This window comes from Chiloscyllium plagiosum, unplaced genomic scaffold (assembly GCF_037043375.1).
Source record: "Chiloscyllium plagiosum isolate Xiang-an unplaced genomic scaffold, Cpla_swu_hap1 HiC_scaffold_45, whole genome shotgun sequence".
NCBI lineage: Eukaryota > Metazoa > Chordata > Chondrichthyes > Orectolobiformes > Hemiscylliidae > Chiloscyllium > Chiloscyllium plagiosum.
In genome coordinates, this window is record NW_028270183.1 from 16,327,511 (window position 1) to 16,468,161 (window position 140,651).

A 140,651-nucleotide genomic window follows, 5' to 3' on the forward strand; every position below is an offset into this window, starting at 1 on the left:
GTGTGTTAGTGTGAGTGAGTGTGAATGTTAGTGTGAGTGAGTGTGGGTGTTAGTGTGAGTGTGCGTGTGAATGAGTGTGAGTGAGAGTGTGTTTTAGTGTGGGTGTTAGTGTGGATGTTATTGTGTGAATGTGTGTGTGTTAGTGTGAGTGAGTGAGTGTGTGAGTGAGTGTGTGTGTTAGTGTGAGTGAATGTGTGCATGTTAGTGTGAGTGAGTGTGTGTGTTAGTGTGGGTGTTAGTGTGAGTGAGAGAGTGTGTGTTAGTGAGCGTGTTAGTCTGAGTGAGTGTGTGTGTTAGTGAGCGTGTTAGTGTGAGTGAGTGTGTGTGTGATAGTCTGAGTGAGTGTGTGTGTTAGTGTGTGTGCTAACGTGAGTGAGTGTGTGTTAGCGTCGTTGTTAGTGTGAGTGAGTGTGGGTGTTAGTGTGAATGAGTGTGTGTTAGTGTGAGTGAGTGTGTGTTAGTGTGGGTGTTAGTGTGAGTGAGTGTGTGTTAGCATGGTTATTAGTGTGAGTGAGTGTGGGTGTTAGTGTGAGTGAGTGTGTGTTAGTGTGGGTGTTAGTGTGTGTTAGTGTGGGTGTTAGTGTGAGTGAGTGTGTGTTAGCATGGTTATTAGTGTGAGTGAGTGTGGGTGTTAGTGTGAGTGAGTGTGTGTTAATGTGGGTTTTAGTGTGAGTGTGTGTGTGTTAGTGTGAATGAGTGTGGGTACTAGTGTGTGTGTTAGTGTGAGTGAGTGTGTGTTAGCGTGGTTGTTAGTGTGAGTGAGTGTGTTTGTGTTAGTGTGAGTGTGTTAGTGTGGGTGTTAGCGTGAGTGAGTGTGTGTTATTGTGAGTGTGTGTGTGTTAGTGTGAGTGAGTGTGTGTGTTCGTGCGAGTGAGTGTGTGGGTGTTAGTGTGAGTGAGTGTGTGTGTTAGTGTGAGTGAGTGTGTGTGTTAGTGTGAGTGTGTGTGTTAGTGTGGGTGTTAGTGTGAGTGAGTGTGGGTGTTAGTGTGAGTGTGCGTGTGTTAGTGTGAGTGAGTGTGTCTTAGTGTGGGTGTTAGTGTGTGTGTGTGTGTTAGTGTGAGTGAGTGTGTGAGTGTGAGTGTGAGTGTGTGTTAGTGTGAGTGATTGTGGGTGTGTTAGTGTGAGTGAGTGAGTATGTGTGTGTTAGTGTGAGTGAGTGTGGGTGTTAGTGTGAATGTGTGTGTATTAGTGTGAGTTAGTGTGTGTGTGTTAGTGTGAGTGAGTATGGGTGTTATTGTGAGTGAGTGTGTGTTAGCGTGAGTGTGTGTGGGTGTTAGTGTGAGTGAGTGTAGGTGTTAGTGTGAGTGAGAGTGTGTGTTAGTGTGGATGTTAGTGTGGATGTTATTGTGTGAGTGTGTGTGTGCTAGTGTGAGTGAGTGAGTGTGTGAGTGAGTGTGTGTGTTAGTGTGAGTGAATGTGTGCATGTTAGTGTGAGTGTGTGTGTGTTAGTGTGGGTGTTAGTGTGAATGTGTGTGTGTTAGTGTGCATGTTAGTGTGAGTGAGTGTGTGTGTTAGTGTGGGTGTTAGTGTGAGTGAGAGTGTGTGTGTTAGTGAGCGTGTTAGTCTGAGTGAGTGTGTGTGTGATAGTGTGAGTGAGTGTATGTGTTAGTGTGTGTGCTAATGTGAGTGAGTGTGTGTTAGCGTCGTTGTTAGTGTGAGTGAGTGTGGGTGTTAGTGTGAATATGTGTGTGTTAGTGTGAGTGTGTGTGTGTTAGTGTGGGTGTTAGTGTGAGTGAGTGTGTGTTAGCATGGTTCGTAGTGTGTGTGAGTGTGGGTGTTAGTGTGAGTGAGTGTGTGTTAGTGTGTGTGTTAGTGTGAGTGTGTGTGTGTTAGTGTGAATGAGTGTGGGTACTAGTGTGTGTGTTAGTGTGAGTGAGTGTGTGTTAGCGTGGTTGTTAGTGTGAGTGAGTGTGTGTGTGTTAGTGTGAGTGTGTTAGTGTGGGCGTTAGTTGAGTGAGTGTGTGTTAGTGTGAGTGTTAGTGTGAGTGAGTGTGTGTGTTAGTGCGAGTGAGTGTGTGGGTGTTAGTGTGAGTGAGTGTGTGTGTTAGTGTGAGTGAGTGTGTGTGTGTTAGTGTGAGTGTGTGTTAGTGTGGGTGTTAGTGTGTGTGTTAGTGTGAGTGAGTGTGTGTGTGTTAGTGTGGGTGTTAGTGTGAGTGAGTGTGTGTTAGCATTGTTGTTAATGTGAATGAGTGTGGGTGTTAGTGTGAGTGAGTGTGTGTTAGTGTGAGTGAGTGTGTCTTAGTGTGGGTGTTAGTGTGAGTGTGTGTGTGTTAGTGTGAGTGAGTGAGTGTGTGAGTGTGAGTGTGTGTTAGTGTGAGTGAGTGTGGGTGTGTTAGTGTGAGTGAGTGAGTGTGTGTGTGTTAGTGTGAGTGAGTGTGGGTGTTAATGTGAGTGTGTGTGTGTATTAGTGTGAGTGAGTGTGTTTGTGTTAGTGTGAGTGAGTGTGGGTGTTAGTGTGAGTGAGTGTGTGTGTGTTAGTGTGAGTGAGTGTGGGTGTTAGTGTGAGTGAGAGTTTGTGTTAGTGTGGGTGTTAGTGTGAATGTGTGTGTGTGTTAGTGTGCATGTTAGTGTGAGTGAGTGTGTGTGTTAGTGTGGGTGTTAGTGTGAGGGTGTTAGTGTGAGTGTGTGTGTGTTAGTGTGTGTGTTAGTATGTGTGCTAGTCTGTGTGTTAGTATGTGTGCTAATGTGAGTGAGTGTGTGTTAGCGTCGTTGTTAGTGTGAGTGTTAGTGTGGGTGTTAGTGTGAATATGTGTGTGTTAGTGTGAGTGAGTGTGTGTTAGTGTGGGTGTTAGTGTGAGTGAGTGTGTGTTAGCATGGTTATTAGTGTGAGTGAGTGTGGGTGTTAGTGTGAGTGAGTGTGTGTTAGTGTGAGTGAGTGTGTGTTAGTGTGGGTGTTAGTGTGAGTGTGTGTGTGTTAGTGTTAGTGAGTGTGGGTATTAGTGTGTGTGTTAGTGTGAGTGAGTGTGTGTTAGTGTGGGTGTTAGTGTGAGTGAGTGTGTGTTAGCATGGTTATTAGTGTGAGTGAGTGTGGGTGTTAGTGTGAGTAAGTGTGTGTTAGTGTGAATCAGTGTGTGTTAGTGTGGGTGTTAGTGTGAGTGTGTGTGTGTTAGTGTGAGTGAGTGTGGGTATTAGTGTGTGTGTTAGTGTGAGTGAGTGTGTGTTAGCATGGTTGTTAGTGTGAGTGAGTGTGTGTGTGTTAGTATGAGTGTGTTAGTGTGGGTGTTAGTGTGAGTGAGTGTGTGTTAGTGTGAGTGAGTGTGTGTGTGTTAGTGTGAGTGAGTGTGTGTGTTAGTGTCTGTGGAAGTGTGTGTGCTAATGTGAGTGAGTGTGTGTTAGCGTCGTTGTTAGTGTGAGTGAGTGTGGGTGTTAGTGTGAATGAGTGTGTGTTAGTGTGAGTGAGTGTGTGTTAGTGTGGGTGTTAGTGGTGTGTGTTAGCATGATTATTAGTGTGAGTGAGTCTGGGTGTTAGTGTGAGTGAGTGTGTGTTAGTGTGAGTGAGTGTGTGTTAGTGTGGGTGTTAGTGTGAGTGAGTGTGTGTTAGTGTGGGTGTTAGTGTGAGTGTGTGTGTGTTAGTGTGAGTGAGTGTGTGTGTATTAGTGTGTGTGTTAGTGTGAGTGAGTGTGTGTTAGCGTGGTTATTAGTATGAGTGAGTGTGTGTGTGTTAGTGTGAGTGAGTGTGTGTTAGTGTGAGTGAGTGTGTGTGTGTTAGTGTGAGTGTGTTAGTGTGAGTGAGTGTGTGTTAGTGTGGGTGTTAGTGTGAGTGTGTGTGTGTTAGTGTGAGTGTGTTAGTGTGAGTGAGTGTGTGTTTGTGTGAGTGAGTGTGTGGGTGTTAGTGTGAGTGAGTGTGTGGGTGTTAGTGTGAGTGTGTGTGTGTTAGTGTGAGTGTGAGTGTTAGTGTTGGTGTTATTGTGAGTGAGTGTGTGTGTTAGTGTGAGTGAGTGTGTGTGTTAGTGTGGGTGTTAGTGTGAGTGAGTGTGTGGGTGTTAGTGTGAGTGAGTGTGTGGGTGTTAGTGTGAGTGTGTGTGTGTTAGTGTGAGTGAGTGTGTGTGTGTTAGTGTGAGTGTAAGTGTTAGTGTTGGTGTTATTGTGAGTGAGTGTGTGTGTTAGTGTGAGTGAGTGTGTGTGTTAGTGTGTGTATTAGTGTGAGTGAGTGTGTGTTAGTGTGGGTTTTAGTGTGAGTGTGTGTGTTGGTGTGAGTGAGTGTGGGTATTAGAGTGTGTGTTAGTGTGAGTGAGTGTGTGTTACCGTGGATGTTAGTATGAGTGAGTGTGTGGGTGTTAGTGTGAGTGAGTGTGTGTTAGTGTGGGTGTTAGTGTGAGTGTGTGTGTGTTAGTGTGAATGAGTGTGGGTACTAGTGTGTGTGTTAGTGTGGATGTTATTGTGTGAGTGTGTGTGTGTTAGTGTGAGTGAGTGTGTGTTAGTGTGGGTGTTAGTGTGAGTGTGTGTGTGTTAGTGTGAGTGTGTTAGTGTGAGTGAGTGTGTGTTAGTGTGAGTGAGTGTGTGGGTGTTAGTGTGAGTGAGTGTGTGGGTGTTAGTGTGAGTGTGTGTGTGTTAGTGTGAGTGTTAGTGTTGGTGTTATTGTGAGTGAGTGTGTGTGTTAGTGTGAGTGAGTGTGTGTGTTAGTGTGGGTGTTAGTGTGAGTGAGTGTGTGGGTGTTAGTGTGAGTGAGTGTGTGGGTGTTAGTGTGAGTGTGTGTGTGTTAGTGTGAGTGAGTGTGTGTGTGTTAGTGTGAGTGTAAGTGTTAGTGTTGGTGTTATTGTGAGTGAGTGTGTGTGTTAGTGTGAGTGAGTGTGTGTGTTAGTGTGTGTATTAGTGTGAGTGAGTGTGTGTTAGTGTGGGTTTTAGTGTGAGTGTGTGTGTTGGTATTAGAGTGTGTGTTAGTGTGAGTGAGTGTGTGTTACCGTGGATGTTAGTATGAGTGAGTGTGTGGGTGTTAGTGTGAGTGAGTGTGTGTTAGTGTGGGTGTTAGTGTGAGTGTGTGTGTGTTAGTGTGAATGAGTGTGGGTACTAGTGTGTGTGTTAGTGTGGATGTTATTGTGTGAGTGTGTGTGTGTTAGTGTGAGTGAGTGTGTGTTAGTGTGGGTGTTAGTGTGAGTGTGTGTGTGTTAGTGTGAGTGTGTTAGTGTGAGTGAGTGTGTGTTAGTGTGAGTGAGTGTGTGGGTGTTAGTGTGAGTGAGTGTGTGGGTGTTAGTGTGAGTGTGTGTGTGTTAGTGTGAGTGTGAGTGTTAGTGTTATTGTGAGTGAGTGTGTGTGTTAGTGTGAGTGAGTGTGTGTGTTAGTGTGGGTGTTAGTGTGAGTGAGTGTGTGGGTGTTAGTGTGAGTGTGTGTTATTGTGGGTGTTAGTGTGTGTGTTAGTGTGAGTGAGTGTGTGTGTTAGTGTGGGTGTTAGTGTGAGTGAGTGTGTGGGTGTTAGTGTGAGTGAGTGTGTGGGTGTTAGTGTGAGTGTGTGTGTGTTAGTGTGAGTGAGTGTGTGTGTGTTAGTGTGAGTGTGAGTGTTAGTGTTGGTGTTATTGTGAGTGAGTGTGTGTGTTAGTGTGAGTGAGTGTGTGTGTTAGTGTGTGTATTAGTGTGAGTGAGTGTGTGTTAGTGTGGGTTTTAGTGTGAGTGTGTGTGTTGGTGTGAGTGAGTGTGGGTATTAGAGTGTGTGTTAGTGTGAGTGAGTGTGTGTTACCGTGGATGTTAGTATGAGTGAGTGTGTGGGTGTTAGTGTGAGTGAGTGTGTGTTAGTGTGGGTGTTAGTGTGAGTGTGTGTGTGTTAGTGTGAATGAGTGTGGGTACTAGTGTGTGTGTTAGTGTGGATGTTATTGTGTGAGTGTGTGTGTGTTAGTGTGAGTGAGTGTGTGTTAGTGTGGGTGTTAGTGTGAGTGAGTGTGTGTTAGCATGGTTATTAGTGTGAGTGAGTGTGGGTGTTAGTGTGAGTGAGTGTGTGTTAGTGTGGGTGTGAGTGTGTGTGTGTTAGTGTGAATGAGTGTGGGTACTAGTGTGTGTGTTAGTGTGAGTGAGTGTGTGTTAGTGTGGGTGTTAGTATGAGTGAGTGTGTGTGTGTTAGTGTGAGTGTGTTAGTGTGGGTGTTAGTGTGAGTGAGTGTGTGTTAGTGTGAGTGTGTGTGTGTTAGTGTGAGTGAGTGTGTGTGTTAGTGCGAGTGAGTGAGTGTGTGTTAGTGTGAGTGAGTGTGTGTGTGTTAGTGTGAGTGAGTGTGTGTGTTAGTGTCTGTGTTAGTGTGTGTGCTAATGTGAGTAAGTGTGTGTTAGCGTCGTTGTTAGTGTGAGTGAGTGTGGGTGTTAGTGTGAATGAGTGTGTGTTAGTGTGAGTGAGTGTGTGTTAGTGTGGGTGTTAGTGAGTGTGTGTTAGCATGATTATTAGTGTGAGTGAGTCTGGGTGTTAGTGTGAGTGAGTGTGTGTTAGTGTGAGTGAGTGTGTGTTAGTGTGGGTGTTAGTGTGAGTGAGTGTGTGTTAGTGTTGGTGTTAGTGTGAGTGTGTGTGTGTTAGTGTGAGTGAGTGTGTGTGTATTAGTGTGTGTGTTAGTGTGAGTGAGTGTGTGTTAGCGTGGTTATTAGTATGAGTGAGTGTGTGTGTGTTAGTGTGAGTGAGTGTGTGTTAGTGTGAGTGAGTGTGTGTGTGTTAGTGTGAGTGTGTTAGTGTGAGTGAGTGTGTGTTAGTGTGGGTGTTAGTGTGAGTGTGTGTGTGTTAGTGTGAGTGTGTTAGTGTGAGTGAGTGTGTGTTAGTGTGAGTGAGTGTGTGGGTGTTAGTGTGAGTGAGTGTGTGGGTGTTAGTGTGAGTGTGTGTGTGTTAGTGTGAGTGTGAGTGTTAGTGTTGGTGTTATTGTGAGTGAGTGTGTGTGTTAGTGTGAGTGAGTGTGTGTGTTAGTGTGGGTGTTAGTGTGAGTGAGTGTGTGGGTGTTAGTGTGAGTGAGTGTGTGGGTGTTAGTGTGAGTGTGTGTGTGTTAGTGTGAGTGAGTGTGTGTGTGTTAGTGTGAGTGTGAGTGTTAGTGTTGGTGTTATTGTGAGTGAGTGTGTGTGTTAGTGTGAGTGAGTGTGTGTGTTAGTGTGTGTATTAGTGTGAGTGAGTGTGTGTTAGTGTGGGTTTTAGTGTGAGTGTGTGTGTTGGTGTGAGTGAGTGTGGGTATTAGAGTGTGTGTTAGTGTGAGTGAGTGTGTGTTAGCGTGGATGTTAGTATGAGTGAGTGTGTGGATGTTAGTGTGAGTGAGTGTGTGTTAGTGTGGGTGTTAGTGTGAGTGTGTGTGTGTTAGTGTGAATGAGTGTGGGTACTAGTGTGTGTGTTAGTGTGGATGTTATTGTGTGAGTGTGTGTGTGTTAGTGTGAGTGAGTGTGTGTGTTAGTGTGAGTGAATGTGTGCATGTTAGTGTGAGTGAGTGTGTGTGTTAGTGTGGGTGTTAGTGTGAATGTGTGTGTGTGTTAGTGTGCATGTTAGTGTGAGTGAGTGTGTGTGTTAGTGTGGGTGTTAGTGTGAGTGTGTTAGTGTGAGTGTGTGTGTGTTAGTGTGTGTGTTAGTATGTGTGCTAATGTGAGTGAGTGTGTGTTAGCGTCGTTGTTAGTGTGAGTGAGTGTGGGTGTTAGTGTGAATATGTGTGTGTTAGTGTGAGTGAGTGTGTGTTAGTGTGGGTGTTAGTGTGAGTGAGTGTGTGTTAGCATGGTTATTAGTGTGAGTGAGTGTGGGTGTTAGTGTGAATGAGTGTGTGTTAGTGTGAGTGAGTGTGTGTTAGTGTGGGTGTTAGTGTGAGTGAGTGTGTGTTAGCATGGTTATTAGTGTGAGTGAGTGTGGGTGTTAGTGTGAGTGAGTGTGTGTTAGTGTGGGTGTTAGTGTGAGTGTGTGTGTGTTAGGGTGAATGAGTGTGGGTACTAGTGTGTGTTAGTGTGGGTGTTAGTATGAGTGAGTGTGTGTGTGTTAGTGTGAGTGTGTTAGTGTGGGTGTTAGTGTGAGTGAGTGTGTGTTAGTGTGGGTGTTAGTGTGAGTGTGTGTGTGTTAGTGTGAGTGAGTGTGGGTACTAGTGTGTGTGTTAGTGTGAGTGTGTGTGTGTTAGTGTGGGTGTTAGTATGAGTGAGTGTGTGTGTGTTAGTGTGAGTGTGTTAGTGTGGGTGTTAGTGTGAGTGAGTGTGTGTTAGTGTGAGTGTGTGTGTGTTAGTGTGAGTGTGTGTGTGTTAGTGCGAGTGAGTGAGTGTGTGTTAGTGTGAGTGAGTGTGTGTGTGTTAGTGTGAGTGAGTGTGTGTGTTAGTGTCTGTGTTAGTGTGTGTGTTAGTGTGAGTGAGTGTGTGTGTTAGTGCGAGTGAGTGAGTGTGTGTTAGTGTGAGTGAGTGTGTGTGTGTTAGTGTGAGTGAGTGTGTGTGTTAGTGTCTGTGTTAGTGTGTGTGCTAATGTGAGTGAGTGTGTGTTAGCGTCGTTGTTAGTGTGTGTGTTAGTGTGGGTGTTAGTGTGAGTGTGTGTGTGGGTGTTAGTGTGAGTGAGTGTGTGTTAGTGTGAGTGTGTGTGTGTTAGTGTGAGTGAGTGTGTGTGTTAGTGCGAGTGAGTGAGTGTGTGTTAGTGTGAGTGAGTGTGTGTGTGTTAGTGTGAGTGAGTGTGTGTGTTAGTGTCTGTGTTAGTGTGTGTGCTAATGTGAGTGAGTGTGTGTTAGCGTCGTTGTTAGTGTGAGTGAGTGTGGGTGTTAGTGTGAATGAGTGTGTGTTAGTGTGAGTGAGTGTGTGTTAGTGTGGGTGTTAGTGAGTGTGTGTTAGCATGATTATTAGTGTGAGTGAGTCTGGGTGTTAGTGTGAGTGAGTGTGTGTTAGTGTGAGTGAGTGTGTGTTAGTGTGGGTGTTAGTGTGAGTGAGTGTGTGTTAGTGTTGGTGTTAGTGTGAGTGTGTGTGTGTTAGTGTGAGTGAGTGTGTGTGTATTAGTGTGTGTGTTAGTGTGAGTGAGTGTGTGTTAGCGTGGTTATTAGTATGAGTGAGTGTGTGTGTGTTAGTGTGAGTGAGTGTGTGTTAGTGTGAGTGAGTGTGTGTGTGTTAGTGTGAGTGTGTTAGTGTGAGTGAGTGTGTGTTAGTGTGGGTGTTAGTGTGAGTGTGTGTGTGTTAGTGTGAGTGTGTTAGTGTGAGTGAGTGTGTGTTAGTGTGAGTGAGTGTGTGGGTGTTAGTGTGAGTGAGTGTGTGGGTGTTAGTGTGAGTGTGTGTGTGTTAGTGTGAGTGTGAGTGTTAGTGTTGGTGTTATTGTGAGTGAGTGTGTGTGTTAGTGTGAGTGAGTGTGTGTGTTAGTGTGGGTGTTAGTGTGAGTGAGTGTGTGGGTGTTAGTGTGAGTGAGTGTGTGGGTGTTAGTGTGAGTGTGTGTGTGTTAGTGTGAGTGAGTGTGTGTGTGTTAGTGTGAGTGTGAGTGTTAGTGTTGGTGTTATTGTGAGTGAGTGTGTGTGTTAGTGTGAGTGAGTGTGTGTGTTAGTGTGTGTATTAGTGTGAGTGAGTGTGTGTTAGTGTGGGTTTTAGTGTGAGTGTGTGTGTTGGTGTGAGTGAGTGTGGGTATTAGAGTGTGTGTTAGTGTGAGTGAGTGTGTGTTAGCGTGGATGTTAGTATGAGTGAGTGTGTGGATGTTAGTGTGAGTGAGTGTGTGTTAGTGTGGGTGTTAGTGTGAGTGTGTGTGTGTTAGTGTGAATGAGTGTGGGTACTAGTGTGTGTGTTAGTGTGGATGTTATTGTGTGAGTGTGTGTGTGTTAGTGTGAGTGAGTGTGTGTGTTAGTGTGAGTGAATGTGTGCATGTAAGTGTGAGTGAGTGTGTGTGTTAGTGTGGGTGTTAGTGTGAATGTGTGTGTGTGTTAGTGTGCATGTTAGTGTGAGTGAGTGTGTGTGTTAGTGTGGGTGTTAGTGTGAGTGTGTTAGTGTGAGTGTGTGTGTGTTAGTGTGTGTGTTAGTATGTGTGCTAATGTGAGTGAGTGTGTGTTAGCGTCGTTGTTAGTGTGAGTGAGTGTGGGTGTTAGTGTGAATATGTGTGTGTTAGTGTGAGTGAGTGTGTGTTAGTGTGGGTGTTAGTGTGAGTGAGTGTGTGTTAGCATGGTTATTAGTGTGAGTGAGTGTGGGTGTTAGTGTGAATGAGTGTGTGTTAGTGTGAGTGAGTGTGTGTTAGTGTGGGTGTTAGTGTGAGTGAGTGTGTGTTAGCATGGTTATTAGTGTGAGTGAGTGTGGGTGTTAGTGTGAGTGAGTGTGTGTTAGTGTGGGTGTTAGTGTGAGTGTGTGTGTGTTAGGGTGAATGAGTGTGGGTACTAGCGTGTGTGTTAGTGTGGGTGTTAGTATGAGTGAGTGTGTGTGTGTTAGTGTGAGTGTGTTAGTGTGGGTGTTAGTGTGAGTGAGTGTGTGTTAGTGTGGGTGTTAGTGTGAGTGTGTGTGTGTTAGTGTGAATGAGTGTGGGTACTAGTGTGTGTGTTAGTGTGAGTGTGTGTGTGTTAGTGTGGGTGTTAGTATGAGTGAGTGTGTGTGTGTTAGTGTGAGTGTGTTAGTGTGGGTGTTAGTGTGAGTGAGTGTGTGTTAGTGTGAGTGTGTGTGTGTTAGTGTGAGTGTGTGTGTGTTAGTGCGAGTGAGTGAGTGTGTGTTAGTGTGAGTGAGTGTGTGTGTGTTAGTGTGAGTGAGTGTGTGTGTTAGTGTCTGTGTTAGTGTGTGTGTTAGTGTGAGTGAGTGTGTGTTAGCGTCGTTGTTAGTGTGAGTGAGTGTGGGTGTTAGTGTGAATGAGTGTGTGTTAGTGTGAGTGAGTGTGTGTTAGTGTGGGTGTTAGTGAGTGTGTGTTAGCATGATTATTAGTGTGAGTGAGTCTGGGTGTTAGTGTGAGTGAGTGTGTGTTAGTGTGAGTGAGTGTGTGTTAGTGTGGGTGTTAGTGTGAGTGAGTGTGTGTTAGTGTGGGTGTTAGTGTGAGTGTGTGTGTGTTAGTGTGAGTGAGTGTGTGTGTATTAGTGTGTGTGTTAGTGTGAGTGAGTGTGTGTTAGCGTGGTTATTAGTATGAGTGAGTGTGTGTGTGTTAGTGTGAGTGTGTTAGTGTGAGTGAGTGTGTGTTAGTGTGAGTGAGTGTGTGTGTGTTAGTGTGAGTGAGTGTGTGTTAGTGTGGGTGTTAGTGTGAGTGTGTGTGTGTTAGTGTGAGTGTGTTAGTGTGAGTGAGTGTGTGTTAGTGTGAGTGAGTGTGTGGGTGTTAGTGTGAGTGAGTGTGTGGGTGTTAGTGTGAGTGTGTGTGTGTTAGTGTGGGTGTTAGTGTGAGTGAGTGTGTGTTAGCATGGTTATTAGTGTGAGTGAGTGTGGGTGTTAGTGTGAGTGAGTGTGAGTTACTGTGAGTGAGTGTGTGTTAGTGTGGGTGTTAGTGTGAGTGTGTGTGTGTTAGTGTTAGTGAGTGTGGGTATTAGTGTGTGTGTTAGTGTGAGTGAGTGTATGTTAGTGTGGGTGTTAGTGTGAGTGAGTGTGTGTTAGCATGGTTATTAGTGTGAGTGAGTGTGGGTGTTAGTGTGAGTGAGTGTGTGTTAGTGTGAATCAGTGTGTGTTAGTGTGGGTGTTAGTGTGAGTGTGTGTGTGTTAGTGTGAGTGAGTGTGGGTATTAGTGTGTGTGTTAGTGTGAGTGAGTGTGTGTTAGCATGGTTGTTAGTGTGAGTGAGTGTGTGTGTGTTAGTATGAGTGTGTTAGTGTGGGTGTTAGTGTGAGTGAGTGTGTGTTAGTGTGAGTGAGTGTGTGTGTGTTAGTGTGAGTGAGTGTGTGTGTTAGTGTCTGTGGAAGTGTGTGTGCTAATGTGAGTGAGTGTGTGTTAGCGTCGTTGTTAGTGTGAGTGAGTGTGGGTGTTAGTGTGAATGAGTGTGTGTTAGTGTGAGTGAGTGTGTGTTAGTGTGGGTGTTAGTTAGTGTGTGTTAGCATGATTATTAGTGTGAGTGAGTCTGGGTGTTAGTGTGAGTGAGTGTGTGTTAGTGTGAGTGAGTGTGTGTTAGTGTGGGTGTTAGTGTGAGTGAGTGTGTGTTAGTGTGGGTGTTAGTGTGAGTGTATGTGTGTTAGTGTGAGTGAGTGTGTGTTAGTGTGAGTGAGTGTGTGTGTGTTAGTGTGAGTGTGTTAGTGTGAGTGAGTGTGTGTTAGTGTGGGTGTTAGTGTGAGTGTGTGTGTGTTAGTGTGAGTGTGTTAGTGTGAGTGAGTGTGTGTTAGTGTGAGTGAGTGTGTGGGTGTTAGTGTGAGTGAGTGTGTGGGTGTTAGTGTGAGTGTGTGTGTGTTAGTGTGAGTGTGAGTGTTAGTGTTGGTGTTATTGTGAGTGAGTGTGTGTGTTAGTGTGAGTGAGTGTGTGTGTTAGTGTGGGTGTTAGTGTGAGTGAGTGTGTGGGTGTTAGTGTGAGTGAGTGTGTGGGTGTTAGTGAGTGTGTGTGTGTTAGTGTGAGTGAGTGTGTGTGTGTTAGTGTGAGTGTGAGTGTTAGTGTTGGTGTTATTGTGAGTGAGTGTGTGTGTTAGTGTGAGTGAGTGTGTGTGTTAGTGTGTGTATTAGTGTGAGTGAGTGTGTGTTAGTGTGGGTTTTAGTGTGAGTGTGTGTGTTGGTGTGAGTGAGTGTGGGTATTAGAGTGTGTGTTAGTGTGAGTGAGTGTGTGTTAGCGTGGATGTTAGTATGAGTGAGTGTGTGGGTGTTAGTGTGAGTGAGTGTGTGTTAGTGTGGGTGTTAGTGTGAGTGTGTGTGTGTTAGTGTGAATGAGTGTGGGTACTAGTGTGTGTGTTAGTGTGGATGTTATTGTGTGAGTGTGTGTGTGTTAGTGTGAGTGAGTGTGTGTGTTAGTGTGAGTGAATGTGTGCATGTTAGTTTGAGTGAGTGTGTGTGTTAGTGTGGGTGTTAGTGTGAATGTGTGTGTGTGTTAGTGTGCATGTTAGTGTGAGTGAGTGTGTGTGTTAGTGTGGGTGTTAGTGTGAGTGTGTTAGTGTGAGTGTGTGTGTGTTAGTGTGTGTGTTAGTATGTGTGCTAATGTGAGTGAGTGTGTGTTAGCGTCGTTGTTAGTGTGAGTGAGTGTGGGTGTTAGTGTGAATATGTGTGTGTTAGTGTGAGTGAGTGTGTGTTAGTGTGGGTGTTAGTGTGAGTGAGTGTGTGTTAGCATGGTTATTAGTGTGAGTGAGTGTGGGTGTTAGTGTGAATGAGTGTGTGTTAGTGTGAGTGAGTGTGTGTTAGTGTGGGTGTTAGTGTGAGTGAGTGTGTGTTAGCATGGTTATTAGTGTGAGTGAGTGTGGGTGTTAGTGTGAGTGAGTGTGTGTTAGTGTGGGTGTTAGTGTGAGTGTGTGTGTGTTAGTGTGAATGAGTGTGGGTACTAGTGTGTGTGTTAGTGTGGGTGTTAGTATGAGTGAGTGTGTGTGTGTTAGTGTGAGTGTGTTAGTGTGGGTGTTAGTGTGAGTGAGTGTGTGTTAGTGTGGGTGTTAGTGTGAGTGTGTGTGTGTTAGTGTGAATGAGTGTGGGTACTAGTGTGTGTGTTAGTGTGAGTGAGTGTGTGTTAGTGTGGGTGTTAGTATGAGTGAGTGTGTGTGTGTTAGTGTGAGTGTGTTAGTGTGGGTGTTAGTGTGAGTGAGTGTGTGTTAGTGTGAGTGTGTGTGTGTTAGTGTGAGTGAGTGTGTGTGTTAGTGCGAGTGAGTGAGTGTGTGTTAGTGTGAGTGAGTGTGTGTGTGTTAGTGTGAGTGAGTGTGTGTGTTAGTGTCTGTGTTAGTGTGTGTGCTAATGTGAGTGAGTGTGTGTTAGCGTCGTTGTTAGTGTGAGTGAGTGTGGGTGTTAGTGTGAATGAGTGTGTGTTAGTGTGAGTGAGTGTGTGTTAGTGTGGGTGTTAGTGAGTGTGTGTTAGCATGATTATTAGTGTGAGTGAGTCTGGGTGTTAGTGTGAGTGAGTGTGTGTTAGTGTGAGTGAGTGTGTGTTAGTGTGGGTGTTAGTGTGAGTGAGTGTGTGTTAGTGTGGGTGTTAGTGTGAGTGTGTGTGTGTTAGTGTGAGTGAGTGTGTGTGTATTAGTGTGTGTGTTAGTGTGAGTGAGTGTGTGTTAGCGTGGTTATTAGTATGAGTGAGTGTGTGTGTGTTAGTGTGAGTGCGTTAGTGTGAGTGAGTGTGTGTTAGTGTGAGTGAGTGTGTGTTAGTGTGGGTGTTAGTGTGAGTGTGTGTGTGTTAGTGTGAGTGTGTTAGTGTGAGTGAGTGAGTGTTAGTGTGAGTGAGTGTGTGGGTGTTAGTGTGAGTGAGTGGGTAGGTGTTAGTGTGAGTGTGTGTGTGTTAGTGTGAGTGTGAGTGTTAGTGTTGGTGTTATTGTGAGTGAGTGTGTGTGTTAGTGTGAGTGAGTGTGTGTGTTAGTGTGGGTGTTAGTGTGAGTGAGTGTGTGGGTGTTAGTGTGAGTGAGTGTGTGGGTGTTAGTGTGAGTGTGTGTGTGTTAGTGTGAGTGAGTGTGTTTGTGTTAGTGTGAGTGTTAGTGTTGGTGTTATTGTGAGTGAGTGTGTGTGTTAGTGTGAGTGAGTGTGTGTGTTAGTGTGTGTATTAGTGTGAGTGAGTGTGTGTTAGTGTGGGTTTTAGTGTGAGTGTGTGTGTTGGTGTGAGTGAGTGTGGGTATTAGAGTGTGTGTTAGTGTGAGTGAGTGTGTGTTAGCGTGGATGTTAGTATGAGTGAGTGTGTGGGTGTTTGTGTGAGTGAGTGTGTGTTAGTGTGGGTGTTAGTGTGAGTGTGTGTGTGTTAGTGTGAATGAGTGTGGGTACTAGTGTGTGTGTTAGTGTGGATGTTATTGTGTGAGTGTGTGTGTGTTAGTGTGAGTGAGTGTGTGTGTTAGTGTGAGTGAATGTGTGCATGTTAGTGTGAGTGAGTGTGGGTGTTAGTGTGAATGTGTGTGTGTTAGTGTGCATGTTAGTGTGAGTGAGTGTGTGTGTTAGTGTGGGTGTTAGTGTGAGGGTGTTAGTGTGAGTGTGTGTGTTAGTGTGTGTGTTAGTATGTGTGCTAATGTGAGTGAGTGTGTGTTAGCGTCGTTGTTAGTGTGAGTGAGTGTGGGTGTTAGTGTGAATATGTGTGTGTTAGTGTGAGTGAGTGTGTGTTAGTGTGGGTGTTAGTGTGAGTGAGTGTGTGTTAGCATGGTTATTAGTGTGAGTGAGTGTGGGTGTTAGTGTGAATGAGTGTGTGTTAGTGTGAGTGAGTGTGTGTTAGTGTGGGTGTTAGTGTGAGTGAGTGTGTGTTAGCATGGTTATTAGTGTGAGTGAGTGTGGGTGTTAGTGTGATTGAGTGTGTGTTAGTGTGGGTGTTAGTGTGAGTGTGTGTGTGTTAGTGTGAATGAGTGTGGGTACTAGTGTGTGCGTTAGTGTGGGTGTTAGTATGAGTGAGTGTGTGTGTGTTAGTGTGAGTGTGTTAGTGTGAGTGAGTGTGTGTTAGTGTGGGTGTTAGTGTGAGTGTGTGTGTGTTAGTGTGAATGAGTGTGGGTACTAGTGTGTGTGTTAGTGTGAGTGAGTGTGTGTTAGTGTGGGTGTTAGTATGAGTGAGTGTGTGTGTGTTAGTGTGAGTGTGTTAGTGTGGGTGTTAGTGTGAGTGAGTGTGTGTTAGTGTGAGTGTGTGTGTGTTAGTGTGAGTGAGTGTGTGTGTTAGTGCGAGTGAGTGTGTGGGTGTTAGTGTGAGTGAGTGTGTGTGTTAGTGTGAGTGAGTGTGTGTGTTAGTGTGAGTGTGTGTGTTAGTGTGTGTGTTAGTGTGGGTGTTAGTGTGAGTGAGTGTGTGTGTGTTAGTGTGAGTGTGTTAGTGTGGGTGTTAGTGTGAGTGAGTGTGTGTTAGTGTGAGTGTGTGTGTGTTAGTGTGAGTGAGTGTGTGTGTTAGTGCGAGTGAGTGTGTGGGTGTTTGTGTGAGTGAGTGTGTGTGTTAGTGTGAGTGAGTGTGGGTGTTAGTGTGAGTGAGTGTGTGTGTTAGTGCGAGTGAGTGTGTGGGTGTTTGTGTGAGTGAGTGTGTGTGTTAGTGTGAGTGAGTGTGGGTGTTAGTGTGAGTGAGTGTGAGTTACTGTGAGTGAGTGTGTGTTAGTGTGGGTGTTAGTGTGAGTGTGTGTGTGTTAGTGTTAGTGAGTGTGGGTATTAGTGTGTGTGTTAGTGTGAGTGAGTGTATGTTAGTGTGGGTGTTAGTGTGAGTGAGTGTGTGTTAGCATGGTTATTAGTGTGAGTGAGTGTGGGTGTTAGTGTGAGTGAGTGTGTGTTAGTGTGAATCAGTGTGTGTTAGTGTGGGTGTTAGTGTGAGTGTGTGTGTGTTAGTGTGAGTGAGTGTGGGTATTAGTGTGTGTGTTAGTGTGAGTGAGTGTGTGTTAGCATGGTTGTTAGTGTGAGTGAGTGTGTGTGTGTTAGTATGAGTGTGTTAGTGTGGGTGTTAGTGTGAGTGAGTGTGTGTTAGTGTGAGTGAGTGTGTGTGTGTTAGTGTGAGTGAGTGTGTGTGTTAGTGTCTGTGGAAGTGTGTGTGCTAATGTGAGTGAGTGTGTGTTAGCGTCGTTGTTAGTGTGAGTGAGTGTGGGTGTTAGTGTGAATGAGTGTGTGTTAGTGTGAGTGAGTGTGTGTTAGTGTGGGTGTTAGTTAGTGTGTGTTAGCATGATTATTAGTGTGAGTGAGTCTGGGTGTTAGTGTGAGTGAGTGTGTGTTAGTGTGAGTGAGTGTGTGTTAGTGTGGGTGTTAGTGTGAGTGAGTGTGTGTTAGTGTGGGTGTTAGTGTGAGTGTATGTGTGTTAGTGTGAGTGAGTGTGTGTTAGTGTGAGTGAGTGTGTGTGTGTTAGTGTGAGTGTGTTAGTGTGAGTGAGTGTGTGTTAGTGTGGGTGTTAGTGTGAGTGTGTGTGTGTTAGTGTGAGTGTGTTAGTGTGAGTGAGTGTGTGTTAGTGTGAGTGAGTGTGTGGGTGTTAGTGTGAGTGAGTGTGTGGGTGTTAGTGTGAGTGTGTGTGTGTTAGTGTGAGTGTGAGTGTTAGTGTTGGTGTTATTGTGAGTGAGTGTGTGTGTTAGTGTGAGTGAGTGTGTGTGTTAGTGTGGGTGTTAGTGTGAGTGAGTGTGTGGGTGTTAGTGTGAGTGAGTGTGTGGGTGTTAGTGAGTGTGTGTGTGTTAGTGTGAGTGAGTGTGTGTGTGTTAGTGTGAGTGTGAGTGTTAGTGTTGGTGTTATTGTGAGTGAGTGTGTGTGTTAGTGTGAGTGAGTGTGTGTGTTAGTGTGTGTATTAGTGTGAGTGAGTGTGTGTTAGTGTGGGTTTTAGTGTGAGTGTGTGTGTTGGTGTGAGTGAGTGTGGGTATTAGAGTGTGTGTTAGTGTGAGTGAGTGTGTGTTAGCGTGGATGTTAGTATGAGTGAGTGTGTGGGTGTTAGTGTGAGTGAGTGTGTGTTAGTGTGGGTGTTAGTGTGAGTGTGTGTGTGTTAGTGTGAATGAGTGTGGGTACTAGTGTGTGTGTTAGTGTGGATGTTATTGTGTGAGTGTGTGTGTGTTAGTGTGAGTGAGTGTGTGTGTTAGTGTGAGTGAATGTGTGCATGTTAGTTTGAGTGAGTGTGTGTGTTAGTGTGGGTGTTAGTGTGAATGTGTGTGTGTGTTAGTGTGCATGTTAGTGTGAGTGAGTGTGTGTGTTAGTGTGGGTGTTAGTGTGAGTGTGTTAGTGTGAGTGTGTGTGTGTTAGTGTGTGTGTTAGTATGTGTGCTAATGTGAGTGAGTGTGTGTTAGCGTCGTTGTTAGTGTGAGTGAGTGTGGGTGTTAGTGTGAATATGTGTGTGTTAGTGTGAGTGAGTGTGTGTTAGTGTGGGTGTTAGTGTGAGTGAGTGTGTGTTAGCATGGTTATTAGTGTGAGTGAGTGTGGGTGTTAGTGTGAATGAGTGTGTGTTAGTGTGAGTGAGTGTGTGTTAGTGTGGGTGTTAGTGTGAGTGAGTGTGTGTTAGCATGGTTATTAGTGTGAGTGAGTGTGGGTGTTAGTGTGAGTGAGTGTGTGTTAGTGTGGGTGTTAGTGTGAGTGTGTGTGTGTTAGTGTGAATGAGTGTGGGTACTAGTGTGTGTGTTAGTGTGGGTGTTAGTATGAGTGAGTGTGTGTGTGTTAGTGTGAGTGTGTTAGTGTGGGTGTTAGTGTGAGTGAGTGTGTGTTAGTGTGGGTGTTAGTGTGAGTGTGTGTGTGTTAGTGTGAATGAGTGTGGGTACTAGTGTGTGTGTTAGTGTGAGTGAGTGTGTGTTAGTGTGGGTGTTAGTATGAGTGAGTGTGTGTGTGTTAGTGTGAGTGTGTTAGTGTGGGTGTTAGTGTGAGTGAGTGTGTGTTAGTGTGAGTGTGTGTGTGTTAGTGTGAGTGAGTGTGTGTGTTAGTGCGAGTGAGTGAGTGTGTGTTAGTGTGAGTGAGTGTGTGTGTGTTAGTGTGAGTGAGTGTGTGTGTTAGTGTCTGTGTTAGTGTGTGTGCTAATGTGAGTGAGTGTGTGTTAGCGTCGTTGTTAGTGTGAGTGAGTGTGGGTGTTAGTGTGAATGAGTGTGTGTTAGTGTGAGTGAGTGTGTGTTAGTGTGGGTGTTAGTGAGTGTGTGTTAGCATGATTATTAGTGTGAGTGAGTCTGGGTGTTAGTGTGAGTGAGTGTGTGTTAGTGTGAGTGAGTGTGTGTTAGTGTGGGTGTTAGTGTGAGTGAGTGTGTGTTAGTGTGGGTGTTAGTGTGAGTGTGTGTGTGTTAGTGTGAGTGAGTGTGTGTGTATTAGTGTGTGTGTTAGTGTGAGTGAGTGTGTGTTAGCGTGGTTATTAGTATGAGTGAGTGTGTGTGTGTTAGTGTGAGTGCGTTAGTGTGAGTGAGTGTGTGTTAGTGTGAGTGAGTGTGTGTTAGTGTGGGTGTTAGTGTGAGTGTGTGTGTGTTAGTGTGAGTGTGTTAGTGTGAGTGAGTGAGTGTTAGTGTGAGTGAGTGTGTGGGTGTTAGTGTGAGTGAGTGGGTGGGTGTTAGTGTGAGTGTGTGTGTGTTAGTGTGAGTGTGAGTGTTAGTGTTGGTGTTATTGTGAGTGAGTGTGTGTGTTAGTGTGAGTGAGTGTGTGTGTTAGTGTGGGTGTTAGTGTGAGTGAGTGTGTGGGTGTTAGTGTGAGTGAGTGTGTGGGTGTTAGTGTGAGTGTGTGTGTGTTAGTGTGAGTGAGTGTGTTTGTGTTAGTGTGAGTGTTAGTGTTGGTGTTATTGTGAGTGAGTGTGTGTGTTAGTGTGAGTGAGTGTGTGTGTTAGTGTGTGTATTAGTGTGAGTGAGTGTGTGTTAGTGTGGGTTTTAGTGTGAGTGTGTGTGTTGGTGTGAGTGAGTGTGGGTATTAGAGTGTGTGTTAGTGTGAGTGAGTGTGTGTTAGCGTGGATGTTAGTATGAGTGAGTGTGTGGGTGTTTGTGTGAGTGAGTGTGTGTTAGTGTGGGTGTTAGTGTGAGTGTGTGTGTGTTAGTGTGAATGAGTGTGGGTACTAGTGTGTGTGTTAGTGTGGATGTTATTGTGTGAGTGTGTGTGTGTTAGTGTGAGTGAGTGTGTGTGTTAGTGTGAGTGAATGTGTGCATGTTAGTGTGAGTGAGTGTGGGTGTTAGTGTGAATGTGTGTGTGTTAGTGTGCATGTTAGTGTGAGTGAGTGTGTGTGTTAGTGTGGGTGTTAGTGTGAGGGTGTTAGTGTGAGTGTGTGTGTTAGTGTGTGTGTTAGTATGTGTGCTAATGTGAGTGAGTGTGTGTTAGCGTCGTTGTTAGTGTGAGTGAGTGTGGGTGTCAGTGTGAATATGTGTGTGTTAGTGTGAGTGAGTGTGTGTTAGTGTGGGTGTTAGTGTGAGTGAGTGTGTGTTAGCATGGTTATTAGTGTGAGTGAGTGTGGGTGTTAGTGTGAATGAGTGTGTGTTAGTGTGAGTGAGTGTGTGTTAGTGTGGGTGTTAGTGTGAGTGAGTGTGTGTTAGCATGGTTATTAGTGTGAGTGAGTGTGGGTGTTAGTGTGATTGAGTGTGTGTTAGTGTGGGTGTTAGTGTGAGTGTGTGTGTGTTAGTGTGAATGAGTGTGGGTACTAGTGTGTGCGTTAGTGTGGGTGTTAGTATGAGTGAGTGTGTGTGTGTTAGTGTGAGTGTGTTAGTGTGGGTGTTAGTGTGAGTGAGTGTGTGTTAGTGTGGGTGTTAGTGTGAGTGTGTGTGTGTTAGTGTGAATGAGTGTGGGTACTAGTGTGTGTGTTAGTGTGAGTGAGTGTGTGTTAGTGTGGGTGTTAGTATGAGTGAGTGTGTGTGTGTTAGTGTGAGTGTGTTAGTGTGGGTGTTAGTGTGAGTGAGTGTGTGTTAGTGTGAGTGTGTGTGTGTTAGTGTGAGTGAGTGTGTGTGTTAGTGCGAGTGAGTGTGTGGGTGTTAGTGTGAGTGAGTGTGTGTGTTAGTGTGAGTGAGTGTGTGTGTTAGTGTGAGTGTGTGTGTTAGTGTGTGTGTTAGTGTGGGTGTTAGTGTGAGTGAGTGTGTGTTAGCATGGTTGTTAGTGTGAATGAGTGTGGGTGTTAGTGTGAGTGTGTGTGTGTTAGTGTGAGTGAGTGTGTCTTAGTGTGGGTGTTAGTGTGAGTGTGTGTGTGTTCGTGTGAGTGAGTGTGTGAGTGTGAGTGTGTGTTAGTGTGAGTGAGTGTGGGTGTGTTAGTGTGAGTGAGTGAGTATGTGTGTGTTAGTGTGAGTAAGTGTGTGTGTTAGCATGAGTGTGTGTGGGTGTTAGTGTGAGTGAGTGTAGGTGTTAGTGTGAGTGAGAGTGTGTGTTAGTGTGGGTGTTAGTGTGGATGTTATTGTGAGTGTGTGTGTGCTAGTGTGAGTGAGTGAGTGTGTGAGTGAGTGTGTGTGTTAGTGTGAGTGAATGTGTGCATGTTAGTGTGAGTGTGTGTGTGTGTTAGTGTGGGTGTTAGTGTGAATGTGTAATGTGTTAGTGTGCATGTTAGTGTGAGTGAGTGTGTGTGTTAGTGTGGGTGTTAGTGTGAGTGAGAGTGTGTGTGTTAGTGAGCGTGTTAGTCTGAGTGAGTGTGTGTGTTAGTGTGGGTGTTAGTATGAGTGAGTGTGTGTGTGTTAGTGTGAGTGTGTTAGTGTGGGTGTTAGTGTGAGTGAGTGTGTGTTAGTGTGAGTGTGTGTGTGTTAGTGTGAGTGAGTGTGTGTGTTAGTGCGAGTGAGTGTGTGGGTGTTTGTGTGAGTGAGTGTGTGTGTTAGTGTGAGTGAGTGTGGGTGTTAGTGTGAGTGTGGGTGTTAGTGTGAGTGAGTGTGTGTTAGTGTGAGTGAGTGTGGATGTTGGTGTGAGTGAGTGTGTGGGTGTTAGTGTGGGTGAGTGTGTGTGTTAGTGTGAGTGAGTGTGGGTGTTAGTGTGAGTGAGTGTGTGGGTGTTAGTGTGGGTGAGTGTGTGTGTTAGTGTGGGTGAGTGTGTGTGTTAGTGTGAGTGAGTGTGGGTGTTAGTGCGAGTGTGTGTGGGTGTTAGTGTGAGTGTGGGTGTTAGTGAGAGTGAGTGTGGGTGTTAGTGTGGGTGCGTGTGGGTGTTAGTGTGAGTGTGGGTGTTAGTGTGAGTCAATGTGGGTGTTAGTGTGAGTGAGTGTGGGTGTTGGTGTGAGTGAGTGTGTGGGTGTTCGTGTCGGTGAGTGTGTGTGTTAGTGTGAGTGAGTGTGTGGATGTTAGTGTGAGTGAGTGTGGGTGTTAGTGTGAGTGAGTGTGTGTGTTGGTGTGAGTGAGTGTGTGGGTGTTAGTGTGGGTGAGTGTGTGTTAGTGTGAGTGAGTGTGTGTTAGTGAGTGTGTGTGTTAGTGTGAGTGAGTGTGGGTGTTGGTGTGAGTGAGTGTGTGTGTTAGTGTGGGTGAGTGTGTGTGTGTGAGTGAGTGTGTGTGTTAGTGTGAGTGTGTGTGTTAGTGCGAGTGAGTGTGTGGGTGTTCGTGTGGGTGAGTGTGTGTGTTAGTGTGAGTGAGTGTGTGTGTGTTGGTGTGAGTGTGTCTGACGTACCCTGCAGTCAGACAGACACAGCTGCCTGCCAGTAGAACAGGACACGGATCGACATCATCTCCGAAATCCATTTTAGGAAAAGCAAGTGAAGTGGAGCCTGGGATTTTGCCTCAGCAAAACATTGAGATGACCCTTTGTCAGTTGGTATTTGGAAAGCGGTCTTTAACCACGAGAGAGTGGGAGAGAGCTGGCAGCATTACTATAGCAAGGATCATTTCCCAGGAGCTGCACACTCACTTGGTCCTGTCGTTCTGAATTCAAGAAGCTCCTCAGGGTAAGAAATGCCGTTGTTAACATATGCTGGGGTGAGAGTGGACTCAATCCGACCCTCAGCTTCATATTGCTGAGAAAACGATATTGTTATCACTGTAAAACAATAAGGATTGGCAGCAGCGATCCCGAAAGAGAGAGGGAGGCTGGAGAACAGGGTCCGTGAGGTGGGGAATACTCCTGTGTTTAAGGAGCTGTTTGAGATGAAAGGGGAGATTATTCCTTCACTCTGTGCCGGTCTCCTGCCAGAGCAGGGTTGGGGTTCGATGTTTCCCTTTGGTGTGTATTCCCCATCAAAAGCAGCAATCCAGCAGCCCTGAGAGCCCCTCTCCCAGCTCCCTGTGCCCATACCGAGTTCCCAGAAAGGACTCACTCACTAATGTCTCCAAACTGCTGTCTCTACACATCAACACTCAGGACCTGAGCGGGGAATGCACCAGCACCATGCAGATTTTGCTGCGAGAATCACTCCTGACCCGCTGGGATTTCATTCATATAGCGCCTACCATGACAACAGCGGGTTAGTGCTGAGGGAGTGCCACACTGTCAGAGGGTCAGTACTGAGAGATGCCGCACACTCAGGGGATCAGGACTGAGGGAGTGCTGCACTGTCACAGTGTCAGTACTGAGGGAGTGCTGCACTGTCACAGTGTCAGTACTGAGGGAGTATCGCACTGTCACAGTGTCAGTACTGAGGGAGGGCTATACTGTGGGAGGGTCAGTGCTGAGGGAGTGCCACATTGTCAGAGGATCACTACTGAGGGAGTGCCGCATTGTCAGAGGGTCAGTACTGAGGGAGTGCCGCATTGTCAGAGGGTCAGTACTGAGGGTGTGCTGCACTGTCAGAGGGTCAGTGCTTTGGGAGTGCCGCACTGTCAGAGGGTCAGTGCTGAGGGAGTACCGCTCTGTCAGAGTGTCATTACTGTCGGAGTGCTGCACTGTCAGAGGGTCAGTGCTGAGGGAGTGCCGCACTGTCGGAGGGTCTGTGCTGAGGGAGTGCCGCACTGTCGGAGGGTCTGTACTGAGGGAGTGCCGCACTGTTAGAGGGTCAGTACTGAGGGAGTGCCGCACTGTCAGAGGGTCAGTACTGAGAGAGTGCTGCACTATCAGAGGGTCAGTGCTGAGGGAGTGCCGCACTGTCGGAGGGTCTGTACTGAGGGAGTGCCGCACTGTTAGAGGGTCAGTACTGAGGGAGTGCCGCAATGTCAGAGGGTCAGTACTGAGGGATTGCCGCACTGTCAGAGGGTCAGTGCTGAGGGATTGCTGCACTGTCAGAGGGTCAGTACTGAGGGAGTGCTGCGCTGTTGGAGTGTCAGTACTGAAGGAGTGCTGCACTGTCAGATGGTCAGTACTGAGGGAGTGCTGCACTGTCAGAGGGTCAGTACTGAGGGAGGGTGGCACTGTCGGATGGTCAGTGCTGAGGGAGTGCCGCACTGTCAGAGGGTCAGTACTGAGGGAGTGCTGCATTGTCAGAGAGTCAGTACTGAGGGAGTGCTGCACTGTCAGAGGGTCAGTGCTTTGGGAGTGCCGCACTGTCAGAGGGTCAGTGCTTTGGGAGTGCCGCACTGTCAGAGGGTCAGTGCTTTGGGAGTGCCGCACTGTCAGAGGGTCAGTGATTTGGGAGTGCTGCACTGTCAGAGGGTCAGTTCTGAGGGAGGGTCGCACTCTCAGATGGTCAGTGCTGAGGGAGTGCCGCATTGTCAGAGGGTCAGTACTGAGGGATTGTTGCGCTGTCGGAGTGTCAGTACTGAGGGGGTGCCGCACTGTCAGAGGGTGAGTACTGAGGGATTGTTGCGCTGTCGGAGTGTCAGTACTGAGGGTGTGCTGCACTGTTAGAGGGTCAGTGCTTTGGGAGTGCCGCACTGTCAGAGGGTCAGTGCTGAGGGAGTACCGCTCTGTCAGAGTGTCATTACTGTCGGAGTGCTGCACTGTCAGAGGGTCAGTGCTGAGGGAGTGCCGCACTGTCGGAGGGTCTGTGCTGAGGGAGTGCCGCACTGTCGGAGGGTCTGTACTGAGGGAGTGCCGCACTGTTAGAGGGTCAGTACTGAGGGAGTGCCGCACTGTCAGAGGGTCAGTACTGAGAGAGTGCTGCACTATCAGAGGGTCAGTGCTGAGGGAGTGCCGCACTGTCGGAGGGTCTGTACTGAGGGAGTGCCGCACTGTTAGAGGGTCAGTACTGAGGGAGTGCCGCAATGTCAGAGGGTCAGTACTGAGGGATTGCCGCACTGTCAGAGGGTCAGTGCTGAGGGATTGCTGCACTGTCAGAGGGTCAGTACTGAGGGAGTGCTGCGCTGTTGGAGTGTCAGTACTGAAGGAGTGCTGCACTGTCAGATGGTCAGTACTGAGGGAGTGCTGCACTGTCAGAGGGTCAGTACTGAGGGAGGGTGGCACTGTCGGATGGTCAGTGCTGAGGGAGTGCCGCACTGTCAGAGGGTCAGTACTGAGGGAGTGCTGCATTGTCAGAGAGTCAGTACTGAGGGAGTGCTGCACTGTCAGAGGGTCAGTGCTTTGGGAGTGCCGCACTGTCAGAGGGTCAGTGCTTTGGGAGTGCCGCACTGTCAGAGGGTCAGTGCTTTGGGAGTGCCGCACTGTCAGAGGGTCAGTGATTTGGGAGTGCTGCACTGTCAGAGGGTCAGTGCTGAGGGACTGCTGCACTGTCAGAGGGTCAGTGCTTTGGGAGTGCCGCACTGTCAGAGGGTCAGTGATTTGGGAGTGCTGCACTGTCAGAGGGTCAGTGCTGAGGGACTGCTGCACTGTTAGAGGGTCAGTTCTGAGGGAGGGTCGCACTCTCAGATGGTCAGTGCTGAGGGAGTGCCGCATTGTCAGAGGGTCAGTACTGAGGGATTGTTGCGCTGTCGGAGTGTCAGTACTGAGGGGGTGCCGCACTGTCAGAGGGTGAGTACTGAGGGATTGTTGCGCTGTCGGAGTGTCAGTACTGTGGGAGTGCAGCACTGTCAGATGGTCAGTGCTGAGGGAGTGCTGCACTGTCAGAGGGTCAGTACTGAGGGAGTGCCGCACTGTCAGAGGGTCAGTGCTGAGGGAGTGCTGCACTGTCGGAGGGCCTGTGCTGAGGGAGTGCCGCACTGTCGGAGGGTCAGTACTGAGGGAGTGCCGCACTGTCAGAGGGTCAGTGCTGAGGGAGTGCTGCACTGTCGGAGGGCCTGTGCTGAGGGAGTGCCGCACTGTCAGAGGGTCAGTACTGAGGGAGTGCTGCACTATCAGAGGGTCAGTACTGAGGGAGTGCCGCACTGTCGGAGGGCCTGTGCTGAGGGAGTGCCGCACTGTCGGAGGGTCTGTACTGAGGGAGTGCCGCACTGTTAGAGGGTCAGTACTGAGGGAGTGCCGCACTGTCAGAGGGTCAGTACTGAGAGAGTGCTGCACTATCAGAGGGTCAGTGCTGAGGGAGTGCCGCACTGTCGGAGGGTCTGTACTGAGGGAGTGCCGCACTGTTAGAGGGTCAGTACTGAGGGAGTGCCGCAATGTCAGAGGGTCAGTACTGAGGGATTGCCGCACTGTCAGATAATCAGTACTGAGGGAGTGCTGCACTGTCAGAGGTTCAGTGCTGAGGGAGTGCTGCACTGTCAGAGGGTCAGTGCTGAGGGAGTGCCGCACTGTCAGATGGTCAGTGCTGAGGGATTGCTGCGTTGTCAGAGTGTCAGTGCTGAGGGAGTGCTGCACTGTCAGAGGGTCAGTGCTGAGGGAGTGCTGCACTGTCAGAGGGTCAGTACTGAGGGAGGGTGTGTACTGAGGGATTGCTGCGCTGTTGGAGTGTCAGTACTGAAGGAGTGCCACACTGTCAGAGGGTCAGTGCTGAGGGAGGGTGGCACTGTTGGATGGTCAGTGCTGAGGGAGTGCCGCACTGTCAGATGGTCAGGACTGAGGGAGTGCTGCATTGTCAGAGAGTCAGTACTGAGGGAGTGCTGCACTGTCAGAGGGTCAGTGCTGAGGGAGTGCTGCATTGTCAGAGAGTCAGTACTGAGGGAGTGCCGCACTGTCAGATGGTCAGTACTGAGGGAGTGCTGCATTGTCAGAGAGTCAGTGCTTTGGGAGTACTGCACTGTCAGAGGGTCAGTGCTTTGGGAGTGCCGCACTGTCAGAGGGTCAGTGATTTGGGAGTGCTGCACTGTCAGAGGGTCAGTGCTGAGGGACTGCTGCACTGTTAGAGGGTCAGGTCTGAGGGAGGGTCGCACTCTCAGATGGTCAGTGCTGAGGGAGTGCCGCATTGTCAGATGGTCAGTACTGAGGGGGTGCCGCACTGTCAGAGGGTGAGTACTGAGGGATTGTTGCGCTGTTGGAGTGTCAGTACTGTGGGAGTGCAGCACTGTCAGATGGTCAGTGCTGAGGGAGTGCTGCACTGTCAGAGGGTCAGTGCTGAGGGAGGGTGGCACTGTTGGATGGTCAGTGCTGAGGGAGTGCCGCACTGTCAGATGGTCAGGACTGAGGGAGTGCTGCATTGTCAGAGAGTCAGTACTGAGGGAGTGCTGCACTGTCAGAGGGTCAGTGCTGAGGGAGTGCTGCATTGTCAGAGAGTCAGTACTGAGGGAGTGCCGCACTGTCAGATGGTCAGTACTGAGGGAGTGCTGCATTGTCAGAGAGTCAGTGCTTTGGGAGTACTGCACTGTCAGAGGGTCAGTGCTTTGGGAGTGCCGCACTGTCAGAGGGTCAGTGATTTGGGAGTGCTGCACTGTCAGAGGGTCAGTGCTGAGGGACTGCTGCACTGTTAGAGGGTCAGGTCTGAGGGAGGGTCGCACTCTCAGATGGTCAGTGCTGAGGGAGTGCCGCATTGTCAGATGGTCAGTACTGAGGGGGTGCCGCACTGTCAGAGGGTGAGTACTGAGGGATTGTTGCGCTGTTGGAGTGTCAGTACTGTGGGAGTGCAGCACTGTCAGATGGTCAGTGCTGAGGGAGTGCTGCACTGTCAGAGGGTCAGTGCTGAGGGAGGGTGGCACTGTTGGATGGTCAGTGCTGAGGGAGTGCCGCACTGTCAGATGGTCAGGACTGAGGGAGTGCTGCACAGTCAGAGGGTCAGTACTGAGGGAGTGCCACACTGTCAGAGTGTCAGTACTGTGTGAGTGCTGCACTGTCAGATGGTCTTTGCTGAGGGAGTGCCGCACTGTCGGAGGGTCAGTGCTGAGGGAGTGCCGCTCTGTCTTGAGGGTCAGTGCTGAGGGAGTGCTGCACTGTCAGAGTGTCAGTACTGAGGGTGTGCCGCACTGTCAGAGGGTCAGTACTGAGGGAGTGCCGCAGTGTCAGAGGGTCAGTGCTGAGGGAGTGCCGCACTGTTAGAGGGTCAGCACTGAGGGAGTGCCGCACTGTCAGAGGGTCAGTGCTGAGGGAGTGTCACACTGTCAGAGGGTCAGTACTGTGGAAGTGTTGCACTGTCTAGAGGGTCAGTGCTGAGGGAGTGCCGCACTGTCACAGTGTCAGTACTGTGAGAGTGTTGCACTGTCAGAGGGTCAGTACTGAGGGAGTGCCGCACTGTCAGAGGGTCAGTGCTGAGGAAGTGTCGCACTGTCAGAGGGTCAGAACTGAGGGAGTGTCGCACTGTCAGAGGGTCAGTACTGTGGGAGTGCTGCACTGTCAGAGGGTCAGTACTGAGGGAGTGTCGCACTGTCAGAGGGTCAGTACTGTGGGAGTGCTGCACTGTTAGAGGGTCAGTACTGAGGAAGGGCTTCACTGTCGGATGGTCAGTGCTGAGGGAGGGCCGCACTGTCAGATGGGCAGTGCTGAGGGAGGACCGCACTGTCAGATGGTCAGTACTGAGGGAGTGCCGCATTGTCAGATGGTCAGTACTGAGGGGGTGCCGCACTGTCAGAGGGTCAGTACTGAGGGAGTGCCGCACTGTCAGATGGTCAGTGCTGAGGGAGTGCCGCACTGTCAGATGGTCAGTACTGAGGGGGTGCCGCACTGTCAGAGGGTCAGTACTGAGGGAGTGCCGCACTGTCAGATGGTCAGTGCTGAGGGAGTGCCGCACTGTCAGAGAGTCAGTACTGAGGGAGTGCTGCACTATCAGAGGGTCAGTACTGAGGGAGTGCCGCACTGTCAGATGGTCAGTGCTGAGGGAGTGCCGCACAGTCAGAGAGTCAGTACTGAGGGAGTGCTGCACTATCAGAGGGTCAGTACTGAGGGAGTGCCGCACTGTCAGAATGTCAGTACTGTGGGAGTGCTGAACATTCAGAGGGTCAGTGCTGAGGGAGTGCCGCACTGTCAGAATGTCAGTACTGTGTGAGTGCTGCACTGTCAGAGGGTCAATGCTGAGGGAGCGCTGCACAGTCAGACGGTCAGTGCTGAGAGAGTGCTGCACAGTCAGAGGGTCAGTGCTGAGGGAGTGCCGCACTGTCAGAGGGTCAGTGGTGAGGGAGTGCTGCACTGTCAGCGGGTCAGTACTGAGGGAGTGCCGGACTGTGTGTCAGTACTGTGGGAATGCTGCACAGTCAGGGGGTCAGTACTGAGGGAGTGCCGCACTGTCAGATGGTCAGTGTTGAGGGAGTGCCGCACTGTCAGAGAGTCAGTGCTGAGGGAGTGCCGCACTGTCAGAGTGTCAGTACTGTGGGAGTGCTGCACTGTCAGAGGGTCAGTACTGAGGGAGTGCCGCACGGTCAGAGGGTCAGTGCTGAGGGAATGCCGCACTGTCAGATGGTCTGTGCTGAGGGAGTGCCACACTGTCAGATGGTCAGTGCTGAGGGAGTGCCGCACTGTCAGATGGTCAGTGCTGAGGGAGTGCAGCACTGTCAGATGGTCAGTGCTGAGGGAGTGCCGCACTGTCAGAGAGTCAGTACTGAGGGAGTGCTGCACTATCAGAGGGTCAGTACTGAGGGAGTGCCGCACTGTCAGAGGGTCAGTGCTGAGGGAGTGCCGCACTGTCAGAGGGTCAGTGCTGAGGGAGTGCCGCACTGTCAGAATGTCAGTACTGTGGGAGTGCCGCACTGTCAGACGGTCAGTACTGTGGGATTGCTGCACAGTCAGAGGGTCAGTACTGAGGGAGTGCCACACTGTCAGAGTGTCAGTACTGTGTGAGTGCTGCACTGTCAGATGGTCTTTGCTGAGGGAGTGCCGCACTGTCGGAGGGTCAGTGCTGAGGGAGTGCCGCTCTGTCTTGAGGGTCAGTGCTGAGGGAGTGCTGCACTGTCAGAGGGTCAGTACTGAGGGAGTGCCGCAGTGTCAGAGGGTCAGTGCTGAGGGAGTGCCGCACTGTTAGAGGGTCAGCACTGAGGGAGTGCCGCACTGTCAGAGGGTCAGTGCTGAGGGAGTGTCACACTGTCAGAGGGTCAGTACTGTGGAAGTGTTGCACTGTCTAGAGGGTCAGTGCTGAGGGAGTGCCGCACTGTCACAGTGTCAGTACTGTGAGAGTGTTGCACTGTCAGAGGGTCAGTACTGAGGGAGTGCCGCACTGTCAGATGGTCAGTGTTGAGGGAGTGCCGCACTGTCAGATGGTCAGTGCTGAGGGAGTACTGCACTGTTAGAGTGTCAGTACTGAGGGACTGGCGCACTGTCGGAGGGTCAGTACTGAGGGAGTGCCGCACTGTCAGATGGTCAGTGCTGAGGGAGTGCCGCACTGTCAGAGGGTCAGTACTGAGGGTGCGCTGCAATGTCAGAGGGTCAGTGCTGAGGGAGTGCTGCACTGTCAGAGGGTCAGTGCTGAGGGAGTGCCGCACTGTCAGAGGTTCAGTACTGAGGGTGCGCTGCAATGTCAGAGGGTAAGTACTGTGGGGGTGCCGCACTGTCAGATGGTCAGTACTGAGGGACTGCCGCACTGTCTTGAGGGTCAGTACTGAGGGAGTGCTGCACTGTCAGAGGGTCAGTACTGAGGGAGTGCCGCACTGTCAGAGGGTCAGTGCTGAGGGAGTGACGCACTGTTAGAGGGTCAGTACTGAGGGAGTGTCGCACTGTCAGAGGGTCAGTACTGTGGGAGTGCTGCACTGTTAGACGGTCAGTACTGAGGAAGGGCTTCACTGTCGGATGGTCAGTGCTGAGGGAGGGCCGCACTGTCAGATGGTCAGTGCTGAGGGAGGACCGCACTGTCAGATGGTCAGTACTGAGGGAGTGCCGCATTGTCAGATGGTCAGTACTGAGGGGGTGCCGCACTGTCAGAGGGTCAGTACTGAGGGAGTGCCGCACTGTCAGATGGTCAGTGCTGAGGGAGTGCCGCACTGTCAGAGAGTCAGTACTGAGGGAGTGCTGCACTATCAGAGGGTCAGTACTGAGGGAGTGCCGCACTGTCAGAGGGTCAGTGCTGAGGAAGTGTCGCACTGTCAGAGGGTCAGAACTGAGGGAGTGTCGCACTGTCAGAGGGTCAGTACTGAGGGAGTGTCGCACTGTCAGAGGGTCAGTACTGTGGGAGTGCTGCACTGTTAGAGGGTCAGTACTGAGGAAGGGCTTCACTGTCGGATGGTCAGTGCTGAGGGAGGGCCGCACTGTCAGATGGGCAGTGCTGAGGGAGGACCGCACTGTCAGATGGTCAGTACTGAGGGAGTGCCGCATTGTCAGATGGTCAGTACTGAGGGGGTGCCGCACTGTCAGAGGGTCAGTACTGAGGGAGTGCCGCACTGTCAGATGGTCAGTGCTGAGGGAGTGCCGCACTGTCAGATGGTCAGTACTGAGGGGGTGCCGCACTGTCAGAGGGTCAGTACTGAGGGAGTGCCGCACTGTCAGATGGTCAGTGCTGAGGGAGTGCCGCACTGTCAGAGAGTCAGTACTGAGGGAGTGCTGCACTATCAGAGGGTCAGTACTGAGGGAAAGCCGCACTGTCAGAATGTCAGTACTGTGGGAGTGCTGAACATTCAGAGGGTCAGTGCTGAGGGAGTGCCGCACTGTCAGAATGTCAGTACTGTGTGAGTGCTGCACTGTCAGAGGGTCAATGCTGAGGGAGCGCTGCACAGTCAGACGGTCAGTGCTGAGAGAGTGCTGCACAGTCAGAGGGTCAGTTCTGAGGGAGTGCCGCACTGTCAGAGGGTCAGTGGTGAGGGAGTGCTGCACTGTCAGCGGGTCAGTACTGAGGGAGTGCCGGACTGTGTGTCAGTACTGTGGGAATGCTGCACAGTCAGGGGGTCAGTACTGAGGGAGTGCCGCACTGTCAGATGGTCAGTGTTGAGGGAGTGCCGCACTGTCAGAGAGTCAGTGCTGAGGGAGTGCCGCACTGTCAGAGTGTCAGTACTGTGGGAGTGCTGCACTGTCAGAGGGTCAGTACTGAGGGAGTGCCGCACGGTCAGAGGGTCAGTGCTGAGGGAATGCCGCACTGTCAGATGGTCTGTGCTGAGGGAGTGCCACACTGTCAGATGGTCAGTGCTGAGGGAGTGCCGCACTGTCAGATGGTCAGTGCTGAGGGAGTGCTGCACTGTCAGATGGTCAGTGCTGAGGGAGTGCCGCACTGTCAGAGAGTCAGTACTGAGGGAGTGCTGCACTATCAGAGGGTCAGTACTGAGGGAGTGCCGCACTCTCAGATGGTCAGTGCTGAGGGAGTGCCGCACTGTCAGAGAGTCAGTACTGAGGGAGTGCTGCACTATCAGAGGGTCAGTACTGAGGGAGTGCCGCACTGTCAGAATGTCAGTACTGTGGGAGTGCTGAACATTCAGAGGGTCAGTGCTGAGGGAGTGCCGCACTGTCAGAATGTCAGTACTGTGTGAGTGCTGCACTGTCAGAGGGTCAATGCTGAGGGAGCGCTGCACAGTCAGACGGTCAGTGCTGAGAGAGTGCTGCACAGTCAGAGGGTCAGTGCTGAGGGAGTGCCGCACTGTCAGAGGGTCAGTGGTGAGGGAGTGCTGCACTGTCAGCGGGTCAGTACTGAGGGAGTGCCGCACTGTGTGTCAGTACTGTGGGAATGCTGCACAGTCAGGGGGTCAGTACTGAGGGAGTGCCGCACTGTCAGATGGTCAGTGTTGAGGGAGTGCCGCACTGTCAGAGAGTCAGTGCTGAGGGAGTGCCGCACTGTCAGAGTGTCAGTACTGAGGGAGTGCTGCACTGTCAGAGGGTCAGTACTGAGGGAGTGCTGCACGGTCAGAGGGTCAGTGCTGAGGGAATGCCGCACTGTCAGATGGTCTGTGCTGAGGGAGTGCCACACTGTCAGATGGTCAGTGCTGAGGGAGTGCCGCACTGTCAGATGGTCAGTGCTGAGGGAGTGCTGCACTGTCAGAGGGTCAGTACTGAGGGTGGGCCGCACTGTCAGAGGGTCAGTGCTGAGGGGGTGGCGCCCTGTCAGAGGGTCAGTGCTGAGGGAGCGATGCACTGTCAGCGGGTCAGTACTGAGGGAGTGCCGCATTGTTAGAGGGTCAGTACTGAGGGAGTGTTGCACTGTCAGTGTGTCAGTACTGAGGGAGTGCCGCACTGTCAGAGGCTCAGTGCTTTGGGAGTGCCGCACTGTCAGAGGGTCAGTGCTGAGGGAGTGCCGCACTGTCAGAGGGTCAGTGCTGAGGGAGTGCTGCACTGTTAGAGGGTCAGTACTGAGGGAGTGCTGCACTGTTAGAGGGTCAGTTCTGAGGGAGGGTCGCACTGTCAGATGGTCAGTGCTGAGGGAGTGCCGCACTGTCGGAGGGTCTGTACTGAGGGAGTGCCGCACTGTCAGAGGGTCAGTGCTGAGGGAGTGTTGCACTGTCAGAGGATCAGTACTGTGGAAGTGTTGCACTGTCTAGAGGATCAGTGCTGAGGGACGGCCGCACTGTCACAGTGTCAGTACTGTGAGAGTGTTGCACTGTCAGAGGGTCAGTACTGAGGGAGTGCCGCACTGTCAGAGGGTCAGTGCTGAGGGAGTGCCGCACTGTCAGATGGTCAGTGCTGAGGGAGGGCCGCACTGTCAGATGGTCAGTGCTGAGGGAGTGCCGCACTGTCAGATGGTCAGTGCTGAGGGAGTGCCGCACTGTCAGAGGGTCAGTACTGAGGGTGCGCTGCACTGTCAGAGGGTCAGTACTGAGGGTGCGCTGCACTGTCAGAGGGTCAGTACTGTGGGTGTGCCGCACTGTCAGAGGGTCAGTGCTGAGGGAGTGCCGCACTGACAGAGGGTCAGTGCTGAGGGAGGACCGCACTGTCAGAGGGTCAGTACTGAGGGGGTGCCGCACTGTCAGACGGTCAGTACTGAGGGACTGCCGCACTGTCTTCAGGGTAAGTACTGAGGGAGGGCGGCACTGTTAGATGGTCAGTACTGAGGGAGTGCCGCACTGTCAGATGGTCAGTGCTGAGGGAGGACCGCACTGTCAGAGGGTCAGTGCTGAGGGAGTGCCGCACTGTCAGAGAGTCAGTACTGAGGGAGTGCTGCACTATCAGAGGGCCAGTACTGAGGGAGTGCCGCACTGTCAGAATGTCAGTACTGTGGGAGTGCTGCACAGTCAGAGGGTCAGTGCTGAGGGAGTGCCACTCTATCGGAGGGTCAGTGCTGAGGGAGCGCTGCACTGTCAGAGGGTCAGTACTAAGGGTGGGCCGAACTGTCAGAGGGTCAGTGCTGAGGGAGTGCCGCACGGTCAGAGGGTCAGTGCTGAGGGAATGCCGCACTGTCAGATGGTCTGTGCTGAGGGAGTGCCACACTGTCAGATGGTCAGTGCTGAGGGAGTGCCGCACTGTCAGATGGTCAGTGCTGAGGGAGTGCAGCACTGTCAGATGGTCAGTGCTGAGGGAGTGCCGCACTGTCAGAGAGTCAGTACTGAGGGAGTGCTGCACTATCAGAGGGTCAGTACTGAGGGAGTGCCGCACTGTCAGAGGGTCAGTGCTGAGGGAGTGCCGCACTGTCAGAGGGTCAGTGCTGAGGGAGTGCCGCACTGTCAGAATGTCAGTACTGTGGGAGTGCCGCACTGTCAGACGGTCAGTACTGTGGGATTGCTGCACAGTCAGAGGGTCAGTACTGAGGGAGTGCCACACTGTCAGAGTGTCAGTACTGTGTGAGTGCTGCACTGTCAGATGGTCTTTGCTGAGGGAGTGCCGCACTGTCGGAGGGTCAGTGCTGAGGGAGTGCCGCTCTGTCTTGAGGGTCAGTGCTGAGGGAGTGCTGCACTGTCAGAGGGTCAGTACTGAGGGAGTGCCGCAGTGTCAGAGGGTCAGTGCTGAGGGAGTGCCGCACTGTTAGAGGGTCAGCACTGAGGGAGTGCCGCACTGTCAGAGGGTCAGTGCTGAGGGAGTGTCACACTGTCAGAGGGTCAGTACTGTGGAAGTGTTGCACTGTCTAGAGGGTCAGTGCTGAGGGAGTGCCGCACTGTCACAGTGTCAGTACTGTGAGAGTGTTGCACTGTCAGAGGGTCAGTACTGAGGGAGTGCCGCACTGTCAGATGGTCAGTGTTGAGGGAGTGCCGCACTGTCAGATGGTCAGTGCTGAGGGAGTACTGCACTGTTAGAGTGTCAGTACTGAGGGACTGGCGCACTGTCGGAGGGTCAGTACTGAGGGAGTGCCGCACTGTCAGATGGTCAGTGCTGAGGGAGTGCCGCACTGTCAGAGGGTCAGTACTGAGGGTGCGCTGCAATGTCAGAGGGTCAGTGCTGAGGGAGTGCTGCACTGTCAGAGGGTCAGTGCTGAGGGAGTGCCGCACTGTCAGAGGTTCAGTACTGAGGGTGCGCTGCAATGTCAGAGGGTAAGTACTGAGGGAGTGCCGCACTGTCAGAGGGTCAGTACTGAGGGAGTGCTGCACTATCAGAGGGTCAGTACTGAGGGAGTGCCGCACTGTCAGATGGTCAGTGCTGAGGGAGTGCCGCACTGTCAGAGAGTCAGTACTGAGGGAGTGCTGCACTATCAGAGGGCCAGTACTGAGGGAGTGCCGCACTGTCAGAATGTCAGTACTGTGGGAGTGCTGCACAGTCAGAGGGTCAGTGCTGAGGGAGTGCCACTCTATCGGAGGGTCAGTGCTGAGGGAGCGCTGCACTGTCAGAGGGTCAGTACTAAGGGTGGGCCGAACTGTCAGAGGGTCAGTGCTGAGGGAGTGCTGCACTGTCAGAGGGTCAGTGCTGAGGGAGCTCTGCACTGTCAGATGGTCAGTGCTGAGGGGGTGGTGCCCTGTCAGAGGGTCAGTGCTGAGGGAGTGTTGCACTGTCAGAGGGTCAGTGCTGAGGGAGTGCCGCATTGTCAGAGTGTCAGTACTGTGGGAGTGCCGCACTGTCAGATGGTCAGTGCTGAGGGGGTGGCGCCCTGTCAGAGGGTCAGTACTGAGGGAGTGCTGCACTGTCAGAGTGTCAGTCTGAGGGAGTGCTGCACTGTCAGAGGGTCAGTGCTGAGGGAGTGCCGCATTGTCAGAGTGTCAGTACTGTGGGAGTGCCGCACTGTCAGAGGGTCAGTGCTGAGGGAGTGTTGCACTGTCAGAGTGTCAGTCTGAGGGAGTGCTGCACTGTCAGAGGGTCAGTGCTGAGGGAGTGCCGCATTGTCAGAGTATCAGTACTGTGGGAGTGCTGCACTGTCAGAGGGTCACTGCTGAGGGAGTGCTGCACTTTCAGAGGGTCAGTGCTGAGGGAGTGCCGCACTGTCAGAGGCTCAGTGCTTTGGGAGTGCCGCACCGTCAGAGGGTCAGTGCTGAGGGAGTGCCGCACTGTCAGATGGTCAGTGCTGAGGGAGTGCCGCACTGTCAGATGGTCAGTGCTGAGGGAGTGCCGCTCTGTCTTGAGGGTCAGTGCTGAGGGAGTGCTGCACTGTCAGAGGGTCAGTACTGAGGGTGGGCCACACTGTCAGAGGGTCAGTACTGAGGGTGTGCCGCACTTTCAGAGTGTCATTAGTGCGGGAGTGCCGCACTGTCAGAGGGTAGGTGGTGAGGGAGTGCTGCACTGTCAGAGGGTCAGTGCTGAGGGAGCTCCGCACTGTCAGAGGGTCAGTGCTGAGGGGGTGGCGCACTGTCAGAGGGTCAGTGCTGAGGGATCGATGCACTGTCAGCGGGTCAGTACTGAGGGATTGCCACATTGTTAGAGGGTCAGTACTGAGGGAGTGCCGCACTGACAGAGGGTCAGTGCTGAGGGAGTGCCGCACTGTCAGAGGGTCAGTGTTGAGGGAGTGTTGCACTGTCAGAGTGTCAGTACTGAGGGAGTGCTGCACTGTCAGAGGGTCAGTGCTGAGGGAGTGCCGCATTGTCAGAGGGTCAGTGCTGAGGGAGTGCCGCACTGTCAGAGGGTCAGTGCTGAGGGAGTGTTGCACTGTCAGAGTGTCAGTACTGTGGGAGTGCTGCACTGTCAGAGGGTCACTGCTGAGGGAGTGCTGCACTGTCAGAGGGTCAGTACTGAGGGAGTGCCGCACTGTCAGAGGCTCAGTGCTTTGGGAGTGCCGCACTGTCAGAGGGTCAGTGCTGAGGGAGTGCCGCACTGTCAGAGGGTCAGTGCTGAGGGAGTGCTGCACTGTCAGAGGGTCAGTACTGAGGGTGCGCTGCAATGTCAGAGGGTCAGTGCTGAGGGAGTGCTGCACTGTCAGAGGGTCAGTGCTAAGGGAGTGCCGCACTGTCAGATGTTCAGTACTGAGGGTGCGCTGCAATGTCAGAGGGTAAGTACTGTGGGGGTGCCGCACTGTCAGATGGTCAGTACTGAGGGACTGCCGCACTGTCTTGAGGGTCAGTACTGAGGGAGTGCTGCACTGTCAGAGGGTCAGTACTGAGGGAGTGTCGCACTGTCAGAGGGTCAGTGCTGAGGGAGTGACGCACTGTCAGAGGGTCAGTGCTGTGGAAGTGTCGCACTGTCAGAGGGTCAGTACTGAGGGAGTGTCGCACTGTCAGAGGGTCAGTCCTGTGGGAGTGCTGCACTGTCAGAGGGTCAGTACTGAGGGAGTGCCGCACTGTCAGACTGTCAGTACTGTGGGAGTGCTGCACTGTTAGAGGGTCAGTACTGAGGAAGGGCTTCACTGTCGGATGGTCAGTGCTGAGGGAGGGCCGCACTGTCAGATGGTCAGTACTGAGGGGGTGCCGCACTGTCAGAGGGTCAGTACTGAGGGAGTGCCGCACTGTCAGATGGTCAGTACTGAGGGAGTGCCGCATTGTCAGATGGTCAGTGCTGAGGGAGTGCCGCACTGTCAGAGGGTCAGTACTGTGGGAGTGCTGCACTGTCAGAGGGTCAGTACTGAGGAAGGGCTTCACTGTCGGATGGTCAGTGCTGAGGGAGGGCCGCATTGTCAGATGGTCAGTACTGAGGGGGTGCCGCACTGTCAGAGGGTCAGTACTGAGGGAGTGCCGCACTGTCAGATGGTCAGTACTGAGGGAGTGCCGCATTGTCAGATGGTCAGTACTGAGGGAGTGCCGCTCTGTCAGAGGGTCAGTACTGTGGGAGTGCTGCACTGTCAGAGGGTCAGTACTGAGGGAGTGCCGCACTGTCAGACTGTCAGTACTGAGGGAGTGCCACATTGTCAGATGGTCAGTGCTGAGGGAGTGCCGCACTGTCAGAGAGTCAGTACTGAGGGAGTGCTGCACTATCAGAGGGTCAGTGCTGTGGGAGTGCCGCACTGTCAGAGGGTCAGTGCTGAGGGAGTGTTGCACTGTCAGAGTGTCAGTCTGAGGGAGTGCTGCACTGTCAGAGGGTGAGTGCTGAGGGAGTGCCGCATTGTCAGAGTGTCAGTACTGTGGGAGTGCTGCACTGTCAGAGGGTCACTGCTGAGGGAGTGCTGCACTTTCAGAGGGTCAGTGCTGAGGGAGTGCCGCACTGTCAGAGGCTCAGTGCTGTGGGAGTGCCGCACCGTCAGAGGGTCAGTGCTGAGGGAGTGCCGCACTGTCAGATGGTCAGTGCTGAGGGAGTGCCGCACTGTCAGATGGTCAGTGCTGAGGGAGTGCCGCTCTGTCTTGAGGGTCAGTGCTGAGGGAGTGCTGCACTGTCAGAGGGTCAGTACTGAGGGTGGGCCACACTGTCAGAGGGTCAGTACTGAGGGTGTGCCGCACTTTCAGAGTGTCATTAGTGTGGGAGTGCCGCACTGTCAGAGGGTAGGTGGTGAGGGAGTGCTGCACTGTCAGAGGGTCAGTGCTGAGGGAGCTCCGCACTGTCAGATGGTCAGTGCTGAGGGGGTGGCGCACTGTCAGAGGGTCAGTGCTGAGGGATCGATGCACTGTCAGCGGGTCAGTACTGAGGGATTGCCACATTGTTAGAGGGTCAGTACTGAGGGAGTGCCGCACTGACAGAGGGTCAGTGCTGAGGGAGTGCCGCACTGTCAGAGGGTCAGTGCTGAGGGAGTGTTGCACTGTCAGAGTGTCAGTACTGAGGGAGTGCTGCACTGTCAGAGGGTCAGTGATGAGGGAGTGCCGCATTGTCAGAGTGTCAGTACTGTGGGAGTGCTGCACTGTCAGAGGGTCACTGCTGAGGGAGTGCTGCACTGTCAGAGGGTCAGTGCTGAGGGAGTGCCGCACTGTCAGAGGCTCAGTGCTTTGGGAGTGCCGCACTGTCAGAGGGTCAGTACTGAGGGAGTGCTGCACTATCAGAGGGTCAGTACTGAGGGAGTGCCGCACTGTCAGATGGTCAGTGCTGAGGGAGTGCCGCACTGTCAGAGAGTCAGTACTGAGGGAGTGCTGCACTATCAGAGGGTCAGTACTGAGGGAGTGCCGCACTGTCAGATGGTCAGTGCTCAGGGAGTGCCGCACTGTCAGAATGTCAGTACTGTGTGAGTGCTGCACTGTCAGAGGGTCAATGCTGAGGGAGCGCTGCACAATCAGACGGTCAGTGCTGAGAGAGTGCTGCACAGTCAGAGGGTCAGTGCTGAGGGAGTGCCGCACTGTCATAGGGTCAGTGGTGAGGGAGTGCTGCACTGTCAGCGGGTCAGTACTGAGGGAGTGCCGCACTGTGTGTCAGTACTGTGGGAATGCTGCACAGTCAGGGGGTCAGTACTGAGGGAGTGCCGCACTGTCAGAGGGTCAGTGCTGAGGGAGTGCCGCACTGTCAGATGGTCAGTGTTGAGGGAGTGCCGCACTGTCAGAGTGTCAGTACTGTGGGAGTGCTGCACTGTCAGAGGGTCAGTACTGAGGGAGTGCCGCACGGTCAGAGGGTCAGTGCTGAGGGAATGCCGCACTGTCAGATGGTCTGTCCTGAGGGAGTGCCACACTGTCAGATGGTCAGTGCTGAGGGAGTGCCGCACTGTCAGATGGTCAGTGCTGAGGGTGTGCTGCACTGTCAGAGGGTCAGTACTGAGGGTGGGCCACACTGTCAGAGGGTCAGTACTGAGGGTGTGCCGCACTTTCAGAGTGTCATTAGTGTGGGAGTGCCGCACTGTCAGAGGGTAGGTGGTGAGGGAGTGCTGCACTGTCAGAGGGTCAGTGCTGAGGGAGCTCCGCACTGTCAGATGGTCAGTGCTGAGGGGGTGGCGCACTGTCAGAGGGTCAGTGCTGAGGGATCGATGCACTGTCAGCGGGTCAGTACTGAGGGATTGCCACATTGTTAGAGGGTCAGTACTGAGGGAGTGCCGCACTGACAGAGGGTCAGTGCTGAGGGAGTGCCGCACTGTCAGAGGGTCAGTGCTGAGGGAGTGTTGCACTGTCAGAGTGTCAGTACTGAGGGAGTGCTGCACTGTCAGAGGGTCAGTGCTGAGGGAGTGCCGCATTGTCAGAGTGTCAGTACTGTGGGAGTGCTGCACTGTCAGAGGGTCACTGCTGAGGGAGTGCTGCACTGTCAGAGGGTCAGTGCTGAGGGAGTGCTGCACTGTCAGAGGCTCAGTGCTTTGGGAGTGCCGCACTGTCAGAGGGTCAGTACTGAGGGAGTGCTGCACTTTCAGAGGGTCAGTACTGAGGGAGTGCCGCACTGTCAGATGGTCAGTGCTGAGGGAGTGCCGCACTGTCAGAGAGTCAGTACTGAGGGAGTGCTGCACTATCAGAGGGTCAGTACTGAGGGAGTGCCGCACTGTCAGATGGTCAGTGCTCAGGGAGTGCCGCACTGTCAGAATGTCAGTACTGTGTGAGTGCTGCACTGTCAGAGGGTCAATGCTGAGGGAGCGCTGCACAATCAGACGGTCAGTGCTGAGAGAGTGCTGCACAGTCAGAGGGTCAGTGCTGAGGGAGTGCCGCACTGTCATAGGGTCAGTGGTGGGGGAGTGCTGCACTGTCAGCGGGTCAGTACTGAGGGAGTGCCGCACTGTGTGTCAGTACTGTGGGAATGCTGCACAGTCAGAGGGTCAGTACTGAGGGAGTGCCGCACGGTCAGAGGGTCAGTGCTGAGGGAATGCCGCACTGTCAGATGGTCAGTGTTGAGGGAGTGCCGCACTGTCAGAGTGTCAGTACTGAGGAAGTGTTGCACTGTCTAGAGGGTCAGTGCTGAGGGACGGCCGCACTATCACAGTGTCAATACTGTGATAGTGTTGCACTGTCAGAGGGTCAGTACTGAGGGAGTGCCGCACTGTCAGAGGGTCAGTGCTGAGGGAGTGCCGCACTGTCAGATGGTCAGTGTTGAGGGAGTGCCGCACTGTCAGAGTGTCAGTACTGTGGGAGTGCTGCACTGTCAGAGGGTCAGTACTGAGGGAGTGCCGCACGGTCAGAGGGTCAGTGCTGAGGGAATGCCGCACTGTCAGATGGTCTGTCCTGAGGGAGTGCCACACTGTCAGATGGTCAGTGCTGAGGGTGTGCCGCACTGTCAGATGGTCAGTGCTGAGGGTGTGCTGCACTGTCAGAGGGTCAGTACTGAGGGTGGGCCGCACTATCAGAGGGTCAGTGCTGAGGGAGCTCTGCACTGTCAGAGGGTCAGTGCTGAGGGGGTGGCGCCCTGTCAGAGGGTCAGTGCTGAGGGAGCGATGCACTGTCAGTGGTTCAGTACTGAGGGAGTGCCGCATTGTTAGAGGGTCAGTACTGAGGGAGTGCCGCACTGACAGAGGGTCAGTGCTGAGGGAGTGCCGCACTGTCAGAGGGTCAGTGCTGAGGGAGTGTTGCACTGTCAGTGTGTCAGTACTGAGGGAGTGCTGCACTGTCAGAGGGTCAGTGCTGAGGGAGTGCCGCATTGTCAGAGTGTCAGTACTGTGGGAGTGCTGCACTGTCAGAGGGTCAGTGCTGAGGGAGTGCCGCACTGTCAGAGGCTCAGTGCTTTGGGAGTGCCGCACTGTCAGAGGGTCAGTGCTGAGGGAGTGCCGCACTGTCAGAGGGTCAGTGCTGAGGGAGTGCCGCACTGTCAGAGGGTCAGTGCTGAGGGAGTGCTGCACTGTTAGAGGGTCAGTACTGAGGGAGTGCTGCACTGTTAGAGGGTCAGTTCTGAGGGAGGGTCGCACTGTCAGATGGTCAGTGCTGATGGAGTGCCGCACTGTCGGAGGGTCTGTACTGAGGGAGTTCCGCACTGTTAGAGGGTCAGTACTGAGGGAGTGCCGCACTGTCAGAGGGTCAGTGCTGAGGGAGTGTCGCACTGTCAGAGGGTCAGTACTGTGGAAGTGTTGCACTGTCTAGAGGGTCAGTGCTGAGGGACGGCCGCACTGTCACAGTGTCAGTACTGTGAGAGTGTTGCACTGTCAGAGGGTCAGTACTGAGGGAGTGCCGCACTGTCAGAGGGTCAGTGCTGAGGGAGTGTCGCACTGTCAGAGGGTCAGTACTGTGGAAGTGTTGCACTGTCTAGAGGGTCAGTGCTGAGGGACGGCCGCACTGTCACAGTGTCAGTACTGTGAGAGTGTTGCACTGTCAGAGGGTCAGTACTGAGGGAGTGCCGCACTGTCAGATGGTCAGTGCTGAGGGAGTGCCGCACTGTCAGATGGTCAGTGCTGAGGGAGTGCCGCACTTTTAGAGTGTCAGTACTGAGGTAATGCCGCACTGTCGGAGGGTCAGTGCTGAGGGAGTGCCGCATTGTCAGAGGGTCAGTACTGAGGGAGTGCCGCTCTGTCAGATGGTCAGTGCTGAGGGAGTGCCGCAATGTCAGAGGGTCAGTACTGAGGGTGCGCTGCACTGTCAGAGGGTCAGTACTGTGGGTGTGCCGCACTGTCAGAGGGTCAGTGCTGAGGGAGTGCCGCACTGACAGAGGGTCAGTGCTGAGGGAGGACCGCACTGTCAGATGGTCAGTGCTGAGGGAGGACCGCACTGTCAGATGGTCAGTACTGAGGGAGTGCCGCATTGTCAGATGGTCAGTACTGAGGGGGTGCCGCACTGTCAGAGGGTGTGTACTGAGGGATCGTTACGCTGTCGGAGTGTCAGTACTGTGGGAGTGCCGCACTGTCAGAGGGTCAGTGCTGAGGGAGTGCTGCACTGTCAGATGGTCAGTACTGAGGGAGGGCTCAACTGTGGGAGGGTGTGTACTGAGGGATTGTTCCGCTGTCGGAGTGTCAGTACTGTGGGAGTGCCGCACTGTCAGATGGTCAGTGCTGAGGGAGTGCCGCACTGTCAGAGAGTCAGTACTGAGGGAGTGCTGCACTATCAGAGGGCCAGTACTGAGGGAGTGCCGCACTGTCAGAATGTCAGTACTGTGGGAGTGCTGCACAGTCAGAGGGTCAGTGCTGTGGAAGTGTCGCACTGTCAGAGGGTCAGTACTGAGGGAGTGTCGCACTGTCAGAGGGTCAGTACTGTGGGAGTGCTGCACTGTCAGAGGGTCAGTACTGAGGGAGTGCCGCACTGTCAGACTGTCAGTACTGTGGGAGTGCTGCACTGTTAGAGGGTCAGTACTGAGGAAGGGCTTCACTGTCGGATGGTCAGTGCTGAGGGAGTGCCGCACTGTCAGAGGCTCAGTGCTTTGGGAGTGCCGCACTCTCAGAGGGTCAGTGCTGAGGGAGTGCCGCACTGTCAGAGGGTCAGTACTGAGGGTGCGCTGCAATGTCAGAGGGTAAGTACTGTGGGGGTGCCGCACTGTCAGATGGTCAGTACTGAGGGACTGCCGCACTGTCTTGAGGGTCAGTACTGAGGGAGTGCTGCACTGTCAGAGGGTCAGTACTGAGGGAGTGCCGCACTGTCAGAGGGTCAGTGCTGAGGGAGTGCTGCACTGTCAGAGGGTCAGTACTGAGGGTGCGCTGCAATGTCAGAGGGTCAGTGCTGAGGGAGTGCCGCACTGTCAGATGTTCAGTACTGAGGGTGCGCTGCAATGTCAGAGGGTAAGTACTGTGGGGGTGCCGCACTGTCAGATGGTCAGTACTGAGGGACTGCCGCACTGTCTTGAGGGTCAGTACTGAGGGAGTGTCGCACTGTCAGAGGGTCAGTACTGAGGGAGTGTCGCACTGTCAGAGGGTCAGTGCTGAGGGAGTGACGCACTTTCAGAGGGTCAGTGCTGTGGAAGTGTCGCACTGTCAGAGGGTCAGTACAGAGGGAGTGCCGCACTGTCAGACTGTCAGTACTGTGGGAGTGCTGCACTGTTAGAGGGTCAGTACTGAGGAAGGGCTTCACTGTCGGATGGTCAGTGCTGAGGGAGGGCCGCATTGTCAGATGGTCAGTACTGAGGGGGTGCCGCACTGTCAGAGGGTCAGTACTGAGGGAGTGCCGCATTGTCACAGGGTCAGTACTGAGGGAGTGCCGCACTGTCAGAGGGTCAGTACTGTGGGAGTGCTGCACTGTCAGAGGGTCAGTACTGAGGGAGTGCCGCACTGTCAGACTGTCAGTACTGTGGGAGTGCTGCACTGTTAGAGGGTCAGTACTGAGGAAGGGCTTCACTGTCGGATGGTCAGTGCTGAGGGAAGGCCGCATTGTCAGATGGTCAGTACTGAGGGGGTGCAGCACTGTCAGAGGGTCAGTACTGAGGGAGTGCCGCACTGTCAGATGGTCAGTACTGAGGGAGTGCCGCATTGTCAGATGGTCAGTACTGAGGGGGTGCCGCACTGTCAGAGGGTCAGTGCTGAGGGAGTGCCGCACTGTCAGATGGTCAGTACTGAGGGAATGCCGCACTGTCAGATGGTCAGTACTGAGGGAGTGCCGCATTGTCAGATGGTCAGTACTGAGGGGGTGCCGCACTGTCAGATGGTCAGTGCTGAGGGAGTGCTGCACTATCAGAGGGTCAGTACTGAGGGAGTGCCACACTGTCAGATGGTCAGTGCTGAGGGAGTGCCGCACTGTCAGAGAGTCAGTACTGAGGGAGTGCTGCACTATCAGAGTGTCAGTGCTGTGGGAGTGCCGCACTGTCAGAGGGTCAGTGCTGAGGGAGTGTTGCACTGTCAGAGTGTCAGTCTGAGGGAGTGCTGCACTGTCAGAGGGTGAGTGCTGAGGGAGTGCCGCATTGTCAGAGTGTCAGTACTGAGGGAGTGCTGCACTGTCAGAGGGTCACTGCTGAGGGAGTGCTGCACTTTCAGAGGGTCAGTGCTGAGGGAGTGCCGCACTGTCAGAGGCTCAGTGCTGTGGGAGTGCCGCACCGTCAGAGGGTCAGTGCTGAGGGAGTGCCGCACTGTCAGATGGTCAGTGCTGAGGGAGTGCCGCACTGTCAGATGGTCAGTGCTGAGGGGGTGCCGCTCTGTCTTGAGGGTCAGTGCTGAGGGAGTGCTGCACTGTCAGAGGGTCAGTACTGAGGGTGGGCCACACTGTCAGAGGGTCAGTACTGAGGGAGTGCTGCACTGTCAGAGGGTCAGTGCTGAGGGAGTGCCGCATTGTCAGAGTGTCAGTACTGTGGGAGTGCTGCACTGTCAGAGGGTCAGTGCTGAGGGAGTGCCGCACTGTCAGAGGCTCAGTGCTTTGGGAGTGCCGCACTGTCAGAGGGTCAGTGCTGAGGGAGTGCCGCACTGTCAGAGGGTCAGTGCTGAGGGAGTGCTGCACTGTTAGAGGGTCAGTACTGAGGGAGTGCTGCACTGTTAGAGGGTCAGTTCTGAGGGAGGGTCGCACTGTCAGATGGTCAGTGCTGAGGGAGTGCCGCACTGTCGGAGGGTCTGTACTGAGGGAGTGCCGCACTGTCAGAGGGTCAGTGCTGAGGGAATGTTGCACTGTCAGAGGATCAGTACTGTGGAAGTGTTGCACTGTCTAGAGGGTCAGTGCTGAGGGAGTGCCGCACTGTCAGATAATCAGTGCTGAGGGAGTGCCGCACTGTCGGAGGGTCTGTACTGAGGGAGTGCCGCACTGTCAGAGGGTCAGTGCTGAGGGAATGTTGCACTGTCAGAGGATCAGTACTGTGGAAGTGTTGCACTGTCTAGAGGGTCAGTACTGAGGGAGTGCCGCACTGTCAGAGGGTCAGTGCTGAGGGAGTGTCGCACTGTCAGAGGGTCTGTACTGAGGGAGTGCCGCACTGTCAGAGGGTCAGTGCTGAGGGAGTGTCGCACTGTCAGAGGGTCAGTACTGAGGAAGTGTTGCACTGTCTAGAGGGTCAGTGCTGAGGGACGGCCGCACTGTCACAGTGTCAGTACTGTGAGAGTGTTGCACTGTCAGAGGGTCAGTACTGAGGGAGTGCCGCACTGTCAGATGGTCAGTGCTGAGGGAGTGCCGCACTGTCAGATGGTCAGTGCTGAGGGAGTGCCGCACTTTTAGAGTGTCAGTACTGAGGTAATGCCGCACTGTCGGAGGGTCAGTGCTGAGGGAGTGCCGCATTGTCAGAGGGTCAGTACTGAGGGAGTGCCGCACTGTCAGAGGGTCAGTGCTGAGGGACTGCCGCTCTGTCAGATGGTCAGTGCTGAGGGAGTGCCGCACTGTCAGAGGGTCAGTACTGAGGGTGCGCTGCACTGTCAGATGGTCAGTACTGTGGGTGTGCCGCACTGTCAGAGGGTCAGTGCTGAGAGAGTGCCGCACTGACAGAGGGTCAGTGCTGAGGGAGGACCGCACTGTCAGATGGTCAGTACTGAGGGGGTGCCACACTGTCAGACGGTCAGTACCGAGGGACTGCCGCACTGTCTTCAGGGTCAGTACTGAGGGAGGGCGGCACTGTCGGATGGTCAGTGCTGAGGGAGGGCCGCACTGTCAGATGGTAAGTGCTGAGGGAGGACCGCACTGTCAGATGGTCAGTACTGAGGGAGTGCCACATTGTCAGATGGTCAGTACTGAGGGGGTGCCGCACTGTCAGAGGGTGTGTACTGAGGGATCGTTACGCTGTCGGAGTGTCAGTCCTGTGGGAGTGCCACACTGTCAGAGGGTCAGTGCTGAGGGAGTGCTGCACTGTCAGATGGTCAGTACTGAGGGAGGGCTCAACTGTGGGAGGGTGTGTACTGAGGGATTGTTCCGCTGTCGGAGTGTCAGTACTGTGGGAGTGCCGCACTGTCAGATGGTCAGTGCTGAGGGAGTGCCGCACTGTCAGAGAGTCAGTACTGAGGGAGTGCTGCACTATCAGAGGGCCAGTACTGAGGGAGTGCCGCACTGTCAGAATGTCAGTACTGTGGGATGCTGCACAGTCAGAGGGTCAGTGCTGAGGGAGTGCCACTCTATCGGAGGGTCAGTGCTGAGGGAGCGCTGCACTGTCAGAGGGTCAGTACTGAGGGAGTGCTGCACTATCAGAGGGTCAGTACTGAGGGAGTGCCGCACTGTCAGATGGTCAGTGTTGAGGGAGTGCCGCACTGTCAGAGAGTCAGTGCTGAGGGAGTGCCGCACTGTCAGAGTGTCAGTACTGTGGGAGTGCTGCACTGTCAGAGGGTCAGTACTGAGGGAGTGCCGCACGGTCAGAGGGTCAGTGCTGAGGGAATGCCGCACTGTCAGATGGTCTGTGCTGAGGGAGTGCCACACTGTCAGATGGTCAGTGCTGAGGGAGTGCCGCACTGTCAGATGGTCAGTGCTGAGGGAGTGCTGCACTGTCAGAGGGTCAGTACTGTGGGAGTGCCGCACTGTCAGATGGTCAGTGCTGAGGGAGTGCCGCACTGTCAGAGAGTCAGTACTGAGGGAGTGCTGCACTATCAGAGGGCCAGTACTGAGGGAGTGCCGCACTGTCAGAATGTCAGTACTGTGGGATGCTGCACAGTCAGAGGGTCAGTGCTGAGGGAGTGCCACTCTATCGGAGGGTCAGTGCTGAGGGAGCGCTGCACTGTCAGAGGGTCACTACTGAGGGAGTGCTGCACTATCAGAGGGTCAGTACTGAGGGAGTGCCGCACTGTCAGATGGTCAGTGTTGAGGGAGTGCCGCACTGTCAGAGAGTCAGTGCTGAGGGAGTGCCGCACTGTCAGAGTGTCAGTACTGTGGGAGTGCTGCACTGTCAGAGGGTCAGTACTGAGGGAGTGCCGCACGGTCAGAGGGTCAGTGCTGAGGGAATGCCGCACTGTCAGATGGTCTGTGCTGAGGGAGTGCCACACTGTCAGATGGTCAGTGCTGAGGGAGTGCCGCACTGTCAGATGGTCAGTGCTGAGGGAGTGCTGCACTGTCAGAGGGTCAGTACTGAGGGTGGGCCACACTGTCAGAGGGTCAGTGCTGAGGGAGTGCTGCACTGTCAGAGGGTCAGTGCTGAGGGGGTGGCGCCCTGTCAGAGGGTCAGTGCTGAGGGAGCGATGCACTGTCAGCGGGTCAGTACTGAGGGAGTGCCGCATTGTTAGAGGGTCAGTACTGAGGGAGTGCCGCACTGACAGAGGGTCAGTGCTGAGGGAGTGCCGCACTGTCAGAGGGTCAGTGCTGAGGGAGTGTTGCACTGTCAGTGTGTCAGTACTGAGGGAGTGCTGCACTGTCAGAGGGTCAGTGCTGAGGGAGTGCCGCATTGTCAGAGTGTCAGTACTGTGGGAGTGCTGCACTGTCAGAGGGTCAGTGCTGAGGGAGTGCCGCACTGTCAGAGGCTCAGTGCTTTGGGAGTGCCGCACTGTCAGAGGGTCAGTGCTGAGGGAGTGCCGCACTGTCAGAGGGTCAGTGCTGAGGGAGTGCCGCACTGTCAGAGGGTCAGTGCTGAGGGAGTGCTGCACTGTTAGAGGGTCAGTACTGAGGGAGTGCTGCACTGTTAGAGGGTCAGTTCTGAGGGAGGGTCGCACTGTCAGATGGTCAGTGCTGAGGGAGTGCCGCACTGTCGGAGGGTCTGTACTGAGGGAGTTCCGCACTGTTAGAGGGTCAGTACTGAGGGAGTGCCGCACTGTCAGAGGGTCAGTGCTGAGGGAGTGTCGCACTGTCAGAGGGTCAGTACTGTGGAAGTGTTGCACTGTCTAGAGGGTCAGTGCTGAGGGACGGCCGCACTGTCACAGTGTCAGTACTGTGAGAGTGTTGCACTGTCAGAGGGTCAGTACTGAGGGAGTGCCGCACTGTCAGAGGGTCAGTGCTGAGGGAGTGTCGCACTGTCAGAGGGTCAGTACTGTGGAAGTGTTGCACTGTCTAGAGGGTCAGTGCTGAGGGACGGCCGCACTGTCACAGTGTCAGTACTGTGAGAGTGTTGCACTGTCAGAGGGTCAGTACTGAGGGAGTGCCGCACTGTCAGATGGTCAGTGCTGAGGGAGTGCCGCACTGTCAGATGGTCAGTGCTGAGGGAGTGCCGCACTTTTAGAGTGTCAGTACTGAGGTAATGCCGCACTGTCGGAGGGTCAGTGCTGAGGGAGTGCCGCATTGTCAGAGGGTCAGTACTGAGGGAGTGCCGCACTGTCAGAGGGTCAGTGCTGAGGGACTGCCGCTCTGTCAGATGGTCAGTGCTGAGGGAGGACCGCACTGTCAGATGGTCAGTACTGAGGGGGTGCCACACTGTCAGACGGTCAGTACCGAGGGACTGCCGCACTGTCTTCAGGGTCAGTACTGAGGGAGGGCGGCACTGTCGGATGGTCAGTGCTGAGGGAGGGCCGCACTGTCAGATGGTCAGTGCTGAGGGAGGACCGCACTGTCAGATGGTCAGTACTGAGGGAGTGCCACATTGTCAGATGGTCAGTACTGAGGGGGTGCCGCACTGTCAGAGGGTGTGTACTGAGGGATCGTTACGCTGTCGGAGTGTCAGTCCTGTGGGAGTGCCACACTGTCAGAGGGTCAGTGCTGAGGGAGTGCTGCACTGTCAGATGGTCAGTACTGAGGGAGGGCTCAACTGTGGGAGGGTGTGTACTGAGGGATTGTTCCGCTGTCGGAGTGTCAGTACTGTGGGAGTGCCGCACTGTCAGATGGTCAGTGCTGAGGGAGTGCCGCACTGTCAGAGAGTCAGTACTGAGGGAGTGCTGCACTATCAGAGGGCCAGTACTGAGGGAGTGCCGCACTGTCAGAATGTCAGTACTGTGGGATGCTGCACAGTCAGAGGGTCAGTGCTGAGGGAGTGCCACTCTATCGGAGGGTCAGTGCTGAGGGAGCGCTGCACTGTCAGAGGGTCAGTACTGAGGGAGTGCTGCACTATCAGAGGGTCAGTACTGAGGGAGTGCCGCACTGTCAGATGGTCAGTGCTGAGGGAGTGCCACACTGTCAGAGAGTCAGTACTGAGGGAGTGCTGCACTATCAGAGGGTCAGTACTGAGGGAGTGCCGCACTGTCAGAATGTCAGTACTGTGGGAGTGCTGAACATTCAGAGGGTCAGTGCTGAGGGAGTGCCGCACTGTCATAGGGTCAGTGGTGAGGGAGTGCTGCACTGTCAGCGGGTCAGTACTGAGGGAGTGCCGCACTGTGTGTCAGTACTGTGGGAATGCTGCACAGTCAGGGGGTCAGTACTGAGGGAGTGCCGCACTGTCAGAGGGTCAGTGCTGAGGGAGTGCCGCACTGTCAGATGGTCAGTGTTGAGGGAGTGCCGCACTGTCAGAGAGTCAGTGCTGAGGGAGTGCCGCACTGTCAGAGTGTCAGTACTGTGGGAGTGCTGCACTGTCAGAGGGTCAGTGCTGAGGGAGTGTTGCACTGTCAGAGTGTCAGTACTGAGGGAGTGCTGCACTGTCAGAGGGTCAGTGCTGAGGGAGTGCCGCATTGTCAGAGTGTCAGTACTGTGGGAGTGATGCACTGTCAGAGGGTCACTGCTGAGGGAGTGCTGCACTGTCAGAGGGTCAGTGCTGAGGGAGTGCCGCACTGTCAGAGGCTCAGTGCTTTGGGAGTGCCGCACTGTCAGAGGGTCAGTACTGAGGGAGTGCTGCACTATCAGAGGGTCAGTACTGAGGGAGTGCCGCACTGTCAGATGGTCAGTGCTGAGGGAGTGCCGCACTGTCAGAGAGTCAGTACTGAGGGAGTGCCGCACTGTCAGATGGTCAGTGCTCAGGGAGTGCCGCACTGTCAGAATGTCAGTACTGTGTGAGTGCTGCACTGTCAGAGGGTCAATGCTGAGGGAGCGCTGCACAATCAGACGGTCAGTGCTGAGAGAGTGCTGCACAGTCAGAGGGTCAGTGCTGAGGGAGTGCCGCACTGTCATAGGGTCAGTGGTGAGGGAGTGCTGCACTGTCAGTTGGTCAGTGCTGAGGGAGTGCCGCTCTGTCTTGAGGGTCAGTGCTGAGGGAGTGCTGCACTGTCAGAGGGTCAGTACTGAGGGTGGGCCACACTGTCAGAGGGTCAGTACTGAGGGTGTGCCGCACTTTCAGAATGTCATTAGTGTGGGAGTGCCGCACTGTCAGAGGGTAGGTGGTGAGGGAGTGCTGCACTGTCAGAGGGTCAGTGCTGAGGGAGCTCCGCACTGTCAGATGGTCAGTGCTGAGGGGGTGGCGCACTGTCAGAGGGTCAGTGCTGAGGGATCGATGCACTGTCAGCGGGTCAGTACTGAGGGATTGCCACATTGTTAGAGGGTCAGTACTGAGGGAGTGCTGCACTGACAGAGGGTCAGTGCTGAGGGAGTGCCGCACTGTCAGAGGGTCAGTGCTGAGGGAGTGCCGCACTATCAGAGGGTCAGTACTGAGGGAGTGCCGCACTGTCAGATGGTCAGTGCTCAGGGAGTGCCGCACTGTCAGAATGTCAGTACTGTGTGAGTGCTGCACTGTCAGAGGGTCAATGCTGAGGGAGCGCTGCACAATCAGACGGTCAGTGCTGAGAGAGTGCTGCACAGTCAGAGGGTCAGTGCTGAGGGAGTGCCGCACTGTCATAGGGTCAGTGGTGAGGGAGTGCTGCACTGTCAGCGGGTCAGTACTGAGGGAGTGCCGCACTGTGTGTCAGTACTGTGGGAATGCTGCACAGTCAGGGGGTCAGTACTGAGGGAGTGCCGCACTGTCAGAGGGTCAGTGCTGAGGGAGTGCCGCACTGTCAGATGGTCAGTGTTGAGGGAGTGCCGCACTGTCAGAGTGTCAGTACTGTGGGAGTGCTGCACTGTCAGAGGGTCAGTACTGAGGGAGTACCGCACGGTCAGAGGGTCAGTGCTGAGGGAATGCCGCACTGTCAGATGGTCTGTGCTGAGGGAGTGCCACACTGTCAGATGGTCAGTGCTGAGGGAGTGCCGCACTGTCAGATGGTCAGTGCTGAGGGTTGCTGCACTGTCAGAGGGTCAGTACTGAGGGAGTGCTGCACTGTCAGAGGGTCAGTACTGAGGGAGTGCCGCACGGTCAGAGGGTCAGTGCTGAGGGAATGCCGCACTGTCAGATGGTCTGTGCTGAGGGAGTGCCACACTGTCAGATGGTCAGTGCTGAGGGAGTGCCGCACTGTCAGAGGGTCAGTGCTGAGGGAGTGTTGCACTGTCAGAGTGTCAGTACTGAGGGAGTGCTGCACTGTCAGAGGGTCAGTGCTGAGGGAGTGCCGCATTGTCAGAGTGTCAGTACTGTGGGAGTGCTGCACTGTCAGAGGGTCACTGCTGAGGGAATGCTGCACTGTCAGAGGGTCAGTGCTGAGGGAGTGCCGCACTGTCAGAGGCTCAGTGCTTTGGGAGTGCCGCACTGTCAGAGGGTCAGTACTGAGGGAGTGCTGCACTATCAGAGGGTCAGTACTGAGGGAGTGCCGCACTGTCAGATGGTCAGTGCTGAGGGAGTGCCGCACTGTCAGAGAGTCAGTACTGAGGGAGTGCTGCACTATCAGAGGGTCAGTACTGAGGGAGTGCCGCACTGTCAGATGGTCAGTGCTCAGGGAGTGCCGCACTGTCAGAATGTCAGTACTGTGTGAGTGCTGCACTGTCAGAGGGTCAATGCTGAGGGAGCGCTGCACAATCAGACGGTCAGTGCTGAGAGAGTGCTGCACAGTCAGAGGGTCAGTGCTGAGGGAGTGCCGCACTGTCATAGGGTCAGTGGTGAGGGAGTGCTGCACTGTCAGCGGGTCAGTACTGAGGGAGTGCCGCACTGTGTGTCAGTACTGTGGGAATGCTGCACAGTCAGGGGGTCAGTACTGAGGGAGTGCCGCACTGTCAGAGGGTCAGTGCTGAGGGAGTGCCGCACTGTCAGATGGTCAGTGTTGAGGGAGTGCCGCACTGTCAGAGTGTCAGTACTGTGGGAGTGCTGCACTGTCAGAGGGTCAGTACTGAGGGAGTGCCGCACGGTCAGAGGGTCAGTGCTGAGGGAATGCCGCACTGTCAGATGGTCTGTGCTGAGGGAGTGCCACACTGTCAGATGGTCAGTGCTGAGGGAGTGCCGCACTGTCAGATGGTCAGTGCTGAGGGTTGCTGCACTGTCAGAGGGTCAGTACTGAGGGAGTGCCGCACGGTCAGAGGGTCAGTACTGAGGGAGTGCCGCACGGTCAGAGGGTCAGTGCTGAGGGAATGCCGCACTGTCAGATGGTCTGTGCTGAGGGAGTGCCGCACCGTCAGAGGGTCAGTGCTGAGGGAGTGCCGCACTGTCAGATGGTCAGTGCTGAGGGAGTGCCGCACTGTCAGATGGTCAGTGCTGAGGGAGTGCCGCTCTGTCTTGAGGGTCAGTGCTGAGGGAGTGCTGCACTGTCAGAGGGTCAGTACTGAGGGTGGGCCACACTGTCAGAGGGTCAGTACTGAGGGTGTGCCGCACTTTCAGAGTGTCATTAGTGTGGGAGTGCCGCACTGTCAGAGGGTAGGTGGTGAGGGAGTGCTGCACTGTCAGAGGGTCAGTGCTGAGGGAGCTCCGCACTGTCAGATGGTCAGTGCTGAGGGGGTGGCGCACTGTCAGAGGGTCAGTGCTGAGGGATCGATGCACTGTCAGCGGGTCAGTACTGAGGGATTGCCACATTGTTAGAGGGTCAGTACTGAGGGAGTGCTGCACTGACAGAGGGTCAGTGCTGAGGGAGTGCCGCACTGTCAGAGGGTCAGTGCTGAGGGAGTGTTGCACTGTCAGAGTGTCAGTACTGAGGGAGTGCTGCACTGTCAGAGGGTCAGTGCTGAGGGAGTGCCGCATTGTCAGAGTGTCAGTACTGTGGGAGTGCTGCACTGTCAGAGGGTCACTGCTGAGGGAGTGCTGCACTGTCAGAGGGTCAGTGCTGAGGGAGTGCCGCACTGTCAGAGGCTCAGTGCTTTGGGAGTGCCGCACTGTCAGCGGGTCAGTACTGAGGGAGTGCTGCACTATCAGAGGGTCAGTACTGAGGGAGTGCCGCACTGTCAGATGGTCAGTGCTGAGGGAGTGCCGCACTGTCAGAGAGTCAGTACTGAGGGAGTGCTGCACTATCAGAGGGTCAGTACTGAGGGAGTGCCGCACTGTCAGATGGTCAGTGCTCAGGGAGTGCCGCACTGTCAGAATGTCAGTACTGTGTGAGTGCTGCACTGTCAGAGGGTCAATGCTGAGGGAGCGCTGCACAATCAGACGGTCAGTGCTGAGAGAGTGCTGCACAGTCAGAGGGTCAGTGCTGAGGGAGTGCCGCACTGTCATAGGGTCAGTGGTGAGGGAGTGCTGCACTGTCAGCGGGTCAGTACTGAGGGAGTGCCGCACTGTGTGTCAGTACTGTGGGAATGCTGCACAGTCAGGGGGTCAGTACTGAGGGAGTGCCGCACTGTCAGAGGGTCAGTGCTGAGGGAGTGCCGCACTGTCAGATGGTCAGTGTTGAGGGAGTGCCGCACTGTCAGAGTGTCAGTACTGTGGGAGTGCTGCACTGTCAGAGGGTCAGTACTGAGGGAGTGCCGCACGGTCAGAGGGTCAGTGCTGAGGGAATGCCGCACTGTCAGATGGTCTGTGCTGAGGGAGTGCCACACTGTCAGATGGTCAGTGCTGAGGGAGTGCCGCACTGTCAGATGGTCAGTGCTGAGGGTTGCTGCACTGTCAGAGGGTCAGTACTGAGGGTGGGCCGCACTATCAGAGGGTCAGTGCTGAGGGAGCTCTGCACTGTCAGAGGGTCAGTGCTGAGGGGGTGGCGCCCTGTCAGAGGGTCAGTGCTGAGGGAGCGATGCACTGTCAGTGGTTCAGTACTGAGGGAGTGCCGCATTGTTAGAGGGTCAGTACTGAGGGAGTGCCGCACTGACAGAGGGTCAGTGCTGAGGGAGTGCCGCACTGTCAGAGGGTCAGTGCTGAGGGAGTGTTGCACTGTCAGTGTGTCAGTACTGAGGGAGTGCTGCACTGTCAGAGAGGGAGTGCCGCATTGTCAGAGTGTCAGTACTGTGGGAGTGCTGCACTGTCAGAGGGTCAGTGCTGAGGGAGTGCCGCACTGTCAGAGGCTCAGTGCTTTGGGAGTGCCGCACTGTCAGAGGGTCAGTGCTGAGGGAGTGCCGCACTGTCAGAGGGTCAGTGCTGAGGGAGTGCTGCACTGTTAGAGGGTCAGTACTGAGGGAGTGCTGCACTGTTAGAGGGTCAGTTCTGAGGGAGGGTCGCACAGTCAGAGGCTCAGTGCTTTGGGAGTGCCGCACTGTCAGAGGGTCAGTGCTGAGGGACTGCCGCACTGTCAGAGGGTCAGTGCTGAGGGAATGTTGCACTGTCAGAGGATCAGTACTGTGGAAGTGTTGCACTGTGTAGAGGGTCAGTGCTGAGGGAGTGCCGCACTGTCAGATAATCAGTGCTGAGGGACTGCCGCACTGTCACAGTGTCAGTACTGTGAGAGTGTTGCACTATCAGAGGGTCAGTACTGAGGGAGTGCCGCACGGTCAGAGGGTCAGTGCTGAGGGAATGCCGCACTGTCAGATGGTCTGTGCTGAGGGAGTGCCGCACCGTCAGAGGGTCAGTGCTGAGGGAGTGCCGCACTGTCAGATGGTCAGTGCTGAGGGAGTGCCGCACTGTCAGATGGTCAGTGCTGAGGGAGTGCCGCTCTGTCTTGAGGGTCAGTGCTGAGGGAGTGCTGCACTGTCAGAGGGTCAGTACTGAGGGTGGGCCACACTGTCAGAGGGTCAGTACTGAGGGTGTGCCGCACTTTCAGAGTGGCATTAGTGTGGGAGTGCCGCACTGTCAGAGGGTAGGTGGTGAGGGAGTGCTGCACTGTCAGAGGGTCAGTGCTGAGGGAGCTCCGCACTGTCAGATGGTCAGTGCTGAGGGGGTGGCGCACTGTCAGAGGGTCAGTGCTGAGGGATCGATGCACTGTCAGCGGGTCAGTACTGAGGGATTGCCACATTGTTAGAGGGTCAGTACTGAGGGAGTGCTGCACTGACAGAGGGTCAGTGCTGAGGGAGTGCCGCACTGTCAGAGGGTCAGTGCTGAGGGAGTGTTGCACTGTCAGAGTGTCAGTACTGAGGGAGTGCTGCACTATCAGAGGGTCAGTGCTGAGGGAGTGCCGCATTGTCAGAGTGTCAGTACTGTGGGAGTGCTGCACTGTCAGAGGGTCACTGCTGAGGGAGTGCTGCACTGTCAGAGGGTCAGTGCTGAGGGAGTGCCGCACTGTCAGAGGCTCAGTGCTTTGGGAGTGCCGCACTGTCAGAGGGTCAGTACTGAGGGAGTGCTGCACTATCAGAGGGTCAGTACTGAGGGAGTGCCGCACTGTCAGATGGTCAGTGCTGAGGGAGTGCCGCACTGTCAGAGAGTCAGTACTGAGGGAGTGCTGCACTATCAGAGGGTCAGTACTGAGGGAGTGCCGCACTGTCAGATGGTCAGTGCTCAGGGAGTGCCGCACTGTCAGAATGTCAGTACTGTGTGAGTGCTGCACTGTCAGAGGGTCAATGCTGAGGGAGCGCTGCACAATCAGACGGTCAGTGCTGAGAGAGTGCTGCACAGTCAGAGGGTCAGTGCTGAGGGAGTGCCGCACTGTCATAGGGTCAGTGGTGAGGGAGTGCTGCACTGTCAGCGGGTCAGTACTGAGGGAGTGCCGCACTGTGTGTCAGTACTGTGGGAATGCTGCACAGTCAGGGGGTCAGTACTGAGGGAGTGCCGCACTGTCAGAGGGTCAGTGCTGAGGGAGTGCCGCACTGTCAGATGGTCAGTGTTGAGGGAGTGCCGCACTGTCAGAGTGTCAGTACTGTGGGAGTGCTGCACTGTCAGAGGGTCAGTACTGAGGGAGTGCCGCACGGTCAGAGGGTCAGTGCTGAGGGAATGCCGCACTGTCAGATGGTCTGTGCTGAGGGAGTGCCACACTGTCAGATGGTCAGTGCTGAGGGAGTGCCGCACTGTCAGATGGTCAGTGCTGAGGGTTGCTGCACTGTCAGAGGGTCAGTACTGAGGGTGGGCCGCACTATCAGAGGGTCAGTGCTGAGGGAGCTCTGCACTGTCAGAGGGTCAGTGCTGAGGGGGTGGCGCCCTGTCAGAGGGTCAGTGCTGAGGGAGCGATGCACTGTCAGTGGTTCAGTACTGAGGGAGTGCCGCATTGTTAGAGGGTCAGTACTGAGGGAGTGCCGCACTGACAGAGGGTCAGTGCTGAGGGAGTGCCGCACTGTCAGAGGGTCAGTGCTGAGGGAGTGTTGCACTGTCAGTGTGTCAGTACTGAGGGAGTGCTGCACTGTCAGAGAGGGAGTGCCGCATTGTCAGAGTGTCAGTACTGTGGGAGTGCTGCACTGTCAGAGGGTCAGTGCTGAGGGAGTGCCGCACTGTCAGAGGCTCAGTGCTTTGGGAGTGCCGCACTGTCAGAGGGTCAGTGCTGAGGGAGTGCCGCACTGTCAGAGGGTCAGTGCTGAGGGAGTGCTGCACTGTTAGAGGGTCAGTACTGAGGGAGTGCTGCACTGTTAGAGGGTCAGTTCTGAGGGAGGGTCGCACAGTCAGATGGTCAGTGCTGAGGGAGTGCCGCACTGTCGGAGGGTCTGTACTGAGGGAGTGCCGCACTGTCAGAGGGTCAGTGCTGAGGGAATGTTGCACTGTCAGAGGATCAGTACTGTGGAAGTGTTGCACTGTCTAGAGGGTCAGTGCTGAGGGAGTGCCGCACTGTCAGATAATCAGTGCTGAGGGACTGCCGCACTGTCACAGTGTCAGTACTGTGAGAGTGTTGCACTATCAGAGGGTCAGTACTGAGGGAGTGCCGCACTGTTAGAGGGTCAGTACTGAGGGAGTGCCGCACTGTCAGAGGGTCAGTGCTGAGGGAGTGTCGCACTGTCAGAGGGTCTGTACTGAGGGAGTGCCGCACTGTCAGAGGGTCAGTGCTGAGGGAGTGTCGCACTGTCAGAGGGTCAGTACTGAGGAAGTGTTGCACTTTCTAGAGGGTCAGTGCTGAGGGACGGCCGCACTGTCACAGTGTCAGTACTGTGAGAGTGTTGCACTGTCAGAGGGTCAGTACTGAGGGAGTGCCGCACTGTCAGAGGGTCAGTACTGAGGGTGGGCCACACTGTCAGAGGGTCAGTACTGAGGGTGTGCCGCACTTTCAGAGTGTCATTAGTGTGGGAGTGCCGCACTGTCAGAGGGTAGGTGGTGAGGGAGTGCTGCACTGTCAGAGGGTCAGTGCTGAGGGAGCTCCGCACTGTCAGATGGTCAGTGCTGAGGGGGTGGCGCACTGTCAGAGGGTCAGTGCTGAGGGATCGATGCACTGTCAGCGGGTCAGTACTGAGGGATTGCCACATTGTTAGAGGGTCAGTACTGAGGGAGTGCTGCACTGACAGAGGGTCAGTGCTGAGGGAGTGCCGCACTGTCAGAGGGTCAGTGCTGAGGGAGTGTTGCACTGTCAGAGGGTCAGTACTGAGGGAGTGCCGCACTGTCAGATGGTCAGTGCTGAGGGAGTGCCGCACTGTCAGATGGTCAGTGCTGAGGGAGTGCCGCACTTTTAGAGTGTCAGTACTGAGGTAATGCCGCACTGTCGGAGGGTCAGTGCTGAGGGAGTGCCGCATTGTCAGAGGGTCAGTACTGAGGGAGTGCCGCACTGTCAGAGGGTCAGTGGTGAGGGACTGCCGCTCTGTCAGATGGTCAGTGCTGAGGGAGTGCCGCACTGTCAGAGGGTCAGTACTGAGGGTGCGCTGCACTGTCAGAGGGTCAGTACTGTGGGTGTGCCGCACTGTCAGAGGGTCAGTGCTGAGGGAGTGCCGCACTGACAGAGGGTCAGTGCTGAGGGAGGACCGCACTGTCAGATGGTCAGTGCTGAGGGGGTGCCACACTGTCAGACGGTCAGTAGAGAGGGACTGTCGCACTGTCTTCAGGGTCAGTACTGAGGGAGGGCGGCACTGTCGGATGGTCAGTGCTGAGGGAGGGCCGCACTGTCAGATGGTCAGTGCTGAGGGAGGACCGCACTGTCAGATGGTCAGTACTGAGGGAGTGCCACATTGTCAGATGGTCAGTACTGAGGGGGTGCCGCACTGTCAGAGGGTGTGTACTGAGGGATCGTTACGCTGTCGGAGTGTCAGTCCTGTGGGAGTGCCACACTGTCAGAGGGTCAGTGCTGAGGGAGTGCTGCACTGTCAGATGGTCAGTACTGAGGGAGGGCTCAACTGTGGGAGGGTGTGTACTGAGGGATTGTTCCGCTGTCGGAGTGTCAGTACTGTGGGAGTGCCGCACTGTCAGATGGTCAGTGCTGAGGGAGTGCCGCACTGTCAGAGAGTCAGTACTGAGGGAGTGCTGCACTATCAGAGGGCCAGTACTGAGGGAGTGCCGCACTGTCAGAATGTCAGTACTGTGGGATGCTGCACAGTCAGAGGGTCAGTGCTGAGGGAGTGCCACTCTATCGGAGGGTCAGTGCTGAGGGAGCGCTGCACTGTCAGAGGGTCAGTACTGAGGGAGTGCTGCACTATCAGAGAGTCAGTACTGAGGGAGTGCCACACTGTCAGAGAGTCAGTACTGAGGGAGTGCTGCACTATCAGAGGGTCAGTACTGAGGGAGTGCCGCACTGTCAGAATGTCAGTACTGTGGGAGTGCTGAACATTCAGAGGGTCAGTGCTGAGGGAGTGCCGCACTGTCATAGGGTCAGTGGTGAGGGAGTGCTGCACTGTCAGCGGGTCAGTACTGAGGGAGTGCCGCACTGTGTGTCAGTACTGTGGGAATGCTGCACAGTGTGTCAGTACTGTGGGAATGCTGCACAGTCAGGGGGTCAGTACTGAGGGAGTGCCGCACGGTCAGAGGGTCAGTGCTGAGGGAATGCCGCACTGTCAGATGGTCTGTGCTGAGGGAGTGCCACACTGTCAGATGGTCAGTGCTGAGGGAGTGCCGCACTGTCAGATGGTCAGTGCTGAGGGTTGCTGCACTGTCAGAGGGTCAGTACTGAGGGTGGGCCGCACTATCAGAGGGTCAGTGCTGAGGGAGCTCTGCACTGTCAGAGGGTCAGTGCTGAGGGGGTGGCGCCCTGTCAGAGGGTCAGTGCTGAGGGAGCGATGCACTGTCAGTGGTTCAGTACTGAGGGAGTGCCGCATTGTTAGAGGGTCAGTACTGAGGGAGTGCCGCACTGACAGAGGGTCAGTGCTGAGGGAGTGCCGCACTGTCAGAGGGTCAGTGCTGAGGGAGTGTTGCACTGTCAGTGTGTCAGTACTGAGGGAGTGCTGCACTGTCAGAGAGGGAGTGCCGCATTGTCAGAGTGTCAGTACTGTGGGAGTGCTGCACTGTCAGAGGGTCAGTGCTGAGGGAGTGCCGCACTGTCAGAGGCTCAGTGCTTTGGGAGTGCCGCACTGTCAGAGGGTCAGTGCTGAGGGAGTGCCGCACTGTCAGAGGGTCAGTGCTGAGGGAGTGCTGCACTGTTAGAGGGTCAGTACTGAGGGAGTGCTGCACTGTTAGAGGGTCAGTTCTGAGGGAGGGTCGCACAGTCAGATGGTCAGTGCTGAGGGAGTGCCGCACTGTCGGAGGGTCTGTACTGAGGGAGTGCCGCACTGTCAGAGGGTCAGTGCTGAGGGAATGTTGCACTGTCAGAGGATCAGTACTGTGGAAGTGTTGCACTGTCTAGAGGGTCAGTGCTGAGGGAGTGCCGCACTGTCAGATAATCAGTGCTGAGGGACTGCCGCACTGTCACAGTGTCAGTACTGTGAGAGTGTTGCACTATCAGAGGGTCAGTACTGAGGGAGTGCCGCACTGTTAGAGGGTCAGTACTGAGGGAGTGCCGCACTGTCAGAGGGTCAGTGCTGAGGGAGTGTCGCACTGTCAGAGGGTCTGTACTGAGGGAGTGCCGCACTGTCAGAGGGTCAGTGCTGAGGGAGTGTCGCACTGTCAGAGGGTCAGTACTGAGGAAGTGTTGCACTTTCTAGAGGGTCAGTGCTGAGGGACGGCCGCACTGTCACAGTGTCAGTACTGTGAGAGTGTTGCACTGTCAGAGGGTCAGTACTGAGGGAGTGCCGCACTGTCAGAGGGTCAGTACTGAGGGTGGGCCACACTGTCAGAGGGTCAGTACTGAGGGTGTGCCGCACTTTCAGAGTGTCATTAGTGTGGGAGTGCCGCACTGTCAGAGGGTAGGTGGTGAGGGAGTGCTGCACTGTCAGAGGGTCAGTGCTGAGGGAGCTCCGCACTGTCAGATGGTCAGTGCTGAGGGGGTGGCGCACTGTCAGAGGGTCAGTGCTGAGGGATCGATGCACTGTCAGCGGGTCAGTACTGAGGGATTGCCACATTGTTAGAGGGTCAGTACTGAGGGAGTGCTGCACTGACAGAGGGTCAGTGCTGAGGGAGTGCCGCACTGTCAGAGGGTCAGTGCTGAGGGAGTGTTGCACTGTCAGAGGGTCAGTACTGAGGGAGTGCCGCACTGTCAGATGGTCAGTGCTGAGGGAGTGCCGCACTGTCAGATGGTCAGTGCTGAGGGAGTGCCGCACTTTTAGAGTGTCAGTACTGAGGTAATGCCGCACTGTCGGAGGGTCAGTGCTGAGGGAGTGCCGCATTGTCAGAGGGTCAGTACTGAGGGAGTGCCGCACTGTCAGAGGGTCAGTGGTGAGGGACTGCCGCTCTGTCAGATGGTCAGTGCTGAGGGAGTGCCGCACTGTCAGAGGGTCAGTACTGAGGGTGCGCTGCACTGTCAGAGGGTCAGTACTGTGGGTGTGCCGCACTGTCAGAGGGTCAGTGCTGAGGGAGTGCCGCACTGACAGAGGGTCAGTGCTGAGGGAGGACCGCACTGTCAGATGGTCAGTGCTGAGGGGGTGCCACACTGTCAGACGGTCAGTAGAGAGGGACTGTCGCACTGTCTTCAGGGTCAGTACTGAGGGAGGGCGGCACTGTCGGATGGTCAGTGCTGAGGGAGGGCCGCACTGTCAGATGGTCAGTGCTGAGGGAGGACCGCACTGTCAGATGGTCAGTACTGAGGGAGTGCCACATTGTCAGATGGTCAGTACTGAGGGGGTGCCGCACTGTCAGAGGGTGTGTACTGAGGGATCGTTACGCTGTCGGAGTGTCAGTCCTGTGGGAGTGCCACACTGTCAGAGGGTCAGTGCTGAGGGAGTGCTGCACTGTCAGATGGTCAGTACTGAGGGAGGGCTCAACTGTGGGAGGGTGTGTACTGAGGGATTGTTCCGCTGTCGGAGTGTCAGTACTGTGGGAGTGCCGCACTGTCAGATGGTCAGTGCTGAGGGAGTGCCGCACTGTCAGAGAGTCAGTACTGAGGGAGTGCTGCACTATCAGAGGGCCAGTACTGAGGGAGTGCCGCACTGTCAGAATGTCAGTACTGTGGGATGCTGCACAGTCAGAGGGTCAGTGCTGAGGGAGTGCCACTCTATCGGAGGGTCAGTGCTGAGGGAGCGCTGCACTGTCAGAGGGTCAGTACTGAGGGAGTGCTGCACTATCAGAGGGTCAGTACTGAGGGAGTGCCGCACTGTCAGATGGTCAGTGCTGAGGGAGTGCCACACTGTCAGAGAGTCAGTACTGAGGGAGTGCTGCACTATCAGAGGGTCAGTACTGAGGGAGTGCCGCACTGTCAGAATGTCAGTACTGTGGGAGTGCTGAACATTCAGAGGGTCAGTGCTGAGGGAGTGCCGCACTGTCATAGGGTCAGTGGTGAGGGAGTGCTGCACTGTCAGCGGGTCAGTACTGAGGGAGTGCCGCACTGTGTGTCAGTACTGTGGGAATGCTGCACAGTCAGGGGGTCAGTACTGAGGGAGTGCCGCACTGTCAGAGGGTCAGTGCTGAGGGAGTGCCGCACTGTCAGATGGTCAGTGTTGAGGGAGTGCCGCACTGTCAGAGAGTCAGTGCTGAGGGAGTGCCGCACTGTCAGAGTGTCAGTACTGTGGGAGTGCTGCACTGTCAGAGGGTCAGTGCTGAGGGAGTGTTGCACTATCAGAGAGTCAGTACTGAGGGAGTGCCACACTGTCAGAGGGTCAGTACTGAGGGAGTGCTGCACTATCAGAGAGTCAGTACTGAGGGAGTGCCACACTGTCAGAGAGTCAGTACTGAGGGAGTGCTGCACTATCAGAGGGTCAGTACTGAGGGAGTGCCGCACTGTCAGAATGTCAGTACTGTGGGAGTGCTGAACATTCAGAGGGTCAGTGCTGAGGGAGTGCCGCACTGTCATAGGGTCAGTGGTGAGGGAGTGCTGCACTGTCAGCGGGTCAGTACTGAGGGAGTGCCGCACTGTGTGTCAGTACTGTGGGAATGCTGCACAGTGTGTCAGTACTGTGGGAATGCTGCACAGTCAGGGGGTCAGTACTGAGGGAGTGCCGCACTGTCAGAGGGTCAGTGCTGAGGGAGTGCCGCACTGTCAGATGGTCAGTGTTGAGGGAGTGCCGCACTGTCAGAGAGTCAGTGCTGAGGGAGTGCCGCACTGTCAGAGGGTCAGTACTGAGGGAGTGCCGCACGGTCAGAGGGTCAGTGCTGAGGGAATGCCGCACTGTCAGATGGTCTGTGCTGAGGGAGTGCCACACTGTCAGATGGTCAGTGCTGAGGGAGTGCCGCACTGTCAGATGGTCAGTGCTGAGGGAGTGCTGCACTGTCAGAGGGTCAGTACTGAGGGTGGGCCACACTGTCAGAGGGTCAGTGCTGAGGGAGTGCTGCACTGTCAGAGGGTCAGTGCTGAGGGGGTGGCGCCCTGTCAGAGGGTCAGTGGTGAGGGAGTGCTGCACTGTCAGCGGGTCAGTACTGAGGGAGTGCCGCACTGTGTGTCAGTACTGTGGGAATGCTGCACAGTCAGGGGGTCAGTACTGAGGGAGTGCCGCACTGTCAGAGGGTCAGTGCTGAGGGAGTGCCGCACTGTCAGATGGTCAGTGTTGAGGGAGTGCCGCACTGTCAGAGAGTCAGTGCTGAGGGAGTGCTGCACTGTCAGAGGGTCAGTACTGAGGGAGTGCCGCACGGTCAGAGGGTCAGTGCTGAGGGAATGCCGCACTGTCAGATGGTCTGTGCTGAGGGAGTGCCACACTGTCAGATGGTCAGTGCTGAGGGAGTGCCGCACTGTCAGATGGTCAGTGCTGAGGGAGTGCTGCACTGTCAGAGGGTCAGTACTGAGGGTGGGCCACACTGTCAGAGGGTCAGTGCTGAGGGAGTGCTGCACTGTCAGAGGGTCAGTGCTGAGGGGGTGGCGCCCTGTCAGAGGGACAGTGCTGAGGGAGCGATGCACTGTCAGCGGGTCAGTACTGAGGGAGTGCCGCATTGTTAGAGGGTCAGTACTGAGGGAGTGCCGCACTGACAGAGGGTCAGTGCTGAGGGAGTGCCGCACTGTCAGAGGGTCAGTGCTGAGGGAGTGTTGCACTGTCAGTGTGTCAGTACTGAGGGAGTGCTGCACTGTCAGAGGGTCAGTGCTGAGGGAGTGCCGCATTGTCAGAGTGTCAGTACTGTGGGAGTGCTGCACTGTCAGAGGGTCAGTGCTGAGGGAGTGCCGCACTGTCAGAGGCTCAGTGCTTTGGGAGTGCCGCACTGTCAGAGGGTCAGTGCTGAGGGAGTGCCGCACTGTCAGAGGGTCAGTGCTGAGGGAGTGCCGCACTGTCAGAGGGTCAGTGCTGAGGGAGTGCTGCACTGTTAGAGGGTCAGTACTGAGGGAGTGCTGCACTGTTAGAGGGTCAGTTCTGAGGGAGGGTCGCACTGTCAGATGGTCAGTGCTGAGGGAGTGCCGCACTGTCGGAGGGTCTTTACTGAGGAAGTGCCGCACTGTTAGAGGGTCAGTACTGAGGGAGTGCCGCACTGTCAGAGGGTCAGTGCTGTGGAAGTGTTGCACTGTCTAGAGGGTCAGTGCTGAGGGACGGCCGCACTGTCACAGTGTCAGTACTGTGAGAGTGTTGCACTGTCAGAGGGTCAGTACTGAGGGATTGCCGCACTGTTAGAGGGTCAGTACTGAGGGAGTGCCGCACTGTCAGAGGGTCAGTGCTGAGGGAGTGTCGCACTGTCAGAGGGTCAGTACTGTGGAAGTGTTGCACTGTCTAGAGGGTCAGTGCTGAGGGACGGCCGCACTATCACAGTGTCAGTACTGTGATAGTGTTGCACTGTCAGAGGGTCAGTACTGAGGGAGTGCCGCACTGGCAGATGGTCAGTGCTGAGGGAGTGCCGCACTGTCAGATGGTCAGTGCTGAGGGAGTGCCGCACTTTTAGAGTGTCAGTACTGAGGTAATGCCGCACTGTCGGAGGGTCAGTGCTGAGGGAGTGCCGCATTGTCAGAGGGTCAGTACTGAGGGAGTGCCGCACTGTCAGAGGGTCAGTGCTGAGGGACTGCCGCTCTGTCAGATGGTCAGTGCTGAGGGAGTGCCGCACTGTCAGAGGGTCAGTACTGAGGGTGCGCTGCACTGTCAGAGGGTCAGTACTGTGGGTGTGCCGCACTGTCAGAGGGTCAGTGCTGAGGGAGTGCCGCACTGACAGAGGGTCAGTGCTGAGGGAGGACCGCACTGTTAGATGGTCAGTGCTGAGGGAGGACCGCACTGTCAGATGGTCAGTACTGAGGGAGTGCCGCATTGTCAGATGGTCAGTACTGAGGGGGTGCCGCACTGTCAGAGGGTGTGTACTGAGGGATCGTTACGCTGTCGGAGTGTCAGTACTGTGGGAGTGCCGCACTGTCAGAGGGTCAGTGCTGAGGGAGTGCTGCACTGTCAGATGGTCAGTACTGAGGGAGGGCTCAACTGTGGGAGGGTGTGTACTGAGGGATTGTTCCGCTGTCGGAGTGTCAGTACTGTGGGAGTGCCGCACTGTCAGATGGTCAGTGCTGAGGGAGTGCCGCACTGTCAGATGGTCAGTGCTGAGGGAGTGCCGCACTGTCAGAGAGTCAGTACTGAGGGAGTGCTGCACTATCAGAGGGCCAGTACTGAGGGAGTGCCGCACTGTCAGAATGTCAGTACTGTGGGAGTGCTGCACAGTCAGAGGGTCAGTGCTGAGGGAGTGCCACTCTATCGGAGGGTCAGTTCTGAGGGAGCGCTGCACTGTCAGAGGGTCAGTACTAAGGGTGGGCCGAACTGTCAGAGGGTCAGTGCTGAGGGAGTGCTGCACTGTCAGAGGGTCAGTACTGAGGGAGTGCTGCACTGACAGAGGGTCAGTGCTGTGGGAGTGCCGCACTGTCAGAGGGTCAGTGCTGAGGGAGTGTTGCACTGTCAGAGTGTCAGTACTGAGGGAGTGCTGCACTGTCAGAGGGTCAGTGCTGAGGGAGTGCCGCATTGTCAGAGTGTCAGTACTGTGTGAGTGCTGCACTGTCAGAGGGTCAGTGCTGAGGGAGTGCTGCACTTTCAGAGGGTCAGTGCTGAGGGAGTGCCGCACTGACAGAGGCTCAGTGCTTTGGGAGTGCCGCACCGTCAGAGGGTCAGTGCTGAGGGAGTGCCGCACTGTCAGATGGTCAGTGCTGAGGGAGTGCCGCACTGTCAGATGGTCAGTGCTGAGGGAGTGCTGCACTGTCAGAGAGTCAGTACTGAGGGTGGGCCACACTGTCAGAGGGTCAGTACTGAGGGTGTGCCGCACTTTCAGAGTGTTATTAGTGTGGGAGTGCCGCACTGACAGAGGGTAGGTGGTGAGGGAGTGCTGCACTGTCAGAGGGTCAGTGCTGAGGGAGCTCCGCACTGTCAGAGGGTCAGTGCTGAGGGGGTGCCGCACTGTCAGAGGGTCAGTGCTGAGGGAGTGTCGCACTGTCAGAGGGTCAGTGCTGAGGGAGTGCCGCACTGTCAGAGGGTCAGTACTGTGGGAGTGCTGCACTGTCAGAGGGTCAGTACTGAGGGAGTGCCGCACTGTCAGAATGTCAGTACTGAGTGAGTGCCGCACTGTGTGTCACTACTGTGGGAATGCTGCACTGTCAGAGGGTCAGTACTGAGGGAGTGCCGCACTGTCAGAGGGTCAGTGCTGAGGGAGTGCCGCACTGTCAGAGGGTCAGTGCTGAAGGACTGCCGCACTGTCAGATGGTCAGTGCTGAGGGAGTGCCGCACTGTCAGATGGTCAGTGCTGAGGGAGTGCCGCACTGTCAGATGATCAGTACTGAGGGACTGCCGCACTGTCTTGAGAGTCAGTACTGAGGGAGTGCTGCACTGTCAGAGGGTCAATACTGTGGGTGTGCCGCACTGTCAGAGGGTCAGTGCTGAGGGAGTGCCGCACTGTCAGAGGGTCAGTGCTGAGGGAGTGCTGCACTGTCAGAGGGTCAGTACTGAGGGAGGGCTATACTGTGGGAGGGTGTGTACTGAGGGATTGTTCCGCTGTCGGAGTGTCAGTACTGTGGGAGTGCCGCACTGTCAGATGGTCAGTGCTGAGGGAGTGCCGCACTGTCAGAGAGTAAGTACTGAGGGAGTGCTGCACTGTCAGAATGTCAGTACTGTGGGAGTGCTGCACAGTCAGAGGGTCAGTGCTGAGGGAGTGCCACTCTATCGGAGGGTCAGTACTGAGGGAGTGCCGCACTGTCAGAATGTTAGTACTGTGGGAGGGCCGCACTGTCAGAGGGTCAGTGCTGAGGGATCGCTGCACTGTCAGAGGGTCAGTACTGAGGGTGGGCCGAACTGACAGAGGGTCAGTGCTGTGGGAGTGTTGCACTGTCAGAGTGTCAGTACTGAGGGAGTGCTGCACTGTCAGAGGGTCAGTGCTGAGGGAGTGCCGCACTGTCAGATAATCAGTGCTGAGGGATTGCCGCACTGTCAGATGGTCAGTGCTGAGGGAGTGCCGCACTTTTAGAGTGTCAGTACTGAGGTAATGCCGCACTGTCGGAGGGTCAGTGCTGAGGGAGTGGCGCATTGTCAGAGGGTCAGTACTGAGGGAGTGCCGCACTGTCAGAGGGTCAGTGCTGAGGGGACTGCCGCACTGTCAGATGGTCAGTGCTGAGGGAGTGCCGCACTGTCAGAGGGTCAGTACTGAGTGTGCGCTGCAATGTCAGAGGGGCAGTACTGTGGGAGTGCTGCACTGTCAGAATGTCAGTGCTGAGGGAGTGCCGCACTGTCAGAGGGTCAGTGCTGAGGGAGGACCGCACTGTCAGATGGTCAGTACTGAGGGAGTGCCGCATTGTCACATGGTCAGTACTGAGGGGGTGCGCACTGTCAGACGGTCAGTACTGAGGGACTGCCGCACTGTCTTGAGGGTCAGTACTGAGGGAGTGCTGCACTGTCAGAGGGTCAGTACTGAGGGAGGGAGGCACTATCGGGATGATCAGTGCTGAGGGAGGGCCGCACTGTCAGATGGTCAGTGTGAGGGAGTGCCGCTCTGTCAGAGAGTCAGTACTGAGGGAGTGCTGCACTATCAGAGGGTCAGTACTGAGGGAGTGCCGCACTGTCAGAATGTCAGTAATGTGGGAGGGCCGCACTGTCAGAGGGTCAGTGCTGAGGGAGTGCCGCACTGTCAGATGGTCAGTGCTGAGGGAGTGCCGCTCTGTCATGAGGGTCAGTGCTGAGGGAGTGCTGCACTGTCAGAGGGTCAGTACTGAGGGTGTGCCGCACTGTCAGAGGGTCAGTACTGAGGGTGTGCCGCACATTCAGAGTGTCATTAGTGTGGGAGTGCCGCACTGTCAGAGGGTCAGTGCTGAGGGGAGTGCTGCACTGTCAGAGGGTCAGTGCTGAGGGAGCTCCGCACTGTCAGAGGGTCAGTGCTGAGGGAGCGTCGCACTGTCAGAGGGTCAGTGCTGAGGGAGCGACGCACTGTCAGAGGGTCAGTGCTGAGGGAGCGCCGCACTGTCAGCGGGTCAGTACTGAGGGAGTGCCGCACTATCAGTGTGTCAGTACTGTGGGAATGCTGCACTCTCAGAGGGTCAGTACTGAGGGAGTGCCGCACTGACAGAGAGTCAGTGCTGAGGGAGTGCTGCACTGTCAGAGGGTCAGTGCTGAGGGAATGTTGCACTGTCAGAGTGTCAGTACTGAGGGAGTGCTGCACTGTCAGAGGGTCAGTGCTGAGGGAGTGCCACATTGTCAGAGTGTCAGTACTGTGGGAGTGCTGCACTGTCAGAGGGTCACTGCTGAGGGAGTGCTGCACTGTCAGAGGGTCAGTGCTGAGGGAGTGCTGCACTGTCAGAGGGTCAATGATGAGGCTATGCCGCACTGTCAGAGGGTCAGTGTTGAGCGAGTGCCGCACTGTCAGATGGTCAGTACTGAGGGAGTGCAGCACTGTCAGAGGGTCAGTGCTGAGGGAGTGCCGCACTGTCAGAGGGTCAGTGCTGAGGGAGTGCCGCACTGTCAGATGATCAGTGCTGAGGGAGTGCCGCACTCTCAGAGGGTCATTGCTGAGGGAGTGTCGCACTGTCAGATGGGCAGTGCTGAGGGAGTGCCGCACTGTCAGTACTGAGGGAATGCTGCACTGTCAGATGGTCAGTGGTGAGGGAGTGCCGCACTGTCAGAGATCAGTGCTGAGGGAGTGCCGCACTGTCAGATGGTCAGTGCTGAGGGAGTGCCTCACTCTCAGAGGGTCAGTGCTGAAGGAGTGCCGCACTGTCAGATGGGCAGTGCTGAGGGAGTGCCGCAGTGTCAGTACTGAGGGAGTGCCGCACTGTCAGATGGTCAGTGCTGAGGGAGTGCCGCACTGTCAGAGAGTCAGTGCTGAGGAAGCGCCGCACTATCAGATGGTCTGTGCTGATGGAGTGCTGCACTGTCAGAGGGTCAGTACTGAGATAGTGCTGCACTGTCAGAGAGTCAGTACTGAGTGAGTGCCGCACTGTCAGAGAGTCAGTGCTGAGGGAGCGCCGCACTGTCAGATGATCAGTACTGAGGGAGTGCCGCACTGTCAGAGAGTCAGTGCTGAGGGAGCGCCGCACTGTCAGAAGGTCTGTTCTGATGGAGTGCTGCTCTGTCAGCGGGTCAGTGCTGAGGGAGTGCCGCTCTATCAGAGGGTCAGTGCTGAGGGAGTGCCGCTCTTTCATAGAGTCAGTACTGAGGGTGTGCCGCACTGTCAGAATGTCAGTACTGTGGGAGTGCTGCACAGTCAGAGGGTCAGTGCTGAGGGAGTGCTGCACTGTCAGAGGGTCAGTGCTGAGGGAGCTCCGCACTGTCAGAGGGTCAGTGCTGAGGGAGCGCCGCACTGTCAGAGGGTCAGTGCTGAGGGAGCGACGCACTGTCAGAGGGTCAGTGCTGAGGGAGCGCCGCACTGTCAGCGGGTCAGTACTGAGGGAGTGCCGCACTATCAGTGTGTCAGTACTGTGGGAATGCTGCACTCTCAGAGGGTCAGTACTGAGGGAGTGCCGCACTGACAGAGGGTCAGTGCTGAGGGAGTGCTGCACTGTCAGAGGGTCAGTGCTGAGGGAGTGTTGCACTGTCAGAGTGTCAGTACTGAGGGAGTGCTGCACTGTCAGAGGGTCAGTGCTGAGGGAGTGCCGCATTGTCAGAGTGTCAGTACTGTGGGAGTGCTGCACTGTCAGAGGGTCACTGCTGAGGGAGTGCTGCACTGTCAGAGGGTCAGTGCTGAGGGAGTGCTGCACTGTCAGAGGGTCAATGATGAGGCTATGCCGCACTGTCAGGGGGTCAGTGTTGAGCGAGTGCCGCACTGTTAGAGGGTCAGTAATGAGGGTGTGCTGCACTGTCAGAGGGTCAGTGCTGAGGGAGTGCAGCACTGTCAGAGGGTCAGTGCTGAGGGAGTGCCGCACTGTCAGATGGTCAGTGCTGAGCGAGTGCCGCACTCTCAGAGGGTCATTGCTGAGGGAGTGTCGCACTGTCAGAAAGGCAGTGCTGAGGGAGTGACGCACTGTCAGTACTGAGGGAATGCTGCACTGTCAGATGGTCAGTGCTGAGGAGTGCCGCACTGTCAGAGGATCAGTGCTGAGGGAGTGCCGCACTGTCAGATGGTCAGTGCTGAGGGAGTGCCTCACTCTCAGAGGGTCAGTGCTGAGGGAGTGCCGCACTGTCAGATGGGCAGTGCTGAGGGACTGCCGCAGTGTCAGTACTGAGGGAGTGCCGCACTGTCAGATGGTCAGTGCTGAGGGAGTGACGCACTGTCAGAGAGTCAGTGCTGAGGAAGTGCCTTACTATCAGATGGTCTGTGCTGATGGAGTGCTGCACTGTCAGAGGGTCAGTACTGAGGGAGTGCTGCACTGTCAGATGATCAGTACTGAGGGAGTGCCGCACTGTCAGAGGGTCAGTGCTGAGGGAGTGCCGCACTGTCAGATGGTCAGTGCTGCACTGTCAGAGAGTCAGTACTGAGTGAGTGCCGCACTGTCAGATGATCAGTACTAAGGGAGTGCCGCACTGTCAGAGAGTCAGTGCTGAGGGAGCACCGCACTGTCAGAAGGTCTGTTCTGATGGAGTGCTGCTCTATCAGAGGGTCAGTGCTGAGGGAGTGTTGCACTGTCAGAGTGTCAGTACTGAGGGAGTGCTGCTCTGTCAGCGGGTCAGTGCTGAGGGAGTGCCGCTCTATCAGAGGGTCAGTGCTGAGGGAGTGTCGCTCTTTCATAGAGTCAGTACTGAGGGTGTGCCGCACTGTCAGAATGTCAGTACTGTGGGAGTGCTGCACAGTCAGAGGGTCAGTGCTGACGGAGTGCTGCACTGTCAGAATGTCAGTACTGAGGGAGTGCCGCACCGTGTGTCAGGGCTGTGGGAATGCTGCACAGTCAGGGAGTCAGTACTGAGGGAGTGCCGCACTGTCTGAGGGTCAGTGTTGAGGGAGTGGCGCACTGTCAGAGTGTCAGTACTGTGGGAGTGCTGCACTGTCAGAGGGTCAGTGCTGAGGGGGTGCTGCACTGTCAGAGGGTCAGTGCTGAGGGTATGCCGCACTGTCAGAGGGTCAGTGTTGAGCGAGTGCTGCACTGTCAGAGAGTCACTGCTGAGGGAGTACTGCACTGTCAGAGGGTCAATGCTGAGGGAGTGCTGCACTGTCAGAGGGTCAGTGCTGAGGGTATCCCGCACTGTCAGAGGGTCAGTGTTGAGCGAGTGCCGCACTGTCAGAGGGTCAGTACTGAGGGAGTGCTGCACTGTCAGATGGTCAGTGCTGTGGGAGTGCCGCACTGTCAGAGGGTCGGTGCTGAGGGCGTACCGCACTGTCAGATGGTCAGTGCTGAGGGAGTGCCGCACTGTCAGATGGGCAGTGCTGAGGGAGTGCCGCACTGACAGAGAGTCAGTGCTGAGGAAGCGCCGTACTGTCAGATGGTCTCTGCTGATGGAGTGCTGCACTGTCAGAGGGTCAGTACTGAGGGAGTGCCGCACTGTTAGATGATCAGTACTGAGGGAGTGCCGCACTGTCAGAGGGTCAGTGCTGAGGGAGTGCCGCACTGTCAGATGGTCAGTGCTGTGGGAGTGCTGCACTGTCAGAGAGTCAGTACTGAGTGAGTACCGCACTGTCAGATGATCAGTACTGAGGGAGTGCCGCACTGTCAGATGGTCTGTGCTGATGGTGTGCTGGAGTGTCAGAGGGTCAGTGCTGAGGGAGTGCCGCTCTATCAGAGGGTCAGTGTTGAGGGAGTGCCGCACTGTCAGAATGTCAGTACTGAGGGAGTGCCGCTCTATCAGAGGGTCAGTAATGAGGGTGTGCCGCACTGTCAGAGTGTCAGTACTGTGGGAGTGCTGCACTGTTAGAGGGTCAGTGCTGATGGAGTGCCGCACGGTCAGAGGGTCACTGCTGAGGGAGGGCCGCACTGTCAGATGGTCTGTGCTGAGGAGTGCCGCACTGTGAGAGTGTCAGTGCTGAGGGAGTGCCGCACTGTCAAATGGTCAGTGCTGAGGGAGTGCCGCACTGTCAGATGGCCAGTGCTGAGGGAGTGCCGCTCTGTCTTGAGGGTCAGTGCTGAGGGAGTGCTGCACTGTCAGAGGGTCAGTACTGAGGGTGTGCCGCACTGTCAGAGGGTCAGTACTGAGGGAGTGCCGCACTTTTAGAGTGTCAGTACTGAGGGAGTGCTGCACTGACAGAGGGTCAGTGCTGAGGGACTGCCGCACTGTCAGAGGGTCAGTGCTGAGGGAGTGCCGCACTGTCAGAGTGTCAGTACTGAGGGAGTGCCGCACTGTCAGAGGGTCAGTGCTGAGGGAGTGCTGCACTGTCAGATGGGCAGTGCTGAGGGAGTGCCTCTCTCTCAGATTGTCAATGCTGAGGGAGTGCCGCACTGTCAGTACTGAGGGAGTGCCGCACAGTCAGATGGTCAGTACTGAGGGAATGCCGCACTGTCAGATGGTCAGTGCTGAGGGAGGGCCGCATTGTCAGAGGGTCAGTGCTGAGGGAGTGCTGCACTGTCAGAGGGTGAGTACTGAGGGAGTGCCGCACTGTCAGTGCTGAGGGAGTGCTGCACTGTCGGAGGGTCAGTGCTGTGGGAGTGCCGCACTGTCAGATGGTTATTGCTGAGGGAGTGCCGCACTGTCGGAGGATCAGTGCTGTGGGAGTGCCGCATTGTCAGAAGGTCAGTGCTGAGGGAGTGCCGCACTGTCAGATGGTTATTGCTGAGAGAGTGCCGCACTGTCAGAGGGTCAGTGATTTGGGAGGGCTGCACTGTCAGAGGGTCAGTGCTGAGGGACTGCTGCACTGTTAGAGGGTCAGTTCTGAGGGAGGGTCGCACTCTCAGATGGTCAGTGCTGAGGGAGTGCCGCATTGTCAGATGGTCAGTACTGAGGGGGTGCCGCACTGTCAGAGGGTGAGTACTGAGGGATTGTTGCGCTGTTGGAGTGTCAGTACTGTGGGAGTGCAGCACTGTCAGATGGTCAGTGCTGAGGGAGTGCTGCACTGTCAGATGGTCAGTACTGAGGGAGTGCCGCACTATCAGATGGTCAGTGCTGAGGGAGTGCCGCACTGTCGTAGGGTCAGTGCTGTGAGGGTGCTGCACTGTCGTAGGGTCAGTGCTGTGGGAGTGCCGCACTGTCAGATGGGCAGTGCTGAGGGAGTGCCGCACTGTCAGTACTGAGGGAATGCTGCACTGTCAGATGGTCAGTGCTGTGGGAGTGCCGCACTGTCAGAGGGTCGGTGCTGAGGGCGTACCGCACTGTCAGATGGTCAGTGCTGAGGGAGTGCCGCACTGACAGAGAGTCAGTGCTGAGGAAGCGCCGTACTGTCAGATGGTCTCTGCTGATGGAGTGCTGCACTGTCAGAGGGTCAGTACTGAGGGTGTGCCGCACTGTTAGATGATCAGTACTGAGGGAGTGCCGCACTGTCAGAGGGTCAGTGCTGAGGGAGTGCCGCACTGTCAGATGGTCAGTGCTGTGGGAGTGCTGCACTGTCAGAGAGTCAGTACTGAGTGAGTACCGCACTGTCAGATGATCAGTACTGAGGGAGTGCCGCACTGTCAGATGGTCTGTGCTGATGGTGTGCTGGAGTGTCAGAGGGTCAGTGCTGAGGGAGTGCCGCTCTATCAGAGGGTCAGTGTTGAGGGTGTGCCGCACTGTCAGAGTGTCAGTACTGTGGGAGTGCTGCACTGTTAGAGGGTCAGTGCTGATGGAGTGCCGCACGGTCAGAGGGTCACTGCTGAGGGAGGGCCGCACTGTCAGATGGTCTGTGCTGAGGGAGTGCCGCACTGTGAGAGGGTCAGTGCTGAGGGAGTGCCGCACTGTCAAATGGTCAGTGCTGAGGGAGTGCCGCACTGTCATATAGCCAGTGCTGAGGGAGTGCCGCTCTGTCTTGAGGGTCAGTGCTGAGGGAGTGCTGCACTGTCAGTGTGTCAGTACTGTGGGAATGCTGCACTCTCAGAAGGTCAGTACTGAAAGAGTGCTGCACTGACAGAGGGTCAGTGCTGAGGGACTGCCGCACTGTCAGAGGGTCAGTGCTGAGGGAGTGCCGCACTGTCAGAGTGTCAGTACTGAGGGAGTGCCGCACTGTCAGAGGGTCAGTGCTGAGGGAGTGCTGCACTGTCAGATGGGCAGTGCTGAGGGAGTGCCTCTCTCTCAGATTGTCAATGCTGAGGGAGTGCCGCACTGTCAGTACTGAGGGAGTGCCGCACAGTCAGATGGTCAGTACTGAGGGAATGCCGCACTGTCAGATGGTCAGTGCTGAGGGAGGGCCGCATTGTCAGAGGGTCAGTGCTGAGGGAGTGCTGCACTGTCAGAGGGTGAGTACTGAGGGAGTGCCGCACTGTCAGAGGGTCAGTGCTGAGGGAGTGCTGCACTGTCGGAGGGTCAGTGCTGTGGGAGTGCCGCACTGTCAGATGGTTATTGCTGAGGGAGTGCCGCACTGTCGGAGGATCAGTGCTGTGGGAGTGCCGCATTGTCAGAGGGTCAGTGCTGAGGGAGTGCCGCACTGTCAGATGGTTATTGCTGAGAGAGTGCCGCACTGTCAGAGGGTCAGTGATTTGGGAGGGCTGCACTGTCAGAGGGTCAGTGCTGAGGGACTGCTGCACTGTTAGAGGGTCAGTTCTGAGGGAGGGTCGCACTCTCAGATGGTCAGTGCTGAGGGAGTGCCGCATTGTCAGATGGTCAGTACTGAGGGGGTGCCGCACTGTCAGAGGGTGAGTACTGAGGGATTGTTGCGCTGTTGGAGTGTCAGTACTGTGGGAGTGCAGCACTGTCAGATGGTCAGTGCTGAGGGAGTGCTGCACTGTCAGATGGTCAGTACTGAGGGAGTGCCGCACTATCAGATGGTCAGTGCTGAGGGAGTGCCGCACTGTCGTAGGGTCAGTGCTGTGAGGGTGCTGCACTGTCGTAGGGTCAGTGCTGTGGGAGTGCCGCACTGTCAGATGGGCAGTGCTGAGGGAGTGCCGCACTGTCAGTACTGAGGGAATGCTGCACTGTCAGATGGTCAGTGCTGTGGGAGTGCCGCACTGTCAGAGGATCAGTGCTGAGGGAGTGCCGCACTGTCAGATGGTCAGTGCTGAGGGAGTGCCTCACTCTCAGAGGGTCAGTGCTGAGGGAGTGCCGCACTGTCAGATGGGCAGTGCTGAGGGAGTGCCGCAGTGTCAGTACTGAGGGAGTGCTGCACTGTCAGATGGTCAGTGCTGAGGGAGTGCCGCACTGTCAGAGACTCAGTGCTGAGGATGCGCCGCACTAACAGATTGCCTGTGCTGATGGATTGCTGCACTGTCAGAGGGTCAGTACTGAGGGAGTGCTGCACTGTCAGATGATCAGTACTGAGGGAGTGCCGCACTGTCAGAGGGTCAGTGCTGAGGGAGTGCCGCACTGTCAGATGGTCAGTGCTGTGGGAGTGCTGCACTGTCAGAGAGTCAGTACTGAGGGAGTGCCGCACTGTCAGAGGGTCAGTGCTGAGGGAGTGCCGCACTGTCAGAGGGTCAGTGCTGAGGGAGTGCCGCACTGTCAGATGGGCAGTGCTGAGGGAGTGCCGCTCTCTCAGATTGTCAATGCTGAGGGAGTGCCGCACTGTCAGATGGTCAGTGCTGAGGGAGGGCCGCATTGTCAGAGGGTCAGTGCTGAGGGAGTGCTGCACTGTCAGAGGGTGAGTACTGAGGGAGTGTCGCACTGTCAGAGGGTCAGTGCTGAGGGAGTCCTGCACTGTCGGAGGGTCAGTGCTGTGGGAGTGCCGCACTGTCAGATGGTTATTGCTGAGGGAGTGCCGCACTGTCGGACGGTAAGTGCTGTGGGAGTGCTGCACTGTCGGAGTGTCAGTACTGAGGGAGTGCTGCACTGTCAGAGGGCCAGTACTGAGGGAGTGCCGCACTGTCAGAGGGTCAGTACTGAGGGTGTGCCGCACTTTCAGAGTGTCATTACTGTGTGAGTGCAGCACTGTCGGAGGGTCAGTGCTGAGGTAGCGCCGCACTGTCAGCGGGTCAGTACTGAGGGAGTGCTGCACTGTCAGTGTGTCAGTACTGTGGGAATGCTGCACTCTCAGAAGGTCAGTACTGAAAGAGTGCTGCACTGACAGAGGGTCAGTGCTGAGGGAGTGCCGCACTGTCAGAGGGTCAGTGCTGAGGGAGTGCCGCACTGTCAGAGTGTCAGCACTGAGGGAGTGCCGCACTGTCAGAGGGTCAGTGCTGAGGGAGTGCCGCACTGTCAGATGGGCAGTGCTGAGGGAGTGCCGATTTCTCAGATTGTCAATGCTGAGGGAGTGCCGCACTGTCAGTACTGAGGGAGTGCCGCATAGTCAGATGGTCAGTACTGAGGGAGTGCCGCACTGTCAGATGGTCAGTGCTGAGGGAGGGCCGCATTGTCAGAGGGTCAGTGCTGAGGGAGTGCTGCACTGACAGAGGGTGAGTACTGAGGGAGTGCCGCACTGTCGGAGTGTCAGTACTGAGGGAGTGCCGCACTGTCAGAGGGTCAGTGCTGAGGGAGTGCTGCACTGTCGGAGGGTCAGTGATGTGGGAGTGCCGCACTGTCAGATGGTTATTGCTGAGGGAGTGCCGCACTGTCGGAGGGTCAGTGCTGTGGGAGTGCTGCACTGTCGGAGTGTCAGTACTGAGGTAGTGCCGCACTGTCAGAAGGTTAGTGCTGAGGGAGTGCCGCACTGTCAGATGGGCAGTGCTGAGGGAGTGCCGCTCTCTCAGATTGTCAATGCTGAGGGAGTGCCGCACTGTCAGTACTGAGGGAGTGCCGCACTGTCAGATGGTCAGTGCTGAGGGAGGGCCGCATTGTCAGAGGGTCAATACAGTGAGAGTGCTGCACTGTCAGAGGGTGAGTACTGAGGGAGTGCCGCACTGTCGGATTGTCAGTACTGAGGGAGTGCCGCACTGTCAGAGGGTCAGTGCTGAGGGAGTGCCGCACTGTCGGAGGGTCAGTACTGAGGGAGTGCTGCACTGTCAGTGTGTCAGTACTGTGGGAATGCTGCACTCTCAGAAGGTCAGTACTGAAAGAGTGCTGCACTGACAGAGGGTCAGTGCTGAGGGAGTGCCGCACTGTCAGATGATCAGTACTGAGGGAGTGCCGCACTGTCAGAGGGTCAGTGCTGAGGGAGTGCCGCACTGTCAGATGGCCAGTGCTGAGGGAGTGCCGCTCTGTCTTGAGGGTCAGTGCTGAGGGAGTGCTGCACTGTCAGAGGGCCAGTACTGAGGGAGTGCCGCACTGTCAGTGGGTCAGTACTGAGGGTGTGCCGCACTTTCAGAGTGTCATTACTGTGTGAGTTCAGCAATGTCGGAGGGTCAGTGCTGAGGGTGCGCCGCACCGTCAGCGGGTCAGTACTGAGGGAGTGCTGCACTGTCACTGTGTCAGTACTGTGGGAATGCTGCACTCTCAGAAGGTCAGTACTGAAAGAGTGCTGCACTGACAGAGGGTCAGTGCTGAGGGAGTGCCGCACTGTCAGAGGGTCAGCACTGAGGGAGTGCCGCACTGTCAGAGGGTCAGTGCTGAGGGAGTGCCGCACTGTCAGAGGGTCAGTGCTGAGGGAGTGCCGCACTGTCGGAGGGTCAGTACTGAGGGAGTGCTGCACTGTCAGTGTGTCAGTACTGTGGGAATGCTGCACTCTCAGAAGGTCAGTACTGAAAGAGTGCTGCACTGACAGAGGGTCAGTGCTGAGGGAGTGCCGCACTGTCAGATGATCAGTACTGAGGGAGTGCCGCACTGTCAGACGGTCAGTGCTGAGGGAGTGCCGCACTGTCAGATGGTCAGTGCTGTGGGAGTGCTGCACTGTCAGAGAGTCAGTACTGAGGGAGTGCCGCACTGTCAGAGGGTCAGTGCTGAGGGAGTGCCGCACTGTCAGAGGGTCAGTACTGAGGGAGTGCCGCACTGTCAGAGGGTCAGTGCTGAGGGAGTGCCGCACTGTCAGATGGGCAGTGCTGAGGGAGTGCCGCTCTCTCAGATTGTCAATGCTGAGGGAGTGCCGCACTGTCAGTACTGAGGGAGTGCCGCACTGTCAGATGGTCAGTGCTGAGGGAGGGCTGCATTGTCAGAGGGTCAGTGCTGAGGGAGTGCTGCACTGTCAGAGGGTGAGTACTGAGGGAGTGCCGCACTGTCAGAGTGTCAGTACTGAGGGAGTGTCGCACTGTCAGAGGTTCAGTGCTGAGGGAGTGCTGCACTGTCGGAGGGTCAGTGCTGTGGGAGTGCCGCACTGTCAGATGGCCAGTGCTGAGGGAGTGCCGCTCTGTCTTGAGGGTCAGTGCTGAGGGAGTGCTGCACTGTCGGAGGGTCAGTGCTGTGGGAGTGCCGCACTGTCAGATGGTTATTGCTGAGGGAGTGCCGCACTGTCGGACGGTAAGTGCTGTGGGAGTGCTGCACTGTCGGAGTGTCAGTACTGAGGGAGTGCCGCACTGTCGGAGGGTCAGTGCTGTGGGAGTGCCGCACTGTCAGATGGTTATTGCTGAGGGAGTGCCGCACTGTCGGACGGTAAGTGCTGTGGGAGTGCTGCACTGTCGGAGTGTCAGTACTGAGGGAGTGCCGCACTGTCAGATGGCCAGTGCTGAGGGAGTGCCGCTCTGTCTTGAGGGTCAGTGCTGAGGGAGTGCTGCACTGTCAGAGGGTCAGTACTGAGGGTGTGCCGCACTGTCAGAGGGTCAGTACTGAGGGTGTGCCGCACTTTCAGAGTGTCATTACTGTGTGAGTGCAGCACTGTCGGAGGGTCAGTGCTGAGGGAGCACCGCACTGTCAGCGGGTCAGTACTGAGGGAGTGCTGCACTGTCAGTGTGTCAGTACTGTGGGAATGCTGCACTCTCAGAAGGTCAGTACTGAAAGAGTGCTGCACTGACAGAGGGTCAGTGCTGAGGGAGTGCCGCACTGTCAGAGGGTCAGTGCTGAGGGAGTGCCGCACTGTCAGAGGGTCAGTGCTGAGGGAGTGCCGCACTGTCAGAGTGTCAGTACTGAGGGAGTGCCGCACTGTCAGAGGGTCAGTGCTGAGGGAGTGCCGCACTGTCAGATGGGCAGTGCTGAGGGAGTGACGCTCTCTCAGATTGTCAATGCTGAGGGAGTGCCGCACTGTCAGTACTGAGGGAGTGCCGCACAGTCAGATGGTCAGTACTGAGGGAGTGCCGCACTGTCAGATGGTCAGTGCTGAGGGTGGGCCGCATTGTCAGAGGGTCAGTGCTGAGGGAGTGCTGCACTGTCAGAGGGTGAGTACTGAGGGAGTGCCCCACTGTCAGAGGGTCAGTGCTGAGGGAGTGCTGCACTGTCGGAGGGTCAGTGCTGTGGGAGTGCCGCACTGTCAGATGGTTATTGCTGAGGGAGTGCCGCACTGTCGGAGGGTCAGTACTGTGGGAGTGCTGCACTGTCGGAGTGTCAATACTGAGGGAGTGCCGCACTGTCAGAAGGTCAGTGCTGAGGGAATGCCGCACTGTCAGATGGGCAGTGCTGAGGGAGTGCCGCTCTCTCAGATTGTCAATGCTGAGGGAGTGCCGCACTGTCAGTACTGAGGGAGTGCCGCACTGTCAGATGGTCAGTGCTGAGGGAGGGCCGCATTGTCAGAGGGTCAGTACTGTGGGAGTGCTGCACTGTCAGAGGGTGAGAACTGAGGGAGTGCCGCACTGTCGGAGTGTCAGTACTGAGGGAGTGCCGCACTGTCAGAGGGTCAGTGCTGAGGGAGTGCCGCACTGTCGGAGGGTCAGTGCTGTGGGAGTGCCGCACTGTTAGATGGTTATTGCTGAGGGAGTGCCGCACTGTCGGAGGGTCAGTGCTGTGGGAGTGCTGCACTGTCGGAGTGTCAGTACTGAGGGAGTGCCGCACTGTCAGAGGTTCAGTGCTGAGGGAGTGCCGCACTGTCAGATGGTCAGTGCTGTGGGAGTGCCGCACTGTCAGATGGTTATTGCTGAGGGAGTGCCGCACTGTCAGACGGTCAGTGCTGAGGGAGTGCTGCACTGTCGGAGGGACAGTGCTGAGCGAGTGCCGCACTGTCAGAGAGTCAGTGCTGAACGGGTGCCGCGCTGTCAGACGGTCAGTGCTGAGGGAGTGCCGCACTGTTAGAGGGTCAGTACTGAGGGAGTGCCGCACTGTCAGAGGGTCAATGCTGAGGGAGTGCCGCTCTCTCAGATTGTCAATGCTGAGGGAGTGCCGCACTGTCAGTACTGAGGGAGTGCCGCACTGTCAGACGGTCAGTGCTGAGGGAGGGCCGCATTGTCAGAGGGTCAGTACTGTGGGAGTGCTGCACTGTCAGAGGGTGAGAACTGAGGGAGTGCCGCACTGTCGGAGTGTCAGTACTGTGGGAGTGCTGCACTGTCAGAGGGTCAGTGCTGAGGGAGTGCTGCACTGTCAGAGGGTCAGTGCTGAGGGAGGGCCGCATTGTCAGAGGGTCAGTGCTGAGGGAGTGCTGCACTGTCAGAGGGTCATTGCTGAGGGAGTGCCACATTGTCAGAGTGTCAGTGCTGAGGGAGTGCCGCATTGTCAGAGTGTCAGTACTGTGGGAGTGCCGCACTGTCAGAGGGTCACTGCTGAGGGAGTGCCGCATTGTCAGAGTGTCAGTGCTGAGGGAGTGCCGCATTGTCAGAGTGTCAGTACTGTGGGAGTGCTGCACTGTCAGAGGGTCAGTGCTGAGGGAGTGCTGCACTGTCAGAGGGTCAGTGCTGAGGGAGTGCTGCTCTATCATTACTGTCTTGGTGTCTGTTATGTATGAGAGTTGCATAATGACAGGTCCCTGATTGACCTCCGGCCTCGCTGTCACCCTCGAGCGACTGTCTGTGTTTAGTTTGCACATTCTCCTCGTGTCTGTGTGCATTTCCTCTGGGGGCTCTGCATGTGCAGTGGGTATCGTAGGGTTACAGGGATAGGGCAGAGGGCTGGACGCTGCTCTTCGGGTCAGTGTGAACTTGCTGGGCCGAATGGCCTGTATCTACACAGTAGGGATTCTGAATGACATTACTGATTGCGCCAATGCATGAACAAGACGGTGTTATGGGAGACGGCTGTGTCTGGGATGATGCTGTACCTGTTTCCATCCACGGCCCCTTTCCCAGGGGGTCTGTCTGTCTGGCGGTATGTGCTCACACAGAGCAGGCGCCACAGTCAGGAAATGTGGCCACTGGGAATGGTGCCTGGACTGAAGGGGCAGTCCCAGCACTCCTCGTTCTTTGCATTGTCAATGGGTCTGATCTCTGATACCACAGTGAAATCTCAGGGACCAAAGGAGGACATTCAGCCCATCTTCTCACTCCCTCATTGAATCAAACATGGCTGCTCTGTACGTCAACACAACGGACTGAACTAATAATCCAGAGGACCGGGCAAATGTTCTGAGTACCTTGGTTTAAATCCCCACCATGACAGCTAGTGGAACCGGAACCAAATACACAGAATCTCAAACTGAAAGCGGGCGTTGGTGATGGTGTCTAAGAGAACGGTCATCGATTGATGCACAAGCCCCACAATCTGGGTCACTGATGTCCTTTTGGGAAGGAGATCCGCCATCTTTACCTGGTCTGGCCTACATGTGACTCCAGTCCCACAGCCATGTGGTTTGACTCCGAGCTGCCTCCTCTGAGAAAGACAATTAAGCCACTCAGCTACTGGGGTGGCACGATGGCTCAGTGATTAGTACGGCTGCCTCACAGTGCCTGGGACCCGGGTTCGAGTCCACCCTCAGCGACTACCTGTGTGGAGTTTGTACGTTCTCCTCGTGTCTGTGTGGGTTTCCTCCGGGTGCTCTGGTTTCCTCCCACAGTCCAAAGGTGTGCAGGTTAGGGTGGATTGTCCATGCTAAATTGCCCATAGTATTCAGGGATGTGTAGGTTAGGGTGTATTAGCCATGCTAAATTGCCCATAGTGCTCAGGGATGTGCAGGTTAGGATGGATTGGCCATGCTAAATTACCCATAGTGTTCAGGGATGTGTAGGTTAGGATGGATTGGCCATGCTAAATTACCCATAGTGTTCAGGGATGTGTAGGTTAGGGTGGATTGGCCATGCTAAATTGCCCCATAGTGTTCAGGGATGTGCAGGTTAGGGTGGATTGGCCATGCTAAATTACCCATAGTGCTCAGGGATGTGCAGGTTAGGGTGGATTGGCCATGCTAAATTGCCCATAATGCTCAAGGATGCCGAGGTTAGGTGCATTAATCAGGGGTAAATACAGGGTAGGGGAATGGGTCTGGGTAGGTTACTCTTCGGAGGGTCAGTGTGGGCTTGTTGGGCTGAAGGGTCTGTTTCCACACTGTAGGGATTCTATCTAAAGTTCAAGGGCATCTCGGGACAGGTCATTAATGCCAGTCTTGCCAGGGATGTCCCCATACCATAAAAGGTAATTCAAAAAAAAAATCTTCATCTAACAAAACACCATTGATCTAAATTTTTGAATTTCTAATGAACACCCAGAGAGTAGCAGCGGTGTTTGAGGGAGGGTTGATCTCTCTCCACAGATGCTGCCAGACCAGACCTGCTGAGTTTCTCCAGCACTGTCCTTGTTTTTATTCCGAATCTCCAGCCTCCTCGCCGTCATTGTCATAAATCACCCCCGCTCTTTGGGTGAACAAGTGCACACCTGAACAGACGGGCTCTTCAGTTTTCAATAAACCATCGTTCTGGGAGCCCTCACCAGTGAAAACAGCATCCCCCTGTCAAATCTTCAACGTCCCAATGAGATCGGGCGGCCACGCCTACAGTCACGTGTTAGCAGCCTGTTCCATCGCTGAGGTATGTTTATAAAATCCCATCTAATCTCATCAATCACAGCACACGGTGCTCTGAGAGACGTGAGGGTGTTTCCTCTCTGACTGACCCTCCCAATGATTGGTCAGCTGGCTATATACCTGTCTGACAACTCACACACACACACTCACACACACCCCACTCACACCCACCCCACTCACACCCACACACACCCCACTCACACATATATACACACACAGTCAGACACACACACAGACATTCACACACACCATACACATACGCACACACCCCACTCACACCAACACACACAAACATACAGGCATACACACACACCATACACACACAGACATACACACACAGACACCCACTCACACACACAGACAGCCCCCCCACACTCACGCACATATACACACACAGTCAGACACACACAGACATACACACACAGACACACACACACCATACACATACGCACACACCCCACTCACACCAACACACAGGCATACAGACACACCATACACACACAGACATACACACACAGACACACACTCACACACACAGACAGCCCCCCCACACACACTCACCCCTACACACAGACACACGCACACCCCCCACACACAGATGCACACACATACAGACACACACACACATGCACAGATACACACACACCATACACATACGCACACACCCCACACACACCAACACACACAAACATACAGACACACACATACACACACACACCATACACACACACACTCACACACACTCGCACACAGACACACACACATATACACACAGACAGCCCCACGCACACACACACCCCACAGACACACAGATCTCACCCCCACACACAGACACCACACACAGACGCACACACACAGACATACACACAGATGCACACACACATCATACCCACACACACACACACACCACACACAGACACACACGCATACACAGATGCACACACACACACCTTACACACATATCATATACACACACATGCACACAAACACCATACACACACACACACACACCATACACACACATCATAAACACACGAGCACACACACACACATCATACACACATACTCATGCACACACACAAAACAGATACACACGGACACACACATGCGCACACATACACACACACATGCACACAGACACATGCCATACACACACACAGACATATGCACACACACATGCACCCCATACACACACACACACCCATACACACACACACACCCTCTCTCACACACACAAACACACACGAACACACACTCTCAGCCGTGGACTGTATCTGTTCCCCTTCGTCTTGGCTACATACCACACCAAGTAAAGTGACGATTGTTTATTATTCAGAGAGGGAGGGGTTTGCTGCTGAACCATGAACAGAAATGTTTGCTGCAGAACAAAACCTGCATTCCTGAAGGGCGTATACCCGAAACGTTGATTCTCCTGCTCCTCAGATGCTGCCAGACCTGCTGTGCGTTTCCAGCACCATGCTCTTTGACTCCAACTTCTCCTTAAACAGGGGCACCCGAACTCTTTGGTTCTGACTGAAGGAACGTTAGCCCCATCTTTCCCCTCACCCCATGGAGATTTCCAGGAATATTCTGCTTCGCTCCACACTGCCGGAACAGCCATTCTCACTTCTGGGTAGAGCAATCGAGGTAGTTGTGATTAACGGTCAGTGCTGGGGATAGGGGTGAGCTGTAGGGCTTGGTGCTGGGACAGACACTGCATCCTGCTCCTGACTTCCACAGGGAGTGGGAAACAATTCTGAACTTCCTGCTTCTGTGTGGCCTTATCTTCTTGCGAAGAGGTCCTGTGAGGCATGACAAAAATACAAGTTTTTAAAAATATTCATGGCATGAGGGCGTTGCTGTCTAGGCCGCTGTTTATTGTCCATCCCTAATTGACCAGAGGGCTGTTAAATGTCAGCCATATTGCTGTCAATCTGGAGTCAGATATAGACAAGACCAGGTGACGATGGCAAGTTCCCTCCTGGAAAGATATGAGTGACCCAGATGCGTTTTTTTCCCCGACAATGGTTTCACCAGAGTTTTAATTCCAGATTCTTGTCACAGAAGTCAAATTCCATCATCTGCGGTGGGGGGATTTGAGCCCAGGTCCCCAGATCATTCAGGATTAAGAGCAGTAAAACCACTAGGCCAAGGCGTTCCCCACCAGAGAGAGTGAGAAAGGGGAACGGATGAGCTTTTAGGACAGTGTATTCAAAATGTGAGGGGACTGGGGTTGGCTTGGTCCAGAATGAGGCAGCAGGGAGCAGCGTAGATCACCTTCTTGCAGTTGAATCCAATCTCAAAATGTGTCTGTTCTCCCCCTGGCTGGCTCCCGCCCACCCTCGCTCCCCTGCAGATGGTGGGCCAGTCTCTGCTGCTCCTTTGCCTCACCGGGGCCCTCGCCATCCTGCCTGCCTTTAGCAGAGACAAGAAAAACACCACCTCAGGATCAGCAGCAGAGCAGCGGGACAGGTGCCCGCTCAGGTGTGTCTGCACCTCGGAAGCAACAGTGGACTGCAGTGGGGTGGACCTCAGCACCTTCCCGAGGAACCTATCAGCAGATACCCAGCACCTGGCCCTGCAGGTAGGCAAACCCATCAGGGAGGCATCAGGGATGCCACTTGGAGCAGGAACCATGCACCATACTGTACCTCCATAACCCTACACCACAATATACCTCCACAACCCTGCACCACAATGTACCTCAATAACTCTACACCACAATATACCTCCACAACCCTACACCACACTGTACCTCCATAACCCTGCACCACACTGTACCTCCACAACCCTGTACCTCACTGTACCTCCATAACCCTACACCACAATATACCTCCACAACCCTGCACCACACTGTACCTCCATAACCCTGCACCACACTGTACCTCCATAACCCTGTACCTCACTGTACCTCCATAACCCTACAACACACTGTACCTCCATAACCCTACACCACACTGTACTTCCATAACCCTACACCACACTGTACCTCCATAACCCTGCACCACACTGTACCTCCATAACCCTGCACCACACTGTACCTCCATAACCCCGTACCTCACTGTACCTCCATAACCCTACACCACACTGTACCTCCATAACCCTACAACACACTGTACCTCCATAACCCTACACCACACTGTACTTCCATAACCCTACACCACACTGTACCTCCATAACCCTACAACACACTGTACCTCCATAACCCTACACCACAATATACCTCCACAACCCTGCACCACAATGTACCTCCATAACCCTGCACCACACTGTACCTCCATAACCCTGTACCTCACTGTACCTCCATAACCCTACAACACACTGTACCTCTATAACCCTACACCACACTGTACCTCCATAACCCTACAACACACTGTACCTCCATAACCCTGCACCACACTGTACCTCCATAACCCTACACCACACTGTACCTCCATAACCCTCCACCACAATGTACCTCTATAACCCTACACCACACTGTACCTCCATAACCCTACAACACACTGTACCTCCATAACCCTACACCACACTGTACCTCCATAACCCTACACCACACTGTACATCCACAACCCTGCACCACAATGTACCTCCATAACCCTGCACCACACTGTACTTCCATAACCCTGCACCACAATGTACCTCCATAACCCTGCACGACAATGTGCATCCATGACCCTACACCACACGGTATCTCCTTAACCCTACACCACACTGTACCTCCATAATCCTGCACCACACTGTACCTCCATAACCCTACACCACACTGTACCTCCATAACCCTACACCACACTGTACCTCCATAACCCAGCCCCACACTGTATCTCCACAACCCTGCACGACAATGTACCTCCATAACCTTACACTACAATGTACCTCCATAACCCTACACCACACTGTACATCCACAACCCTACACCACACTGTACATCCACAACCCTACACCACACTGTACATCCACAACCCTACACCACACTGTACATCCACAACCCTGCACCACACTGTACCTCCATAACCTTACACTACAATGTACCTCCATAACCCTGCGACACAATGTATCTCCATGACCCAAGACCATACTGTACCTCCATAACCCTACACAACACTATACCTCCATAAAACGACAAGACAATATACCTCCATATCCCTACACCATACTGTACCTCCATAACCCAGCCCCACACTGTACCTCCACAACACTGCAACACATTGTACGTCCACAACCCGGCACCACAATGTCCCTCCATAACCCTACACCACACTGTAATTCCATAACCCTACACCACACTGTATATCCATAACCCTGCCCACGCTGTAACTCCAGAACCCTACACAACAAAATACCTCCATAATCCTGCACCACACTGTACCTCCATAACCCTATACCACACTGTACCTCCATAACCCTACACCACAATGTACCTTCACAACCCTGCACCACACTGTACCTCCATAACCCTGCACCACAATGTACCACCATAACCCAGCACCACAATATACCTCCACAACCCTACACATAATGTACCTCCATAACCCTACACCATACTGTATGTCTGTAACACTACACCACACTGTACCTCCATAACCCTGCACCACAACGTACCACCACAACCCTACATCACGCTGTACCACCATAACCCTGCGCCACAGTGTCTCCATAACCATGCACCACAATGTACCTCCACAACGCTGCGCCACAATGTACATACACAACCCTGCACCACAATGTCCCTCCATAACCCTACACCACACTGTATCTCCATAACCCTGCACCACACTGTACCTCCATAACCCTACACCATAATGTATCTCCATAACCCCGCACACTGTACCTCCATAACCCTGCCCCATGCTGTAACTCCAGAACCCTACACAACAAAGTACCTGCATAACTCAGCACCACACTGTATCTCCATAATCCTGCCCCACACTGCACCTCCATAACCCTACACCACACTGTACCTCCATAACCCTACACCACACTGTACCTCCATAACCCTACACCACACTGTACCTCCATAACCCAGCACCACACTGTACGTCCTAAACCCTGTACCACAATGTCCCTCCTAACCCTACAACAATCTGTACCTCTATAATCCTACACCGCACTGTACCTCCACAACCCAGCACCACAATGTACCTCCACAATCCTGCACCACACTGTACCTCCATAACCCTGCACCACAATGTACCTCCATAACCCTACACCACACTGTACCTCCATAACCCAGCACCACACTGTACGTCCTAAACCCTGTACCACAATGTCCCTCCTAACCCTACAACAATCTGTACCTCTATAATCCTACACCGCACTGTACCTCCATAACCCTGCACCACAATGTACCTCCACAATCCTGCACCACACTGTACCTCCATAACCCTGCACCACAATGTACCTCCACAACCCTGCACCACAATGTACCTCCATAACCCTGCACCACAATGTACCTCCACAACCCTGCACCACACTGTACCTCCATAATCCTGCACCACACTGTACCTCCACAACCCAGCACCACAATGTACCTCCACAACCCTCCACCACACTGTACCTCCATAACCCAGCACCACACTGTACCTCCACAATCCTGCACCACACTGTACCTCCATAACCCAGCACCACACTGTACCTCCACAATCCTGCACCACACTGTACCTCCACAACCCTGCGCCACAATGTACCTCCACAATCCTGCACCACACTGTACCTCCACAACCCTGCGCCACAATGTACCTCCATAACCCAGTGCACACTGTACCTCGACAATCCTGCACCACACTGTACCTCCACAACCCTGCGCCACAATGTACCTCCACAACCCTGCGCCACAATGTACCTCCACAACCCTGCACCACAATGTACCTCCATAACCCTGCACCACAATATACCTCCATAACCCTGCACCACAATATACCTCCACAACCCTACACACAACGTACCTCCATAACCCTACACCACACTGTACCTCCATAACCCTACACCACACTGTATCTCCATAACCCCGCACACTGTACCTCCATAACCATGCCCCATGCTGTAACTCCAGAACCCTACACAACAAAGTACCTGCATAACTCAGCACCACACTGTATCTCCATAATCCTGCCCCACACTGCACCTCCATAACCCTACACCACACTGTACCTCCATAACCCAGCACCACACTGTACCTCCATAACCCTACACCACACTGTACCTCCATAACCCAGCACCACACTGTACGTCCTAAACCCTGTACCACAATGTCCCTCCTAACCCTACAACAATCTGTACCTCTATAATCCTACACCGCACTGTACCTCCACAACCCTGCGCCACAATGTACCTCCACAATCCTGCACCACACTGTACCTCCACAACCCAGCACCACACTGTACGTCCTAAACCCTGTACCACAATGTCCCTCCTAACCCTACAACAATCTGTACCTCTATAATCCTACACCGCACTGTACCTCCACAACCCAGCACCACAATGTACCTCCACAATCCTACACCACACTGTACCTCCACAACCCAGCACCACAATGTACCTCCATAACCCTGCACCACAATGTACCTCCATAACCCAGCACCACAATGTACCTCCATAACCCTACACCACACTGTACCTCCACAACCCTGCACCACACTGTACCTCCATAACCCTGCACCACAATGTACCTCCATAACCCTGCACCACACTGTACCTCCATAACCCTACACCACACTGTATCTCCATAACCCTACATCACACTGTACCTACGTAACACTACACCACAATGTACCTCCATAACCCTACACCACACTGTACCTCCATAACCCTGCACCACAAAGTACTTCCACAACCCTGCACCACACTGTACCTCCATAACCCTGCACCACAAAGTACTTCCATAACCCTGTACCACACTGTACCTCCATAACCATACACCACACTGTATCTCCATAACCTACAACACACTATACCTCCTTAATCCTACACCACACTGTACCATCATAACCGTGCACCAAACTGTACCTCCGCAACCCTACACCACACTGTACCTCCATAACCCTACACCACAGTGTACCTCCATAACCCTGCACCAGAATTTACCTCCATAACCCTGCACCACACTCTATCTCCGTAACCCTACACCATAATGTACCTGCATATCCCTACACCACAATGCACCTCCATATCCCTACACCACACTGCACCTCCATAACCCTCCACCACAATGTACCTCCAAAACCCTACACCACAATGTTCCTTCCTAACCCTTCACCTCAATGTATCTCCATTATCCTGCACCACACTGTATCTCAATAACCCTGCACCATAACGTACCTCCATAACCCTGCACCACAATGTATCTGCACAACCCTGCACCACAATGTACCTCCATCACCCTGCACCACAAGGTACCTCCATAACCCTGCACCACAAGGTACCTCCATAACCCTACACCACACTGTACCTCCACAACCCTACACCACAATGTACCTCCATAACCCTGCACCACAATGTCCCTCCACAACCCTGCACCACACTGTACCTCCATAACCCTGCACCACAATGTATCTGCACAACCCTGCACCACAATGCACCTCCATAACCCTGCACCACAAAGTACTTCCATAACCCTGCACCACACTGTACCTCCATAACCATACACCACACTGTATCTCCATAACCTACAACACACTATACCTCCTTAATCCTACACCACACTGTACCATCATAACCGTGCACCACACTGTACCTCCACAACCATGCACCACAGTGTACCTCCATAACCCTGCACCACAATATACCTCCACAACCCTACACCACAATGTACCTCCATAACCCTGCACCACAATTTACCTCCATAACCCTGCACCACACTGTATCTCCGTAACCCCACAACATAATGTACCTGCATATCCCTACACCACAATGCACCTCCATATCCCTACACCACACTGCACCTCCATAACCCTGCACCACAATGTACCTCCATAACCCTGCACCACAATTTACCTCCATAACCCTGCACCACACTGTATCTCCGTAACCCTACACCATAATGTACCTGCATATCCCTACACCACAATGTACCTCCATATCCCTACACCACACTGCACCTCCATATCCCTACACCACACTGCACCTCCATAACCCTCTACCACAATGTACCTCCAAAACCCTACACCACAATGTTCCTTCCTAACCCTTCACCTCAATGTATCTCCATTACCCTGCACCACACTGTATCTCAATAACCCTGCACCATAACGTACCTCCATAACCCTGCACCACAATGTATCTGCACAACCCTGCACCACAATGTACCTCCACAACCCTACACCACAATGTACCTCCATAACCCTGCACCACACTGTACCTCCACAACCCTACACCACAATGTACCTCCATAACCCTGCACCACACAGTACCTCCACAACCCTACACCACACTGTATCTCCATAACCCTACACCACACTGTATCTCCATAACCCTACACCATACTGTACCTACGTAACACTACACCACACTGTACCTCCATAACCCTACACCACACTGTACCTCCATAACCCTACACCACACTGTACCTCCACAACCCTACACCACACTGTACCTCCACAACCCTGCACCACACTGTATCTCCATAACCCTACACCATACTGTACCTACGTAACACTACACCACACTGTATCTCCATAACCCTACACCATACTGTACCTACGTAACACTACACCTCAATGTACCTCCATAACCCTACACCACAATGTACCTCCATAACAATGCACCACATTGGACCTCCAAAATCTACACACAATATACCTCAACCCTACACCACACTGTACCTCCATAACCCTGCACCACACTGTCCCTCCAAAACCCTACACCACAATGTTCCTTCCTAACCCTTCACCTGAATATACTTCCATTACCCTGCATCACAATGCACCTCCATAACCCTGCACCACACTGTAGCTCCACAACCCTGCACCACAATGTACCTCCATAACCCTACACACAACGTACATCCATAACCCTACACACAACGTACATCCATAACCCTACACACAACGTACATCCATAACCCTACACCACACTGTACCTCCATAACCCTACACACAACGTACCTCCATAACCCTACACACAACATACCTCCATAACCCTACACACAACGTACCTCCATAACCCTACACCACACTGTACCTCCATAACCCTGCACCACACTGTACCTCCATAACCCTGCGCCACACTGTACCACCATAACCCTACACACAACGTACCTCCATAACCCTACACCACACTGTACCTCCATAATACTACACCACACTGTACCTCCATAACCCTGTGCCACACTCTGTCTCCATAACCCTGCCCCACACTGCACCTCCATAACCCTGCACCACAATGTCCCTCCATAACCCTGCCCCACACTGCACCTCCATAACCCTGCACCACAATGTCCCTCCATAACCCTGCACCACACTGTACCTCCACAACCCTGCACCACAATGTTTCTCCATAACGTTGCACCACACTGTACCTCCATAATCCTGCACCACAACGTACCACCACAACCCTGCACCACAATGTACCTCCATAACCCAGCCCCACACTGTACCTCCACAACGCTGCACCACAATGTACGTCCACAACCCTGCACCACAATGTCCCTCCATAACCCTGCACCATAACGTATCTCCATTACCCTGCACCACAATGTACTTCCATAATCCTGCACCACAATGTACCTCCACAACCCTACACACACTCTCCCTCCATAACGCTACACCACAATGTACTTCCATAACCCTGCACCACACCTTTCCTCCATAACCCTACATCACACTGTACCTCCATAATCCTGCACCACACAGTACCTCAATATCCCTACACCACATTGTACCTCCACAACATGACACCACACTGTACCTCCATAACCCTACACCACAATATACCTCCACAACCCTGCACCACAATGTACCTTCATATCCCTACACCACACTGTACCTCCATAACCCTACAACACTCTGTACCTCCTTAACCCTGCACCACGCTGTACCTCCATAACCCTACAACACTCTGTACCTCCTTAACCCTACACCACACTGTACCTCCATAACCCTGCGCCACACTGTACCTACACAACCCTGCACCACACTGCACCTCCATAACCCTGCACCACAATGTACCTCCATAACCCTACACCATACTGTACCTACGTAACACTACACCACACTGTACCTCCATAACCCTGCACCACAACGTACCACCACAAGCCTACACCACACTGTACCTCCATAACCCTGCACCACAAAGTACTTCCATAACCCTGCACCACACTGTACCTCCACAACCCTACACCACACTGTACCTCCATAACCCTACACCACACGGCACCTCCATAAACCTGCACCACAATGTTCCACCACAACCCTACACCACACTGTACCTCCATAATACTACACCACACTGTACCTCCTTAACCCAGCCCCACACTGCACCTCCATAACCCTACATCACACTGTACCTCCATAATCCTGCACCACACAGTACCTCAATATCCCTACACCACACTGTACCTCCATAACCCTACACCACAATGTACCTCCATATCCCTACACCACAATGTACCTCCATAACCCTGCACCACAATGTACCTCCATAACCCTGTACCACAATGACCCTCCATAACCCTGCACCACAATGACCCTCCATAACCCTGCACCACAATGACCCTCCATAACCCAGCCCCCCACTGTACCTCCACATTGCTGCATCACAATGTACCTCCACAACCCTACACCACACTGTACCTCCATAACTGTACATCACACTGTACCTCCATAACCCTACACCGCAATAAAGCTCTCTAACCCTACACCGCACTTTACCTCCATAACCCTGCACCACACTGTACCTCCAAAACCCTACACCACAATGTACCACCACAACCCTACACCACACTGTACCTGCATAACCCTGCACCACATGTACCTCCATAACCCTACACCACACTGTACCTGCATAACCCTGCACCACACTGTACCTCCATAACCCTACACCACACTGTACCTCCATAACCCTACACCACACTGTACCACCACAACCCTACACCACACTGTACCTCCATAACCCTGCACCACACTGTACGTCCATAACCCTGCACCACACTGTACCTCCATAACCCTACACCACACTGTACCTCCATAACCCTACACCACACTGCACCTCCATAACCCTACACCACACTGTACCTCCATAACCCTGCACCACACTGTACCTCCATAACCCTACACCACACTGCACCTCCATAACCCTACACCACAATGTACCACCACAACCCTACACCACACTGTACCTCCATAACCCTACACCACACTGTACCTGCATAACCCTGCACCACACTGTACCTCCATAACCCTACACCACAATGTACCTCCATAACCCTACACCACACTGTACCTCCATAACCCTACACCACACTGTACCTGCATAACCCTACACCACACTGTACCTGCATAACCCTGCACCACACTGTACCTCCATAACCCTACACCACACTGTACCACCACAACCCTACACCACACTGTACCTCCATAACCCTACAACACACTGTACCTCTATAACCCTACACCACACTGTACCTGCATAACCCTGCACCACACTGTACCTCCATAACCCTACACCACAATGTACCTCCATAACCCTACAACACACTGTACCTCTATAACCCTACACCACACTGTACCTGCATAACCCTACACCACACTGTACCTGCATAACCCTGCACCACACTGTACCTCCATAACCCTACACCACACTGTACCACCACAACCCTACACCACACTGTACCTCCATAACCCTACAACACACTGTACCTCTATAACCCTACACCACACTGTACCTGCATAACCCTGCACCACACTGTACCTCCATAACCCTACACCACACTGTACCACCATAACCCTACAACACACTGTACCTCTATAACCCTACACCACACTGTACCTCCATAACCCTGCACCACACTGTACCTCCATAACCCTACACCACACTGTACCTCCATAACCCTACACCACACTGTACCTCCATAACCCTGCACCGCACTGTACCTCCATAACCCTGCACCACACTGTACCTCCATAACCCTACACCACACTGTACCTCCATAACCCTACACCACACTGTACCACCACAACCCTACACCACACTGTACCTCCATAACCCTGCACCACACTGTACCTCCATAACCCTACACCACACTGTACCTCCATAACCCTACACCACACTGCACCTCCATAACCCTACACCACAATGTACCTCCATAACCCTGCACCACAATGTACCTCCATAACCCTACACCACACTGTACCTCCATAACCCTACACCACACTGTACCACCACAACCCTACACCACACTGTACCTCCATAACCCTGCACCACACTGTACCTCCATAACCCTACACCACACTGTACCTCCACAACCCTACACCACACTGTACCTGCATAACCCTACACCACACTGTACCTCCATAACCCTACACCACACTGTACCTCCATAACCCTACACCACACTGTACCACCACAACCCTACACCACACTGTACCTGCATAACCCTACACCACACTGTACCTCCATAACCCTACACCACACTGTACCTCCATAACCCTACACCACACTGTACCACCACAACCCTACACCACACTGTACCTCCATAACCCTACACCACACTGTACCTCCATAACCCTACACCACACTGCACCTCCATAACCCTACACCACAATGTACCTCCATAACCCTGCACCACAATGTACCTCCATAACCCTACACCACACTGTACCTCCATAACCCTACACCACACTGTACCTCCATAACCCTGCACTGCACTGTACCTCCATAACCCTGCACCACACTGTACCTCCATAACCCTACACCACACTGTACCACCACAACCCTACACCACACTGTACCTCCATAACCCTACACCACACTGCACCTCCATAACCCTACACCACAATGTACCTCCATAACCCTGCACCACAATGTACCTCCATAACCCTACACCACACAGTACCTCCATAACCCTACACCACAATGTACCTCCATAACCCTACACCACAATGTACCTCCATAACCCTGCACCACAATGTACCTCCATAACCCTGCACCACAATGTACCTCCATAACCCTGCACCACAATGTACCTCCACAACCCTACACCACACAGTACCTCCATAACCCTGCACCACAATGTACCTCCATAACCCTGCACCACAATGTACCTCCACAACCCTACACCACACTGTACCTCCATAACCCTACACCACACAGCACCTCCATAACCCTACACCACAATGTACCTCCATAACCCTGCACCACAATGTACCTCCATAACCCTACACCACACAGTACCTCCATAACCCTACACCACAATGTACCTCCATAACCCTACACCACAATGTACCTCCATAACCCTGCACCACAATGTACCTCCATAACCCTGCACCACAATGTACCTCCATAACCCTGCACCACAATGTACCTCCATAACCCTACACCACACTGTACCTCCATAACCCTGCGCCACACTGCACCTCCATAACCCTACACCACACTGTACCTCCATAACCCTACACCACACTGTACCACCACAACCCTACACCACAATGTACCTCCATAACCCTACACCACACTGTACCTGCATAACCAGGCTTTCGAGTATGCAAGTGTATAAACGCACAGAGACTTTGGTGGTGAGTCCCTGAGCCCACGAGGGGAAGGAGATAGGTCACTCAGCCCAATCACGTTCGTGGTAGGAAACAAAAACACATCCTACCTAATGCCCGGGACTGACACCCGTTCACTCACAGTGACGCCTTGATTCTGTCACCAGGTACCCCCACTGCCCCATCAATGACCCTGACTCCTCAATGTCCTTCCATGAATTGTTCAAGTATACCCCTCTCCATTTGTGATACACCCTGTCTAGTGTCGCACTGAATCACACCACCATGTGTAACAGCTCCCCCACACCATCCGCTGACGCACCCCTGTTGTATATCGGTTAACAAATTAAACAATCATGACATACCACTCATTGTGGCATTGTCTCTGGGTAATAACCTTGTTTCATTTATTACGTAGAGTGAAAGTGTTTCAAGTTGTACCCACAGTAAAGCCCAATGCATCTGTATCTGTTCTCTCTTATACCAGAAGGCCATAGGCCACTCCACCCCTCAAGCCTTCTCTCCTGTTCAATAGGATCATACCTGATTTGACATTCCTCCTGTCCACTTCCTTTTCCTGTAATCCTCAATGACCCTGCTGATCGGAGATGCCAGGAACCTATAGCTTCAAGCAGTGCCCGACCACCCTGAGTTCCCAGCAACCCGAGGGAGGTTGGCAAAAGGAAGTTTGAGGCCATTCCCAAAAAGGCCAGCTTTTCCACATAACCTCCCGTCGCGTTTCCTTCCAGAACAACCGGCTGGAAGATATTCCCGTCGAGCACTTGTCCCGGCTCACCAAACTGAGGACCCTCAGCTTGCACAACAACAGGATCCTGTCCCAAGGTAAGGGGTACGAGGGGCCGAAGGGACTGCTTTAGGATGGGATGGGGGGGGGGTGGGGTTGTGTTGGCCATGGAAGGGGTTTCCAGGCTCAAGTTCGATCTCAACATCTCGGCTTGGGTTTGTCCCCTAGCCCCTACACTCCAGAGAGCACTCACTGTGAGACAGGAGGCGCTGTTCTGAGCTTAAGTACAACAACAACTGAAATCACCTAGCGCTCCCATGAGGTCAGGCCACGACTGTGTACAGCAAGCTCAGAGAGAATACCAACACACACAGAGGGAAAGGGGACAGCAATTTAGCCAATCGATTCCTCAGAGCAGAGGGCTAGCCGGTGAGGATGGATTGAATGGTCTTTGGGAAAACAATATGTTGGTAATTCCCAGAAAATTTGACAGGATTGATGGCGATCCACGTTTGCTGGAGATTCTTCATTCCAGAGGGATATTCTCAGGATGAGGGACTCAGGTAAAAAGATAAAGTAAGACGATAAGACATCAGAGCAGAAATTAGGCCATTCAGCCCATCGAGCCTGCTCAGCCATTCCATCATGGCTGACACATTTCTCAACCCCATTCTCCTGCTTTCTCCCCTTGATCCCCTTCACAATCGAGAACACATCTACCTCCGTCGTTAATCGACTTGCCTACAATACAGCCAGACCATGGGGCTGCCCCGTCATTCAAGAGAGAGAGAGAGAGAGAGAGGGAGGGAGAGAGGACTGGAGTGGGTTAACCTGAGGGCCACCATGCCCCAGGCCAGGGGAGGCATTGAGAAGGAGAGTCCTTCAAGGTGACCTCAGGGAAGTTCAGACGGGAATGGGGACCAACATATTCTGAAGGATCATCGGACTGATTCCCGGGATGGACAGATGGGGATCGACTGGATTGACTGGGCTTCTCCACAGTGGAATTGAGAACAATGGCAGGGGCTGGGGCAAAATCTCATAAAAACATGTATAATCCTGATGGGACAACTTCCTGATGCTGGGCAAGTCCAGAACTAGGGGTCACAGTCTAAGAACACGGAGTAAGTCATTCAGTAAGTCGTTCATGGAACGCCCTGCCAGTAGCAGTGGTCGACTGTCCCTCAATATGGGCATTTAAACGGGCATTGGATAGGCATATGGAGGATAGTGGGCTAGTGTAGGTTAGGTGGGCTTGGATCGGCGCAACATCGAGGGCCAAAGGGCCTGTACTGCGCTGTATCTTTCTATGTTCTATATTCTAGAACTAAGATGGGGATGGATTTCTCCACTCAGAGATGTGAACCTGTGGAATTCTCTCCCACAGGAAGCTGTTGGGACCAATTTGGTAAATATGTTCAAGAGGGAGCTGGACTTGGCCCTTGCAGCTAAAGGGATCAAGGAGTATGGAGAGAAAGTGGGATTGGGATCAGCCATGATCAAATGAATAGGGGAGCAGGCTTGAAGGGCCTAGTCCTGCTTCTATTCTTGGCGTTTCTTCACTCAGAGGGTTGTGTACCTTAGGAATTTGCTACCCCAGAGAGCTGTGGCCAATCACTCAGGTGGCTCAGTGGTTAGCACTGCTGCCTCACAGTGCCAGGGGGACCCAGGTTCGATTCCAGCCTTGGGTGACTGTCTGTGTGGAGTTTGCACATTCTCCATGTCTGCGTGCTCCTGTTTCCTCCCACAGTCCAAAGATGGATGGTTTGGCCATGGGGAATGTGGGGTCACAGTCCTCTTTTGGGGAGTTGGGGGGGGGGGGTGGACTCGATGGGCCAAATGGCCTGCTTCCACACTAAACAAAAAAAAAAGTACTCAGGCCTGAGGGGGAGGTGTTTGGTCCTGGCAGTGGTGTGAGGGATTGTGGGGGAAGGTAGGGCTGGCTGGTGTCGAGATGACCAAATGGTGGAACTGTGCCAAGGTGGGTGTGTGCCTGGCTGATGCTCCTGTTGTGCTTGTTCCTACAGGCTTACCCGATAAAGCGTTCACATCTCTCCAACAGCTGGAGTACCTGTACTTGGCAAACAACAAGGTGAGTGTGCCCAGCTCCACCCACACACACACACACACACACACAGAGGGTACTGTACAAGGGAAGGGGCAAGCCTGAAAGATGGGGTCAGCCTCAACATTAACTCCCTGCACCTCCCCTCCCCACCCCACCCCCACCCTCAGCGCTATCCCATTGCACACAGGGAAGGGAACACATGTCACACACAGTGACCGAACCAGCACCTTCAGGGGTACAGAAAACAAAACTCAACCTGCATTTATATAGTGCTCACATTGTCCTGGAGTGTCTCACAGCCGACGAAGTGTGTCAGAGGTGCAATCATGGTTGTGCGTGTGCACAGCAAGATCCCACTAAGAACTTTGCGGCGATGGTCAGAGGACTGGAACATCGAGTGTCAGGGAGCACAGCACTGGGCCAGGGCTAGCAGAGCTCACAGGGGATCCATCTGCGTCAGTGACCACACCAGTCCGTACAGGGCCAGTGTGTACAGAGACAGCGCATACAGGGCCAGTGTGTACAGGGCCAGTGTGTACAGGGCCAGTCCGTACAGAGCCAGTCCATACAGGGCCAGCGCATACAGGGCCAGTCCGTACAGGGCCAGTGTGTACAGAGACAGCGCATACAGGGCCAGTGTGCACACTGCCAGTGTGTACAGTGCCAGTGTGTACAAGGCTAGTGCATACAGGGCCAGTGTGTACAAGGCCAGTGCGTACAGAGACAGTGCACAGAGACAGTGTGCACAGGGCCAGTGCATACAGAGACAGCACATACAGGGTCAGTGTGTATACAGCCAGAGTGTACAGGGCCAATGTGTACAGAGCCAGTGCGGACAGGGCCAGTGCGTACAGAGACAGTGCATACAGGGTCAGTGTGTACAGAGCCAGTGCGTACAGGGCCAGTGTATACAGGTCCAGTGCATACATGGCCAGTGTGCACAGAGCCAGTGCAGGCAGGGCCAATGCGTACAGGGCAGTGCATACAGGGCCATTGTGTACAGGGCCATTGTGTACAGAGCCAGTGTGTACAGTGCCAGTGTGTACTGAGCCAGTGCAGATAGGGCCAGTGCACACAGAGCCAGTGTGCACAGTGCATACAGGGCCAGTGTGTACAGAGCCAGTCCGGACAGGGCCAGTGCATACAGGGCCATTGTATACACAGCCAGTGCAGACAGGGCCAGTGCGCACAGACTCAGTGCTTACAGGGCCAGTGTATACAGATCCAGTGCATACATGGCCAATGTGCACAGGGCCAGTGCATACAGTGTCAGTGTGTACAGTGCCAGTGTGTACAGAGCCAGTGCATACATGGCTAGTCCGTACAGAGTCAGTGTGTACAGAACCAGTGCATACAGTGCCAGTGTATACAGGTCCAGTGCATGCATGGCCAGTGTGTACAGAGCCACTGCGTACCTCTCCTGTCGGGCCCTGGTCAGATTTGAGGGTTTTGATGAGTTCGTTTTCTTCCCCTCTCCTCCATTTTCTCCTGAGGAGGGTCAGGCCCTGGGACCTGCACATTCTCCCTGTGATCTCCTGAGATTGCGGCCTCTGGGCACAGGGGCACACTGATCGAAAGCGACTGTACACTCTCTCTGGGTTTATGATGGGCTAATGTAATTTGTTATTGAGGTCAAATCATTGCCCTCTCTATCCCTACCCTACATCAACATAGTCCTGTACCAGACACACCCTGATCATGATAAAGACCCCCATCTTGATCACTAATGCCCCTGTAAGGTGGGACATCTGCCCTCCTTTACCCTGTCTGACTCCAGACACACAGCAACGTGGTCAGCTCTGAGCTGCCTTTGGAAATACCACATTTCCAAAGGGCCGGGTTATCATTGGCAGGTTTGTCAATGAGGCGCGTCGATCCACTGAATGGGTCAACAGAAACTCTTGGTGGGGAAGGAGCTGGAGGTAGATGTTGCATGTACCTTGGTGCTGAAGTCTGGGCAGGATCCACTGTTTGGAGCACTGTGTCCAGTTCTGGTCGCCCTGCTACAGGAAGGACATCATTAAATTGGAGAGGGTGCAGAAAAGATTTACAAGGATGTTGCCGGGGTTGGAGGGTTTGAGCTACAGGGAGAGGCTGGGGCTGTTTTCCCTGGAGCGTCGGAGGCTGAGGGGTGACCTTATAGAGGTTTACAAAATCATGAGGGGCATGGATAGGGTAAATGGACAAGGTTCTTTTTCCCCAGGGTAGGGTAGTCCAAAACTTAGACGGCAGAGGTTTAAGGTGAGAGGGGAAAGGTTTAAAAGGAACCTGAGGAGCAATAATTTCACGCATGTGTGGAATGAGCTGCCAGAGAAAGTGGTGGAGGTGGGTACAGTTACAACATTTAAAGGGCATCTAGATGGGTATGTGGATAGGAAGGGTTTAGAGGGATATGGGCTGAACACAGGCAAACAGGCCCAGATTTGTTTGGGAACACGGTCGGCATGGACAAGTTGGGCCGAAGGGTCTGTTTCGTGCTGTATGACTCCAGGACTGTGACTCTCTGATGGAGGGAGAGGCTATTACACTGTATACAGGAGGGAAAATGGGTGGGCAAGGACAGGGTGAGGTGAGAGGACCAAGGGGTCACTGTGTTACTGTACGCTAACACTAACTCTGATTCCGTTGCTACCTTCTCAGCTGACAGTAACCCCCAGGCAGCTGCCCAACACCCTGAGCATCGCTGACTTTGCTGGCAACCACCTCACAGAGATCTTCGCTCTCACCTTCGGGCACAAGCCGAAACTCAGGTAACGTCCGGCAAGCTGCCTTCTCGGCTGGGTCAATCAGGGAGATTCCCTAAAAAGGGGAGTACGGAACTCATGGTAGAAACTGACCTTTGGAGGCTCCCTTCTGTCAAAACCAACCTCCACAAACAGAATCGTAGCACTGTGACAGAGCAGGAGGAGGACGTTCAGCCCATCGTGAGCGCCGTGGTTCTATCCCCCAAGTGCCAATCTCCTTGCCTTGTCTGCATTTCCCTAACATCCAATGATCATATGCTGCAGAAAGAGGCCATTGAGTATATAGCGACCCACCCAAGAGTATCCCACATAGTCCCACTCCATCCTGCATTTCCCATGGCTAACCCACCCAACCTGCTCATCCCTGGACAGTATGGGTAATTTCCCATGGCTAACTCACCCAGACTGCTCATTCCTGGACAGTATGGGTAATTTCCCATGGCTAACCCACCCAGCCTGCTCATCCCTGGACAGTATGGGTAATTTCCCATGGCTAACCCACCCTATCCTGCACATGCTTGGACTGTGGGAGGAAACCGGAGCATCCAGAGGAAACGTTCTCCCTGTGTCTGTCAAACAGACACAGGGAGAATGTGCAAACTCCACACAAACAGTCACCCGAGGCTGGGATTGAACCCAGGTCCCTGGCGCTGTGAGGCAGCAGTGCTAACCACTGAGCCACTGTGACTCCTACTCCTATTTCTTTTGGTCTCATTGTCTTATGTTGGTCGGTCACCACCTTTGATGTTTGAGAGTCTAACCTCTTGTGGATGGAAACTGGCTGGTGCATGTGTTCAGGCTTCTGTACCTTCTCCCCGATGGTAGAGGTTGTAGAAAAACATTGCCAGGGTGGGATGGATCTTTGAGAAAGCTGGCCGCCTTTCCTTGACAGTGGACCTAGTAGATGGATTCTATAGATGGGAGGTTGGCCTTTGTGATTGTGCGGGCTGGGTTCACCACTCTCTGTAACCGTCTCCCATCTTGAACGGTACAGTTGCCGTACCAGGTAGTGATATATCCAGACAGAATGCTCTTGATGGCGCACCTATAAAAGTTGGCAAGGGTATTCGCCATCATGCCAAATTTCCTCAGCTGCCTGAGGAAGAAGAGATGTTGTTGGGCCTTTGTAACCAGTGCGTCCACATGAAGAGTCCAAAAAAACTTGTTGTGGATGACCACTCTCAGGAGCTTGACACTCTTCACTCGTTCCACCTCTGTGCTGTTAATGTGTAGGGGGCATGAGTAACAACCCGCCGAAAGTCAAGAATGAGTTCTTTGGTTTTGCCGGCATTGAGAGCTAGATTATTCTCAGTGCACCATTTTTCCAGGTCTTCCATCTCCCGTCTGTTGTCTGTTTCATCGTCACCTGAGATTTGACCGACTATGGTGGTGTCATCAGCTAACTTGTAAATGGCATTAGTCTGGTACTTGGCGACCTAGTTATGGGTAAACAGTGAGGACAGTAGGCGGCTGAGTACGCACCCCTGGGGGGCTCCAGTGTTGAGTGTTAGTGAGGATAAAATATTGTCCTCAATCTTCACTGATTGTGGCCTGTGGGTCAGGAGACTGAGGAGCTGGAAATGTGTTGCTGGAAAAGCGCAGCAGGTCAGGCAGCATCCAGGGAACAGGAGAATCGACGTTTCGGGCATAAGCCCTTCTTCAGTCAGGCATGATGGCTAATACCCTTGCCAACTTTTATAGGTGCGCCATCAAGAGCATTCTGTCTGGATATATCACTACCTGGTATGCCCGAAACGTCGATTCTCCTGTTCCCTGGATGCTGCCTGACCTGCTGCGCTTTTCCAGCAACACATTTCCAGCTCTGATCTCCAGCATCTGCAGACCTCACTTTCTCCTCAGGAGACTGAGGATCCAGTTACAGAGAGTGGGGCTTAGTCTGAGATCACTAACTGCCTGTTGCATGCCGAATTTGTTGCATAATGGCATAGCTTTCAGATCATTCAGGCACAGCATCTCTAAGATAGTGACATGACATTATAACACAAGATGTTCCAGTATAAAAGAACCCACCTCATCTACCATCACTCTCACTTGCAATGTAGTCAGTATGTGGTGCCTTTGGTTGGTTAGGTGTATGGAAATGTACAGTAATATCATTAAGCACAGACCATACGTGTGTGTCGGTGTGCCTGGTATCAGATAGCCATGTAAACAATTACAGTGGACAATAAATTTCCAGATATCTGTCTCAACAAAACTGCCTGACTCTCTACGGTATATGTGAGCTGTGAAGAGCATCAGAATTGGTTGAAAAAGGTACAAACAGAGCAGCTTTCGCAAATAAACAAGTGACCCCAGCACCTTGTCAAAGCATCCCACAGCAGAGCGTCAAATTCGGTGCAGACCGAGTTGAGATTGGGCAGAGGCTGGTGAAGAGTTAGCAGGGAGGGCCCACATAAGGGTGGAGCATCATCAGGTTTGAAGAGAGAAAAGTGATAGCAAGGCGTGGGGAAGGGAGGGGCCACGATTTTGGGAAGGAATCTGAAGGAAAGAGCAACAATCTTGTTCCCCAATGCAGGAGTGGAGGATTTCCAAAGAGCTGGGATGGAGTTGGCACAAGAGAGTGAGCTGTGGGGAGTTGTTAATGAGGCTGTGGGCAGAGTACAGGGTGGGGAGGGTTCGAGAGTAGTGTTTTGTAACACATGAGATGGAACGTGCAAGACAAATGGAGAGGAACTGTCGGAGAAGATCCGGCCAGGAGGTAATGATATAAACCAGCGTTCCAGGAATTGTGGGAGCTTGGGGTTTGCGGTTTTTGGGAGGGGGCAGCTATGAGCTGAACTGAGATGGTGCAGGGGTGGAAAAGAAACTTACTAAACATTAAACTGCTGGAACGCTCAGCATGTCTCCAGCTAAGTCACAAAGGTTATAGAGTCCATTCAATTCAAGACTTGAGTCTATAAATAAGAGGCGATCTCACTGAGACCTATAGGATTCTGAAAGGGTAGTGAGAGGATGTTTCCCCTGATGGGAGAGTCTGGGACCAGAGGGCATAGTCTCTGAATAAAGGGTCACCAATTTCAGACTGGGATGAGGAGGAATTTCTTCTCTCAGAGGGTTGTGGGTCTTTGGAGCTCCTTGCCACAGGGAGAGCCATGGGGGCAGAGTCCTTGTGGATATTTGAGGCTGAGATTGATAGATTCTCAATCAGTCAGAGAATCAAGGGTGACAGGCAGGAAAGTGGACATGAGGATGATTATGTTGAATGGTGGAGCACGCTTGAAGGGCCGAATGGCCCACTCCTCCTCCTTTTTCTTACGGTCTTAATACTTTCACTGCTTTCCATCGCAGCTAATGGTGACTGTTTTCTCACAGGTCTGTGTATCTCCACAACAATAATCTGACCAATGCTGGCCTCCCCAAGGCCATGTTCAGTGGCTCGGACATGGTCAATATTTTAATCCTATCCAACAATAATCTGACCCGGGTTCCTGAGATTCTGCCATCTCAGCTTATCCAGCTGCATTTACAGGTATGTGTTGGAGTGTCATTCATCTATAACCACAAAGTACAGTACAGTAGAATGGATAAGTACAGTGGAACAAGCAGATATAGTGCAAACAATGTATACAGAGTAACAGGGTGTACAGTGTAACAGGCATGTATGGTGTAATAGGCGTATACCATGAAACAGGTGTATATGGTATAACAGGCATATACAGTGTAACAGGTGTGTATGGCGTAACAGGCGTCTAACAGGCATGTACTGTGTACAGTATAGCAGGTGGCTACAGTGCAAAGGTGTGCATAGAGCAACAGGCATTTACAGTGTAATGGGTGTGTACAGTATAGCAGGCATGTGCAGCATAACATGTGTGCACATTACAACAGGTATGCGCAGTACAAGCGTGTGCAGTACAACAGGTGTGTGCAATGCAAAAGGCGTGTGCAGTACAACAGGCGTGTGCAGTACAACATGCGTGTGCAGTACAACAGGTGCATGCAGTACAACAGGTGTGTGCAGTACAACAGGCGTGTGCTGTACAACAGGCGTGTGCTGTACAACAGATGTGTGCAGTACAACAGGCACGTGCAGTACAATAGGTGTGTGCAGTACAACAGGCGTGTGCTGTACAACAGATGTGTGCACTATAACAGGTGTGTGCAGTACCACAGGTGTGTGCAGTACAACAGATGTGTGCACTACAACAGGTGTGTGCAGTACAACAGGCGTGTGCAGTACAACAGGCGTGTGCAGTACAACAGGTGTGTGCAGTACAACAGATGTGTGCACTATAACAGGTGTGTGCAGTACAACAGATGTGTGCACTATAACAGGTGTGTGCAGTACAACAGGCGTGTGCAGTTCAACAGGCGTGTGCAGTACAACAGATGTGTGCAGTACAACAGGCATGTGCAGTACAACAGGCATGTGCAGTACAACAGGCATGTGCAGTACAACAGGCGTGTGCAGTACAACAGGTGTGTGCAGTACAACAGGCGTGTGCAGTACAACAGGTGTGTGCAGTACAACAGGCATGTGCAGTACAACAGGTGTGTGCAGTACAACAGATGTGTGCAGTACAACAGGCATGTGCAGTACAACAGGTGTGTGCAGTACAACAGGCGTGTACAGTACAACAGGTGTGTGCAGTACAACAGATGTGTGCAGTACAACAGGTGTGTGCAGTACAACAGGCATGTGCAGTACAACAGGCGTGTGCAGTACAACAGGTGTGTGCAGTACAACAGGCGTGTGCAGTACAACAGATGTGTGCAGTACAACAGGCGTGTGCAGTATAACAGGTGTGTGCAGTACAACAGGCGTGTACAGTACAACAGGTGTGTGCAGTACAACAGATGTGTGCAGTACAACAGATGTGTGCAGTACAACAGATGTGTGCAGTACAACAGGCATGTGCAGTACAACAGGTGTGTGCAGTACAACAGGCGTGTGCAGTACAACAGGTGTGTGCAGTACAACAGGCGTGTGCAGTACAACAGGTGTGTGCAGTACAACAGGTGTGTGCAGTACAACAGGCGTGTACAGTACAACAGGTGTGTGCAGTACAACAGATGTGTGCAGTATAACAGGTGTGTGCAGTACAACAGGTGTGTGCAGTACAACAGGCGTGTGCAGTACAACAGGTGTGTGCAGTACAACAGGCGTGTGCAGTACAACAGGCATGTGCAGTATAACAGGTGTGTGCAGTACAACAGGCGTGTACAGTACAACAGGTGTGTGCAGTACAACAGATGTGTGCAGTACAACAGATGTGTGCAGTACAACAGATGTGTGCAGTACAACAGGCATGTGCAGTACAACAGGTGTGTGCAGTACAACAGGCGTGTGCAGTACAACAGGTGTGTGCAGTACAACAGGCGTGTGCAGTACAACAGGTGTGTGCAGTACAACAGGTGTGTGCAGTACAACAGGCGTGTACAGTACAACAGGTGTGTGCAGTACAACAGATGTGTGCAGTATAACAGGTGTGTGCAGTACAACAGGTGTGTGCAGTACAACAGGTGTGTGCAGTACAACAGGCGTGTGCAGTACAACAGGCGTGTGCACTATAACAGGTGTGTGCAGTACAACAGGCGTGTGCAGTACAGCAGGTGTGTGCAGTACAACAGATGTGTGCACTATAACAGGCGTGTGCAGTACAACAGGTGTGTGCCGTATAACAGGTGTGTGCAGTACAACAGGCATGTGCAGTACAGCAGGTGTGTGCAGTACAACAGATGTGTGCACTATAACAGGCGTGTGCAGTACAACAGGAGTGTGCAGTACAACAGGTGTGTATAGCTGTCTGCATGACAGGTCCTGAACTCAAGTTGCTGAGCCAGCACACTTTGTTAATGAGCTCCAGTGTCTCAACATGGGCATCACCCAAACTCAAACTTTCATTTCAAATAAAGAAAGAAAGGAAGGAGAGGTTAAAAAGACAGAGAGGTGAGAGTGAGAATGAAAGTAAAGCAAAGAAGGAAAAACAGACAAAGAAAGAGAAAAAGTGGAGCAAAACAGAGAAAAATAAAGAGTGACAAGAGGAAATAGAAAAATAGTGGGAAAGAGGGAGGTAAGAGACCGGGTGAAGAAGCACTATACATTTTCAATAAATCGCAGCTGTTAGGATTGTTGAATCTCCCAGGAAATAATCCGTTATTAACGACCAGATACATCGAAGACAGATACAGCTGCTGGATACAAAGTGAACTAATGCATTCCCTTTGAAATCTAAGCATGGTTCAAGGTCCAAGCTGATGACAACGCAGTCAGACAGTGTGGAAACAGGCCCTTTGACCCAACCAGTCCAAGCTGACCACAATCCCAAACAGAACCAATCCCACCGGCCTGCTCCTGGCCTATATCCCTCCAAACCTTTCCTATTCACATACTTATCCAAGTGTCTTTTAAACATTGTAACTGTATCCACATCCACCACTTCTTCAGGAAGTTCATTCCACACGTGAACCATTCTCTGTTTAAAAATGTTGCCCCTCAGGTCATAGAGATGTACAGCATGGAAACAGACCCTTCGGTCCAACCCGTCCATGCCGACCAGGTATCCTAACCCAATCTAGTCCCACCTGCCAGTACCCAGCCCATATCCCTCCAAACCCTTCCTATTCATATACCCATCCAAATGCCTCTTAAATGTTGCAATTGTACCAGCCTCCACCACTTCCTCTGGCAGCTCATTCCATACACGTACCACCCTCTGTGTGAAAAGGTTACCCCTTAGGTCTCTTTGATATCTTTTCCCTCTCACCCTAAACCTATGCCCTCTAGTTCTGGACTCCCCAACCCCAGGGAAAATACTTTGTCTATTTATCCTACCCATGCCCCTCATAATTTTGTAAACCTCTATAAGGTCACCCCTCAGCCTCCAACACTCCAGGGAAAACTGCCCCAGCCTGTTCAGCCTCTCCCTGTTGCTCAAACCCTCCAACCCTGGCAACATCTTAGTAAATCTTTTCTGAACCCTTTCAAGTTTCACAACATCTTTTCGATAGGAAGGAGACCAGAATTGCATGCAATATTCCAACAGTGGCCTAACCAATGTCCTATACAGCCACAACATGACCTCCCAACTCCTGTACGCAGTACTCTAACCAATAAAGGAAAGCATACCAAACGCCTTCTTCACTATCCTATCTACGTGCGACTCCACTTTCAAGGAGCTATGAACCTGCACTCCAAGGTCTCTTTGTTCAGCAACACTCCCTAGGAGCTTACCATTAAGTGTATAAGTCCTGCTAAGATTTGCTTTCCCAAAATGCAGCACCTCACATTTATCTAAATTAAACTCCATCTGCCACTTCTCAGCCCATTGGCCCATCTGGTCAAGATCCTGTTGTAATCTGAGGTGACCCTCTTCGCTGTCCACTACACCTCCAATTTTGGTGTCATCTGCAAACTTATTAACTATACCTTTTACGCTCACATCCAAATCATTTATATAAATTACAAAAAGTAGTGGACCCAGCACCGATCCTTGTGGCACTCCACTGGTCACAGGTCTCCAGTCTGAAAAACAACCCTCCACCACCACCCTCTGTCTTCTACCTTTGAGCCAGTTCTGTATCCAAATGGCTAGTTCTCCCTGTATTCCATGAGATCTAACCTTGCTAACCAGTCTCCCATGGGGAACCTTGTCGAACGCCTTGCTGAAGTCCACACAGATCACGCCTACTGCTCTGCCCTCATCAATCCTTTTTGTTACTTCTTCAAAAAACTCAATCAAGTTTGTGAGACATGATTTCCCATGCACAAAGCCATGTTGACTATCCCTAATGAGTCCTTGCCTTTCCAAATATATGTACATCCTGTCCCTCAGGATTCCCTCCAACAACTTGCCCACCACCGAGGTCAGGCTCACTGGTCTATTGTTCCCTGGCTTGTCCTTACCACCTTTCTTAAACAGTGGCACCACTTTTGCCAACCTCCAGTCTTCCAGCATCTCACCTGTGACTATCGATGATACAAATATCTCAGCAAGGGGCCCAGCAATCACTTCCCTAGCTTCCCACAGAGTTCTAGGGTACACCTGATCAGGTCCTGGAGATTTATCCACCTTTACCTGTTTCAAGACATCCAGCACTTCCTCCTCTGTAATCTGGACATTTTTCAAGGTGTCACCATCTATTTCCCTACAGTCTATATCTTTCATATCCTTTTCCACAGTTAATACTGATGCAAAATACATCTCTATGACTCTATATACCGCCTAGTCTTGAAATCCCCCACCCTACGGAAAATACACCTGCCATTCTCCTTATCTATACCCCTCATTATTTTATAAAACTCCATAACCTCCCACATTCCAGTGAAAAGAGTCCCAGCCTATCCCTTTAACTCAAACTTTCAATTCCCTTCGCCAATTCCTGAACCCCCTTTGACTCAATAATATCCTTCATATACCAGGGAGACCAGAACTGCACACAATACTCCAGAAGATGCCTCACCAATGTCCTGTATAACCTCAACATGACGTCCCAACCCGTGTACTCAAAGGTCTGAACAATGAAGGCAAGTGTGCTAAACCCCTTCTTAACCTCCCTGTCTATGTGTAGGGTAAACCTCAAAGAGCTGTGTTCCTGAGCTCCTAGGACTCTCTGTTCTACCCAATGCGCAGCACTAAGAGTAGCAGACAAGGGTAGACCAATGTGGTCCATCGCTGCCAACATTCGACATTGGATCAGAGGAAAGCTCTGAACAGTTGGAAGGAGTTTATTTTATTTGTGTCTATGTGTTTTTCCATAACAGAACAACAGAATCTCGAAGATTCCTAAAGATGTCTTCAGTCATTTGGAGCATCTTCGAGAGTTGTACCTGCAAAACAACAGGCTGTCCAATGCAGGTATTCATTCACAAACTTTCAGGTGAGCAAGGTGCAGCATTCACCAGAGAGGAATAGGCCATTCAGCCCATTGAGCCTGCTCCATTATTTGATATGATCATGGCTGACCGAACACATCAATGTCTTTTACCCACAGTATCCCTATGGCCCTTAATAATCACGAAATATATTAACCTTGACTTTAAATGAACTGAAAGACTGCGCTTCCACTGTCATAGGGGGTACAGAATGCCAAAGGTTCACAGCCCGTTGAGCACAAACATTCCTCTCCAACTCGGAACTAAATGGTATCCTCATTTAAATTGTGTCCCTTGGTTCTAGACTCCCCCCTGGGCTTTAGACCCCTGCCCTCAGTCTGGGGAAACAGCTGACCTGCATCTATCTGTCTATCCCTTTAAGTATTCAGTAGGTTTGAATGTGGTCCCACTCCCTCTTCACCACTCAATCATGCCTCTGTCCGTCTGGGATGATTCCACTTGCTACCGGAGCCCAGTGTCCCTTCATCAGCCATCCTGAGAATGAGTCTGGTGAGGCTTCGGCCCACCCTCTATGGCAATGATGTCCTTCCCAAGGGAGGGAGACCAAAACTGCTGGCACTACTCCAAATACAATCTAGTCCAGCTTCTATACAGTTCAAGCAAGGCTTCACTATCTCTGTACTCAAATCCTCTTGCAATAAACGTTAACATTCCTAATACCCACTTGCTAGCCTTCTCTGACTTATTTATAAGGACACCCTTTGAACATCAACACTTTCCAACCTTCGATCATGTACAAATCTTCCTGGAAACACCTTAAAATTTTCCTTAAAACACACATTCCCACTTAGCTCTGTAAGTTTGCAGATTTGGAAATATTACATTCAGTCCCCATGTCCATTATCATTGATACAGCCTGTGAACAGGACAGGTACCCCACTGTCCACACACTGTCAATGCGAGAATCATGCATTTATTCCTCTGCTCTGATTCCTGTCTCTTCACTAATTCTTCATCCATGCCAGTACATTACCCCTTCAGCCATGTGCCAACAACCTGTTCAGGAGGGTATTATCAAAAGCTTTCTGAAAATCTCAACATATTAGATCCTTAGAAGCCCCTTTATTTCTTGTGTGGGTAACATCCTCAAGAACCCCAATGGGTTCGTCAAACCCAATTTGCCGTTTGCGAATCCCTACCAACCGGGCCCAATCAGATCCGATTTTTTTTATCCATAAATCCTTCGCCATGTCCTTTATGATAGGCTCGAGCATTTCGGAAGTGAGGAAAACATCAGGCGGTGAAAGCAACTCAGGACTTCCTAAATTAGCTGCCCGCCCGAACAACAAACCTGCCTCTGACTGCCTGGGATGATTCCACTTGCTCCCCGAGTTTGGAAAGTCTAGAATTAGGGACCGTCGTCTCGGGTTAACCATCAGCCATCTTGGAACAAAATGAAGAGAAATGCCTTCACTTCAACGGTTGTGAATTGTTGGAATCCACTGACCCAGAGAGCTGTGGTTTCTCAGATTATGATGTATATTTCACAAGGCATGGAAACAAACCCTTCGATCCAACCAGGTCCTGGGCCTCCTCCATCGCCAAACCCTATCACCTGACACCTGGAGCAAGAACGCCTCATCTTCCACCTTGGGATCCTCCAACCCCAGGGCATCAATGTGGACTTCACCAGTTTCCTCATCCACCCCCCCCACCTTATCCCAGTTCCAAACTTCTGGCTCAGCACCGTCCTCATGACCTGTCCTACCTGTCCATCTTCCTTCCCACCTATTCACCCCACCCTCCCCACCCCTATTGTACTCTCAGCTAACTTCCCCCCCCCCTCCCATTTATCTCTTCAAACCTGAGGCTCCCAGCCTCATTCCTGATGAAGGGCTTTTGCCCGAAACATCGATTTTCCTGCTCTTCGGATGCTGCCTGACCTGCTGTGCTTTTCCAGCACCACACCTTCGGTGCAATCATAATCCCAAACTAAACTAGTCCCAGCTGCCTGTGTAGAACTCAATTAAAAGTAGAGCAGTGTTGTAGAACAGAGAGCTAGGAATTCAGGTATATAATTCTTTGAAGTTTGTGCTTAAGCACATGTAGACAGGGTGCTTAAGATGGCGTCTAGCATGCATGGCTTCCTTGCTCAGACCTTTGAGTACAGGAGTTGGGACGTCACGGTGAGGTTGTACAGGACATTGGTGAGGCCTCTGTTGGAATACTGTGTCCAGTTCTGTCTAGGAAGGATATTATTAAGCTGGAGAGGGTTCAGAACAGATTTACCAGGATGTTACTGGGAATGGAAAATTTGAATTATAAGGAGAGACTGGATAGGCCGGGACTTTTTTCGCTGGAGTGCAGGAGGTTGAGGGGTGATCTTAGAAAGATTTAGAAAATCATGAGGGGTACAGATAAGGTGAATAGCAAGTGTCTTTTCCCTAGGGTGGGGGAATTCAAAACTAGGGGCATATTTTTAAGGTGAGAAGAGAAAGATTTAGAAAGGACATGAAGGGTAACTTTGTTACACAGGGAGTGGTTCACATGTGGAATGAACTTACAGAGGAAGTGGTGAATGCGGGTACAGTTACAGCATTTATAACACATTTGGATAAGTACACGAATAGGAAAGGTTTGGAGGGAAACGTTAGAAAGGCACTAAGATAATCAAAGATCTGGAGATAGGGTGGGAATGAAGTTACAATAAACTGTTAATGATCTCATTCAGCAGCAAAGAGGCTGCAGAGGCCCAAGGGCCTATGCCTACCACAGTTTCTTGCATTCTTATGTAGGTATAAAGAGTAGCAAAGCATTATATCCACTTGCAGTTTGCAGCTTCATTATCTTTGCGTCAGGGGTCATGGCTTCCATTCCTGCCCAGAGACTTGGAAACATAAAGCAGACTTACACTTCAATGCATTACAGTGAGAGTGCTGAACAGCCCAAGGCACCGTCTTTCTGACACAAGATTAAAGCGGGTCCCCATGTTATTAATTATATTTCTAGTTCATCCTTTTTTACAACCTTTCTAATGCCTCCAGAGAGTGCTGAACCCTGTACAGTGAGGTCCAACTAGCATTCTGTTTGTATTTCTCTCTGCTGCATAACAGTTCTGCTTTCCAGCTTCAGAAATGGGTTCCAGCGTTGTGTGTGACTTTTTTTAAATAGACTTGCTACCTTGAGATGTTATTTTTGGTGATTTGTGTGTCTGTATCTGTTCTGTTGCCTCGGACAACAAGAGGCAATCTGACTTGCTTATTCCTCCTATCAATGTGTGCACCTCACGTTTATAAATATCAGTGCCATTTTGCCAGGTGTGCAGCTACAAAGCCGGCTAGTGATTTTCAGAGTTTTCTCACATTGCCTTTCTGTATGAACTGGACCCCACCCGAACCATATCCCAAATGCCAGCACAGTTTGATGCAAACTGCACAATTTATTAAAGGGCATTTTCAATCTTGGGTGTAGAGCACTTTGGTAAATGGTGAATATCGGTGGTTCCATCACCAAATGCCATGGAATGCTACAATGCCAGTTTAATTCATGGTGGTTAACATGACCACCCCCATCGCTGTCTTGTTACCAGCTTGATACCTATTCTTCCTAGTTAACCCTGCCCACACACGGTTCATTATCACCCATGAGTCTATTATTCAGGACCTTACCAATTTATTTTTATTCATTCATGGGATATGGGTGTCGCTAATTGGGTCAGTGTTTATTGCCTGTCCCAAGTTACCCATTGAGAAGGTGGCGAGCTGCCTTCTTAAACCGCTGTAGTCCATATGATGGCTGAGGCATGGTCACCATCAGGTTAAACCCTGATCGTCAATCATCTCCCTCTCCAATGAGGAAGCAGTCCTATGGTCCTTAGGGATGGGCTTCCTAATTGTAGTCAGGAAAATATAGTCCATCTACTGTACTTTACTCATCAACACTTATTGTTGCTTTCTTCAAACAATTTTAGTCAAAATGTGAATTTGCCCTTTAAAATCTTTCAAATAAAAACTTGTCCTTCTAAACTGGTTAGCACTGCTGCCTCACAGCACCAAGGACCCGGGTTCGATTCCTTCTTCGGGCGACTGTGTGGAGTTTGCAAATTTTCCCCGTGTCTGTGTGGGTTTCCTCCGGGTGCTCTGGTTTCCTGCCACAGTTCAAAGATGTGCAGGTTAGGGTGGATTGGCCACGCTAAATTGCCCCATAGTGTTCAGGGATGTGCAGGTTAGGGTGGATTGGCCATGCTAAATTACCCATAGTGCCCAGGGATGTGCAGGTTAGGGTGGATTGGCCATGCTAAATTGCCCCATAGTGTTCAGGGATGTGCAGGTTAGGGTGGATTGGCCATGCTAAATTGCCCATAGTGTTCAGGGATGTGCAGGTTAGGGTGGATTGGCCATGCTAAATTGCCCCATAGTGTTCAGGGATGTGCAGGTTAGGGTGGATTGGCCATGCTAAATTGCCCCATAGTGTTCAGGGATGTGCAGGTTAGGGTGGATTGGCCATGCTAAATTGCCTGTAGTGTAAGGCAAGTTAGTCAATGGTAAATATAGGGTAGGGGAATGGGTAGGGGAATGAGTCAGGGTCGGAGGGTCGGTGTGGACCTGTTGGGCTGAAGGGCCTGTTTCCATACTGTAGAGAATCTAATCTAATCTAAACCTGACCAGATTTCGTTATATTTCTAGATATTTTGCTGTCACATCCTTGAGTAAGGATACCATTATCTTTCCTACTTGACAGTAAAATGAAAGGACTGCAGTACCTAGACTTATCCAACAACAACCTGACGAAGGTGCCTGAAGGACTGCCTGCCAACATCGTGGTGCTGCAGCTGGGGAGAAACCGGATCACTTCGATCTCCAGGCACAGTCTGAACAGGATCCGTAACCTGGAGTACCTGCTGCTGCAACACAACAGGATCACGGCTGGCCGAGTACACAAGGAAGCCTTTGGGGAGCTGCGGAAGCTGCACACCCTTCACATCTTCAACAACCCGCTAGGTAAGATCCCAGCCGTGCTGCCACGCCGCCTCAGCTCACTCATGCTGCTCCACAATGCCATCCTCAAGATCGGTGCCGACGACTTCGCCTCCGCCTACCACCTGACCGACCTCAACCTGAGTCACAACAGGCTGCGCAGTGCTCGCCTTCACAGGCTGGCCTTCAGAAAGCTTCGCCGGCTGGAGAGGCTCGACCTGTCCGCCAACCAGCTCAGCCTGCTCCCCAGTGGGCTCCCACCCAGCCTGCTCGCCCTGAGGGCGCAGGGCAACCAGATCAGCCAACTCCCCACCGACGCCCTGCTCCATCTGAGCTCTCTGAAGGAACTGCACCTCCATCACAACCTGCTGACAATCGGCAAGATCGCTCCGGGGGTCTGGAGAAACGTGCCGAACCTTAAGGTGGGTCAGGATGGCAGGGCAGGGTTGGGGGTGGGGCACGAGAAAGAAGGGAAGAACATTTCACCTAAATTTCTACAGAGTCAAGAGTCCTACAGCATGGAGGCAGGCCCTTTGGCCCACACTGGTCCATGCCGACTAAAATGTCCGTCCACGCTAGCCCCATTTCCCTGCACTTGGCCCATATTCTTCGAATCCTTTCCTATCCATGTATTTGTCTAAATGCCTTTTAAATGTTGTTAAAGTAACCGCCTCAACCACTTCCTCTGGCAGTTCATTCCATATCCACACCACCCTCTGTGTAAAAAAGCTGCCTCTCAGGTTTCCTTTTATTCTTTTCCCTCAACCTTAAACTGATTCCCTCTAGTCCTATATTCCCCAACTCTGGGAAAAAGACTGAATGCATTCTCCCTATCCATGCCTCTCATGATCTTATACCCCTCTATAAAGATCCCTCCTCAGTCTCCTATGCTCTAAAAAGAAAATCCCAGCTTGTCCAACCTCTCCCTATAACTCAGACCATTGAGTCTAGGCAACATCCTTGTAAATTTCTTCTGCGCTCTTTCCAGTTTAATAACATCTTTCCTATAACAAGGTGACCAAAACTGAACCCAATACTCCAAGTGCGGCCTCACCAGCGTCCTGTACAACCTCCCTGACTGATGAAGGTTAGTGTTCTTCACTGCCAACCCTCTGAGTAAAAAAACATTCCTCCCCATCTCGGTTTTCAATAATATTCCCGCTGCTCCATACTCCTATGTGAATGTAGTTATTTCTTTTGCCTGGGTTGACAAAACTCTGTTTGTAACTAACGGATGTGCGACTGCATGGTCCAAGGGGCCCTGTACTTAATATTAAGCATATGTTCCAAACAAATCTCCAACACAGGTAACACAAAAATACTAGAAAAACTGTAACATACGTCCTTTGTAACCAGGGTTTTGTACTGCAGAATAGGAAGGCATGTATTGACTTAAAACTTGTTGAAAAACCAGGAAGGAGTTTAAGCAACAAAAGATGCAGGATCTATGGCTCTATGGTGGAAATGTTTTCTACTGCTATCAACACTGAAGAGACACCACCAACAAGAGACGAGAGATATCTAAAATGTCAAGTCACCTCAAAGAGAAAGGCACTGATTCTAACCGGGGCAGTGCCATCTGTGAAAGAACTAAGAGATTAACGGTCCTCCAGTTCATAGTAAAGCTCAGACCATCAGGAAGATAGTGCAAGACAATTATCTTCCACCCAACAAATTACCATCATTCAGAGATAACAGAGAAACCTCTGACTCCTCTGAGTTTATAAAGTCAGAGACTTGGGGGAGATGGGATAGTGATAAATGTAATTATATAAACAAGGGTATAACAATAACACTCACCAGATAAACAACATGGGCTGGTGGAGATGCTGGTTGTAGGTCTGGAAGTATTGAGGGTAATAGGGACCACCCACTGTGACAATGTAATGAGGATGCAGTGGGAGTAGATTGGGATCACATGTGAGACTGATCTAAGGCACAAGGTCCTCCCAACAGCTGATTCTCATCAACCGTAAATAGTTTCAAAGACACATTACATCACATTTACTCTGCAAGATTCTTCTCAATGGATTAGAAGAGGGCTAAGCTCAAATGTACGAGACCACACCAGCTGCTGAAGAACCCACACACCTGCAGGTTATAGATGGGGGCACTCAGAATACGTAAGGAGCACCAAGATGGAAGATGGACACTGCGTAGATTGGACAGGTCAGAATAAAGTGGGCAGTATACATGGGTTTCAATTAGCTTGTGGCTTTTCATCATCTTATGGGTTTTGACTAAACTGGGATTCAATGCTGTTCTGTATCCTTGCCCATATTCAAGTCAGGGAGCACTCTACAGGGTCTGGTTCCCAGTTGAGAAATCAGATTGGAGAGGACAACATTTAGATCCCTGGGTGCTACCAAAGTGGAGAAGACCAGGAGGAAATGGGGACATGAATTAATCATGCATGCTAAACTTGGATTTAAAAATCTTTTGATCGAAGACTGGGAATGGTGATGAATTCCACAATACTGACCTTCTGGGACTGAGTTAGAGCAAGTCCAGTATAAATAAACTTGACTTCCAAGTAATTGGAAATAATGTTGAAGGCAAAGTGATTGAAATGAGATAAGACCCAGCAGCTTAAAGGCTGCTTTAAAAACTGAGCAGGTTGGAACACTTAATATTTAAAACAAGATGCATTTCTTTTTCCTTAATGCTTTTAGTTGTTGGATCTGGGACATAATGACCTGTCCTACGTGCCTCCAGATCTTCCTGAGTCCCTGGAGTACATTTATCTGCAGAATAATCGCATTACAACTATCACCTCTAACTCCTTCATCTCGACACCAAACATTAAAGTCATAGCCTTGAGGTAAGTGGTCCCCTGCTTTATCAACTAACTTTATCCAATCTGACAGCTACCATCTGAGGGAAACCTCTGCAACAGCCCGAATGTTGTTCCAGTGACACACTTCATGGAGGAGATGACTTTCGGTGGAGCTGACGATGTAGAATATATGCAGGTTGAGACAGAGTGGTAGGTCTCCTGTGGTTCCTGCTTTTATTCGATGTTCAAAGCTGGCCAACAAACGTGTGTTCTGTTCCAAAATGCACTTGTGCCAAGGGGATGCGGTAGTGATGTTGCTGGGTTTGTAATCCCCAGATTTGGACTAAACATAGAGTCAAGAGTTCAAATCACACCATGGTAAACCAGGAAAGCTTAAACTCAATTAACTAATACAAACGGGAATAAAATGCTGGGACTCATTAAAATTGAGCTCTAAACTATCAAACTATTACCCTTCAGGGGAGGAAACCTGCCATCCTTACCCGGTCAGGCCTACACGTGACTCCAGACCCACGGGAATGGCCTCGCAAAACACTCAATTTTAGACCACTGGATCTGCTCCAGGGCAAATGGGGGTGGGCAATAAATGCTGCATTTGCTAACAAAGTTCACATCCCACCATTAAACATAAAAACAACCTGCCATAATTGACAAGGGCAAACAAGAGGCCTTCTTTTCCCCAGGCCTGACTCACATGATATACAGTTCGCATGATATATGAACTGCATACAGTTCGGCCTAAAACCTGTTTGAAGTCCCCATTGGTTAGCCATGAGTCAGTCAGGTCCTCCACCACCACGCCTGACTGAGCCATTTTCCAGGGGCCAGTGGCAATCTAACCTCTTAGCAATCTCCAGGCTGCACCAGAGGACTATACTGCCATGACAGTCCTCTAATCAAACTGCTTACAGAAGTTACTTGACACCTCTGGAGTGGGTGAGACTTGAACGCAGGCCTCCTGGCTCAGAGATAGAGGCACTACCACTGGACCACAAGAATCCTTTGCCACGATAGTTTATCATGATGAGATCCAAATCCCCAAAATCGGTCTTTTAACAGTCTGTAAAGTGGTTATGGACCACGCTCCCAGACGTGGGCATTGCCAAGCTGGCGGGGGCAAGAGTGCAGAATGAACCCTCAGCACACTGTCAGGGCTGCAACACGGCAATCTTTCCTAACCTGAGCCTCATCCCATCCCACAGGTCAAACAGGCTGACCTCCGCGGGAGTCCGGAAGGGGTCCTTCGGGGGCCTGAGGTATCTGCAGGTTCTGGATCTGACCGGCAACCCAGAGTACATCAACGTCTTCCTGCACAGCACCACCCAGGGCACAGCAGCTAGCAACAGAACAACCGGTCGGCAGGGATAAGACAGAGACTGCCGAGAAAACCTAGTCATGCAGCCGAGAAAAGCTAACCAAAACAGCAGCTTACAACAGAGATGATACATAAATAACCAGAGACAATCCACCGAGTGACCAACTGAAGAAATCAGTGTGGGACCAGTCATAGCAATGTAAACCACTGGAAAATCTCTGTATTAAAGTAAACATATAGTTCCTGTAATAGTCAGACCAGTTACAATGCAAGCATAGGATTTGAATGGATAAGTAATTCAGCTAGATCAGTTTCAGATTACAATAACACCGTCAGGAGTACAAAGCAACCCTCTCAGGCAGATGGTCTACAGGGAACTTATTCCCAGTCCTCAGCCACAGCTGCTTAAACGGTCCGTAGTGAGGTAACAGCGTCACGGCTTTCAGTTTTCATTCACCTCTGTGCAACATCTTGGAAACGTCCCTCCACGTTAAAAATTGCAGTGGCTCAGTGGTTAACACTGCTGCCTCACAATGCCAGGGACCCAAGTTTGATTCCACACTCTGGCGACTGTCTGTGTGGAGTTTACGCATTCTCCCCGTGTCTGTGAGTTTCCTCTGGGTGCTCCAGTTTCCTCCCACAGTCCAAAGATGTGCAGGTCAGGGTGGATTAGCTATGCTAAATTGCCCAGAGTCCAGTGATGTGCAGGTTAGGTGGGTTAACCATGGGAAATGGAGGGTGACACGGATAGGGAATGGGATGCTCTTCAGAGGGTCTGTATGGACTTGATGGGCCAAATGGGCTGCCTTCACACTGTAGGGATTCTCAGTAATTGCTGCTGTCTGGCAGGCAGTTCAAGTGAAACCACTACAGTTCCACAGGGCTCCTCTCTCCGAGAGAGACGACTGCTTGTGGTTTAACCAGATGGCCACCATACCTCAGGCCAGGGGAGAGGTAGAGAAGGAGAGTCCTTCATGGTAACCTCACGTGATGTGGAAATTGAACCAACTCTGTTGGCATCACAAACCAGCCATCCATCCAACTGAGCTAACCAACTCCCAGACAATTCATGTAGAGGGAGGAAAACACAATCACACGGATTGGGGAGTGAGGCAGATTTCCATGGCTTTTTACTTTTCAGACAGTCTTTTCAAGTCTTCCTGACCCGCCATTGAACCATTTAATATTGCAATCCCTCATTTTTGCCTTTACTCCAGATTTCTTGTTGCTGCATTTGAACCTTCACAGGTATAGGCTTGAAGGGTGTAGTACCAATTCCTATTGGACTAAGAGAGAGAAAAAATTATTTTTTGACTGTTTTCTTTTGCTGAATTTCATTATGTAAAGATATGGAATCTAATATAAACAAATGCTTACCGCAAGTATACAGCCTGCTGTGTGTTCTTTGTGACCTGATGCTCGATCATTCCCATGTGCACTGTGGTCCAGATTCCTATAGACCAAAGGCTCACATTTCTGGAGCACCTCATGACATTACTTAGACACCTTTAAACACATCATAGGCACAAAATTAGTTTTGTGGGAGTAGAGACAACCCTGGAAATTGTAGACCAGTGATCCTTACTTCTGTTGTGGGCAAAGTTTGGAAAGGATTATAAGAGATAGGATTTATAATCATGTAGAAAGGAATAATTTGATTAGGGATAGTTAACACAGTTTTGTGAAGCATAGGTTGTGCCTCACAAACCTTATTGAGTACGTTGAGAAGATGATCAAACAGGTGGATGAGGGTAAAGCGGTTGATGTGGTGTATATGGATTTCAGTAAGACATTTGATAAGTTTCCCCACGGTACACCATTGCACAAAATACAGAGACATAGGATTGAGGGCGATCTATCATTATGGATCAAACATTGGCTAGCTGAAAGAAGACAGAGGGTGATGGTTGATGGGTTAGTAAATTTGCAGATGCCCCGAAAGTCTTTTGTGGAGTTGTGGATAGTACCAAAAGATGTTGCAGGTTACAGAGGGACATAGATAAGCTGCAGAACTGGGCTGAGAGGTGGCAAATGGAGTTTAATGTGGAAAAGTGTGAGGTGATTCACTTTGGAAGTAGCAGGAATGCAGAGTACTAGGCTAATGGTAAGATTCTCAGTAGTATGAATGATCAGGGAGACCTCAGTGTCCATGTGCATAGATCCATGAAAGTTACTACCCAGGTTGACAGGGTTGTTAAAGGGGCATATGGTGTGTTAGGCTTTATTGGTAGAGGGATTGAATTTCGGAGCCATGAGGTCATGTTGCAGCTGTACAAAACTCTAGTGCGGCCGCACTTGGTATATTGCACAGTTTTGGTCGCCGCATTATAAGGATGTGGAAGCATTAGAAATGGTTCAGAGGAGATTTTCCAGGATGTTGCCTGGTATGGAGGGAAGGTCTTATGAGAAAGGCCTAAGGAACTTGACCCTTTTTGTTAGAGGTTAAGAGGTGACTTAATAGAGGCATACAAGATGATTAGAGAATTAGATAGGGTAAGCAGTGAAGGGCTTTTCCCTCAAATGGTGGGACATAGCTTTAAAGTGAGGGGTGATAGATATAGGACAGATGTCAGAGGTACGTTCTTTACTCAGGGAATGCTAAGGGCATGGAATGTTCTAACAGTAGTGGACTCACCAACATTAAGGGCATCTAAATGGTCATTGGATAAACAGATGGATGATAATGGAACAGTGTAGGTTAGATGGGCTTTATATTGGTTCCACAGGTCGGCACAACATCGAGGGCCGAAGGGCCTGTACTGCACTGTAATGTTCGTGAACTACATTTTGAAAACCAGCAAGAGATCATTCAATGCAGTTTACTTTGTACAATCCCCCATGCCGTTAGAAAACACTGGCTCTAGATACAGACAATTTAACAGCTGAGCCAAAATTTTCACACTCTTTTTATTCCTTTCAGCCATTTCTTTTAGAGATCAGCAGTTGGCGTATTGGGATATTCTTGTTGAACCCTCCAAAATGATACAGGAATGAAAGGTATTCCCTTCTACACCAAACAGCATCTTAATTTGGAGCTGTATTGCTGTTCCCTCACTCTCGCGGAATCAAAATTCTGCTAATCTCCTGCGAAAAGTTCAATGGGGCATCCTCACACCACGTGGGCTACAATAGTTCAAGGAGGCAGCTCAACATCGCCTCAAGGGCACAAAAGACTGACCTACCCAATGACACCCAGATCCCATGAAAAAAGTTCAAGGGTAGTTTACACAGACAGGTTCACATTGTTTCAAAAATGGACAAATGACCACCGGTCTAATTTCGTTTTAAAAGATGACTAAAAGGATAGTAATAGGTATTTTCTAATCACTCTGTTCAGAGAGATTTCACACATCTTCAGAGTAGCTGGGTCGTGAACACAGCCCCTCTGGGCCAGAGGTGAAGTCTCTACCATAGAACCATGAGAGTCCGTCGGGACAGTATATCTACTTAGCCCTATTTCTTCGACAAGGGAGAACAAAGAGGCAGAAAAGTACATTACAGCAAGGCCAGACATTAAGGGATGGTTTCAGAAAGCACGAGACTCATCCAGCACAGAAACAGACCCTTCGGTCCAACTCATCCATGCTGACCAGACATCTGGAATTTATCTCATCCCAGTTGCCAATATCTGACCCATATCCTTCTAAACCCTTCCTATTCATACACCCATGCAGATGCCTTTTCAATGCTGTAATTGTACCAGCCTCCACCACTTCCTCTGGCAGCTCATTCTATTCACGTACCACCCTCTGCATGAAAAAGTTGCCCCTTAGGTCCCTTTTATATCTTTCCTGTCTCACCTTAAACCTATGCCCTCTAGTTCTGGACTCTCCCACCCCAGGGAAAAGACCTTGGCTATTCATGCCCCTAATGTGTTTATAAACCTCTATAAAAAGTACCCCTCGGCCTCCGACACTCCGGGAAAACAGTATTCCAAAAGTGGCCTAACCAATGTCCTGTACAGCCGCAACATGATGTGCCAACTCCTATCCTCAATGCTCTGATGAATAAAGGCAAACATACCAAAAGCACTTCTTCACATGATAAAGACCAGTGGAAATCAGAAGCTTTCTCCCAAGAAACTGCTGAGGCTAGGGGCACATAAATTAACAGAACTCTTAACCAACCAATACTTAAGAGATATGGACTGTAGGTGGGCATTTCCACATCAGCCTCAATTTGGCTGAATGGCATAACAGGTGAGGGTTTGATTGTGTTATAAATATGGGAGCAGGAGGAGATCAAAGTATTTTCAAAATAAAACGTTTTATTTCAAATATAATTTCCATCGCCACAAATTTCCCTGTTGTGCAATGTTAAATCTATTTTGAAAAACGGAAGTTAACAGTAGACAAACGAAGGCGGCAATACGTGCAAACATGCACAATCCCTGATTCACAAGTCACTCCTTCAGGTATCACTTCAGGCTTTTTGGTTGTCATCTTATTGCCACTTGTGGGATCCTGCTGTGCCATGATTCTTGCAAAAGTTCCTATAAACAAGAGTGCAGATGGAGAATCCAGTCTCAGATTTATCGTGTGCCATTTTGACCTGGAGTTTGGTTCCTTCGATGTTTCAACTGGGAGTGCTGAATGCAATTATAGGAACAGGAATAGGCCATTCGGCCTTTCAATCCCATTTTGTCTGTACACTGTGTGACACTGATTTAGCAATCCTGATTCAGCTGTGCTATACTGTTGACTAAGTTATTCAAATTGTATCTCTCCTAAGAACAGCCAAGTTTCTCCAACCTTTTGAAGAGAAAGATAAAGACAGGGCAATAAATCATTCCAGAACTACTAAGTCAACCCTCCTTAACTGAAATTTATCAGGTCTTAGCTGAACACTCCTGTTCAAGTCTTATGATAGAGAAAGCTTGTATTTAGAGCCAGTGTCAGAGTCATATAGCATGGAAACAGCCCCTTTGGTCCAACCCATCCATGCTGGTCAAATTTCCCAAACTGAACTCAATCCCGTTTGCCTGCGTTTAGCTCACGTCCTTCTAAACCTATCTATTCATGTACCTGTCCAAGTGTCTTTTAGACATTCTCTCTGTACCTGCATCTACCACTTCCTCCGGCAGATTATTCCATGTAGAAACCACATAGTGCGTGTGAAAACATTGCCCCCCCCCCCTTTTAAATCTTTCTTCTCTCACCTTAAAAATATACTGTCTAGGTTTGAATTCTAGGGAGCAGACCATTGCTATTCATCTTATTAATACCCTTACGATTTTATAAACCTCAAGTTTTCCCTGGAATATACAAGGTTGAGGGGTAAAAGTCTCAGCCTACCCATGTAAGTCAAACCCTCCAGTCCCAACGTCATCCTGGTAAATCTTTTCAGAACCCTTTCCAACTTAATAACATCCTTCCTATAGCAGGGCGACTAGAACTGCACATAGTTCTTCAAATGTGGCCTCACCAATTTATAATCTTAGCATGACATTCCAATCCCTATACTCAATGGTCTGAGCAACGAAGACAAGCATGTTTAACACCTTCTTAACCACCCTGTCTACATGTGACGCAAGATTCAAAAACACTATCTACGTTAACCCCTAGTCTTGCTGTTTGACAACACTACCCAGGGTTCTATTATTAAGTGTATAAGTCTCACCCTTGTTTGTTTAATCAAAATGCAATACCTCACATTTATCCAAATTAAACTCCATCTGCCACACCTCACCTCATTGACTCAACTGATTGAGATCTCTTTGCAATTTATAGTCTTGCAAAGTTTGATGACTTCAGAAATGTCTAAAATTGCTAACGTACACTGGCTGTATAGTCACTGTTATAATGTAGAAAACACAACAGCCAATTATAACAAAGTCACACGAACATGTCCTTCTCTCATACTTGACTTCCCATGGACGACCAAGTTAAAGGAGGGATCACGTTACCAACAATCTCCTCACAACAGCATGAGCGGTGCCTGATAGAATGAAAACCACGACCAGGAAGCTTTAAAGAAAAAAATAATGAAAACCAGCTCTTCCTGTATCCCTTTATTATGAATGAATAGCAATCAATATCATCTCCATTTTACACATTACATTCCAATCTGTAAGACATTCAAGTACAGAGTTACCCAGGCACTTCACCAAATTCTAAAATAACCCCATCCTCTTCCCAGAACTGGAAATCAAAGGCATTGTGTGGGAACCTGTGCAAAACATAGGATAACATCCACATGAAGAACACTCCACTGTGACCACAGTTTAACACGTCGGGCCTGTATCAGTCCTGTTGTGCAAATGTTATAACAAGCCCGTTCAAGGTGCTGCTTAGGATGGTCTCCATTTCAGGCAGAGTTAGTGCACACACTTCAGCAGAAGTGTGGCTTCAGCAGATTCCAGACTGCAGGATGTTCACCGGATAGCTGCTTCAGTGGCAGGCTTTGCTATGTGTCTCTCCAATGAGGTGGAGAAAGGGAATCATCCTGACAGTGACTGTCGAAAACTTCCTGGGTGATTACCACACTCTACGAGGGTCACCCAGCCCCTCCATCCTCTGGCCCAATCAGTTGGACAATCACAGTCAGAGCAGGTTGGAGGATTAACCATGACAAACTGCAAAACGAAGTCTGAGAGCGAGCGCATTCAAGAGCTGGAGAAAATTGATGCTGATCTTTCACCCTCATCATCGCAGCTACTCTATAAACTGATTGGGACTTGGTAAACAATTGTCACGTCCACTGTGTAAAATATTAAATCTAGTGCTTTACACACAGTATTTCTGTGGTATGCGCATGTTCCAAACTAAATCTCCTCCCTAAATAGCTCAAACCCACTGACCCAAACTCCTTTGGCTGACTCGCCCTCTGCTAGAGTAAAAAAAAACAGAAAATGATGGAATTGCACAGCAGTGCCTGGAAAACGAGAAATAAGAAATATGGCATAAATCGTGCAGCAGCAGTGGCTTGAAGAAAGAGAGTCTACAATTGAAACATCAATCTTGCCTCTCTCATTTCACATAGCACTGGTCGGAGGGTCAGTTGCAGCACAGTGCCAAATTCCAGCCCATCAATTATTATTGAGTTAAAACTCACACGACACCAGGTTATAGTCCAACAGGTTTATTTGGAAGCACAAGCTTTCGGAACGCTGCTTTGGGTAACTACCTGACGAAGGAGCAGTGTTCCAAAAGCTTGTACTTCCAAATAAACTTGTTGGACTATAACCTGGTGTTGTGCGAGTTTTAACTTTGTCCAACCCAGTCCAACACCGGCTCCTCCACAATCATAACTATTATTTAAAGAGAGAGAGAGAGCGAGATGGAGATAGAGAGCGAGAGAGAGATAGCAGAGTGCTACACTACTAACGGGTCTGGTATCCCTGTGCATGAATCACAAAAACGTAGCACGCAGGTACAGCAAGTAGCTAGGAAGACATTTGGGATATTGGTCCAGTTTTATTCAAATAAATTTAAAGTCAGGAAGCCTTAAAACGACTGTACAGGATGTTGATAAAATCGCACCAAAGTATTATGTACATCTTGGGTCTTATCACTCAAGGAACTTGTATTGGAAATATTGCAGACAGATTCGACTGGCTGATTCCAGAGATGAAGCTATGTTTTTATGAAGAAAGGTGAAGTTGATTGGGTCTGCACCGAGCAGAGTTTAGAAAACAGAGGTGATCATATAGAAATAGAAGATTCCGCAGGCCTTGACAGAACAGATGCCGAGAGGATGTTTTCTCTTCTGGGGGAATCCAGAAGTGGAGGGCACTATTTTAGTAAAAGCTGTCACCCATTTAAGATGAGGCACAGGAGGACAAATTCCCTTACTGAAAGGGTCATTGGCCTTTGGAACTGTGGTCCCCAGCGAGGGCAGTGAAGGCTGGGTCATTGGATACATTCAAGATGGCGCTCAAAAGATTTTTGATTGACAAGGGAGTGAAGCATTATGGGTACACGCAAGAAAACAAATAGCGTTACTGAGACCACAATCAGATCTGCCATTGTCTTAAGGAAGGGTAAATCAGGCTTGATTAGGCTGAAAGGCCTACTAGTGAAGATCTTAAGAACCTAAAGTGGGTGAGCACAGATCCACTACAGCATTCATGAATTTAAGTCTCTCTCTCTCGAGGGACCCATCAAGAATCGTTTCCTGTAAAACAATGCACTGAACCAGAAACCCAAACATGCAGAAGTGTTTTATCATCATCTGCAACATCTGAACGATTAATGGCAGTTCATTCACTACATGTGTGCAATGCAAATAATTGTGCACAAATACATTCACACACTATATAGACACACATTGCACACATGTGCTTGCACGAGAGAGGCATTGTCCACTACATAACATACCGCAATCTGTGCACTATGCATTTCAATGCGAAATTAAAGCTTTTTAAATAAATACTCTGGTGCTATTAAATGTGCACTCCTTTAAGGCTTCACAGATATATTTGCTAACAACCCGAGCTGGGATCATTTTCTAAAGGGGGTTGACACCCAAAGCTGACTCAGGGCTTGGTCAGTGGTGGGAGATATTTCACAAGGTTTACAGAATTGTTTCCTCCCTGGATGTAGAATCTAAGAGCTGGAAAGCAATGAGGGGTCAGTTAAACTTTCACCTGACCTCCATCCGCCTTTGTTAGGGCTGAACCGTGCCTCACTTCTTGTCCCTTCCCCTTCCTTTTAAGTTTCAATGAAGAAGCCATGGACTATTTTTGGATTGGCCAAAGGACAGCAAGATTCCTGAATAAAGTGTTGGGAAACAAGATGACTGTACACAGCTGACTCCTTCTGCACAGTGGAAAATAAACAGGATTGGTGATGGCGGGTTTGCTAGTGGTCAGGACTTGCCTGAAATTCCTCCCAATGTGAAAAACGTCCCCACTCTCATCACTAACTACCTGGGCTTCTCCGTAAATAATAATTAGCTGGCCAAGATAGCAGAGATCGGCAGTCCAATAGAGCTGCATACCACTGGGTCGGGGCTTTGAAAACAGAGCAAAGAAATTAAGAAAATCATCAAAACCACTTGGCGCCAAACAACAGAACCCCTTTCCTGGTATACAAACAGTGCAAGGGGGAAAAGTAATCTTAACTTTTAATAATACATCCCTAAATTAATGATTTAAACTAAAACTGTAATGTAACCTCACCCAAACCCCTGGGTAGAGTCAAGTCCTGATTGAACTCCCAGTCCTGCTCTATAACAACCACCTAATTCATTGTCACAGAATTTTAATCTTCCACTGTCAAATTTACATTATAAAGGTAATCATAAGTGGACAATAATGCTAGGGCAGTGATTTGGTCATGATTTCAAACTAACTGATTACAAGTGACAAAAATAAAAAGAGCAATGGATATTACCATTACCTTTCAGTAATTACACAGATGGAAGAATGTTCTTGCCCATGCACCTTCCCACCCACACGCCTAACCCATGATAGCGGAGCACTGACAAACAATTTCAAAGTTGTGTCCTTTGCCTTAAAGCTGTCACCCAGCTCCGTCAGGAATACAGCGAGGGCCCGCAGTGCCACGTGGAGATTGTGTGAGGGCCAGTGATTCCAACCAGCCTTCCCACACATTGGTGGGCAGGTTCATTTCAGGCACAACTTTTTCCTGACATTCTCCCTTGGAAGCACAGATTTTAAAAACAAAGAAAAAAGATACTGTTGTCCCATCAATTCTGCAGCCCTGATGTCTGCAGGATCCTCACCAACTCCCACCCAAAACTTGTCCCAAGAGTTGGACTTCACCCCCCAACATCTTCTACCCCAGCCCTCCCCCTTGTATTCCAGTCTGGAGGGACAGGGCAGTGTTACATGTGCCTGACCTTTCCAACAAGGAGTTCCATCCAACAACTTCACAACTAGATAAGGGAGATCATTCAAATCATGTCCAGCAGCCAGGACACAAAATTTAAGGCCACCGCTTTCAATATTTGAGGGAGAGGGGGAAAAGAAACATAATTAGACCTGCAGGATTAGATCTCGGAACATCAGATTGAAATAAAACCACAATCCCGTGAAATAAAATTGAATCCAAAGGATTCGACCGTACCCAATTCTCCCTCTCATATTGGACAGTTAGAGGCAGAACTAATGGGGGTTTGATGACACAGGTGATGATTTGTTTTTGCGCTGTAATTATTAAATAAAAAGAAACATCATATCACGATCAGAAATTATTTCAGGTTACTTGGTGGGGTAGTATCAGACACCTAGCTACAGGTTTGGGGCTGCAGGGTAGGGTTAGAGTTGGAAGAGGAGAGGGAAAATATAATCCCAGGAATGCAAGAAGGATATTGCTTGATTCAGTTGTACATTTCAACCTCTGCTAAGATTATCCGGTGCATGCCTGCTGCACAGCTCCTGTTCCATGGCATTCTTGAAGCATCTAGATATTATGATTTCCAGGTGGACGGGGTCGTCTGTAGTGCTTTCCGTTGTCTGGTTCCTTACTCCACCAGACAGGAGTTTCAGGGATTGGTCGGACTGCTTGCAGAGGGGTGAATTGGATTTTCCCATCCAACAGTCCTGAAAGTTCGAGTGGTTTTCTGGTGTGGGTTAGATGCCATGAGTGTTTACTGTAGTCTGTGAGTGAAGACATGGAGCCAATCCAAACACTACAGTCCTTATCGTCTGAATCTTTGCAGCTATGTGTGGGAGAGAAACGAGAGAGAGGAGAGAGAGGAGAGAGAAAAAAAGAGAATAGAGAAAAAGGAGGGGGGGGGGGGGGGAAGAGGAAGAGAGGTTAAAAAAATGCGAGAATAACAGGGAAAGAGGGAGTGGAGGGTGAGAGTGAAAGGTGGTAAAAGAGGAAGACAAGGTGGTGAGAAGGTGTCAGAAAGAGAACAGGCAGGAGAGGTGTGGGTGAATGAGAAAATTAATAAAAAAGAGGATGTTATTTGAAGAGAACAGTATCAACACCTTATAGTAATTGTAACACAAACAAGGTGTTTGCATTTTTATGCACTAAGAATTCACATTGGAAAGCCTTCACTTGATGAGTGCATGGCTCCCGAGACCCAAGGAACTATCCTTCAGCAATTTAACACCTTCAGGAGAGGGACAGCAAGTAGGTAGGACCAGTGAGGTAAGTCCCCACAGCAATGCTAATGGTCAGTCAGCAGCACATGGGGATCTTTAGTTGTTCACATGTTCTGTCTCCCCGTGGGGACCTGTTGCTGTGCTTACATTTTGGGTTGTGAGGCAACCAGTAGCTAAATTTGAAAAGTTGGGCTCAACATCAATTAAGTAAAAACAGGATGTATTTCATTATCCCCTTTCATTGACCCAGGTTACCCCAAAGTGCTCCCAGTTGCTGAAGCAGATAGCCAGTGTTGTAAATGTAGGAAAGGTAACTATCAATTTACACACAGCAAACTCTCACAAAAGGAGCAATACAATAATTATCAGCTAATTTACCTAACAACATTAGATAAGGGATAGACATTGGCCGAGACAAAGTAAACTCCCCTCTTCTTTGATCATTTACATCTATCCAGAGGTCAAATACAGCCTTGTTTTTAACATCTCATTATATGATGGTACCTTCATCTGTACAACACTCCCCCAGTGTTGGACTGAGGTATCAGCCTGAATCCAATTCTCACACTCCCTGGTGTAGGAGTTGCAATTACAGCCTCTTGATTTAGGAGATGCACATCACTATCCAAGGAACTATCGCAAACTGTTTTCTTGGGAGACCAACATGCATTTGTAACAAAACACGTCGTGGGACAGACTAGACTAAACATAGGGCTATCACTTAGACAGATAACTGCTGCACTGTTGTAGCCATCCTGTTCTGAAGAAAGCAGAATCAAGAGCAGTATCTTACCTCGTCATCCACCAACTTCCTCTTGTATAATGCTTCTTTTGCCAAGTCCTGTTCAGAAAATTAAGAGAGAGCAAAACTGTTCAGAATTGAACATAGGAATTGGGATGGCACGTTGCGGCTGTACAGGACATTGATAAGGCTACTTTTAGAATACTGCGTTCAATTCCGGTCTCTCCGCTATAAGAGGTTGTTAAACTTGAAAGGGTTCAGAAAAGATACACAAGGATATTGCCAGGGTTGGACGGTTTGAGCTACAGGGAGAGGGTGAATAGGCTGGAGTGTAGGGCTGAGGGGTGACCTTAGAGAGGTTTATAAAACCATGAGGGGCATGGATAGGATAAATAGACAAGATCTTTCCCTGGGGTGGGGGAGTCCAAAACTAGAGGGCATAGGTTTAGGGTGAGAGGGGAAAGATATAAAAGGGACCCAAGGAGCAACATTTTCACGCAGAGGGTGGTACGCGTATGGAATGAGCTGCCAGAGGAAGTGGTGGAGGCTGGTACAATTACAACATTTAAAAAGCATGTAGATGGGTACATGAATATGAAGGGTTTAGAGGGATATAGGCCAAGTGCTGGAAAATGAGACTAGATTAATGTAGGCTATCTGGTCGGCGTGAACGAGTTGGACCGAAGGGTCTGTTTCTGTGCTGGATGACTCTAAGTAGAAGGGAAGAGTGGAATGCATCTAGCTCTCTGAATTATGTCAGCTCCCTAAGTAATTCAGTATGGTAGAGATAACCTAGCAAAGCCCTGTATAATACTGAGATAAACTATCTATATTGGAAGGAGAAAAGAGATGGAGAGGTTTCGACAGGCAAATTTTAGGACCCAGGCATCTGTAGGAATCACTCGCGTGGAATGAAAAAAATGTTGGTGTCATGCAAAAGATCAGAGACTGAAGAAGACAGAAAGAGAAGTTTTCCTTGAAAGGAATTAAAAACATTGCTCTTGTTTTTAAAGTTGGGATACTGCCAGATTGGGACCAGTGAGCACTGGGAGCAGTGGTAAACTGGACTCACTGAGTATTAGGGGAGTTGGGATGACACTCAGAGCCTTGTGGCCCTGGAATCACTGGGCATCCCGGCAGGGGCACCCGGCTCCTCTTGATGACTCTAGTGCATTTATCTGGGCAGCACCTGGACTCCAATCTCTCCTCCAGCGCAGAGCCTTAAGCAAGGACACGCCAAGAAAATAAAATGGAGGATCTGTTCCAATAGGAAGCTGAGCACTCTACTCTCTGCCCTTTTCCAGTCACAACAACCAGAGATTCCCAACACTTACTCGATTCCCTTCGGTGCCCAGTCGCTTAGCTGCGTCTGTGTAGTAGTGTACATATTTCTCCAACTGTGTCACATACTCTGCAATTTAAATAAAACAGCAGTTAACAATAAACAAATGCGATATATCAATGTTGCAAAATGGAGGGTTCCAAACACAGAATGATGGCAATGGTTAGTACAAAGGTCTCCAAAACTCAGTTTTCATTTTTTGACCAGTGCTTCATCTCCCCACATCAGCATGAGCATAAACCCAATAATATTCCTTTCTGTCCTGTTTCAGAAGCTGGTTACTTTTCAGCGCTGCCTTCCTGAGGTACAGAACGACACCAACCCGCCAAGTCGACTCCAACAACACAGTGCCACCGACCTGCCTCCTGGGCCACACCACAGGCACATCCTGAGGAACAGTGAACATCAGGGGAAGTAGCCCTAACTGGAGGTGACACTGTTCCAAATGAGCTTTCTGAATTCCTACAGTACACCAGTAATGATTTGCATCACACCACCCCAAGTAATTTCACAGAATAAATCAGATAAAACTGGTACCAAAAGGTTTCCTCAAGAGAGTTGTTCACTTTTTAAATATAAATTAAATACACAGTTAATTTCAGGAACCTGAACAGCGTTGACATTCAGACAGAGATCTTGGGGTTCAAGTCCATCGCTCCCTGAAAGTGCCCATGCAAGCCGATAGGGTGGGAAAGGCAGCATGTGGCGTGCGTACCTTTATTGGTTGGGGAACTGAGTGCACGAGTCAGGATGTCATATTGCAGCTTTGTAAGACTGATTGGGCTACACACGAGAGTGTTGCATTCACTTCTGGTTGCACACATTCCAGGAGGATGTAGAGGTTTTGGAGAGGGTGCAGAAGAGGTTTACCAGGATGCTGCCTGGATTAAATGGTATGAGCAGTGGTTAGCACTGCTGCCTCACAGTGCCAGGGACCCAGGGTCAATGCCAGCCTTGGGCAACTGTCTGTGTGGAGTTTGCACATTCTCCCTGTTTCTGCGTGGGTTTCCTCCGGTTTCCTCCCACAATCCAAAGATGTGCAGGTTAAGGTGAATTGGCCATGCTAAATTGCCCCATAGTGTACAGGGATGTGTAGGTTAGATGGACTAGTAAGGGGAATGGGTCTGGGTGGGATAGTCTTCAGAGGGTCAGCGCGGACTTATTGGCCTGTTTCCACACTGTGGGGATTCTATTCTATGAAAAAGAAAGACAAAGAACAATACAGCACAGGAACAGGCCCTTCAGCCCTCCGAGCCTGGGCTGCCACATTTTGCCCTTCCATAGTAAATCTGTCTTCGCTTACAGGATCCGTATCCCTCTATTCCCTTCCTAATCACGTATCTATTCAGGAGCTTCATGAACGCTGGTATTGTTGTTGTCGGCTCTGGAACCGCAAACGTTGAAGGGAGACTTGATAGAAGTCTACAAAATTATGAGATGCATCGATAGGGTTGAAGGTCAGAATCTTTTTCTCCCAAGAGTTGAAATTTCTAAAACCGGGGGTATGCATTTAAGGTGAGAGACAGAAGGTTCAAAGGAAACACGAGGGGCAAGGCTTTTGTTTACACAGAGGGGTAGGAGTCTGGAAGGTGCTGCCGGGTGGTGAAGGAGGCAGATATAATAGGGGTGTTTAATAGGCTTTCAGATAAGCACATCAATATGCAAGGAATGGAGGGAATATGGACCAAAGGCACAGAGAAGGGATGAGTTTAATTTGGCGACATGTTCGGCGCGACATCGTGGGCCACAGGCCTGTTCTTGTGTTGCACGGCTCCATGTTCTAAATAAATGTTTTAAAATAGAGTCATAGAGATAAAAAAGGAAACTTTTGACAAGATTTGCTTCTCCTCAAACAGATTTGAGAAGACCGACTACCTCCAAGCCAGTAATCTCAACCACCCTGGGCAATACTTAATCAGTTAGTTAGGCAGCAGGCCCTGCTCAGAAAGCAAAATGGAAAAAAAAAACAATACAGGAGGAGAGGAAAAGCAAATAAAAAAGGAGGGAAAATAATGACAGCACGTTTCTCACACAGGCTCGAGAAGATCCAAAGCACTTTCCCAACGATTCAGTTATCTGATGTGAATTAGTTATGGAATGCAGAAAACACCACAGTGAAGTGTAAACATCTAGCTCCCCATTCACAGCAATGTAACAGTGACCAAGAGACTTGCTTAACTGATCACAACTTTAACACAGAAAATGGAGGGGTTTTCTTTGGAGTGGTATGGAAAGGAGGAAACTCTCCTGCTCTTTTTTGAATAGCTCTGTAGGATCTCAAGGCTTTAATGTTCCAACTGAAGACATTTCCTAAAGGCGGGTGGGGGCAGGTTTGGTGGAGTCCAAGACTAGAGGGCAGAGGTTAACGATTAGAGTGGTGCTGGAAATGCACAGCAGGTCAGGCAGCATCCGAGGAGCAGGAGAATCAACGTTTCAGTCAGGACGCCTTTCATCAGGCTCCTCAGATGCTGCCTGACCTGCTGTGTATTTCCAGCACCGCTCTAATCTGGACTCTAATCTCCAGCATGTGCAGTCCTCACTATCACCTGGCAGAGGTTTAAGGTGAGAAGGGAAAGATTTAAAAAAGGTTTTCTGGAATAACTTTATCACACAGAGGGTGGTGCAGCCAGAGGAAGTGGTGGAGGCTGGTACATTTAAAAAGGCCATGTAGATGGGCCAGGAAGGTTTGAGGGGGATATGGGTTGAAACTTTATTGCTGGAACAGCACAGCAGGTCAGGCAGCATCCAGGGAACAGGAGATTCGACGTTTCGGGCACAGGCCCTTCTTCAGGAATGAGCAGAGAGTATTCAGCAGGAGAAGATAAAAGGTAGGGAGGAGGGACTTGGAGGAGGGGCGTTGGAAATGTGATAGGTGGAAAGAGGTCAAGGTGAGGGTGATAGGTCGGAGTAGGATGGAGGCGGAGAGGTCAAGAAGACGACTGCAGGTCAGGAAGGCAGTGCCGGGCTGGAGGGATTCGGCTGAGACAAGGTGGGGGGGAGGGGGGATGAAGAAACTGGTGAAGTCCAAGTTCATCCCCTGTGGTTGGAGGGTTCCCAGTCGGAAGATAAGACGCTCCTCCTCCGACCGTCGCGTTGTTGTGGTTTGGCGGTGGATGAGTCCAATGACCTGCATATTCTCGGTGGAGTGGGAGGGGGAGTTGAAATGCTGTGCTACAGGGTGGTTGGGTTGGTTCGTCCGGGTGGCCCAGAGGTGCTCTCTGAATCGCTCCGCAAGTAGGCGGCCTGTCTCCCCAATATAGAGGAGGCCACACCGGCTGCAGCGGATGCAGTAGATGATGTGGGTGGAGGTGCAGGTGAATCTGTGGCGGATATGGAAGTTTCCTTTGGGGCCTTGGAGAGAAGTGAGGGGGGAGGTGTGGGCGCAAGTGTTGCACCTCCTGCGGTTGCAAGGGAAGGTGCCGGGAGTGGAGGTTGGGTCGGTGGGGGGTGTGGATCTGAACACCTGCACCTGCACCTCCACCCACATCATCATTCACCTGCACCTCCACCCACATCATCTACTGCATCCGCTGCAGCCGGTGTGGCCTCCTCTATATTGGGGAGACAGGCCGCCTACTTGCGGAGCGATTCAGAGAGCACCTCTGGGCCACCCGGACGAACCAACCCAACCACTCTGTAGCACAGCATTTCAACTCCCCCTCCCACTCCACCGAGGATATGCAGGTCATTGGACTCATCCACCGCCAAACCACAACAACGTGACGGTCGGAGGAGGAGCGTCTTATCTTCCGACTGGGAACCCTCCAACCACAGGGGATGAACTTGGACTTCACCAGTTTCTTCATCCCCCCTCCCCCCACCTTGTCTCAGCCGAATCCCTCCAGCCCGGCACCGCCTTCCTGACCTGCAGTCTTCTTCTTGACTTCTCCGCCTCCATCCTACTCCGACCTATCACCCTCACCTTGACCTCTTTCCACCTATCACATTTCCAACGCCCCTCCTCCAAGTCCCTCCTCCCTACCTTTTATCTTCTCCTGCTGAACACTCTCTGCTCATTCCTGAAGAAGGGCCTGTGCCCGAAACGTCGAATCTCCTGTTCCCTGGATGCTGCCTGACCTGCTGTGCTGTTCCAGCAATAAAGTTTCAACTTTGATCTCCAGCATCTGCAGACCTCACTTTCTCCTTGAGGGGGATATGGGCCAAACGCTGGCAAATGAGTCTAGACTGGGATGTCTAGTTGGCATGGGTGAGTTGGACCGTAGATCGATAAACATATCTGTGGTTGTGCAGAGCTCCTTCAGTGGTGCGCCGGTGTTTTATGTCTACTTTATGTGCTCATATCTTTGGAGTAGACCTTAAACCTAACGAGTTTTTGTCACAGAGGCCAAAGTATGACCAATGACACACAAACGATTATTTAATCTTTCTGGAATTGGTTGCTGCTGAACCACCTTCCTTTAAAAACACAATAGTAACAGGGGCAGAAATGGGCAATGCAAGACCATGAACCTGGTACAACATTCAATAAAATCACTGCTGAATAACCTCAGCCACACTCCCCCACACTCTATCCTCCTGTCTCTTATCCAAAACTCTCTCCATTTTATTGTTCAAGATACTTAGGGCGTCCACATTCTGCGGTGGAAAATTCTAAAATGGTCCACAGTTCTTTCATTCACGGTCAATATGTGTTGCCCACCCCTAAGTGCCCAGGCGAAGGTGATGCAGAGCTGCCTTCCTGACCTGCTGTAGTCCATGTAGGGTAGGTACACTCACAGTGCTGTCAGAGTGACCATTCTGGGAGTCCTAAATTGCCAAATGCTGCTTCTGAGACTCCGAAACCTAGGGGTCAGAAAGTGAAAACATCCTCAAAGCATCAACTCCATCAATGTCTTGATGAGATTGCCTCGCATTCTTACCAATACAGAGAGTGTAAAGCCAGATGGAGCATTGCAGGACTATACCCTCATCCCTGGTGACAGAATCTAGTGTACCTTTGCCGATATCTGTCTAAAGAAAGCATATCTTTACTTGGGAAAGAGGTCAAAATTGTACAAACTACTGGAGATGTGGCCTGCATACAATTGTAATAAATCTCCTATATCTATACGCCACCTTTCAGAACAGCAGGGTCCCGGCGTTCCAACTGCGCTTTCTGCCACTGGATCCGCTGTGCAAGCTCCCGATGCTGATCCAGGAGCTCTTTTGGAGGAGCTTTGTGTTCCTGTTTGCACGTGTGGATCTGCAGACACGTATGGGACAATATTTAATTCATATGTGCAAGACCTGGCTCCATCAAAAACACACACTTGACACTCTCTGCAAGTTCACTCCATACACTGACACCATAAAGTTCGCTCATGCACTTATTGTAGTTTCACAAAGGGGTTAATTCAGCAGAAAGACAAAGCAATTAAATCTATTAACATACATATACAGTCATACATATACAATTACTTAGATATACAAAGATCACAAAAGCATTTTAAAATTCAATGCCATCTGGTAACCTGCAATTTATTTAAGTGCTATATTAAGTTGGATACGTCAAGCCTGGAAATGAGGGACATATTACTCTATCTCCCCCAAGAATGAACTGATGAAGTCTACACCCGCAGATGAGATGAACACAGCAGATCTGACAGGAAACAGGTGTGTCTTTGAATGATTAAATGTAATATTGCTCCTCATACTGTTGCTGGCTTGTGAAATTACCTTTAAAAGCAAGCTCCCAGCACTTATTGCAAGTGCAGTTTACGTCTGTTTGTTGAACAAGTTGGGGGAGGTTTGTAACTGATCTGGTAGCAGGGAGAACATACAAAGTGAGATTCGGTCAGCAACAGGTAGCTGATTGGTCTGTGCAGCTGTGACCAGTTGTTGATGTCAAGGTCCTTCTGCTTGCCAACAACTATCTGACTGGCTCGTGGGTGCAAACATTATAGCCAGACACCTTTGGTCTTCCTTTTCCTTGCTGGAAAACCACCTAATGCCTGCAGAATGCCAGTATACTTTCCCTCATCAGTTGGCGTAAGATGTGACGTTTAATCAATAAGTCAGAGACTTTGTATGTTGTGAACCAATCACCTGTGAGTGAAAGCGTGCAGAGGAGACCAAACAGCAATAAGTCATGGCAAGTTGAAAGCAGCATGGTGGGGAATTGTACAAGAACCATTGAAACACCTTCCCAGTTTCTTCATCCGCCCCCTAATACCACTGCTTTTTATTTATCTGTTGTTATACACATGGAGGCGTTGTAGAAGGAGGGTAGACTTACAACTCGTAGAGTCATATGCCAACAGCTCATAATAGTTTACCCGCAGCTGGAAATCTACTCACGTGCAACAAGTAATAATCATTGCTAAATAAACAAAGCACGCTGGAGAAAGTCGGCACCTCTGGCTCATGCTGGAGGTGAAAGTTGAATTCTGCTTCTCTCACCACAGATGCTGCCAGTCCTGCTTCCGAGTTCCTCCAGCATTTCCTGCGTTTGTTTCAGATTTCCAGCCTCCACGGTACTTTGCTTTCGATTGAGTAACTCTTGTAACATACAGAAACCAGCTTTCTGTCAACCTGGGTCTAAATGGACAGGTAAACTAGGGGAAATTCTACAAAACTTAACTACTTTTTGACAACTCCGGGAAGACCAGGTTCGATTCCCGGCGCATTATCCCACTGAGAGATGACACAAGGAAGGACCTCTTGTGTGACCCACCAAAATAGACAGCCATTCTTTCCTGAAGGTGCTGCATCAGGCAGGAGGACAGTGACAGCCCCATTGGCCAGGCTGTGACTGGATACCTTTTGTAAATGACCATTTTTCTCATGCCTGGCGAAGCATCAGAAGGAGGAAGCTATTCGACCACTGGGACTGCCACGTCTCGAGTACAACAGGGCCCTTCCCGATTCCTACAGGACAATTGAGGGTAGATGAGATGATTGGAGACTGCAGGCCCTTAAACTTTCTATCATCTGCATTCTACGCATCAAGGGAAGTGGGCAATCCGCAGCAATGTGTATCTGCAAAAGCAGCAAAGGTTCATTGCTCCCTCAGAATGCCTCACAAACAGCCATCAGATCTTCCCACGGTGTTGACTTTAAATTCCTGACACCACACACCAAGAACTGGGCCTGCAGATCTCAATGCCTTAACTGATTGGGTCTGCCTCTCTCCATACCTTCCCGCTCAGAAACCTCCTCCACCTCTCCCTTCCCCGAGAGAAAACATGGCCAGCGATCCCTCCTGCAAATCCAAAGGGAGGCCGGTACTCCAACATTAGTGCCCTCTCTCAGGGCAACAGCTGCCATGTCGGGCGGGCCACATCGTCTTCATGTTTGACATGAGATTCTCAAAGCAAGCTCAGGAAGGCAGGGGAACTGTTGCAAAGACATCCTCAAAAATAAAAATATTAACCCAATATCGCCATAGGCACGCGGGAATTTCTTGTCCAAGACCACTCAAAGGGAAGACTGAGGGGCGATCTGATTGAGGTGTACATGATTATGAGGGGCATGGACAGAGTGGATAAGGAGCAGCTGCTCACCTTTGGTGAAGGGTCAGTCATGAGGGGTCACAGGTTCAAGGTGAGGGGCAGGAGGTTTAGGGGAGAGGTGAGGAAAAAGGCATTTTTACTTGCATTCTGGAATGTGCTGCCTGGGAGGGTGGTCGAGACTATTTGCCTCACATCCTTTAACGGATGAGCACTTGGCACATCATAACATTCAAGTGCTAGTCAATGGGATTAGCTTGAAGGTCAGGTGTTTCTCACCTGACTGTGCAGTCGCGATTTGGCCGAAGGGCCTCTCCTGCACTGTCCGATTCTATAATTCTATAAATCAGAGGAAAAGCAATTGGGAAGGTGCCTCCCATTTCCAGCTTAGGTGTAGGCCAAACACCTACACTGAAAGGACTGTGTGAAAATCTGAGATTTCACCCACCCAACTCGTCGAGCACCATGTGCACCATAAGTGGCAGAGTGTACACAGCCAAAACTAGATGACTTAATCACCTTCGGACTCAACTCTCATCAGGCCC

The 140,651-nt window shown here is 51.8% G+C and overlaps 2 protein-coding genes across 2 annotated transcripts in view; one reads left to right on the forward strand and one right to left on the reverse strand.

The window, feature by feature from the left end:
* The first annotated feature begins 21,922 nt into the window (after positions 1-21,922).
* On the forward strand, positions 21,923-120,936 carry LOC122548084 (podocan-like protein 1). Its single transcript, XM_087983382.1, has 10 exons — positions 21,923-22,116; positions 84,769-84,996; positions 96,859-96,952; positions 98,882-98,946; positions 101,563-101,672; positions 105,003-105,159; positions 110,395-110,510; positions 115,207-115,864; positions 118,115-118,263; positions 119,442-120,936. Exons 2-10 carry the CDS (start codon positions 84,769-84,771, stop codon positions 119,605-119,607), a joined length of 1,743 nt encoding a protein of 580 aa, XP_087839508.1. The 5' UTR covers positions 21,923-22,116; the 3' UTR covers positions 119,608-120,936.
* A 4,613-nt stretch (positions 120,937-125,549) lies between these two features.
* cc2d1a (coiled-coil and C2 domain containing 1A) overlaps positions 125,550-140,651 on the reverse strand; it is an 81,811-nt gene continuing 66,709 nt past the window's right edge. The window contains exons 26-29 of the mRNA XM_043694794.2: positions 137,735-137,861; positions 132,651-132,727; positions 131,368-131,415; positions 125,550-130,180 (exon numbers count right to left, since the gene is read on the reverse strand). Coding sequence (XP_043550729.1) covers positions 130,160-130,180; positions 131,368-131,415; positions 132,651-132,727; positions 137,735-137,861 — 273 coding nt within the window. The 3' untranslated portion in view covers positions 125,550-130,159. The remainder of the gene's footprint in view (positions 130,181-131,367; positions 131,416-132,650; positions 132,728-137,734; positions 137,862-140,651) is intronic.

Bases quoted from the DNA above. Each gene is read 5' to 3' on its own strand.
- LOC122548084 (XM_087983382.1), top strand. From the start codon at position 84,769: ATGGTGGGCCAGTCTCTGCTGCTCCTTTGCCTCACCGGGGCCCTCGCC. The intron at 98,947-101,562 runs GTGAGTGTGCCC...CTACCTTCTCAG, and splicing joins TGTACTTGGCAAACAACAAG to CTGACAGTAACCCCCAGGCA. The intron at 101,673-105,002 runs GTAACGTCCGGC...GTTTTCTCACAG, and splicing joins GGGCACAAGCCGAAACTCAG to GTCTGTGTATCTCCACAACA.